The 144,179-nt window shown below is 36.7% G+C and overlaps 1 protein-coding gene across 1 annotated transcript; it reads left to right on the forward strand.

Moving 5' to 3' along the window:
* The first annotated feature begins 2,004 nt into the window (after positions 1-2,004).
* On the forward strand, positions 2,005-110,648 carry LOC127934007 (ephrin type-A receptor 3-like). The gene is made up of 17 exons (XM_052531174.1): positions 2,005-2,228; positions 13,496-13,560; positions 22,494-23,154; positions 53,551-53,706; positions 56,917-57,252; positions 61,308-61,420; positions 64,320-64,482; positions 67,156-67,264; positions 86,581-86,648; positions 86,966-87,091; positions 87,883-88,068; positions 99,971-100,032; positions 102,511-102,720; positions 104,373-104,522; positions 105,233-105,426; positions 107,450-107,587; positions 107,772-110,648. The coding sequence occupies exons 1-17, from the start codon at positions 2,135-2,137 to the stop codon at positions 107,869-107,871; spliced, it is 2,931 nt and encodes a 976-aa protein (XP_052387134.1). The 5' UTR covers positions 2,005-2,134; the 3' UTR covers positions 107,872-110,648.
* Positions 110,649-144,179: the final 33,531 nt, after the last annotated feature.

Here is a 144,179-nt window from a genome sequence, read left to right on the forward strand (position 1 = left end):
CGGATATTCAAATGTCCAACTATTTGTACACACCTCTAATTTGAGTTAATAAACACATTTATGGGGCAGTTAATTATTTTGCTGATTTGAATTTTTTGAATGTTCTTTTTTATTATTTCAAGACACCCCCATTCATTTAGATTGGACATTTGATTGGAAGTCAACAGACTTACCCATGGCTAGAATTGAGGCTGGATGGCATCCACCCTGTGAAAAAAAGCATCCACCCTGTGGAACCACCATCCTCCCAACCATCCCCTTTAGATTAATAATGTTGTGTATTATGTAAAATTTATTTTGCAAATTAAATGTTCAAATTCCCTACGTATGATAATTGACTAACTGAAAAATTGTTATTGAATCAAAACTCAAAACTCAGTACTGTAACAAGCTGCCACAAGCTGAAGCATTTTCAAAGTCGTGGCCTATGGTTAGAGAGTTTGACTCCTAACCCTAAGGTTGTGGGTTTCGAGTCTCGGGCTGACAATACCACGACTAAGGTGTCTTTGAGCAAGGCGTTGAACCCCCAAATGCTCCCTGGGCGCCGCAGCATAAATGGCTGCCCACTGCTCTGGGTGTGTGTGTGTGTGTGTGTGTCTGTGCACTTTGGATGGGTTAAATGCAGAGCATGAATTCTGAGTTTTTATGTTTTTATATACATTGCACAAGCAATGTACTTTTCTGAATATCAGTTTTATTCCTTGAATTAATCTGTTTTTGAATGAATCATGTAAGCCAGTTATTCAATGGTCCATTCACTTGATTCCTTTAATTGAATCATCCATTTTGAACTTATGGTTTGATTTGAATGATTCAATAAATCAGTTTTTAAAACATGGACTTGCTGCCACCTATTGGTAGTTTTATTGCCATCTTTATTTATCCATGACAGTCCTAAACTAGCCAAGGTGCCAGCACAAAAACACATTCAGAAAAATATTGTTTAATTAGCAGTACTCCAGGCCCCAGGAGAAGAAATAATAATAATAATAATAATAATAATAATAGTTAATTAGGCAAGTTTGTCATTAAATAAAAACCTTTTTAGACCAATTTTGTAATCAAAAGCAGATATTGTTCGGATATTGACCACACCATCCCCACTGAAATTGTTTTACAATTCAACCACTGGACTTACCTTGAAAGTGACTTTTGTAGCTAGAAACATTAACATACCTTGCATTGTAGACAGCATGTTTTGTGAACATTAATCCCATTTTTTTTTTTTTTTGTGGACCTAACAGTATGTAAATGAAGAGCAATTTCATGGCTAAAATGAGAATGACACAAATTATTGTAAGTTTGTTTATTTCGTCCTAATTAGAGACATTGTCTTTTTACCGCATAATATAGCTTACTTCAGAAACTTTAACCATCAAGCAAAGTGTCACTATCAGGCCCTGTCTGCATGAACATGGATATTTTCAAAACCACAGCTTTTTCAATGCAGTTTGGCCGTTAGTCCACATGAAAACGCAGCACCAGGTCACTGAAACCGAACATTTTTGAAAACTTCTGCCAGGGTGAAGATTTTCAAAAACTTTGGTTGCAGAGTATCAGACAGCAAAACCAGAGATTTTGGCTTGTGATGTTGGAGCATGCGCAGGTGTCTCCGCCTACTGGAAACTTTTTCAGGCTTCTGATTGGGCAACATGGCTTTATGGTTGAGATTATATCGCCACCTGTTGGCTTGACATGCTCTTGACAGTGCTTCACAACATGGTTTTGCTTTTTCCTGTGGAAAGAGATTTTATTTTTAAACGGAAGAAGGAAAAACTATCTTTATAAAACTACGCGTGTACGTTGGACATGGCCTGAAATTACCTCAGAAAATTATAATCAAGCAGTTTAAATGCAGTCTAAAATAAATTTGCCAACTGTTATCCTCTGCATCCTTTAGTGTCTGTATGACGGTTGAGATGTTTATCGAGCTCGCGCATCGCGCTTTTTAAGGCACCCGCGCGCCTCCAGCCTTCCTCCGTTTCCCTGGCAGCCCGGGATGACTGACACACCAGGCTAGTCCCGGACCCTCCCTCTCCTCTGCTCTCCTATCCTCATTTGAGCTCAGATCGCGAGCCTCAGTAACTTTCTACAGCGAGAGAGAGATGCAGCGCGCGCTCCGCGCAGCCTGAAAATGGCAACCCTTTGGATTTATCCGTCCCTTCTTTTCTTTCTTTTCCCCTCCCTCACACCGAGTCAAGCCTTACGGAATTACCCAGAGAATGAAGGTAAGAGGGTTTTGTCTTTAAAAACTAAAGGATAGGATTAATTAATGGCTGAGGTTTGCGGGAGACAGTTTTCTAAAGTGTGCTCTGGATACCGTGGTTCCTATAAATCATTCATAAGGCGAATGAAGCGAGCAGAGAAAAAATAGCAAGTGCATGTGTTTTAAACTAAGGTTTGATGAAATATTAGGGTACAACATGCTTGTCCTGGAGAACTCAGTGTCCTGCAAAAATAAGTTCACGAAGCTTTTATACTCTATTCGAAAGTCAATATAACACTTAAAGCATTTCCCCCCCCTAAAAGTTAACTGGAAGAAACTTAAGAGTTTGGGTATGTGTTAGAAAGTTATTTAATAATTTATTGTTTAATAATTTATTAAGTGTTAAAGTTATTTGAAAGTACATACATTTGCTAAGGATTACAAATTAATAAAACAAAATTAATAACTTAATGTGAGCAAGTAAAACTATGCCATCAAACTAACATATTTCCAGAAATCATGCATTGTGTTATGCCCTATGGCCAGCTGGAACCAGAGAAAAGGCTCTATAAGTCTGATGATTTATCAGTGAACATAAGGTGATTTGTTAATGGTGACTGCATCTCGTCTATACAGCAGTCTCAATGCAAACTAAAAAAATCTGTTCCACGGTCTGTTAAAAAAAAAAAAAAAAAAAAAAAAAAAAAAACACTGAAATAGTACCCTGCCACAAGGATGAGAACACCTGAAACTGAACAAGTGGTGTATCACTTTATTTGAAAATAAATGAATTTAGAATAGTAATTTATGCCTAAATTAATTAAGGGTTATATTTATCATCTCAAAAGAGCATGATTTTCTGTGTGTGCCAGAGCTGTGTGTTGTCCATGGACAAATATTCCAATATGGTTCGTTTTGAATTGTGAACGTTTTTATTTCATTTTTATGATAAATATAGTCAGACCATATGAATTAGCTTCTTTATCGACACAGCTTAGCTCAAATGTTGGAATTTGAGTTCAGCAAAATCCTAGATAGACAATGCAGATAATGCTTCCATCAAGGAAGATAGCTTTTGCTGTAATTTCCTATCCTGGGCAGAAGACTGAAATAACTTTTTTTCTTGGTCCTTTCAGTGCATTTAGTGAATTTTGAGTCACATAAGCATTTAGATTACACCAATCCATCCTTAAAACCTGAGCAAAATTGATCTTGTTGAATGAAAGAATACATTAGAGTGGATGTTGAAATGGTTTTAACCAGTGGAAATGGGAGACAAATCTTTTTCTGCCAAATAAAAGGAATAAACCATGCTTTTCTGGTTGGTGTCTGGCCATCTGGTTACTAGAAATTGCTTTTGCTCTCGATTTTTTTCCATGTCTTCCCTCCCAGCGGGGCTAGTTCTTCTAGCCTCTTTCTGCTTTATAATGTTTTCTGCTTTCTTCTGAAACTTCTCCTGTTATCAGCCTAATTGGCAGACTTTAGTCAACTGCCCCATGCCTTTTTGTTTTTTTTAGTAGCATTTGCTTTTGTGCCTATAGTATGTAAGCAGAGTGCATGACATCTCATCTAGTGGCTTCCAATGCCAAAGCATGGTCTCTTCAGCTTTGTCTCTGCTATGCTCTGCCGTGCTCTATATGTGACTGTAAATAACGTCTTCTCTGGAGGACGCCCGCTGTGCTTGCTCACCGAGCCGTAAGACTGACCAACGTTTGTTATTTTAAGCCGCAGTGCGAGTTCTGGTGCGTTTTACACTGGAGCAATGCGAACACAATGACACGGGAGTCGCTTGCCACATATGGACCAAAATGTGGAAGTCATCTAAGAAGGACTTTATTCGGAGGTCAGGGGACAGCGCAGTAGCTGATGTGAACAGCAGAGGGCGCATTGTTGCACCATTACTGGTTTGCCAAGGTTTTGGTTTGCCGTGGCCCTCACAGTTTTGTGAATTTAGGATATGAAAAAAAAATTGGGGCATAAACTAAAATATAGGTTTTATTTTGACCAGGGTTGACCACAATTATGCCAAGACATCACAAACATGTTTTTTCAGGCTCTTGCAGTTTCAACAAGCACTCGACTAGACACTGATTCAAAACTAATTTTACAGTGAAATGAAGGAGAGCTCTGTTTAGTCTCTTGCAGTGTAACAGCAGAGGGTTCATACCACCTGCTTGAGAAAAGATTAGATTGAGTCTGATCTGGGTTGGTGAGCTTAATTCAGTTTAATGGTTTAAAAAGAACATTTAATCTTTTTGCTGAACCCCTGGAATAGTCATCTATTTATTTTCTTTTTTCTTCTTCTTCTTTTTGCTGATTAGTATTCTACCTCCACCATGGGCTGTTTTCACTGCTCTGATATTCCTCTCTCTCTTTCTCCGTTCTAGAGAGTTTAGTTGACCTGTCCCTGTTGTATGCTTTCATTTACTGGGCATCAGGATTAGTGGCTCAGCTTCCCCCCAGGGGAAGAGGCGCTGTTTTTGAAGGAGCCTCTGTTCTCTGCCTTTTCTCCAGGTTTAAACAGTCTGGATTAGAGTGCCCTCATGGCCAAATGCCTCAGCTAAAACAAGCAAGAGAGTAGGACACACACACACACACACACACACACACACACCACACACACACACACACACACACACACACACACACACACACACACACACACACACACACACACACACACACACACACACACACACATAATCAAGTATTCATGCTCTTATGATATATTTGATTGCCATGCATCTGTCTGTCTAGGAACCTCTGTAGATGTATATAGATATATAGCTAGATAGACAGATGTTTTTCTTGAAGTTTGCATTAACGTTTAGGAGACATAATAATAAAGTTTTCAATATTTTTTAGGATAAATAATAATAGAAACAAATTAGACATTGTGTGTGGATAGAATACCTTAATTTGGTAAAAAATGTGATGGGTTAATATCCAAATGTTTGACTTTTGGTCATCATGTACTCTTGTGTTGTTCCAAACAGTTTCTGTGGGAAATAAAGTAATAATTATTTTGAATTTTTTTTTTTTTTTTCAAAACTCTTGAGTAGATATTTGAGATTGCTAGTCTTTCTTTTAGGAGAATAACTGTAGATCTATTTATTGATTACACTATCCTAATGAGAACAGGAATCATAATATAATTTTATGATTAATCACATCAGTGTAATTGGATTTCTTTTCTCACCATCATTATTTTGTTCATGACCTTGAGCTGACGTGGACATTGATTGGCTGCCTCACCGCACTGATTCACCTCTGTTACTGTGATTACTGATGGCTTTGTGCTGTGGGTCACACACCAATGTGCAATCATAAAAAAGACCTAAATTTCTCACTGTGCACACCATTATTTTTACTGCAGATGACCAAAGGCTGAGGGCAAATGATTTTCTGGGCACACAATGGCTCAAGCCAGATAATTGATTGCTAATATTATTTGCAATGAAATTAAAACAGGTGAAAGAGGGTAGAGTAGACATACAGCTATTGATTTTAGGACATCATCAGCCCTGAATGGTGAACAATTACCTACAAACAGTGTGAATTAGCACGCTACTGTAGTTTCTTTGTGAAAAAGGATCGTTTTACATGATCGGTTATTTGTTTTGGTTGAGCTCGGGTCATTGTTTGGGCTCTGTCTATTGTTCTTGTAAAGGAATCCTTCCTGTGACATGCTGGGCTGGTGACCTGTGTTCACTGGGATGCCCTCTGTTCTGTGGACCCCAAAGCATCATCCTGTCAGCTACAACTACTTCTTCAACAGATGAGCTGCTCTGTCCTCCCTTTTTAACTCTCACTCTCACTGAATTCTGTTTCTACAAATTAACGCCTCTGACACTCATGTTCGGCTTCTGGTTCTCTCACTGGAAGCTCATTAGCAGGCTAGTCAACACAATGGAGCCTGACTCTAAGCTTCACGCTGTGCGCTCTGTTCTCCCTGCGGTCTTGCTGGGTCCCAGTCTTGATCTTTTATTTGTTTTAATTGAATTCATCTGTCTGCCTCTGGCCTCAGTTTCCCCCTTTTTTGCGTGGTTTGGAGAGGCGATTGTGCTCGGAGTATCACCGCTTTCCTGCAGTGCTAAACAAACAGCAGGGTTTTCAGTTTGCCCGGCTCTGTGTTATTGACCGGGTGAAATCTCTCAGTGCCTTTGTCCCGCATGCTTAGAGTCTCTGTTTTCTGTTTGTTCGGAGCTGATGGTGGGCTGTTTGCTCAGCTCATCTGCGCTGGCGCCTCCTGCGTGGTGGGTCAAACGACGGTTGGATTTACATTTTGATGCAACGCGACCTTTTCACTCGATGATCATCTCTTTTTCACAAGCCAAAACCAACATCCTGCTCCGGATGGCCCGTCTCCTGGGTCACCCTGATATCATATGCTGTCTTTGTGACCTGATCCAGTCTTATGCGGTTCTTGAGATGGCACTTTAGATGGTCAACACACAGGGATAAAAGAGGTGTAATTTAAGTAATGCACCTCTTAACTGGAAAATAATACAGCCATGACATGTTATAAAGATCGGGCAGCATTTTTGGTCGGGAAAATAGTTAAAGTGATACGATAATGCACCACAGAACTATTGGTGGTCACAAGTAAGTGCACTGAAAATGGATGGAATGATGGTGTGTGGAGATGATGATGGTGAAAATTAATTCTTGTTTGTCCAGATTTAGGTTTCTAGTGTCATACAACCTACTTCTACAACCACAATATGACAGAACTTCAGTGACTCTGGTCAACTAAAAATTGTTTTAGTAACGGTATTGTTAACACTTTAGAATAAGGTTCCATTAGTTAATGTTAGTTAATGTATTAATTAACATGAACAAACAATGAATAATACATTTATTACTGTATTTATTAATCTTCGTTAATGTTAGTTAATGAAAATACAGTTATTCATTGTTAGTTCATGATAATTCACAGTGCATTAACTAATGTTAACAAGCACAACTTTTGATTTAAATAATGCATTAGTAAATGTTGAAATTAACATGAACTAAGACTTATAAATGCTGTAGAAGGATTGTTCTTGCTTAGTTCATGTTAACGAAAGTAGTTAACTAACATTAACTAATGGAACCTTATTCTAAAGTGTTACCACGGTATTTTCATTTAATTTTTTTATATTTCAGTCATTTAATTCATTATTTAACTTTATTTTTAAATTAATTATCAATTGAGTTAATTATTATTATTATTATAATTTAACTAGTTAATTCGTTTAAAAAATTGGCTGCATCCGTCATGTTAAATATTTATTTGAAATATTTATGAAATATTTACCTCACATGATTCACAAATCAGAGATACTATTACTCAGGTTTGTGAATAGAAATAAGCCATTTCCATCTAGCAGCCAAATGATTATGTTTTTGTTCGGTCTATGTACAGTAAAGCCTGATGGCCAGTGGGAAATGGAAGAGGAAAATGAGAATGAAAGACATGAAAAGCAGAGGAAAAGAGTAGTCATTGTCTGAGGGCTTCATTCTCCGTGCACTCTCCAGACCGGGCCTGATGTTGGCAGCACAATAGCAGGGCGACCTGGCAGCTGATGGGGGAAAAAAGAAGCAGAATGGAGATGTGTTTGTGGGAAGGATTTGTATGCCAATGAGCTTTAGCCTGGACTGACTGAAAGTCTCTCTCTGTCTCTCCTTTTTCTCTTTCAGTCACTCACACTCTTTTATTTTCCAGCTTTCTCTCATTCTTTCTCTCCTGTGGCCAGTTTGGTGCCGAGGGACTTGAGGATGCTGTCATTCAAATATCTTGTCTTCTAAAGCTTTGTGTTTCCATGACTCCAAGCTTTGTCCTCCTGTGTGATTGTCAGAGTGCATGTGTGTGCGTAAGGGAGTGTATTCAGTTTTCCTTCTCGCCTGTCCTCAGTTTTGTGTGTGTCAGTGCTCTTTTGGCTTTGAGCTGCTTCCATATAAATTCTACAGTACATTCATGGGGCTATCAAACAACAACAGTTTTCTATTTCCTATTTTTCCCTCCGTATTTAACAGAACCAGACTGAGCAGATGCTTTTTAAAATAAGAAAATTCACATTGCAAATATATATCTGACAGAGTTGTCTAAATTGTGCTGTTGCTGGGGGCTATGTTTTCTGAATACAGCTAATATGTAAATATTATATATTTTATATATACACTACATTTCCAAAGTTTATAATCTGTATTTAAAAAAATATTTAAATAAATGAATAGCTTGTTTTCCCCAAGGTTGCATTTCATAAACCAAAAGTGACAGTAAAGGCATTTGTAATGTTACAAAAGATTTCTGTTTCAAATAAATTCAGTTCTGTTGAGCTTTTTTTATCATCAAAACTCCTAAAAACATATCAGGGAGCACAGCTGTTTAATAGAAATGAGCATAGTATTTGATGGCCAGTATCATTTATTTTGATCTTCATACTAAACCAATGATCACACATTTTATATGATATATACAGTAATATCTGAAATCAGGAATCAGAATAATAAGAAGAAACTATGGACACTCATGAAAACTGTCATAGAAAAAAATACAAATATTTAATAAGACAGATGCTGCTTAAAAAAAAAAAAAACACTAATAGTGATGTAGTCACTGAAATATCTGGCATCTATATGTAATATGCTTTTATATACCTCGTTCCAAGCAAGCTGTGAGTTTGGAAGAGGAAACCGTCTCTTCCATATGCTTTTCTGATGACTTTGGCTCGTTATGGATGCAGCACATGATGCTGGTAGCTGCTCGCAGGTACACTGACTCGGCCCTCAGCAGTGATTATGTGCTCACTAATGTGCCATTGGCTGCCGATTGACCCAGTGTGGAGAGGGCTGACTGAACTGCAACGGTTCCAGTGTTTCTTAATTCTTACTGGATCGACATCCACAAATCTTCAGTTTCCCCCTTGCTTTATCCCTGTACCTCCATGTTACCACGACAACTCTCTGGCCCCTGCCACTGAGAGCGTAACAAAAGACCCTAAGCACCATCGATGGCCTTATTCAGGGGGAGAAATGCATCAGAGAGGATGAGAGGTGTGTGTGCATTTGTTTGCTTTACCTATTATAAACTTTATGTTTTTAGACCTAATGTATTCCGTAAGTAGGCTGGTACAATACACCTTTTAATCTTCATTAATGTTTCTGCTTTTCAGTAGGCAGTCTGTATATTCATATGTTTTTTGGCTGCCGCTCTCATTGTGAAGTCATGCGGCTCTACCTAAGGTATGGGGATGGCTGGCAGGGCATTTGATTGCTGGCAGGTAGATTAAAGCAGCTCTTCTGCTGGGAGTAGAGAAAGAAAGGGGATGGAAGTGGAGATCACAGCCAGAGGAACACTGAGATCTCCCCACACCAGGTGTCCATAATCACCCCTGGCCTTAAGCTTTTCAACAGCAGGCGAGAGAGAGAGGGCATCATGGGGGATCTAATAAAAACAGAACAGTTTTGATGTTTGTCTCAATTTCTGGATGTATGTTGTTATGCTAGTGATCGGGTGAATGAAAGTGGTTTTTCAGTGCCTGGTGCCAGAATTATTTTCTTTAGAAAGCATGTAAATTAATTAAGATTTCAAAGATATGTAATTTTTTTTTTTATGTTTAAATTCAAAAATTTTAAAAGAGCTGTTTATCAAGGCTGCATTTAGTTTATCAAGATACAGGAAAAACTGTAATATTATTAATGATTACAATTTAAAATACATTTTTGTCTGTTAATAAACATATTTTATTCCTATGATGGAAAACCTGAATTTTTAGCAGCCATTATTCTAGTTTTTAGAATCACATGATCTGTCGGTTTTCAAGAGACATTTCCTTTATTATAACGTTGAAAAAAGTTGTGCTTCTAAATATTTTTGGGGTAAATATTTTTATTTTCAATTTAAGTGTTTTTACTGTCATTTGATTACTTGAATGTATCCTTGCTGAATAAAATTAATTGCTTAAAATATTTTTTTTTTTTTCAAAGATTTAAATTTCATAAAATTTTAATGTTTTGTGTTCAAATTTTGTATTATACATTGGTGTATATTAATATTACATTTTAATGCGATGAAGTTAAATTCCCACGAAAACATTTATTAGTGATTCCTTAAATGCGTTCTATAATCTATTTAAGTCATTTTAATCACTGTCGGTGTGAACAACCCATTATCGTCCAATGCTGATAATGTTAAACACACCCTGTATTCTTCTAGTTTACAGAACCAAATTTTTCCACCAAGGTTAAGATGGCAGCCTTCACACTTCAATTCAAATAAACCATACTAACTGAGCAATCAAACCAGACTCTGTTTTATTCTAACCAAGCCTGCCCAAATATCAGATGGTTTGTCAGCCTGGCCACTAAAACTCATTTCATATTTCAGACAATAACAAACATTTTCTTCCCCTTATGCTTCCCGTAGAGCTTCGCTAATGCAAGCAACTGAAAGTGCAAAAGATCAATGGATTATGATAAAAGTGTTGTTTTTAATGATTTATCACAATAAAATCCTGGAGTGGACTCTAGCTTGTCTCTGGGGCAGCTTGTTCCAGTAACATGGTCCCATAGTCTCACTACTTTTCTTGCCCATGTAAAATGCTGCCCGCTGGTGATAATCGATAGCATGCCTGTTTGAAACCAAACCCTGTGAAGAGCCCATGCAGTCTGCTCCGGCAGACAACAGAGGCCATCATGAAAATGATTCTCATGTTGTGTTGAGAGAAACATTTATGTCTGCAGCAAATATGAATCCTTTACTTTAAGGACAGTGTAAAAATCCTCATGGCATATTGCCAGATCAGTTTTATGATAGGCAGTGATAACAGGAAGTGTGAGATCAGGCAGTGTTGGATTTGTCGTAAGTGTGAGATAAGGCTAGATATGAATCTCACGGTAAAGTGTTTTGCTTGGTTTGAGCTGGTGTTGGGGGTTTTGTGTCTTGTTTTATTGGAAGATGAATATGAGCACTGTTGGATCACAATTGGAAAAAAAACAGCGAGAGAAGATGAGTAAGAGAACAGAAGAGAGAAAGAGATGAGAAATCCGTCCATCCCTCGTTATTTATATTTCACTTCATGCTAATTCTAATCCTTGCAAGTGGTTTTCACTTAAAGCCTCTTAGGCATGCAGTTATGTTTGTGAACCCTCAGAGTTAAAGTGCGATGTGTGATGTTTAGTTAAAGTCCCTCTTTTGTTTCACCACCACATGCTTTATCAGCAGCAATGTGAGTAATTGATATAACCCTGTGTAATGCACATTATTGCTGGCTTCCTCTTTCCTCTGCCATTTCGGAATTGTTTATCCTGATTTAATGCGTCTAAATGAGTGGTTATCATGTGTTACGGGATTTGTATCTGGTCAGCTTCCACCCTGCATTAGATGGTTTGTTATTAAAGACATCAGTAATCACTAGGTTTAACCAAACAAAGACCACAGAAATGCTCTTTATGTGTTGTGTGCAGTTTTAAAGAGCGACCTTTCATTAGCAAAAAGGCTACCTGTTCACTGAGCAAACGGCCTCAGCAAACACCATGACACACTTTCCCAGCAACTTTATTTATTTACAAATGTCACCCTTACTGGGGCCTAATGTGTTGCATCAGGCGTAGAGCTCTTTGGAAAAGCACTCCTCATCAATCTAGATTTAGATGGGGACAGAAGAGAGGAGGAGGAGGGGAGATTAATCTGGCATCACCAAATCGCTCCATAAAAACACTTTTTGTTTCAGTTTCTCATTTATATACATGTAATATTAGGCTGTATAGACAAATGCATTTTTTATTAAAATACATTTTATTTAAATGGCCTCTTTTATGATTGGCTAACTACTTTCAATATAAAATGAGCAATTGATTTTCATAGCTCTGTGTCACTGTAGTTGTTTGGACATTTTCTGTAGTGCACAGTTCAGCAGATCCCTCTCATCACTTAAGGATTGCAGTCAGTCTGCTGGAAAATATTTATTAAACATGACTCCATTAATCTTACACCAACACTGCACTGTCACTATACATCAAACACACATCCCACTACACTTCATACACAACATACTAAAGATACTGTGGATATACACTCATTCTCTACTTTTTTTTTCTTTTTCCAGTTAAAACATTGACTTCCATGAGGGTGAAAGACAAACAAGGCTATTAAACCACTTAAGATCTGTATGCCAATAACTTGCATTTGTGCCAATATATCAAGCATGCTGTGCTCAGCATTTCTTTATGCAGATATCCTGAGTATTGACTAGAAGAAGTTGTGTTTTTCTGTGCGTAAGTGTATATCAGTTCAGATTTGAGTTCAGTTTTATGGCTGTATTATTTTTTTCTAAAAATAACAATATAGTTATTGATAATTATCTGATAGTTTTATTTGAATTATAATCGAAACTAATAAAATTTTAACAAAACACTATTTAATAACAGCATTGATATGTCATGCATTATTCAAATGTATAATGTATATTGAATTTTAATAAAGAGGTTTTAAATTCTGATTTTGTTCAATTCATTTTTGTAATGTCACTGTGATGGCTGGAAACACCCAAAACAGTACCACCATATTTCTGTGGTAATAAAATACATGTTAATCAGTGTTTTGATAATTATGTTTTTTTATTCTGTTTATGAAATGTAGCATTTAAATGCAGAACATGGTTTGCAACACTTCATCAAACAAGCCGTATGTGTATGTTTTCCTCAATGTGAAAGCGCAACATCAAGGTGATTAAAAATGAATAGCTGTCGATGCCAAGACCTTATTTCCCCTGGAATGTAGATCATAGCAAACAGTTTGCAGCCTTCTATGGGAGGAGGAAGAGAGAGACTATCCTGAGAAATTAAATAGCCTTTTAGACGTTTTTTTTTTTCCCCTTGGAATAAACACACGCATACTCATGCGTACTCCAGAAATGAATATGAAAACCATCAGTACTGCAATCGAGGACAAACTTAGTTTTCCCTGTAATGCCATGAAAGACATGATTTTGTTTTTATTGATATATCAGATTTACAAAACAGCCTTTCTCTCGTACTGGGTTCCCAGTATTTAGTTTTTGTCGCTGGGTGAACGAGGGCATTGTAGGAATGATTTAAACCATGGGGCTAGACTCTCATCTCTTAGGCTACAGACCTGATTCTCTGCAACTTCTCTGTGATTTACTCGCCAAATATGCAATCACATCAAACCAGCTTGTTTTGCTCACAGTATGTCACCAGGTTGAGTAAACTTTAACAAATAATGACTTTTTTTTTCTCTCCCGTGTGCTCTTTCTCTTTCTCTACCCCTGTTCTTCTCTCTAGTTACATTGCTGGACACTATGTCTGCTCTGGGAGACCTTGGCTGGGAGGCCTACCCAGCTGAAGGGGTAAGTAACACAACCGATCAAAATCAAGACACAAACACACAAGCCCCCCCAAACATCTTTAATCAATTCTACTCTTGCTACTTGCCAAAATTATTGTGCATTTTGTCTGCGCCTATTTTAAATATTTCACAATGATTTGAACAGCACAGGGACAAACTTTTTGAACACTTTTGAACCCCTCTAGCAGATTTTTTTTTCTGGCAAACAATCATCTGTAATCATGCCGTCGTGTTTCCAATGTGCTGGAATTGCATATGGTTAGACCTGACCTGCGCATGTATATTCATAAGGGTGGATACAGCATACATCAGGCTCATGGGAAAGGGAGGCTGTAAGCGCTTTCTCAAGTTCTTATAAATAGGAGCCAGTGTTTTTTGCATGTGTAAATTGTAGGATGTGGTGTCAAGGTCATGTGGAGTCTAGTGAGCTTAGACCTGTTTCCAGCCAAGAGGCATTCATGTTCGGCTTAACACCAACTTCCCCGGTCGCTTACTTCCAATTTATCTGAGGAAGATGTCAAGATTAAGAGTCTCTAAAGCTGGAACACAATCCCCTGTGCCAGACGGCAAAAGAAGGAGCCTTTATTTTGAGTACAGAACGCCTGTTCTGTCTTTTTTGAGGCACCCAAAGTGGTCTAAAAATAATTGTATTTGCAAAAACCGTGGTGAGCTTAAAAGAAAATCAATCTTTGGGATTTCACAGCTGCCTTTTAAATGATTCAATAGAGCTGTCAGAAGCTAGATCAGATTGTCTGTGCCCCACATGCGTGTCTATGAGAAGTGTCATGTAGCTGCTAAATCTGGAGACGAGCAGAATTTACAAATGATTTTTTTGCTGAAAATAGTGTGAAACACATGAAGTCTGTACCCCTTCTAAAAATGAGAAAAATGTGACTTGCATAACTGAGTATGGCATTGCATAACAGGCTGATATGTTGTCAATAACCCAAACCCGCTAATTCTCCCGAGGAGAGCGGATGCATGCTCAATGACATTTAAAGGGGTCATACGACGTTGCTAAAAAAGAACAATATTTTGTGTATTTGGTTTAATGAAATGTGTTTATATGGTTCAAGGTAAAAATAAAATATATACATATATATTTTCCACAAACTGTACATTATTGTTTCTCGTCTATGCCCCGCCTTTCTGAAACACATTGATTTTTACAGAGCTAATTTTTCTGAAAAGCAAGGTGTAAAATCCAGTGTGTTCTGATTGGCCGAATATCTCAAGCATGTGATGGAAATGTTAGGCCCCTTACCATACTGTGATGCTGTGTCCCAGTGTGATGAGACAAAACCAATAAAACCCATTACAAATGAGGCATCTGTAGCATCCAGAGGAGACATAATTGATAATAATGACTTTTGCTGTTTTTTTGTACGCTTTGCGTTGCGCATTGCGCCACATAAATATAAAACCATGTCTGCATTTGTGATAGGAGAAACGACAAACAATAGGCTCTGCTCTACACTGCTCAGAACTCGCATTCGTCAGTGGAAAATCCTAATATTAAAACATACTTACAGACTTTGAGTCAGCATTATTTATCAGAATACAGGCATTGTAGGCTATTCTCCCAGGAAACAGTCCTCCATAAAATGCATTGCACAAATCTGAATATTTGGTTTGAACTTTTCTGGAACAGTGTTGTGAATACAATTTAACCACTGATTTCTAGCTGGGTCCTTTTTTGGAAAGCCGAACAAAGTAGTTTCACCTTCACATCTAAAAACACAGCATCGGTGATGGCAGCAACAGCAATAATACTACAGCAAGAATCAAAGTTATGCTTTCTTTCTTTGCATGAACATTTGGGCAGTGTTATGCAAATCTTCCCACATCATGACTTAGACATGTGTGGGCATGTTTAAACGAGGCATTTTGGGGGGCGTCTTTACATTTATAAATAATAACTCTTTGAGCTAGAGACTTTAGTCTTTGCAACTTTAAGGATCTTATCTATTCACAAACAGCTTGTAGCACTCCAAAGAGAAAGAAAAACTTGAAATTGCATCATATGACCCCTTAAAAATTGAAATTGTGGAGATGATACAAAAGCTGTAGAGCAAGACCCTCAAAACGGATACATTCTATAAGCCATACTTATGAGTTATGAGATTTGTCATTTGTTTAAAAGTCAAAGTATTCTTTGCAGGTCTTTTACATTTGTATAGAGAAGATTAGCTTTTGTAAATGGCTTGGTGTGTTTGGATTGCTGTAGTGGGATTGAGCACTGCTGTAGTGTGAGTGAACCCATCACTAGCTCCTCAGCAGATGACTGGAGTGTCTACAGGGGACTGTTTCTCTAAGCCTGCATTCCAATTTGAATACTATCTGTCCTGCATAATACTTAATATCGGAATTTGTGTGTTCTAGGGATGCATTATATCTGGACCATTTAGAATTTTAAAAAGATAATAAAGATGTGATCTCTGACTTTAATCCTTGAAAACTAAAAAAAGTAGTATTTAAAAAGTACTTTCCTGTAATTTTATTTAGCAGTTTCTGTACAAACGCTGATATCAGTTATTGTCCATATATTTGTGTTATATATACATACCAGCCAAACCAGTTCACAAACAGATTAAAGTGTGGCCAGAAGGATCATCAGAGGTTCTTCAAAACTGCTTCAACACAACTGACTTGGACATGTTTAAACAGGCTGCCACATGCAATAACACCACTTACCTCCAGGAGTACTCAGAGACTGTCACTGCCTACATCAACAAGTGTATTGATGATGTAACGGTCACAAAAACCATCACTGTCTGGGCCAACCAGAAACCGTGGATACGGCACGGAACGCTGCCTTCAGAGCTGGAGATGAGGTGGGCCTGAGAACAGCCAGGGCCAACCTGTCCCGCGGCATCAGAGAGGCTAAGAGACAGCACTCCAGGAGGATAGCTCATCAATTCAGCGACAGCAGAGACACTAGGAACCTTTGGCAGGAGATACAGACCATTATGGACTACAAACCCCCACCACGGACCTGTGACAACAACATCTCTCTGCTAAATGGGCTGAACACCTTTCTCCGCCAACAAAACAGCACCACTGCACAGAAGACTCCACCTCCTCCCGGCGACCAGGTGATGATGCTGACCCCAGACAGCGTGAGGAGATCCTTCAGCAGGATCAATGCACACAAAGCTCCGGGCCCTGACAACATCCCTGGGCATGTACTGAGAGACTGTGCAGCAGAACTCACTGATGTCTTCACAGACATTTTCAACATCTCACTGAGTCAGGCTGTTGTTCCCACATGCTTCAAAACTACCACCATCATTCCAGTTCTGAAGAAGCCATCTCCATCCTGCTTTAATGACTACAATCCTGTTGCACTTACTCCCATCCTCATAAAGTGCTTTGAACAGCTAGTCATGCACCACATCAAATCTGCCCTCCCCCCTCCCTGGACCCCTTCCAGTTTTCATATCGGTCCAACCGCTCGACCGATGATGCCATCTCCACTACCCTCCACTCAGCACTCACACATCTGGACAAAAAGGACTCATATGTCAGAATGCTGTTCATTGACTTCAGTCCAGCATTCAACACAATCATCCCTCAACAGCTTATTTACAAACTGATCCAGCTGGGGCTCCACCCGCCTGCAACGCGTCCTGCCGAAAGACTCTGCAACGCATAGTTAGAGCAGCTGAGAAGATCATTGGTGTCTCTCTCCCCTCCCTCCATCACATTTACGGAACACGTCTCACCCGCAAAGCCCTCAGCATCGCAGGTGATCCAACCCAGCTTCATACACCAGGCTGTCAGGAAGCTAAACTCACTCCCGAACTTGCCCCCCCCCTCCCCTCTTCTGTCCCAGGCACCACTGAACTATGGACCCCCCCCCACTAATATACGATGACATGCACCAATCACTTTGTGAAGCATTAGTCTGCTCACTGCCTCATTCTCCATGGAACGGACATAATTCCACTACCTCATCAGTCGGTTAAATAAAATAACTACTCTTTAGCCCTTTGTCACTTTAATCAGACTTAATAAGCTTTTGTTTTTGCACCAAAAAACCTTTTATCTGCACTGTTGTTCACTTCATTGATTTGCACTCTATCTGCCTTTTGCCTTGCGCTGCTTTATTTAACTTTATTTTACATTTTATTATATGTATTTTTTAACATTTAACATTTTTAACATTTTAACAAGAATCCAAACTAAAAGACTTCTGTTACTGGATTGGGTGACTCCCACATACTGTGAGAATCTCTTCCAATTGGCCCGTTTCCACATGACGTCTGTTAAACTCTTCAGAGAACATTCCTCCATGTCCTTGTGCTGTGTTTACCTTAGATTCCGTGATAGTAGGAGTCTCTCTGTTTTGCTGGTATGGCAGTTATTTAATGGGAGTTAAATGTAAGACTAAATTAGATCTCACAGCTGCAGCTTGCATTTCATACTTAAGGATTATGGTGGTGACCCGTGACCCGCTGAACCCACCGATGGTGCTCCGTTATGGAGCGACTCACAAGAAATTCGGCTTGTTCCCAAAGCGACCGCTTCACCTCCGATGGATATTTACCTTACTGACTCAATCGACTGCCACTTGACCTTCACAGGTCAAGACTAATAAAGCTTTCCCTGTCCCATATGTGGAAGGTTTGTTTTGGATCGACTATCAAATGGCCATAGTAATTTAGGGTATGTGTGTGTGTGTCTGTTACTAAAATAGAAGGGAGTAATTCACCTGAAGTGATAGAAAACAGGTAACTCTAATAACATGTCCTCCAAAAGAGGCCTTCTGCTAAAAAAAAAAAAAAAGAAAGAAAGAAAGAAAAAAAAAAACCCCAGACATTCTTTTAGGGATTTAAAGTCAATTGCACTTAAGTATCTTAAACTACCAGATGATTGTGGGCCAGCAATTAAGTTAAGCCAATGAAGGGCTAAGCAGACCCTCTGAATTGACATATTTGCTTGGCTTCAAAGTGGTCAGACCTTGGGAAGGGTGACTGGGGAATGGAGTTAAGGTATTTCAGACGAGACTCTAGGGGAAGAGGCCAGCTGGAGACGCTAATTAGATGCCCACGTCACACTTCTGACTGCTTCATTGATTGATAGTGGCTAAGCTTTACCTCCTGTCCAAATAAGCTGTGTTTTTCACATTTAACAATTGTGGGTGTGTGTTGAACTAGCTTGCACATAGGAGGATTTATGAACGTTTCACTGTGCACTTTTTGCTAGAGGTAAGCTAGATTCGTTCATGAACATATCAACTGCACATGGCCAATTTCCTTTCAGATGGCTGTGCCCTATCATGGCATACTAAATTGTGTAACTAAATTATATTTGCACATCTGGAGATATGGAATGTGTAACACAATCCTTTTAGACTTTTGTGTAACCACCAATCTGTGGTAAAATGCTTCATGAATTCAGACAATGCATTCCCAAAGAAACTTTCCGAAGTGGTTGGGTTCAGACCGACTTTTGAAAATAAATAAACAGAATAGCATAAACCTGCCTTTATCCCTGTATAAATATTCCTTCAAATGTCATAATTATTGCACTCAAAGGGAAAGAACATAACCAAGACATTCAGTAGATGTGTCACTTTGATCTGTAATGTTTGCGCATTCCCACCAGTCAGCATATGGCTCAGTTTAAAGCCGAACTGAAAAAGCAATTGACCCCGTGCCTCGTTCATTTTATAAAACTATAAGCTAATGGCAACATGTCATAAACGCTTTTTGCTGCTATGACATCATAGCTAGAAAGTGATGGGCACTCCAGACTGTGCTGTGCATGGTATAAAATACTTCAAACGCTTGATTGCACTGATGTGGAAAATGGCTCTTTTGGAGACATTCTGATGTACTCTGTCTCCTTGACCATTTGCTTAAATGTCCACCCATATTCAGCTGCCAATCAGTTTAAGGATTGTTAAAGGATTAGTTCACCCAAAAAATGTAAATGCTATCATCATTTACTTACCCTTGTTTCTTTACAAATCCATTTGACTTTCCTTTTTCCTTGGAACACAAAGGGAGATATTTCATCTATTGGTTGCTCTTTGCCATTCAATTATAACTATTAAGCACTGGAGCTTTAAATCTTCATAAAGGAAATGAAAGCACCATATATCACACATGTCTAAATGATTTGCATGCTGTTTTTCAAGTCTCACGATAGTTTTGTATGATGAACAGACTGATAGTTGTTATTTACTCCAGTGATATGTTCACTGTAGTAAGTGGGTCATTTAGTCAGTGGGTTTGATTTATGGACAGATCATTCAGATTAATTGTAAAAAAACCTATTCATTTAAAATATTTTAATGAAAAGAAACATTTATAGATGATTCTAACATTAGCTACTTGCCTTTTTTTAGACAAAGTCATCGTATAACTTCAAAAAAGTAAATAAAAACACTAGTTATTATTGATCACTTTTATGATACTTTTATGGTGTTTTTGCATTCTTTTTCTGCATTCTTTCTGAGGCTTGAAAGCTCGAGTCTATATTTACCTTAATTGGAAATGAATGAAAAAAAAAAGCCATACAAGTCTGGAACAGCATGAGGTTGAGTAGAAAGATGACAGACTTTTTATTTTTGTGTGAACTAGTCCTTCAAAAGAACACAGTGCTCTTTAAAAGAACCAACTATAACTTCCCCTGTCTTCTTGCAGTCACAGTGGATTGCTCACATCATGCACTATTCAAGAAATCTTAAGCGAAAGTGATGAGGAATGTCTTCAAGTGGGAACTGAAGTGGTCAAGCAACGATTTCTGAACTCTTAGTATTTGAAGTCTAGTATTTTACTCACTGATTGATCAGAAGCTCGAATGAATCCCTAAAATCACTTAGAACTGAGCTGGTGGTCCTTCAGCTCATTTCTGCTGCAAATTATACTGAGAAGGAATAGAATTTACTGAAGCAAATCAGAATCTTTTTTGAGAAGCAGCCGTTCAAGAAATTGCCCACCCCTCTAAGACTCCCTGGATGGTTTATTTTCTCTCCCTTTAAGGAGTGAAATGTTACTTATGCATGAAGTGTTCCAAAAGAAGGAACCTTAGACAACTGGAAGCAGATGGCAAGAGATGATGGGAGACGAGTGCCTTTTACTCTTTCTACTCCTGCCTATACTGGAGACATACACACTCACACACATACACGAAAATAGCTGAGGCACACTGTGTTCCATTAATGTACATGTAGTAGAAATAAGATATAACAAATATTTACATATTATGCATGCAATATTTAAGCCTAGAGTTCAGTATTGATGATTTTTTTTTACAAATTTTAGTATTCTTAGTATTCTTAAGGATGAATAGATTCAACCTCAAAAGGTTTAAAACATCCGTCTCTTTTGATCCAGTGTTAATTTTGACACGAAATTTTAATTTAGTTTTAGTCTTAGTCTTTTGACTATAATTCTTTTTAGTTTTAGTCAAGTTTTAGTCATCTGATTTGTTTTAATTTTAGTCTTATTTTAGTCGACTAAAATCGCTTGGTATTTTAGTCGACTAAAATAAGACTAAAATCAATAACAGATTTACTAGACATTTTTTTACAGCTGGTATAGGAAACAAACTTAACCAAAATATATAAAACACAAATTAAACTTTATTTCAACACAACTGTGTCTTTATTTCGATTCAAAAGCTTTTATGCAGCAACAAACACTGTCATGATAATGTAAACAATAACTAGCTGCCAATTGACCATCAATAAAAGAAAAATAAAGTTAGGTCCAGGACCTTAAAGCTTACAGCTGAGCTGAACAATAAGTGCATACATTTAAAGTAAATATTTAATAAGTTGGGTGGATAAAAAAAGTAACAAGATTTTATAAGGTATTCATTTGTTTAGCAATATTGTATGTTTTAAATACTACAATATTGCTAGATTAGTATGTATAATGATAGGATGTGAACATTCACATTTCACATGACTAATATAGAAATGTTTGTGATATTGTCAACAAGTAGAACATTATAAAATATACTAAACATTAGTATTAATCAAATGTATGTATCATAATATTACGTATTAGCATCTAACTTGAAGAAGGGGCTATTTTACAATACTTTTCAGTTCGTAATATTTAATGCTACAACATCTACGCACTGCAGTCTTCCAATTTTGCTTAGCTCAATAAACAAAAGAACATCGTTGTGAAATTACATTTGAGAAAATGTCCGGGTGGCTCGTCTGTAAATGTCTTTTCAAATTGGTTGTGTTCTTGCCACGAATGAGCGCTCCGCGTGCTTTACACTTTGTTTTGTTTTGTTCGTCGTCAAACGTGAAGTGAGCTGTGGGCATTTTGTCGCTCTTTTAGACATCACCTCTTCGAATGCCGACTTCCCGGGAGCTCATTTAAAAACTGAAAACCTTCGCTTCACGTCTCAATAAGTCAGGCTCGGATTGGTTCTCTTCTCTCATGCAGTCTGTTCCGTTTTGCCGGTTCTTTTGCTCATTCCTCGCATCTCTCCCGTCTGCTGATTTGATTTTCGTCACAGTCTATTTTCGTCTCGTCCTTTATTCGTTGACGATAATGTCAGTCAATTTAGTCATAGTTTTAGTCTCCATCGGTGCCTTCTTTTTTAGTTTTAGTTTCGTTTTCGTCCGCAAAAATATATTCGTGACGAAAATAATGACGAAAATATTTAGTCAACGAAATTAACACTGTTTTGATCAGTTTAATGCATCCTTGCTGAAAATGTTTATAAATCTGATAGTAATTATAATAAAAATAACTATGTGTATCTCTCTCTCTCACCTACACACACACACGCGCACACACACACACATACACACACGCACACACACATGCACACTAAACTTTCTAAAATATAAAATATGTTTATACCACAAAACAAACATGAGACAGAAATGTCAGTTCATATTAAAATTGTGAAAAAATGCACATTTTTGCAACCATAACAGTTGTATTTCTGTTGCAGTGGGAGGAAATCAGTGTGATGGATGAGAGGAACACCCCTATGCGCTCCTACCAGGTGTGTAATGTGATGGAGGCTAATCAGAACAACTGGCTACGCACACGCCACATCCCACGAGATGGAGCGCAGCGCGTCTACATCGAGATTAAGTTCACCCTGCGTGACTGCAACAGTCTGCCTGGAGTCCCTGGCACCTGCAAAGAAACTTTCAATATGTACTATTATGAGTCCAACAATCCCAACCTGTGGTTTATTAAGGAGAGCCAGTACATAAAGATCGACACTATTGCGGCCGATGAGAGCTTCACACAGACTGATGTGGGTGATCGCGTAATGAAACTAAACACTGAAGTGAGGGACATCAGTAACTTGAGCAAGAAGGGTTTCTACTTGGCTTTCCAAGATGTTGGAGCCTGCATCGCCTTGGTGTCCCTGAGGGTCTTCTATAAGAAGTGTCCTCTTGCCGTTCTGAACCTGGCCCAGTTTCCAGACACGGTGACAGGAGGAGATTCAGCTTTGGTGGAGGTTAGGGGATCTTGTGTAAATGACTCGGAGGAGTTTGAGACACCGAGGATGTACTGCAGTGGAGATGGGGGGTGGCTGGTGCCCATTGGACGCTGTGTCTGCAAGCCAGGCTTTGAGGAGAACAAGGACTACTGTCAGCGTGAGTTTTCTATGAAGCATGTTTTACTACTGTATTGGAAACTTTTGATATACAGTGGACTTAAAAATTATTTAGACACTTACACTTGAGATGGGATGCACAACATTTTTATTGTCAGATATTATACTTGATATTTTATTTGTCAGTATTGGTATTGGAGAGAATTTTAATATCACTGCATACCTATTAAAAAGTAATTGGATTACATAGAAATATCAATCCGAGTGGCATCTACAAATGAAAACTACCAGAACTAACCTTTCTTTTCTTTTGCAAAATCCTTGCTTGGTTTCAATGTATTTTTTAATTGAAAGTTTGAAGTCATCAATTGTGTGCCATCGTTCCTTGAAATTAATGCTGCTTGGCTTGATGTTTTGTTAAATAATGCAATGACATTCATGTCTTTTAAGTGTGGCAAAGTGTCCAAATGCTTTTTAAAGTCACAATATAATAAAAAACATGTTTTTATGGCTTTATTGGACAATTTATTGATAATATGACACATTCTGTAGTGATGGGAATTTAGAAAATATGCACAATTTTTAGCAGTTGCAGTCCCTTTGTTTGCTTCAGAAGTGAGCCTGTATGCAAGTGTTTGTGAGCGAATGCAAATAAGTTTGCAATGAAAGTAGCTGAGGGCTTCAGTGACTCATTCAGATTCACTCCGTGTCTCGTTTCCCTGAGTTGGGGAAGGTAGTTGTGCTCCAGGATACAAATTATTGAGACATAGCATTCCATAGACTATCTGTTCTGTTTACTTGCTCTGCAAATCCATAGGCCTTCAGCACACTGTCTATCTTTTATTCAAGACTGTGAGCTTACTGGATGAGTTTGTAAAGGTTGTCTACAAAGAAGTCTCAGCCAGCTGCTGAATTAAATTATTTTTAAATCTGTTTGCTTTTTGCTTAATTTAAAGCTAGTGTAATAATACCTCAAACCTCAGATCTTTTTGATTCGCTGGATTAATACTGAAGCAATAAGGTATGAGAGGCCATGCAGCTAAAGGGTGCTGTTTAACACTGTATTTACTACAAAGTTCAAATGAATACATAAAAAAAAAAAAAAAAAAAAAAAAAAAAAAAATATATATATATATATATATATATATATATATATATATATATATATATATATATATATATATATATATATATATATATTTTATTAAGAACTTTCAGTTTAGTCCCTGAGGTAAGCTAATGTTAAAGACATTTATGGCTAGGTGGCATAGATGTTTTGAGTCAAAGCTAAGTTGTATACTGTTTTTTTTTTATGTGTTCTGCTGAGAACGTACTGGCATCAGTTGCTCCTTATTCAAATTGTGTTGTTCTTTTGCTGTTTTACTTTGTGTTTTGTATGCTGCAAACATGTCTGTACATAAAAAAGGAAATATCTAACAACCCACATAAGCTCACAGGCTCAAACCTCTTGTTGATTGAAACTCCTAATTTTTATTTATTTGCATGTTGCATTATTATGAAGTGCACATTTCTTTTATTAACTATGAGATCTCGGAAGACTGTGGAAGGAAGAGTGGAAACGAGGAAAGCATGACAGGGTCCTGTGAGTGTAATCGCAGGGCTGTTGTTCTTTCATTGTGTATTTGTCTGTTTCTCATCTGCTGAGGAGCTAATGACAGCACCTTCATGATGAAGCGTTAGCAGACTCACACCACTTGCAAACATTTCCATTTTTATGTCAACTACATTGATTGCTTTTAGCTCTTTTGCTATGTATTTTTTTTACGTTAGCTTGTGCTAATTGACCATGCTTCCTATTTTTCCCATACATGTCCTGCCTGGGATCTCTCAAATTATTTTGGTTTTGTTTTCTTATTGTTTTCATGCTTTTTGAAGGTGATGACTGAAAAGTAGTTTAACCAATGCAGGCATTGTAATTGACGAGTAGTGGCGTGCAAGAAAATGTGATATACAGAAAACTAGTTTTTCTCATGCAGTAGGTCAAGGAATGGTCACTCTTTGCAAAATAATCTTATCAGAATGTGCCAGTGTAATGAATTGCTCTCAGACGGTCAATTAACCTTATTGAAGACAAAGCTAGCTGTATCTTTTCCGGTCCAATCGCTCAATCAATCATGCGAGAGGTCAGTGGAAAAGAGAAATAAAAACTCACCGAAGGCCTTGCTAACAGAGTGCAAGACTCGATAAATAGCCTAAAGATTGACTGTGTTGAGCTATTTCTCAGTGTGGTGGTCCGAAGGCCAGCATGACAAAATGGCTAATCATGGAGGTCTATTGGCAGCGCAAGGGCAGAGGTCAACTAATATATGGCCTTGTCCTTCATCTCAGGCAGTGAATTATTGCTGTATGTGTGTGGGTATGTGTAAGCGCAGGCGTTTTCTCATTTTCACTATTGCGACTGCATTACACATGAGGCTGGCAGATGGTTTTTCATATTTAGTACATGAGTTATCCCTTTAAGCTCTGATTATATTGCGGATTTGCGAATGATCCTCCATCTGCATTAAGCTGACAGACTCTCTAGAAATGGATTTTGCTGGGAGTACAATAGCTGGCTTGGAGAGCAGCACATGGTTGTTTAATCGACAGGTAGACATCAAGCAGATATCAGAAAGCTTAGTGTGGTATTAGAAATCCTGGATCCATTGCTTTGTGCCGTAGTCCACTTTGGGTTAGCGTTGAGCCATATCATTGTGGTGGGAGATAGAAAAGGATTTCCAGTAATGAAGAAGTAAAGATGCAACAAAAGTAACTGATTGAGTGACTTAAAATAAAATGCACCAATAAATAAATAAAATGAAAATATACTGTTCCGTAGACCAACTCAAACCTGCTCAAAGTCTGGCGCAATATTTTTTCTCTGTTATTTAAAGAGCACGTTAGTAAAATGCGCCTATATGCGTGTGCACAGCGTGCGTACACTTTGCTTATTACACACACAGGGACGAGCAGCAGCACTCAGACATTTTACAAATGAAAAATTACATTCCACAGCAGAGTGGGGAATAAAAACAGTTTGTTGATTGAGAGCCAAGGTGAAATGAGTGTGCACTAAAATAGCAAGCTTTTCAAATGTTTTCGAGGACTTTGAGTGCGGGCTAAATTTGGAAACACTGCTTGACTAATGCCCACATGGGCAGTTCTGTTACCTCTCCAGCACTGTTAATAACTAAAAAAAAAAAAAAAAAAATTAATAAAAAAACTAAATGAATTAAGCACTGAGCTGCTTACATTCTCAATGAGCCAGTGAAGGCAAAAGGTGTTGGTTTCTCACTCTTCCTCCAATGTTTATGCCCAGGAGAGCTGAATCCACGCTCTCCTCGGAGCCGGTGCTCAGCAAACAAAAGGTCAGAGCCCTCGGAAAAGCGCGTCAGCTGTGCTGAATAGCCTCTGTGGTGAAACTGTCAGCAGGCTAATGTATTAAAATGAGGCATTTTTGCTTCTCTTTTTTATGCAAGGTAGGTGCTAATAGACTCATTAGCTGTACCCGCTCTGACTCTGAAATGGCAGCCAGTTCTAATTACTGACATTTTCTATAGTGCTGTTTTTGTAATATTCGTGTTTTTCTTCAGCTGTTCCATGGTTGAGTTTCAGTAATGGTCACCCCTCCTTCCCGACGAGGGCTCTAGCGATGCTCGGAGACCACTCAGGGGATGAGGCTGCTGGTCCCTGTTTAAATATTCATTAGGACTCATGGATACAACCGTCTCTGAGAAACGTGAATAAAAAAGGCTAAGTGCTTTCATTTAAAAAAGGCAACAAATAATGGAAAATTATGACATACAATTAGGCTTGGCTATGTGCTGCCGCCCGTCAACGTTTCTCATTTGGAAGTCAGCAAGGAAGTCTATTTGAATGGCGATCAGCGTATGTTTGTTCGAGACTGCGTTTTTTTGACAGTTGTGCATAAATATATTTGAAAAGGCATGAGCGTGTGCGTTCGCTGGTGTCATGTTGTCCGCTGTACCGGGGGAGTGAGGCAGGGTAGAGCGCTGGTACATTTCCATAGGGACGTAACTCGCTCCCTCTGTAGTTTTCTCAGATGATGCAGACGGTATCGTTCTGATTATAAAATATGAATATCCTTATCTTTTAAAGTTAGTTTTTCATTCACTTTTTGAGTATAACTGCATTTATCAGAAAGTTGGCTTGTCTGTGTATGTGGCGGGTGAGTAGATTGTGATAAACTGTAGTGCACTGTCACACTTTCAAATTAACTATAGAGGACATCAAATTATACAGCCTCTTTTAGTTGACGATTAAATAAAGATATTAATATAATGGTTTATATCACTTAACGTATCTTTTAGTATTTAAATTTCAGTTCATCCCATTTTTAAGCTGGTATATTTAACCTTTTTGTATGACTACCCAGTATGATGCAGTATTCCAAATATTCTGAAGTTATATGGTAGCTTTGAGTGACGAATAGAGCAAACGTAATGCCGTATAAATAAATAATGATCTTCCTCCTCATGTAAGCTTTGACTGGATTTTAAAGTCAGTGAGTTGAACTGAATCAGTTTGATTTGTGAGCAGGTAGTTCAGACTGGTTTTGTGTACTGGATCAGCTGATTCAGTAAAAATACTTGCTTTTTGCTCAATTCGTTTCCAATTCATGATGAGTGAAGTATGAAATAATTTCAGTAATTAATAACTTTGCTCCTTGCCATCATCGGTTCTCATTCACTTTCATTATATTGCGGAATTTTAGCCAGAATGTTGTTCAGAAACTCGCCTTTTTTGTTACACAGAAAAGTGAAAGAATTTTAAAAGGGTCATTTTGTATGACATAAGGTTGGATGAGAATTTAAATGTTTGGATGAGCTATCCCTTTAAATAAGTGTTATGAGAATTCATCAGCAGTTTAACAGCAATGTAACACAGAAGGCTATCATTTACTAAGTTTAGCTTAACACACATCTTGAATGTTGTGTTTTGCTATTATTGATTGCTTAATGTATATTTAATGCTGGATTGGATGTGGAATTTAGTGATTTGAATCGGTCTGAAATATACTAAGATGCACTTAATGAGTTTAAAGTAAATCTATCATCTATCTTACCAGAATGGCCCATCTTCTGAAACCCAGATGAATTCTTGTTAACCTCCATCGATGGTGGTCCTTCCTAAATGGTTATCCCTGCTGTGTCGCTTCTTCTTCTTCTTCTTTTTTTTTTTTTTTAATGCACAGGCTGTCTTCAATCCTAAAGGGAGCTCTCAATAGCATAGTCCTCTTTCAGTGGGCTTTATTCACAGCGTTGGAGGCCTATCTGATAAGAGCCATCTTTTCTCAGGTCAGTTATTGTGTTGCTTCTAGTTTCTCATATCAGCTGGATGAATACGGCTGTTGCTCTCGTGGTTTAGGACGGGTAGATAGGGCTTGTTTCTGTTGAGCTCATATCGCTTGCATGAATAGCAGAGTGCACATTTGCCTTTTCATATCTTGTAGTCTTTTAGAGTAAGCCTTCTGAATACGAACAAAGCCTGGGCATTCTGTCAGTACTAATTAGGTTGATTTTAATGTTTTAAATAATATTTCAAAAATGTTTATTTGTTTCAGTTAATATTGAATAATTAATTGTGCATTCTCGTGCCATCTACATTTTCACATTTAGATTACTTTTGCCATCATCTTAATCTTATTAATTGAATAACCCTGTTAAATATTTTTCAAAATGCAAATTTCAACATGAATATGCATTGTTTACACTGTGCATTATAATGTTTTGGTGCCTAAATAAACTTATAGTACTAGTAACATTCAAAATGACTGATTTGAATTTGTATTGTTTTGTTTTTAAATTATTTGGGCAACATAAAAAAAAAAAAAAAATATATATATATATATATATATATATATATATATATATATATATATATATATATATATATATATATATATGTATATATATATATATGTATATATATATATATATATATATATATATATATATATATATATATATATATATATATATATATATATATATATATATATATATATGTATATATATATATATTTTGGCTTAACAGTAATAGCCAGAATTTTTTGAGATTCAATATTTAATTTAAACATAGAAATATATTTATAACTACTTATAAAACATTTGGATTGAAAATAGTAGTAAAAGAAAGATTATGATGCTAAAATTCTGCACTGATTCTAGATTCTAAATGACCAAAAACGTTAAGAGATTCCATGCAACAATTCCAGTAGAATGTTTTTCAGCTAGACTGTGTCTTTCCACCCAGCTTCCCAGAAATTGCATGAAACCAACAAGTCTGATTAAGGTTTGACATTTTGAAAAACCTCTTGCATCAGATGATTGGTGAAACTAATTTGCAGCGAACCACAATGACATTTTTTTAGGTGAGTAGATATTTATAATGATTTATAGGGCTGTTCCTGTAGAGTTTTTAGATTCTGCCAAATGTTGCTTGTGTTTGTTTCTATTTTGGCATGAGGCTTTGTGTTTATAAGATCCAGTCAGTGTGTTGTATTCAGACTTCCGTGGTACCCAAGGTACTGATGTTGGATAGTATCTGACTGATTAGACAGAATAACTGACTGTACGGGTCCCTGTGAGCTGTGTAGATTTCAGCCATCCTTTCTTTCTCTCTCAGAGTAACCCTACACGTCCATGGCAAAAAATAACCTGATGTGTACTGTCACAGGGATTATATCATTATGAAATTGAGATTTGCTGTCAAAACACACCACTGGATACATATCCTCAGTTGCACTCATTTCACAGTTTTGGTTCTGTCTCTTCCTCTCTTTCCATTTTCTATCACGGCTTTGAGTTGATGGATTTTTTTTTCCTTCGTCTTTCTCTGTCTGACCCCTGGAGGCCTGAAGCAGGCCATTCATGCTGTCTGCGTCTGCCACATCCAATTACAGTTCCAGCAGAGACCATAGCAGCCCAGACACCTGTCATCTTCCACTCCTCTGTCCAGGAACCCAATATACTTTCTCTCTTCACTAACTCACTCTCTCTCCTCTTCTATGATGTTGGCCGATCGCTCCACTTACGTTCTTTAATTCCTTCCCTTCAGTTGGCGTATATCATTTCTCTCTCTTCTAGTCTTATGTCTTTCAGTAAGTCCTGTTGTCTTGCACACTTTTGAACAGTATGTCATGCTGTATTGCTCATGCAGGATTCAGGAAATTGTATAGGATCAGCGCGATGGTTTAAATGGGTGAACAGGTTAGACCGGTGAACAGGTCATTTTGTAAAATCAGAATCAAAATGCAATTTTTGTTTTTGATGTGATGATACAATGGGAATTGTGACAAATAGTGTAATTCTGCCTTCATGTCATGTCAGAATAACCATATTTACAAAATGTTTTATCTGCCAGTTTTGTTACCAAATAAGATGAATACATTTAATGTGTGATTATACAGTTTGACTATGCAATTTAGTTTGTGACCATATTGTGTAGTTTTCGTGGAAAATAAGTACTGTATAAATCTAGTCGTGTAATTGGTTTGCACATCCCATTCACTGCTAATACAGTCTTGTTTGTTTCACTAGTGCTAAAGAGCCTTGTGTTTTTGATGTAAGTGGAAAAATAAAAAATAAAAATTGGAAAATCCCCTGTGCATCCATCCATTTTATTCAGCTCAAAACCACTTGAACATGTGTCACTTCATATTTACAATTTCTGAACTTAACTAGGGAGCATAAACTGTAAAAAATAATAATAATAATAAAAAACTCTGGCTGGGTCCAGCAGCAGACACTGGGTCAGTTTGTTGAAGATGCCCAGAGCTTATTTGGCCATTGCAGTGACAGCAGAAAACAGATTCTGGCCACTGGTGAAAGTGCGTCCTGGCTGATTGCCTGTGGGTCCCTCTTAAAAGCGATTAAGACCAGGCTGATTTGATTCCACGGTAGTGAAAGTGGGTCATGGCTCTCAGCAGTGAAAGAGCTGGTAAAGCTGGTCAACCAGCATCATTTTGTTAACTGAGGAAGTCTTGCTATAGTTTAAAAGTCTGATGAGGAAACCAGCATCCTAAAAGATAAATGCTTGTAATAGTGGTGGATGATAAATTGCATGCAATATTTAATGCGCATCTTGCCAGTAAAGCCGCTTCAGTAATCTGCAGTAAATCTCCATCACGTGCATGCTTTCACATGGAGCTGCATTTACTACACAGAGCCGTTGTTCACTGACAAGCTACGCAAATCATGCGCCCAAAATATGATCATGGTTTTGCATGGTTTTAGTTAATGCAGCTCCATGTGAAAGCATGCACATGATGGAGATTTACCGCTGATTAAAGAACCGTCTTTACTGGCAAGATGCACATTAAATATCGCATGTGATTTATCATCCAGCCCTTTCATGTAACCATCAATGTTGTTTTTTTTTTTTATCAGGGAGGAGAATGATACATTCTTCGGCTTTTCCTCTTTTTTTTTTACAATTATTTATACGGTGACCCCCAAAACTATTTTGGACACTTTATGGTTGTCAGACATTAGTGGAACTGAACATTCACTTAAATATGTAGTTAGTTAACATTAGAAACAGTTATGAGAAATGCTGTAGGCTTAGAATCATTTGTTTGCAGATTGTTATGCTAATTCAATCAATCAATCAATCAATCAGTCAATCAGTCAATTCTGTTTAATTCGGTCCTTACAGACATCTTTTCACAAAAAATAAATAAATGGATGAACATATTTTCAAAAAAAGGTGTAATTCAATGACATTTATACTAATTTATACTTTTTTGTTGTTGTTGTTGTTGTTCATGGCTAAATGTCTAAACTTCTTGTACAGACAGTCCAAAAGTCTTAAACCACATATTGACATTGAATTAATCTTAATCTAATTTAATCAAAGAAAAATTTAATGGAAATTTAATGTTTTAATTATATATATATGAACCAGACTTCATCTTTTAAAGGAGAGCTTTGTGTAATATATGAACTCATAGTGATATTTGATTATGTTAGAAGTTAAAACCGATGTTATGAAAGGTTATTCTTTAGTCTTGCAAAACACATTCATGCTGATCTTTCGGACAGAGTGTCCTGTATATATATCAGAGGAGGTGTGTGTGTGTGTGTGTGTGTGTGTGTGTGTGTGTGTTAAACCTGTATGTGGCAGCTATGTGAAGCAGCAGTCAGTCGAGACCCACCTGATCCCCTGTTAAGTTCATCTGAAACAGCGGAGGATCTTTGAAGGTCAAGTGCTCCCTGAGCAGTTCCATTATTCCTGAGCCTTTTCTCATTCTGTCTTTCTTTCCTGCGGTAGAGGGTCAGTCAGAAGCTGAAGATCTCTCTCTGAAAGAGTGCCCTTGAAGCTCTGTGTGTGTATAGGGGCGATTTTACCTCTTGCCAGATGTTTTGTGAGGGGGACTGATTGGTGATGTGGAACGACTCTTTGAATAACAATCTGGGGGTCGTTTCCAGCCCCCCTTTGCTCACATCCTCACAAAGCTTCAGTGTTACTCACTGCTGGCCTCAAATACACAGCTGCACCTCATTTTCAGACTACATCACCCTCTCTTCCTCCTCCTCCTCCTTCACCTCCTCTCATTCTCTCAGACTCTGAGCAAGTGAAATTAATAGCATTTATTCCCCAGTATTTCAAGTTTAGGGGACAAACCAGGCCAAAGGATGTGTGTAGCAATAAATGAATGTACAGTTGGAAAATCTAAAGTCCAAATAAAGATCTTCCTTTCCCCCATGGGACGATGCTGCAGTAATAGTTGTGCAGAACACTATAGTTATATTCATAGCTCAATATTTATTTATTTTTTCATTTATTTTTTGCTGTTACTGGGGACATCAGAGCTCATCTTTGCTTGGACGGTGTAATATTGCAGATTGTTAGGATCCAGTGTTGTGTACATACACACGCATTCACATGCACATACACCAGCAATAAAAAAGCTGAAGGGTAAAACAGCACTGCAAATGTAAACTGTCATAATGTGATGTATTTTCATATGAAACATGGTCTTCATCAAGAAAAAAATGCAGAATGGGGCTTGATTTTATCCATTGGAAATAAATTGGATTTTGAATGTGGATGTTATTTACTGCTGGAGGAGGTGAAAATTAAGAGGATATCACCTAAAAAGAAAAGTAATTTCAAAGGAGGAGCAAGTACATTTTTACATTACGTTGCATATATATTTTTTTTTTAAGACTTTAAAACTTTTTCTTTTCTTTTTTTAAACCTTGGTATAGTTTGAGAATTAAGGCTGATCCTTTTGCTAATTAGTTCTTAAGAAATATATTAATTTTTAAGGTGGGAAGGTGGTGTAGGACTATAAAATATTCGCCCAATCATATTCCTCGGTCCGAGGGTTACGATAGGCTGATAGGCTGTCCTACCTGCCTGTCAACATATCTATCAGCAAAACTTTGATATTCCATCAGTGAGTTCCATTATTTTATTGCAGACCAAGCAGGAATGGAAGGCTAAGTAGCATTTACTAATGGGATATTATGGTAAGATTTTACCAAAAAGTGGATTTTTAAATTAATCACTTGATTGCACAAGAGAAGAGATAAGAGATAAAAGAGGAACAGAGGTGAAAAAAGGAGGGGAATATAGGAGATCTGGAGTTATATATAAATTGTGTGGCATGTTGGGAGGTTGCTGTCTTATTCCTGGAGGAAGTGGAGAATTGACTCCTCTGATCCGTGGCGATAAATTCCAGATGTGTTTGAATGTTGTCAGACTGACGGCCTTGTCCGCGTTGACCTCTGCGTTGACAACACCAATCACAGCTCTGAGAACTGGCAGCCGCTGTACGAACGAGGCCTGCTGTGTTGCTATGTTATCAATAATGCAAAAGCTCCGGTGCTTTCTCCAGCAGTCCATGTCTCTTATAACCCAATTTGCACCTCAGATCCCTGCTTTGCCTTCCTGCAGGCTGCAGCCTGTAACGTGTGGCTGCTCTCTGTCTGCTCAAACATTGTCACTTTGGCATTTGAATTCAAGGACACGGAGTATCACAAAAGGAAATGCTACTTTAAGCCACACATGCTGAGTCTAATGCCATTTTTGTCTACGTCATCTTTAGACAGTTTTCCAGTGCTTTTGAGCCTCTGGCTGCTGACGTGCATGTAGTTGAACAGACTGTAGGTCTCTTATCAGATCAACATCACATAAATGTAACACACTTGAACATTTTTTTTTGTGTGTGTGTGTTTCCTTAATAAAATGTGGTCAAGGCAGGAACAGTGGGTGTGATATGAGATATGTGCATGTGTGATGTATTGGAGAGTGCAAGCAGGTGATAAGTATCGCTCTGAATTGATTATTCTGTCAGAGGAGGTAAAGATCTGTAGCTGCTTCATCAAACAACACTTCACCCCCACAGATTTATTACAGCCAGCCACCCCCTCTACCCGCCACCACACTGCAGGATCCAGCTCAGCAACCCTGCTGGAAACAACAGCTTACATGACCATTTACTGAATGTGAAGTATATTTCCGTGTATTTTCATGCTGGTCACCTAGTCTAACAGGGCCAGACTTTTGATGACTGGTACAAAGCCACTTTTCAGCTTGTTCTAGGCCAGAAACATCTGGTTTGACACCGTCTCACCAGCATGTATATTGCCATTTCTTTTTTTCTTTCAAAGCTGAATTTTCAGCAGCCAATACTTTAGTGAACAGTGTCACATGGTCCTTCAGAAATTTAAATGTATGCATTTAGCAGACGCTTTTATCCTAAGCGACTTACAGTGCATTCAGGCTATCAATTTTTACATATTGTAGCTCATCTATGACTTTCCAGGCAGACTAGTAGAAACCTGTTCACTCTGATTCTTGGGAGTTGTGTTTTAGGCAATCTCTTTGGAGTTTGCAGTCTTTGCAGCCTTTGTATGCAGTAGGCCTATATACTGTACTAGTATACAATGCTAGTATACAAATGATGAATATGCTAGTCAGTCAGGATGATATGAACTGGCGTAAGCTGTTTGTTTTTCCCCAGCAAGAAAATCATCGCAAACCAATCCCTTCTTGCTAAGTGGAAAATATCACTAAACAGTGTGACATTTGGGTCCTCTGTGATGAAATTGAGCGATTCATGATGGACAAGTTCCAAATTTTGGAGTCCAAGAGATTGTTCTGGATCCCTGTGGGGAGATTCAGTTTTACGCCCCCGAATAAAAAAAACAAACAAAAAAACAAATCAATCTACAAAACCATTGAAATATCACCAAGCCAGCAGTTGTAACCAAGGGGTTTAATGTCCTAAATCTGATGTACCCTTTTAATTCATTAGCCCAAAAATAGCAGTTGTAATATCAAAGGGTGTTTTCTATCAATACTAACTGCTAAGTGATTTGAGATCTCTGTAAACCGACCACCGCGGGGGTTAGTATTAGCAGTTATTAGAGAGTGGCATTTGAGAAGCGGTGAGCTGATCAGTGCTAATCGTAGCGGAGCAGCGTCTGTGTTCGCTGTTGCGATCTGTGGTCATACTGTGAGCGGTGAGTGTTAGCTGTGGTGTTGAACAGCTTCATTACACGAGCTGTGAGCTGGACATCGCTGTAATTATAGAGAGAGCGGTTTTATTCGTCTGGCTTTATCATTTTGTCAGCCGAAGTAGGCTATTACTGTTATTCTGCTGCTCTACACACGGGTTTAGAGTTTCACCTTTTTGCCATTTCTACTGGAAATGATAGGCTGATGTTAAAACAGATGTTACTGCCTTCATGCACAAGTTTCTTAACTTTCTCATGCTCTTAACACTTTCTCTGTGCTAGTCAAATGAATGCAAAGAGTTAAATAGAGGTGAGGTGGGAACATGGCACAGAAAGAGTGAGCACATGTCTAGTTTTCAAACCACCTCCAGCCCCGTTTTATTTTAAGTTCATCTCTCTCAATAATTCATAACCTCTGTCCCAAGAGTGCACAGTAACATGTCTAGAAGTCTCATAGCCCCTTTATCAGCTGCAACACGCTGTTTATTCTAATCACCCTCCGACCTGTTGACCACTATTCATTTATTTAGTTACTAAGCTACAGTGGCCACAGTGGTTGAAACTAGGACTGGGCCTATATATCTTAGCTGTTTTGTTTATGTATTCATTTAATTAATTTTTTTTCATAGTTTTTGATAGTTGATTTATTTTTTCTTTATTTTTTTTGAGGGAATATTTATCAGATTACATTTCTTCACATTATTGTTTATGAGTTTGTCAATAAATGTAGTGTTTTTTTTATTTTTTTAAAAGAGGTTATTATGTTTAAAAAGGCTTTTATTCGATTATGAGAAAATGGTAAAAACAGTAAAATTGTGAAATATTACTACAGTGTCAGAAACCATGTTTTTCAAGAATCCATGATTAATACAAAGTTCAAAAGAACAGTGTTTATTCAAAATAGAAAACTCGTGTAATATATATATATATATATATATATATATATATATATATATATATATATATATATATATATATATATTGATACTCACTTTTACAGTAATTACTTTAATGCATCATTGCTAAATGAAAGTATTGTATTCATTAAAATATCTTTAACTGAACAAATAAAAAAAGGTTAAGAAATAAATTTCACTCAGAAATTGGACTCAGGATCGATTCGCCCATCACTATTGGCCTCTAATACAGTAGAATTGGCTCATTGGATGGGTTTGAAGGTTTTGAACATTTATTATTATTATTATTATTATTATTTAGTAATTTTATGCTATTTTTACTTGCATTTAATGACTTTTTTTTTGGTATTGAATCTCTGAATCATAGCTTTCTGTAACTTACATAAAGGTTTTATAGAAATTCAGCAACATTCAGTTGCTTCATTCACATACTATTAGGTTAATGCACAATGTGATTGCCGTGTATGCGTTTCCTTGAAAACAATTCTAAATTGGTGGCAGCTATTCTTTACTTGACAATATGGATAGAAAGGGCTGCAATTACAGCTCTTCTTATATCAGATACTGCAGAATAGTCAAACTCAGTAACCAGTTTTATTTATGCAATATAGTTACAGGACTCAAACAGGCTAGACATGACAAGCAGAGGTGTCTTTTTTTTTTTCTGGAATCAGTGAAGTGAGCTCATAAAGACCCCGTCTGGAAAGCTTCCTGGAGAGTCCATGACTCAAATCAGTCGAGGACAATAGAAAGCAGCGGGCTGCCACGGAGGGCGAAACCCGGATATTACTGCGCTTATCAACGAGGAAGAGCTCATCAGGGTTCATTTGTACTCTCAAAGAAACGGACACTAAAATCCCTATCAGCCAGACTGAAAGGCGTGAGCTTTTCCTATTAATTCTGACACAGGGAGCATATGCTTCATCTGAATCAGTATGCAGTTTTCAATCTGAAATCCATAACCTCCCATCTGAAGATGAAAGGAACAATGGCCCGAAGACAATCTGCCAGCTTTCTAGCAGGAGTTTGGCGGTGTGTGAATGAGTGAATAGGGATGAGATATTGTATCAGGTCAGCCCTGTTATCAGTGTTTGATGTGTTCTCTCACACAGTGTGTGTGTATGCGTGTGTTTCTATGTTCCTGTCGGTAAGAGGAAGCATCCCTTGGCTTATGGGTCAGGTGAACGGAGCCAGGATGTAATTTGCTAAAACCTAATGCCTGCTAATGACAGGAGGAAAAAAATTATTTTGCTTTGGATCTTGTGATTTCAGTTCTATCGACTTTGATAAAACAATAAAGGAGAAAAGGGAAGGTCTAGTTTCTCTCCCTTATATTTATTTCAGTAAACACCCTAATTCGCAGATGCTTTCCTTTTGGAAATCAATCATCATTAAAAGGTGCAGTTCCACCAAAACCAGAAAAAAAAAAAAATATCGAATTATTATATATATATATATATAAACTGTCATCATTCATTCATTATATCCTAATGTAGTCCATATGGCATATGCTTTAAATAAGAAGACTTCTGATACAACATAATATTGTTTGTGGATCAGAATATATTTATTTATTATTAGAAATTAAGTATTATTGTAATTATTTATTATTGTTGCTATTTTAATTAAATTATTTCCATTATTAAGCATCATTAAAAGTTAATAATTCATCCAAATTTCACCCAATTTTGTCATAATTTTTCATTCTTATGTCGTTCCAGACTCTCTTTCTTAATTCAGTCTGTATGACACATGCTTCATACAACATGTCTTCTGAAGCCACATAACATTGCGTATTTATTTATTAAAAAATATTTATATTACAAATATTATTATGATTGTTTCATTTATTACAACTTTATAATAACTTTTGTTCAGTTTGCATTTCCCCAGACACTTTCTACTCCTCGTTTCTTGAATCTAGATTAATAAAAGTACTACACACTGTTTGAGACACTGAATGATACTTTAAAACACTTGATCAGACCAAATGGATGTGTTTCTCCTGGTTCCCGCTGAGTAGAGAATAAAATTAGTTAAAAAATAGGTTAGTTCTTTAGAGCTGAGAAGCAAAGCTTAGTTTGCGTCTGCTCTCCCAGTGAGAGATGTGAGGTTTGGAGAGCAGGGGGCCGTTTGTATTTCTTCATGTCAGATATTTCACGCACAGAAGAGCTCAGAAGGAGGTTTCGGGGAGGTGTGGTTGCAGAAAGCTGGGCCACAGTTTTATAGACCTTTATTTAACTGGTGCTCAGTTTATCCTGTAAATGGCACAGAGCAGGACGCAGTCTTGGCGTTCCTCCATCTGAGGAAAAGTCAACGGAGAGAGGACTTCTAATGCCTTTAAAAACTAATATGACACTAGGGTTGTGCAAAACTACATACATCTGTCTCTGCGTGTATATGGCTGTAGCGATGTCTTGTTTGCCATGTACCCTGTCTAACGGCTAAAATACAGTTCGCTGTTAGAATTTTAATTTTAAAGCACGGGCATTTGAATAGAAACACCAAAAGAGGACTACATCTGTGTGTGTGTTTTGGATTTTGCGCTAGTTGCCGAAGACTGAGTGTCACTACATATTATGTGCATGTTTAGTTTGATAAGAGAGAATCTGGTGGAGAGAAAGAGAGCGGTCTCCAGACAGCAGGCACAGGGCTGTAGCACCTGGCGCAGCAACGTGAGTCTCAGCCTGCAGCGTTAAATATTTACTGCTCATCCTCACACATGACAACACAGATCACACAGCAAACTCCCAACACTCGCTCCTGAATCAGCCCTATCCTCGCTCTTCTTTTATCACTCCTTTTCTCTAGTAAGCTATTTTCTTGTTTTTCTGTTTCTAATCACTTGTGCTCTTCTATCTAGTGGAAGGTAAACAGCAAACAACAAGACATGATGGTTCTTCTCCAACACTGTTGTTGAATTGCCACTCGTTACTACAAGCCTTTCAACTGAAACAATTCAATGTTTTTTTTTTTTCTTTGCTTCATAGTCAACATAAACTGTGATTGTTGTATATTGCATCAAACTTAAAGACATAAAAATAATTGGAAAATCATTGTTAGATATTATATTTTTTGACTATTAAGATTAATTTGTATTGTGACTTTTTTTTTTTTTTTGTTAAACACATTTTCCTCCTAAATTATCATAACAAATTATTATTTTTTAAATAATCGTATTTTTAATTTTACATTATTTTTTAAATATTTTAATTTATAATAATAATTAAATAACAGCATTTATTATTATTATTATTATTATTATTATTATTATTATTAATTCCAGCAATAAAAAAAAAATACATTAGAGTAGCTTACTGAGATTTTGTGGATTTAATTATTTGTTCATTTATTTATTTTTATTTTTTTGTTCATTTGTTTGTTGAATTGCAGGAAATATATTAAGTTTTGCTTTTGTTCAGGTAGTTCAACTTTTTGTATAGCCTGTGGAAATACTGTAATCACTTGAGATGAAATTTTGGCAGCAATTTTTATTGTCATTGCGCAAAAAATGTGAGCCATTGCTTCTGTTATGCATGCACTTGAAATGCTTCTAGAATGCGTAGGACATTGCATAGCAGAACCAGCACATGCTTCTGTCCAAAACCCACTCTTTATTCCTCGTCCTCTCTCTCATTTATTTAGGCTCCGTTCCTGAACACATGCTGTGTCCAGCTATACTCGCATAAGCAGAAATGCAGCTGGGAGCGATTTAGGTTTTGTTGTGTGTTTGGGTGATTATAGTGTCTGTAGGCATGCATGAAATTAGTGAGTGATTAGTGTGGCTCACTGCTGAGGATCTGGAGCAAAACTTTACTGAGAGAGCGGTAAGGCCGAGATGCCCAGCTGGGATTTACCTCACTCAATTCTTTTTCTGTTTCTCGGGAGATTTTTTTTTCCCCTCATCTTCCATATTTCTCTCTTGCTGTCTTTTGAGTGTTGTCCCATCTCCTTTCAAACAATTGGATGCTCGTTCTCTTTTTCCAGCGCTCTTTGCAGGCAGTGTTCAGTTAAAAAAGGAATGAAATGGCAAGCCTCATGCCAAGCTTTTTTTTTTCTATTTTTCCATATCCATTTAGCATTCACATCAACATTTACGAGTAGTTTTGGGGATGGGAATGCCTTCAAAGATGGTTTGTTTGTGTGTGTGTGTTTGCCTCCTGCTGTGGCTGTCTGTCAGACTCTGACCCTGACCCCTCCAGAGCTCCTGCACTAATATTTATTTAATTTCAACTGGCCAGCACAATGCCAAGAGGTCAGAGAGGAATAACAATCACAAACAAGCAGACGGAGACCAAAGCTTGAGCCCTGACTTCCTGTCTATCTCTCCGTCTACATATCTGAAAGTATCTCTTTTTTATTTATTTATTGCTTATCTGTTTGACTGACTAGAGACTGGGCTGTAGGTCACTTTTTGTATCAGTGAAACTACATATAATAATTCTATAATAAGAAAATAATTCAGCAAATTCAATTAAACTAAACTTAATGATGCCATGATATTAGAATGAAATATCATGTTTGTAAATACACTTGTTCTACAATTTGTACCTTAGTGGAACAAGTCAAAGCAGCAATGCTGCATCCCACACACCGCTGTCCCAGTGATTTATGGGAAATGAAGTTTTGTGGAGGAATGGCTTAAGTCAGCGAGCCAGGAGAAACATGCTGTTCTCCTTCACTGATCTAAATAATTGGAAAGGGTTTACTCGGTTTTTGAATGGTGCTCTGCTAACATGGGGCAATGGGGCTGGCTAGGGCTTTTATTTTTTTATTTTATTTTTATTTTTTTTATGTGTTCCTGTGCATTCAATATCCTTGTGTGCATGTTTGTTTGTTCATGTGTGAGAGTGTTAAGACTTGACCTGGGAAGTCTGGGATATTTCCATTGTCTATGTCTATGCAAAACCTCTATGGAAAATAAATTTTTAGTATGACAACATGTACTATTATATTTGCGTATAATATATAATTATAACATTTTTTTAAGAACGTATAATAATTTATTTAAATAATCTAAAAACAGCTGGCTTGAGGTGTTTTTGAAACCTAGCAAAGTAATTATTTTACTTTAACTACCTACCTAATGTTAGCTAAAATGGGATCAATAACATAAATGACTTTTGTATATGCTGTAAAAGTGGGCGGTCACTTCGCATCTTTGCTACAACTGTTTTAGATCTTCACTTTTCTGCACTTCAAATTGTAGCTGTTATTTGATCCCTTTAAATCTTTCTTTTACCAGCAATCTTTCCATTGACAGACATAATTATTCAGTGACCCGTTTATCTCAGAAAACAGCAGCCGACGAGATAAATGCATTTTGTTGAGGCAACTCCCGGGTGAATAGCTGCCCCATGCATGATTGTAGGCAGGCTGTAGCTATTACAGAGAAAAGCCCTTAGTTCAGCTCATCTGGAGCTCTGCTCAGCCCGGAATAGCGACATGTTGATTTTCTATTGATGCACTGCAGCGCCCAGCCTTAGCATGAAGAGGAGAGAGAAGAGTTTAAAGATAATTTTCAGAGAGTCTGCCCTCTCTTGGATGACACAAAATCAATATCGTAGAGCGGTCCGGCTCGGCCCACTGCCCATAAGGTGAATGAAAATGGTGAGAGAGGGTTTTTGTGAGGTTGTCAGCAGAGTTTTATGTTGAATGATGCATCTCTCCCTTAAAGTATCCTGTTTAGTGTATTTTAGTGCTATTTTACCATCAGCATACCTGACTGTTTTTGTGTGTGTTTATGTGGGGGTGCACAAGGATACAAACACATGCACAATCTGAATGTAGATTCACACAACTTTATTTTACCAAGGCTGAACATATATATAATATACTTAAAATATAATATATTTTAAACGTGTCCCTTATTAAGGATAATGAGAAGACCCTGACACAAAATAATTAATATAAAGCATAATAATAATAATAAAAAAATATATATATTTGTATAACAAATCATACTTGGTAGAATTTTGTTAAATAACTTGTATTAATTATTTTTCATAATGTCTTATACATTTACTCATACTCAGGGGAGTGCGTGTGTCTGTAAAGTGATTTGTTTTTCATTTTTCTTTTTTTTTTCAGGCCTTAAGAATAATTATTTGTTCATTATATTACTTGTATAACATTTTATATGATTCTGATATCATATATTAGTATTTATTTCAAATATTTAAAATAAAAACCTATAGTATTAAAAAATTATAATTGTTTTCATTATTTTAAACATATGAGCAAGTTATATGTGTATCTATTTATTTATTTAAATTAATAATATTATAAACTATTTTTATTAATTTATAATTATTATTTGTAGTAGTATTATCATTGATAATAATACAAATAAAAATAATTTAGAAAATGTATATTTATATTTGTGTGTGTGTTTGTTGACCCCTCATCTGAGGTTAGATGAGTCATGTTGTCTGAGCTGTCCCCTTCACAGCTGATTGGCAGCCTGCTGTCTGTCTCTCTCTCTCTCTCTCTCTTCCTCCGAGAGAAGCTGGAGGACCAAGGAGGAGAGCGAGAGGAGCAGTGCAGGGATTCGGTTTGCTTCAGTGCTTATTAGGATTTAGCCCTGATTGGGGCTCTTTCGGGGAAAGAAGGCACTCAGGTTGCATTTAGCCAAGCTGTGAATGTCTCTATTTGGCCTCCAGAGCTTTAGCTTGCTAACCAGGCAAAACATTTCAGGTCACAGTTTTCTTTTATGTAACCCCTGAGGAGAGCTTATAACCCGGGCGAGGTAACAGCTGTAGACAATATACAGCTCAGAAGTTTCCAGAAGGCACAATAAGAGCTGGTTAGAGCCAGAGTGATTTTAGAAATTAATTGAGAGCGTGACTAGGGATGCATGCTGTTAAATGAAGGAAGAAGAGTTCATACCCAACCGGGAATTCTGAAAAGTAGGGGGGGGGGGGGGGTGCCTACTAAAAGCGTTGAGACTTTATTTTATTTAGTTTTTTTTGTTTTGTTTATTTATTACTTTTTTTTTATTTATTCACAAAGCATCACAATCATAGCCAAATGGAACATATTTGACATTTAAAATATAGCTATTTGGAGCAAGATAGACCCAAGAGATTTCAAAATGGTTAGAGAGAGGTTTTATCATTTTGCTACAGGTTCAGAGATGGGATTCATATATTAGAGCAGATTTATCTATTTCTAGAATTTTCTTGTGATTGGTGAACCTGTTAAACATTATTTAACATGCTGTAAAAAATAGCATAAAAATATATATATTTATACAGTCCATTCTACTGCACTGTAGTATTGCCCATTCTGTTTCAGCATTTTCTCAGTAGCGAACGGCAGTTCAGCAGACGTGTCCAGATCTCGCTGGCCTCCAGGACTTGAGCCCTGAACATTTCATCAACTCATAACTACTTTTTGATATCATGCTCTCAGTCACTGACTCTCACTCTCTTCTTGTATTTTTTTCTCTCTTTCCCTTTGAAGTATGCATTTTACAATGCCTTAAATGATTCAATCAGAATTCAAAAGCCTACCTGTTTGTTTTCTGAATCCCGATTAAAGGGCCAGTTCACCCAAAAATGAAAATTGTCATAATTTACTCTCATTTTGTGCCACACTTGTATGACTCTCTTTTAACTGGCTTTCCTTCTTTGAAATCCGATTACTGTGACATTTTACAAAATGTCTTACTTTGTGTGTACATGATTACATAATTTTGTTTTTTATACCTTATGCTAACTACCTCATCAATGCACAAAGTTACCAAGGTCACTGAGACAGTACCATTTAGGCATTATTATATACAATTTAGGTATGAATATGTAAGATATTTATTTATGTTTATAAAACATATGTGTTTCTGAATACTGATTGGATAAGCAATGCTTGAAGGCTTTAAAAGTGATATATGCACATTAATGTTGGTACATTTACTAAATTGGTTATTTAATTGGTTTGGTTTTTTGGGTGAGCTATCCCTTCAACCCAATATTGATGCTTTCTATTTTTGAGAAATATGTCATCTTTACATGGCCTTACTGTATATGCAGCACCCTAAAAGCAAGGTTTGTGAACTGCAAATTGTGTTTGTTCTAGGTTATTAGGTTCTATGTTGCTGCACAGAAAGTGTAGCTTATTATGTCACTGTTACAGCAGAGTTCCACATGCACAGTATTGTTCTGAAATGTTAACGGCACATCCGTCATAGGCATCAAAATCCGAAAAGAAAACAAAGAGCTTCGGTTTTACATCTCACTCCCCTATGCCACCCTCATTCCTGCAGAGATATCCGTCTGCTCCTTTCTCTGCCAGATACACTCTACTCTCTCATGACAAATGAGGCTTGTCATTGTTTAGAGCCCTTCAGGAAAAGCTCCTTATGTCAGTGTCCAACACTAAGACATTCAGGGAATGGTTTTATGAAATCATAAACAGTAAATGGAGATACAGGTAGAGGCCCTGCAATAAAGGCAACTGCCAGCGAATGACAAAAAGAGTTCCTGTAAATCTAACACTAGGCATTGAAATTGAATCCCTTTATCTTGCCGACGTTTATTAGAGGCAGGAACAATCGTCTGCCATGTTTTTCATATCCTGAGATTTGAATGTGATTTGCGCCGAGCCTGGCTGATACAGTCAGCTGTTTCTTGTTTTAAATAACATTAGCACCTGTGTCGCATTGCCTTGTAAAAGATATCAGTGAATAAGCCATCATTTCATCAGAGCTCTGAGGTTATGTGCTCAAATGCATTTCACTCCCTGATCAGATAGTTGTAATGGCCTGACCCGGGCGTCCTCTGCATATGTTATTGCAAAATGAGGAGGAAGTTGTGAGGAAGTGCTTGTGTTTATGTGCTGGATGTCCTTGACCCCTGTGTTGGCCCCTCAGGATTTAAGACAAGTCAAATCCTATTATCTCCCACCCTGTGTCTATTGATACTTTCCGTATGGAAGTTCAATAGAGAGGCCGTGCCTAATCCCATAAAAAACATTCTGCTTAAGGGAGGGATTATTAAATGAAAGAGTTATCTTAAAATGGCATTGCCCTGACGACCACAGGGTCCAATCACAATCTTTCTTCAGGCTATGGGGAAATTCAGAGTGACATACTAGATTTCGCTTTTTTTTTTTCTTTCATTCTTTTTTTTAATACACTGAACAAAATTATAAATGCAAAACTTTTGTTTTTGTCCCGATTCTTCGTGAGCTGAACTCAAAGATCTAAGACTTTTTCTATGTAAACAAAGGGCCTATTCCTCTCAAATATTGTTCACAAATCTGTCTAAATCTATGTTAGTGAGCACTTCTCCTTTGCTGAAATAATCCATCCACCTCACAGGTGAGGCATATCAAGATGCTGATTAGACAGCATGATTATTGCACAGGTGTGCGTTAGGCTGGCCACAATAAAAGGGCACTCTAAAATGTGCAGTTTTACTCTATTGTTGGGGCCGGGGTGGGGGGGTGTGGTTGTTGTGGTCCAAAAACCAGTCAGTATCTGGTGCCATTAATCATATGTACCTGTGTTCGATGTCCATAACATACGCCTGCCAATACCATAACCCCTCCCCCACCATGGGCCACAACATTGACATCAGCAAACCACTCACCCACACGACGCCATACACGCTGTCTGCCATCTGCCCTGTACAGTGAAAACCTGGATTCATCTGTGAAGAGAACACCTCTCCAAAGTGCCAGACGCCATCGAATGTGAGCATTCGCCCACTCAAGTCGGTTACGATGACAAACTGCAGTCAGGTCGAGAATCAGATGAGAACGACGAGCATGCAGATGAGCTTCCCTGAGACGGTTTCTGACAGTTTGTGCAGAAATTATTTGGTTATGCAAACTGATTGTTGAAGCGGCTGTCTGGGTGGCTGGTCTGAGACGATCTTGGAGGTGAAGATGCTGGATGTGGATGTCCTGGGCTGGTGTGGTTACACGTGGTCTGCGGTTGTGAGGCTGGTTGGATGTACTGCCAGTTCTCTGAAATGCATTTGGAGACGGCTGGTAGAGAAATGAACATTCAATTCAAGGTTCTGGTGGACATTCCTGCAGTCAGCATTTTAATTAACAAAAACTATTTGTAATCATTTTAGCTGGCAATAACACTTATGCTGTTAATATACCTGTTACTCTGCAGACAAGTAAATATAGACGAAATAGTATCAAAGATACCACACCTAAAGAAGATTTCAGATGTGACTTTTCGATTACATTGAATTTGTCATTTTCAGTGTGGATGTATTTAGAAGAAGGCTTATCTTAAGACCCATCTAGAGTGTCTTCTTCCATTTTCTTTCCCTGTGAGTTTGTGGGCAATCAGATGGACCCTCACCCTCCACCATGAGTGTGATGGGCACATCCTGATCGTCCATGTCTTGATATCATATGATGCAGTAACACCAGTTCTTAGAGCTCCATCTGTGAGTCTCCACACAGCCTTATCACACAGAGACCAGGAAGCAACTCACTGCTGGTGATTACCTACCTTCTCTCTCTCTGTGTGTGTGTGTGTGTGTGTGTGTGTGTCAGTATGTGCTCCAGTAATGATGTCATCCTCCAGGATGTAATTCACAGTTATCTAGGAGTGTGTGATTTCTATTTCTCTTCCTGAGCTAGCGAGAGAAACCAAGACTATATTCTCTCGCACAGACACTTGTTTAGCCCGGGGACTAGGTATTACTCTCTCAGGATGTGATTGTATTTCATATGAATTTCACACTTTTTGGGAAAAAGCTGTAGCATATCCTAGACTTTTCTGGAAAGAGTTTGATTGACACATTCATATTCTACACTGGTTTTAGGCCCATTCGCTCAACCAGCCATCGGACTGCTGCAGGTTTCTCCCATGATTACCTTTTAGCAGCAATTCACTTTTTTATCAAAAAAATGTGAATTAGCAGCTATGTCCATTTTTTTTTTATATGAAACAAGGTACATGTCACATATTGTTAATCTCAGGTAAACTCATGAGAGTTTAGCGCTTAATGATTAGCTTTAGCAGAAAAATTTGGGGCCAAAAAAATGGCATTGCCTGCATTTGTTTTCACCATGGAAATATCATTGTCCTTTTTAATGCTGATGCAAGCTAGGTTTTGTGAATGACATTATTGAGGAGGTGTGGGTCGAGCTCTTCACCGGAGAACTGTTTGCTTACTGTCATTCCTTTAAAAGACAAACGCAGACTGATGCATTATGTATGAGCACAACGACGGCTTTGGGGTTGTTAATGTTCTGTCTTGCGAATTTGTTCTCTAGCTGAACAAAGGCCAGTAATTGAAAAATGCACACCTCTGCTTTGACGTCTGATTGGATAAAGAGGGATGTTGTTGAAATCTGTTCTGGTTGTTTACTGCTGAGATAGCCAGTTAGCAGGGGAAAATTTGTTTAGATTGTAATCAGTGATACATCGATGCGATGTGACAGCATTGCAGTCGGCTAACCCAAATAGGTCATACTTCTTCAGTGGCATACGTTGGGTTTTCGGGTCCCATTAGAAATTTTTTCTGTGACCCTGGACCACAAAATCAGTCTTAAGTCACTGGGGTATATTTGTAGCAATAGCCAAAAATACATTGTATCTGTTAAAATTATAGATTTTTCTTTTATGCCAAAAATCTTTAGGCTATTAAATAAAGATCATGTTCCATGAAGATATTTTGTAAATTTCCTACTGTAGATATTTCTAAACTTATTTTTTATCATTAATATGCATTGCTAAGAACTTAATTTAGACAACTTTAAAGGTGATTTTCTCAATATTTCGATTTTTTTTGCACCCTCAGATTCCAGATTTTCAAATAATTGTATCTGGACCAAATATTGTCCTATCCTAACAAACCATACATCAATGGAAAGCTTATTATAGCTGATATATAAATATCAATTTCGAAAAAATTGACCCTTATGTCTGGTTTTGTGGTTCAGGGTAACATGTAAGAGATGGAGGTATGTAGATAAAAATTGAACTCATTCAGTAAATGAAGAATTATTCATACTGTATCTGATTACTCACTTGAATGTTGACTATGGTATCAGTACTGCTGAGATCAGACATTTCATGTGCAATAAATAGATGCATACCCTTAACATAAATCCTGCTTTATTTGTTTTCAAGCTCTTGTATTTTGTGTCTCTTTTTTTTTCTTCTTTTTCCACCAAAGCATTATTAGAGCACGGCACACAATTATTATTGTAACATCATAAAATGCTCTCACCATAAAATATTTGAGCAATGCGGTAATCAAAGATGACCACTACTCTGTAAACAACGTCTCATAAACAACGTTGTCTCACAAGTTGATCGTTTTCATCATCTCTCGCCTCCCTGAAGTGTTGCATTTTCCTTTTTCTTATGTTCAGGATTCATATCTAAAAACTATTGGTTGCCATAAACAAAGAGCTGGAGTCAGATGGGTATGAATTTTTAATGGGGCAAACCTCCTGGAGATATCTGAGATGTAGATTTCTGTAGAGTTCGCTTCCCCTTGTCTTTTGATTTACTATCGGAGTAAGAGCACATGCTGTTGGGAGGAACAAACTGAAGTATTGAAAAAAACCTTCTGTTGTGATGTATAAAGTTTGGGCTGTCTTATACAAGAAGCACAGACATAGATTCGGGGGTCCCAAGTGTATTATCTCCATTCCATGGATGTTTGTAAGGTAGCATCTCAAGTTATGTCTTTTAGTTGTCATTAAAGTTTGCACAAATGTCCAAACTTTAACTTATTGCACTGCAAATAGTGTGAGAAACTTTCATTTATGCCTCATCATTAGTGTGTTTGGCTCCAGTAGGTTCAGGCATTGGTTGTGGTTTCTCGAACCTCCTGCCCACTAGATTCTCTCTCTCTCTCTCTCTCTCTCTCTCTCTCTCTCTCACACACACACACACACACACACACACACACACACACACACATTCTATTTTTTATACTTCCAAAAAGAACACACTGGCACAAAGAAATTCTCTCCAGAAATCTTTCTTTACTGAATTCAAAACATATACAAATTCAGTGTCTTTAATCTAGATTTAAACAGAGAGAGTTGATAAGTATTGCATAACTGCATCCTGACCCCTCACTTTTCCTGACATGAAAATTATGCTGTTGGGAAGAATTTTACTCACATAGTACTTAAGTCTTTAATTCTGTCAAACACTGTTATTCAAATAAACATCAAGCTTCCCTGATCCTAATGACTCCAACAGGAGCAATTTCCAGTGTTTCACTATCACTTGAAATTATTTGCATTGAATATAATTTGGGTTTGGCTAAATTAACAAATTATGGCTATTCAATCTTCGACCCAGCCGTATTATTTTCACTGCTTGTGATCAGCATTCTGCTGAAACGGTTACGGTAAAACTCTTTGAAAGTCATCTATACAGATGCTGGAGGTCATAGACATCTTTTCTCAGAAACACTTTGAAAGACTTTCAAAAATTGTTACGCAGAAGGGAATTTCCTGTGGCTGTAAGGGCCTATGTGTGTTTGCTCCAGATTGTGTGTATGTTTTTGATGTGTATGTGTATGTGTGTGTGTGTGTGTGTGTGTGTGTGTGTGTGTGTGGTCAGGCTGCTTGAGAGTTCTGACATACCGCTGTGGACCAGTGCCATGAAGGAACAGCCAGACAACCCTCATCAGCAGGCCAAAACTCTCCACTACAGGCGGCTCAGTGCCCAGATTTCACCCCAGACGCTCCGCTTCTGATTAGACTTTCTAAAAGCAGAGCCATACTCATCTCTTTTTCTGTCTCTCTCCTACTCTTTCCAACCGTTACAACACAACAAAAGGTCCACCACACTCAAGACTAACACACTCTTGAACCTCATTTGAATTTATTTGTTTACTAATGGATATTTAGGAGGCCATGAAATGTGTCCCAATTGGCTGACTTTTCATTTGATTCAGAACAATAAAATGGGATAGTGTGGTGTCATGGTAAAGGCTCAGTTAATTAGATGGTTGCTGGTTCAATCCCTCTATTCCCATCCAAAAGGTACTGTGTATTTAGTTCAAGTCTAATGAAATTAATAGTTTTTTTTTTTTTTTTAGCTCAGCAGGTAAAGCATTTCTTTGTCAGCGCAATGGTTTGATAGCGCCTTGGTAACAGATGAAGTTTCCCGACCACAACATCATATCAATGAACATGTTCAGTGACAAGTATTGATCCAAGTTACTGAGATCAACGCTCTGGAAGGCATGTCTTTCTCCAGGGAGAATGGAGCTGTTGGAGCCATAACCTAGTTGTTTGCACCAGTGCTGGGGAAAACAATTTTGCTTTTCAAGACTTTTTAATTAATTAATTAATTATTATTTGTTTTTTTTTGTAATTAATTGTCATAAATCAGTCTACCGGTGAAATGACTTATCTCTGGTTACATATGCCGGACATCTCCAGTCGTTTTATTAGCATAAACCCCAACCCCTTTCTTAAAAAGGACTTGCATTTAGAAAATGCATCTCTTAAAAAGCTTGCATTTAGATTTTTTTTTTTTTTTTTTTACCTTTAGACATTCTGCTGCTAACTAAAAGTAACTTTGCAAATACATTTCAAGTACCAGTGAATATAGAATGTTGGTAGACAGCCTGCTCAATGTCTGCTAACAATTTATTTTGATGTTCTGTATAACTAGTTTTATTATTTTGTATTGTGTAGTTAAAGCATGCCACAATAATATTAAAGAAGAAAAATAAACTTGTTTTCTTGGGATGTTCTTCAGTTATTTTTCCTAACCGACAACCGACGCTTGTTAACCGATTATTAACCACTAACCGACAAGATTATTTTAAATTAAAATTATATTAAATTCGAAAGGATTTGTTTTCCGGGGATTCATTTTACATGCACAAAAGGCAGCAAACAGCAGAACATGAGGATTCACGTGGTCTTCATATCACATCACACACCTGCAGCGCTTTTGCGAGTGGATAAAAACATAATAAAGTTAGGCTATATATAGTGAATAAATATGCCTACAGAGAAAAATATTTTTACTTGAAGAATTAATTACGAAAATGAATGAAAAAGTGCAGAGTTTCAGTTATATTTTGTGCTGCATGAAAGGAAACCAGACGGCAGAAAGCGGCATTCAATTTTTCTTTAGGCTTATTTGTTTTTATTGTGAATGTACATGAGTAAAGGCAAACCATTTACAATTCCGATTATCTTTATGACTAAAATGAGTAGTTGCTTCCACTGTTATAAGGAAAAAACTCGATTGCGCTGGCGCTGCATGTGCGCTCACAGTTAAGCTCTGCTACCTTGACAATGCAGCCTTCTCTACCTTCTCTAAAAAAATGATAATAATATTTATACGCGTAGCATTTTTTAACCATGTAGCAAACCTTTTTTTAATATTATAATAAAACATTTAAAATAAATTAATAAATTACTTTTTATTATTGATTGTATTAATCGGTAAAAATATTTACGGTCGGTTAACAGTTAACCGTTTAAAATGAACCAATCGCTATGAATCCCTGTTGTTTTCACTTTGAATGAAGTAATCCATTACACTTAGATATATGTCAGAATACATAAGAAAATATTCTTTAAATGTACTGGAAAACAACACAAATTAGAAAAACAACTGGAAAAACAACACAAACAAGAAATGACTCCCATGATAAATCAAAGAAACACTGGATGTTTTTGATTCATGTTTTTAGAGGAAAAGAAAGACAGCAGCAAATGATATGAAAATGTATAGGAACCTAGGTGGAGATTGGATCTAGACATTGCAGGGTTAGCATGCAGCTCTCTTCTGGGTGTGGATTTATGGACAAGCAGAGGTGCTCAAGGCCTTGATTAAATCCATGACCTTCACCACTCACACTGGCAATCAAGAGGAGGATAAATTCATCATAGCATTGATCCATCAATTGAATTGCGTTTCCGACACTAGCAATGGCTTGACCGTGGCCAGCAGGATTGTCTAATTTGCTCGCAATGCAGATTGCTAACACTCTTGCTTTAACTGCGCTGTGCAATTACGTCTCTACCCCTGAGATGCGCCATCATGAACCTCATACCTCCCACAGACATCCCCTCAACGAGTGCCAAGGAGCAAAGCAATCAAATAAATATGCCCTTTCCAATTCATTAACATTCATACGGCCTCTGAATTTACATACATTAGAATATGCAGAAGCCTTTTTATTGGCGCCTTGAGCTAGAGTGATGCTAAAGCCATACTTGCCACCGTCATCTACTCATCTCTGCACTCCTTCTCTCAGGTCTGTGTTTGTGAAGACACTTCGCATTTGTAAATTGGTAAAAGGCTGAATTCTTCTTCATGTGTATCTTGTGGTTCCTAAGAGGGGCCAAGAAATTGGGTCATCCATTGGGGCTTTGAGGCGAACAAATGAATGTGAGAGGCAGATGTGGAAAAGATGGGAAAGAGAAAGAGAGATGGTTAGAAAAGAGAACGTGAGATAGCGGTTTTCCCTTTCAGAAAATATCCACATTTTGAGAGGAGAGTCAGGTTGCCGGTGTCTGGTTTGTAAACATAATCGTGGTGTACTCTGAGGCAGGGAAATGTTGGAATTTGAATCCAGGTCTTAAGGATGTGTTTTGGTTTTGCAAAGTCCTTTAGGGATGCTCTGCTACAAGAAACTATTTGTAATTCCGGCACTCGGGCTCGTTTTTCTCCACTGGTTATTTAAGTCCGTGTTGACTGACCCATTTTTACAGAACACGGGATGTTGTAACAACTCTGAATGAGGAAAAAGGAATGTTTATTTACAGCTGAAGCGTTTCGTTTCTGTGCCTTAAAAAAAAAAGAAAGAAAATTATAAAATACAATAACAAACGACTGTTTATAAACAGGTTTTAAGCTGTGGTTTATGTATGTGGTTTAATTTAGTTTAGTGTATTTTCCTTCTCATATTGTTTTGCTTTGTTTATTTTCTTCTCGTTTAGTTCGATTTACTTTTGTGTCAGTTTGTTTCTTTTTTTTCTTTGTTTTGTTTTCTCTTTACATTTTTTTTGCTCTGTAAAGTTTATGTCTAACATTTCAGTCTTCATGTTTCTGTTTTGCAGCCTGCAGGCCAGGCACCTACAGGGCCTCTTCCATGGACGCCTACTGCACCAAGTGTCCTCCTCACAGTTTCTCCCATCAGGAGAAAGCCTCTGAATGCTCCTGCGAGAAGGGATTTTACAGAGCTGACATGGACCCACGGTCAATGGCCTGTACCCGTGAGTGATCCAGCACTACACCAATAAATCTGTTAGATAGATTATGCATGAATGTTGATGCGCAGAGAGATCCATGGATGGATGAACTGATGGAAAGATGGATGAATGGATCTTCTGATGAAATTCAGAATGCATAAATGTACAAGATAAGTGTATGGATAAATAGATGGATGAATGGGTGGCTGGATTGGTGGATTGAGTAGATGGATGGATGAACTGATGGAAAGAGGGATAAATAGGTGGATGCATGGATGGATAAAATGATGGAAAGTTAATTGAATGGATAGTTTTAATTATGCATGGATGGACAGACACCCGATGGATGCAGGACTGATTGTTAATAAGAGAAGGCTGGAGGCTGTTTTCTTTATTTATTCTTATAGACTGGGCTCAGTACATTTTCATCTCCATCACTGTCTCATTATCATACATCATGTCAGATTGGACATTTAGCACTGCGTTTACAAGGCTGGTGAGGTCACCTTATATAGATCAGGACAGTGAGTCATTGCCTATATTGTGTGTGTGTGTGTGTGTATGTGTGTGTGTGAAGGGTGTAGTAACGAAAGAAAGAAAGAACTCTAAATGACAGATCCTAATTACAGGACTCATTCATCTGATAAGGCAAATTATGGGTGCAGCTAAACATATGGATGTACTTAATGACCTTCAGTTGTAGTACAACACACACACACATACACACACTCTCTGCTTGCTTAATGTAATGATAAAATAAATTAGGGCAACAGCAGTGAAATGAGACTGTTTATACTGTATATAAAAATCACATGTCAGCTAATAAAAATGATGTGCTAATGTGATTACTTAGAAACCAGCTGTAAATCACACACATGCATGTCAACAACATCACATTTAGTTTAAGTGCATGGCTTAACTTTTACACCTCAAACGAGACTATATATTTTGTATGCCCAATTTGGAAATTATATTTACATCTTAGTGTTTCCATCCAGCATTGTTTATGCATAGTCCCAAAATGTTTGGAAAATCAGTTTGAAAAAAGCCATTTTGCTCTTATGCTCATCAAGGTTGCATTTATTTAAAAAAAAAAAAAAAAAAAAAAAAATATATATATATATATATATATATATATATATATATATATATATATATATATATATATACATATATATATATATATATATATATATATATACATATACATATATATATATATATATATACATATACATATATATATATATATATATATATATACATATATATGTATATATATATACATATATGTATATATATATATATATATATATATATATATATATATATATATATATATATATACAGTAATATTGTTGAATATTATTAAAATTTAAAGTAACAGTTCTCTATTTTAACTGAATTTTTAGAAGCCATTACTCAAGTGTTCACTGTCACGTGAATTTTCAGAAATCCCTTGTTTGACCCTTTAAAGAACACACTCTCGTTTAACTCAGTGGCTGGGATGATCTTTAGGTTGTGCAGCATATACTGTAGACTGCTTCATCCCCAGGTGACGTCAAACACACACCGATCTGTGTCCCAGAGGTACCCTCCCTTTCCAACAGCAGCTAGTAGATCTGGTGAAATGTCATCACAACAGACATTTAAACTCCTCCACCTTGATCCCCGTTTCCTCTGCTTCATTTGCTCTCTCTATCCTGAAGCTCTCTCACAGACTCTTCAAACCCTCTGAGCTGTGAAAGCAACCATCACTCTCTAGGAATAGAGATGAGTGTGTTTGATTACTTTGGGTTTGCAAAACAATTTGTGTCCGTGTGGAATAAGTGCATTGGCGGATCTTCCTATCTTATTCTCTTTCCTTTTGGATGTATTTTCTACTGTTTTCATCCCACACTCATATGGGAACTTATTTCAGTGAGCAGACACCCTGCTGAATGGAGTAGTGTTCAAAAACCTTTACAGTAGTTGTGCATAGTTGCAGGCTTGCAAACTATTAAATAAAGTCCCCATGGCAGCACTATCCAGCACCCGACAACCTGTTCAGACCTCTCATTATCATGCCCTTCTTAGAACGAATGTTTCCCTTAATGCACTGCATCATGGCAATATGGGAAGCATTTAGTGTTAAAGTTCCAGCTAACCAGCACATGAAAACCTCTAGGTTTTTCTTCATATTTATTTGTTCCTCGTTGTCTCAGTTGGTGTGCTTGCTGTAGTGAGTGCTGCACATTATGTGTGTCCTATTTCTGGTTGGCAATAATGAAAAGTGAGTGCATGAGAAGTTGCTCAAGTGTAAGGGTTGTTTTATTAACATTGTTTGCTAGATTTTACATTGACATTAAGATTTGCATTTTACATCACATGGTCACCCAAAGGAACCCCTTTAGGTATTTATTATAATAAATATAATTATTTTTACATAAACATCTTTTTTTGTGTATGTAGATTTAAGTTCATGGGGATTTATACGTGTATTTCTATAGGGAAATTGAATAATGTTTAATGTTAATTTAACAATAATAGTGAATTAAATGTATTCATTACAATAAATAGTTATTTTTGATACATTTAATTAATAATTAAATAATATTAGTAATATTTAATACATATATTCATGCAAATGATTTTTAAAGGTTCTAGTTTTTTTATAGAGAAATTGAGTGATATTAAACTGAATGCTACTAATTATTTTATGTTTAATATTGTTCCTTTTAAGTTATTATTATAACTGTAGAAATCTTTAAATATAAAAATAAATATGCACACAATGTTTAAAATAGTATTGTAAATTGTAATTGTATTATTTTATTTAATTTTGTATAAATTGTATTGGATTTTTACATCTGGATCCCAGCTGTTGTTGCTGCTCTATTAGAAAACTGACTTTATTTTATAAATGCATAAATCAATGTGTAATTATTTGCCAAATATGTGTGTTCAATCAATCTAAGAAATTAAACAAACATTGGACTAAATATTGTAATAGTCTGAGTCATAATTACCAAGTGAATACCCCAAAAAGTTACGGAAGGTGATTTATCCTCCTTTTTTAAAATGTAATGTAATAAACCTATTATTTATTTAAATCTTTATTCAAACATACCTTTTTGGGGTCACAAAGAACCACTTGTGTAGATTCATAAAGCACAAACACATACTGGATTTACAAACAAACAGAATAAATGACAAGCACACTCTTTCTGTATTTTCTCTCTTTTTTGCTCCCAGGACCTCCGTCTGCAGCCGAGAACCCTATCTCCACCCTCAACGACACCTCTGTGACTTTAGAGTGGAGTCCCCCCAGAGACAGCGGCGGCCGAGGGGACGTTACCTACAATGTCCACTGCAGGAAGTGCGCCAGTGACGGCAAAACATGCAACCCCTGCAGCAACAGCGTCCACTTTGTACCTAGACAGTTTGGTCTCTCAATCCCTAAAGTGTTGATCACGGACCTGTTGTCCAATACCAACTACACCTTCAGCATAGAGGCAGTGAACGGAGTGTCCGATCTGAGCCCGACCCCGAAACAACAAGTCACTGTCAACATCACCACCAGTCAGACAGGTACATTGGGTCTGTTCTTCCATGATAATGTTTAAATGTTGCATGGCATTAGGGGTATGCGATGTTGACAAAAAATAATATCTCAATATTTTATGGGATTAGACGATATTTTGATGAATGTGTTATTGTGCTGGTGTCTTAAGGACTGCTGTGGACAGCTGACTCCTAACGTTTTGGATATTCTTCATATTCGGTGTGATAGTCAGTTCACTCTGATAGAAAGAGCCTGTCCTCCAACAAAAAACGACCATATAGGTTGTTTGTGAAAGCACCTTATTACAACCTATATTTATGTTTTAAAGTTAAGCGCCCTCTAGCGGGCGTAAAAATAATGACAGTATTGCGTTGCGTCTGTCGTCATGAAATGACATATAATGTCATTACCAATCAAAACGTACGTTTATTTAAATGCAATGTGCGGGCTTTTTACACCGATCTCACAGTATTTCCTACATATTTTACTAGGTTGCTTATTCGTTCGAATGACCACACCTAACCCCACCCCTAAACCTTACCCTCACAGAAAACATCCTAAATTATGATTTATTGCGCATATACATTTTCATGCACGTCTGTTCCCTGGGATCGAACCCATGATAGCATGATTACATATTAAGGTATAACGCAATAATTTACCAACTGAGCTACACGAAACGCAAACCAGAGTGCAAATAAAAGAGTACAAAACAATAATATAAAAACGACCTTTTGTCGATGGGGTGCAATTGTAGTATACACTCTGATGGGTCGTATTTCAGGGATTTGGACAAACGACCTATACGAGCGTATAGGTTGGGGGACAGGTTGGATAGAAATATATCTTTTCCAATAAGTTTTGATAGATTTTTTCATTTTATGGACCTTTTTTAATTTATAAAGTGTCCATTATATTTTGCACACTGATATTTGAAATTATTTAAATAATGAAAGATCCTCTGAATGTGAAATTAAAACTGCCAGTAGGTGGCAGCAAGTCACTGTTAATAAGTGAGTCATTGCAACTGAACCGAGTCATTTAAATGGTTGATTCATTCAGGAATGAAACATCATCATGTTGCTTAGAGACGCAAAACAGCGCCGCGGTTGTGTTTGGAATTATTTTTGGTTGTCGAAATGGCACAAAAACAGGAAATATGGTGCCTAAAACGTAAATCTCTTAATTAACTTCACATTTGTAATAAAATGGTACTCTTCATGTGAAATTGATTATAATTACTATATAAAGTTGTATAAATACACATTTTCTACCCCCATGTCCTGAATTTTTGATCATTCTAAATGTATTCTAATAAACTGAATCACGCAGTGAAAGAACGCACTCTAAATGTGCACGTGCACTAGTCTAGACTTCATGTAAAGTATGTGTGCGCTCTGTAGGGGTGTTTTGATTGTTTTTTGCAAAATACTCTTGTGATAATGTACAAACTTAATAATCTCGGGAAGAAGGAGGCGGGAACCGGCGGACAATCAAATGAAAACTTTAATGATAAAATAAACACAAAACAGCGCGACAGCCCCTCGCGGACAACTGTCACGCACAAACAAAAACCAAACACAAAATAAAATCCAGGCCTGGTCCTCTCTCGTCCTTAACTGTCATCACTCCTCTTTTGTATCCTTCCGATCTCCTCCAATATTAATGCAGACTATATATATTGCACACCCCTATTTGGTATATATCGTTTTGCCTGCGACAAAATCTTATGGTTAAAACCTAACATCATCTGAATGGATCTGACTGGTTGAAATGTTGTCACTTCATGCAGCATTTTGCTGCATGAAAAGTGTTGCATAGTGTTTGACCTGGTTAGGACACAATGTTACACTTTGAAATGCCAAAGCCAGCACAACGCTACCTGTTGATAAACTGAAAACCAGCATGCCTGAGGTAATTGTTTTTCTGTGAAGAGGTCCTCATTAGTTTTCCATTAACATAACACACTCCAAATGATTTTTGTAATCAATGTTGTGTGTGTCTCTGTTTCAAGAGAGGTAAATAATGCCTCTCTCCTCAGTTTTTCTCCCTTTCTTGTTCAAAATGTTATACATCCCAAACCTTTACTCTGACAGTGAAGGTTATCTTTTTTATTCAATGAGATCTCTCAAAAGCCTTCAGTGTTTATCAGCCCTTGAGTCTGGTGTCTGTTTGCGTTTGTGAGCTGGTCTTTCTGATGCAGTGTATTGTGAATTTTTCCCCGGCGATGTTGCTCTGCTCAAGGTCCCAGGATTCGATATCAGACAAAGTTGAGGTTCGGTACAGCAAGAGGGTTGTTGTTTGACCAGACTGGCATTTGCAGATTCCCGTCTCTCTCTCTCTCTCTCTCTCACACACACACACAACCTCTGTGGAAGTTCATAAGTTCATAGTAATCAAAATGCTCTAAATAATACATGTCATAGAATATGTTATCTAAAGTCAGGACTCATGTGAAAATGTGCTGAAGACACAACTGCCCTCACAGCTTCCTGTCTCACACCTCTGATGGGGTGACAAGGGTCATCAGTGCCGGTGTGTTCTCATTAAATGTGTGTTTGTGAGTGTCTATACGGTGGTTTTGGGCCTTGTGTAAGGCTCCGGTTGAAGTATGAAATATGTATGAAGGTGTTCGGGGCTGTAGAGGGATGCTCTTGAGCAGAACGGGCACATGCTGAGAGAGAAGCGCTTAGTGTCAGAACAGGGTCAAAGATGCCAATGATTTATACATTCAGCCACGTCAAAGCATAAACCAGCACAAATCCAAATATTATATAGTTTAGAGCAATTTAGAAATGAATGCTTCTCATAAAAATTTGGATTTAATGGCACACTCTTCAGAATAAAACTTCCACATTTTTTTCAGCCTTATGCAATGTAGGATGCATTTTAAATTACCACAAGTAAGTTTTATTTATTTATTTTATTTTATTTATTTATTTAATAATTTGTTACTTTCTCATTCTTCAGACAGCAAAGTAGTTTATCTGTACTAGTTTTTTTAAAACAGCAAACAAGAGCAAATCAAGAACCTTTTATAAAAAAATAAAACATAATAAAAATGTAGCTGTAAAGGGGAAAATGTTATTTAATATTTATGTTCTTAATGAATTAATGAAATAATAATAAATTTTTAAGAAGAACAATAAAATCACAAATTCTAAAATCTTATTAAAATCAGATTTTGCATTATCACATTTTAATGTCATTATTAACTATTTTTGTAAGTATAATGAGTGTTTATTGTTTCTATATTATTAAGTATTATTAAGTAAGATATTAAGAAATCAAAAGTAGGTACAGTATTGTTTCAAATTTTGAGTGGAAAATGCAGTAAAAACAGCAATATTGTAAAATATTGTTACAATTTAACAGCTGTTTTAATTTAATGTATTATGAAATGTAATATATGTAATTAATTTATTATAATTTCTTCCCTTCAGTCTCAAGTTACTTTAGATATCATTCTAATATGTTGATTTAGTGCATAAGAAACATTTCTCATTATTATCAATCTAGAAAACATTTGTGCTGCTCAATATTTTTACAGTCTTCAATGAGTATCTATGTGTGTGTGTGTGTGTGTGTGTGTGTGTCTTTGTGTAATTTTGAAAGCTGTTCACAGATCTCAGGACAGAAGAGGTGAAGGACACAAGGTGAATTTACCTCCAGCCATCTGACCAAATATGAGACCTGCTGTCTCTACTGCCATCTCCCTCCCCCCTTCTCGTTCTCTTTCTGTGTCTGTCGTGCTGTAGTGAGAGAGATGAAGGAACAGATGAGAGAGACAGAGAAGGTGTTAGACTGTGCTTCAGGAGTGTAATTACCTGCTGTTGTGTGGCCCTCCTTTGTCTCTCTTTAGACAAAGGTTTCACTTGTGTGTCTGTGTCTAAAGCACTCTCAAGTCTGTAGGGGATTGTGAGCTCTCTGGCTTTATTTTAATAGAGGTGTAACTGGAATAAAACCATATGGGACAAGAAGCTGCGATTAAACTGAGGTGGTCTTGAATACTTATAGATATAATCTTACAATTTTGTATGCATATCATCACATTGTGGCTCTTCTCTCTCTCTGTTTGCAGTGAATGTGATCCTGAAGGAGAGAAAGAGTAAAGACAGTATCACACTGGCCTGGCAGGGACCCGACAGACCAAACGGGGTCATAGTGGAATATGAAGTGGTTTACTATGAGAAGGTACATCTAATCTCACCTCCTCTCCTCTTGTCTTTTTCTCTCCTGTTTTTTTTTTCCATCCGCACTACTCTAACAAGCAGAGTTATCATCCTCACACACAGATTTCAAACATGCTTCTTTGACCTCCATTAAAAGCTGTAACGATTGCAGTTGTCCAGGCAGCCCTGGCATGTGTAATTGAGGGCTGAAGCATCATCGTGCCTTTGGGAATGAAAGCAATCACTAGACCCTGTTCTCCACAGCTGGCTGCTCGCACATATACACATAGCTCTTTAATTATGGGAGAATGGAACCAGGGTTGACGTCACTTATCAAAGAGAATACTTTATTGTAACACACCTGTATGCACAGACTCACACACACATCCAGACTAAAGGAGAACGTGCACACACACAGTTGTTAATAAGTAATGAAATCAAGTCTATATGATTATTTTATTTTATTGAAAATGTTGTGCACATTGAACTGGCTGAACTTGGATATTTCCAATATTTTATTTTATGTGCTTATTTATTTGTTTATTTATTAACATTTCAGATAAGAGAGAATTGTTTTAATTGATGGATGGATGAATTTCGTTTGTTTTATTGAACCTGTTGTACACATTGAACAAGCTACACCTCTTTATATCCAATATTTTATCTTAGTTTATTTTATGTTTTAAAATATTGACATTTCTGGTCAAAAAGAATACCTTCACTGTAATAGATGTACACACACACACACACACACACACACCTCCAGATTGAAAGGGAACATGCTGACACACACTTGTTTATGAGTAATGCAACCAAGGCTACGAGGCATAGAAATATACAGTACATCCAAAATTTACTATTATATTTCATTCAGTACATAATAATAATACATTCATTGCATAACCATCAGTTTAAATTTGACATCTCCTCTAAGATTTATTCTTAACCTTTCAAAAGTCAATCCTGCACAGATGCAATCGTTTGACCGAGTCTAGTCTGGCACACATACTGGTTGCTGTGCGATTATGGGATGTCAGCTCAGACTGAATGCCCAGATGGGTGTCTGGCATTGGAGATCATGTGGTTCATGCTGTGTTTCTGGGAACTGGAAGGATCCTACGCCCTCAGAAACAAACCTGCTCTGGCCTTCTACACTCTGGGTGTGGTGGACAGAGACCAAGTCTTTCCCAGAACCCATTTGGTCATGAGATGCTCTTTAATATTTGGAAGAGATTTATTCATTTTGAAAGGGGTTTTGGCTCCGTCACTGGACTGATTCAGTGACTGTTAGCTAGTGGCTGATTCCTTTTGTACATTTTAGGTTTAAACAATCAGTTTATAAGATCATATTGACTTTTTTAGACTTGTGTACATTGAATGCAAGTCACTTTGTAAAAAAAAAAAAATCAGCAAAATGTGTGAATGTACTGTAAGTGTAATGCATAGCCAGTCTGCTGACTATAAGTCAGTATCAGTCAGACATATCCAAACTAGCGCTTTCAGCCAGCTCTTGCCATTTTTGTGTACAATATGCATCAGAGAATACGTGAATCTGCCATGTTAAGTGTTAGCTGGCAGGCTTGGTAATTACTATAAAATTAATCAACACACAATATTCATAGACTCACATTTACACACCACTGCAGATGTCTGACTCATGTAACAATAATCACACCAATAATCATGTCAAACAGTGTAAATGAAAGCCTTTGCCTGGTCTGTTAGCACTCCAGCATCTGCCTCTGTGAAGTCTACTGGCTACAGTGTTAACGTGCTGAAATTTAGACATTTTGCTGCTCTACATGCTGCACATGCAATGCTGCCACCCTGCCGTTTACTTCAATCAGCTTTAACAAGATTGAATTGTTAACATTGTTTAGCATAGCATTGCTGAAAGACTTAACAGAAGGCTTGTTAACTTTTATAATTTCATACAGAAACAAATCCAGTTTTGGTAAGCATAAGAACATTTTCCTTTAGAAATATTAAATGTTAAACCAACTCCAAACTTTTGAATGGTACACTGTAAAAAATAAGTGTAATTTTAACTGTAAAATTTTGTAAAAACGCTACGGAAAAAAACTTATAATAGGTTAACAGTAAGTTCCCGTACTATATACAGGGAAAAACTGTAAAAGATCTAACAAAGCATTTAATGTAAATTTACAGTAAAATTCTGTTAATTATACAGCTTTTAGAAGTAAAAAAAGAACAAATCAATGTATAATTTACAGTCTAAAACTGTAAACTGATATTCCCAGAATTCCCTGCGTGACACTCCACGTTTGAAAGTATTTTGTTTAAATAATCATGTTTTTAAATAGTTCTTGTTATCAGTTATGTACATTTGAGCTTTATGTTACATCTTCTGTTGCTTAATGAAAGTTTTTTGCATTATTTAAGTATCACGTGTGTTACCATGATGGTGTTTTGTGTTTCCATAAATGTGCACCTTCTATATGTTAATATATACTTCTGCTTGTGGTGAAGCTACTTGTGATGAGCTTTGATACTTCATGTGGCTTTCTCTTATACAGTACCATCTTTATTATTATGGTGGTTGTCAGTATTTTCAAGGTACAAAACAGATTTAATTTTGTGTGTTGTAGAATTTACTGGTTTATATTCACATTTTCTTGTTTGTAAATTACAGCTTTATATTGTAAAATTAACAGTTTTTGACGTAAATGTGTTTACAGTTTTCTGTATTTTTACAAAATTATTCTGGCAACCACAGCTGCCAAAAAGTTTTTGTAAAAACAACAAGAAATTTTTTACAGTGTAGAATAAGTTCAAAATCGCAATAACATCTGAGAGGAATGCTATTCAAGTCATAAAATGTTTCATCATTGTCTGACCTCAATCTCTAAATCGATCTCACTGTGAGTGAAAGTGAATGTTGCTTTGTTTTTCCATTCCAGAACCAAAGAGACCAGAACTACACGGTTCTGAAGACCAAAGCCCACACAATGACAGTGGAAGGACTGAAGCCGGGCACCACCTATGTGTTCAGAGTGAGGGCGCGCACTGATGGAGGCTATGGCAACTACGGTGGAGAGATAGAGCTTGAGACCAGTCATGAGGGTAATGATTTTATACTTTTCTTAGCAGTTTTCTTTTTCTTTTACTTCCTCCCTAAGACTCTTCCTCTTTTTTGTTCCACTTTATTGAGGGTTCATCAGTAGCATACCAAAAATTTTTCATGGGCGCATCACAAACCAGCTCAAATAGAAACATAGAGTGATGTTATTTTGGGCATTTTAACCTCCGTTTCTGTATGTATTCTTTATTACGCCTTTTCTGTTTCCATACAGTAGTTTCAGTTATTTCTAGATTTTTAGACATGAACAATGACAGCATTAAAAAGTTTGTGTACAAATTCTGTTCTACACTACCATTCCAAAGTTTTTTTTTCAAATGTATTTGAAAAAGGCATTTATTTAATTCAATAAATGTATTGATTTGATCAGAGATAAAGTAAGACAATAATATTGTGAAATCGAATTATCATTTAAAACTTTAACTACAACATGTTTTAAAATGTAATTAATTCCTGTGATGGCAAAGCTGAATTTTCAGCAGACATTACTCCATTCTTCAGTGTCACACGACTCTTCAGAAATCATTCTAATATGCTGATTTGGTGACAAAGGAAAATTTTTATCAATGTTGAAAGCATATTTTGTGGATTATGTGATTTTTTTTTTTTTGTCAATTTAATGCATCCTTGATGAATACAATTTTAATTTTGTTAAAAAAAACAAAATATGATAGGTAAAAAGGTATAGCCTGAATGCACTGTACATTGCTTTGGATTAAAGCGTCTGCTAAATGCATACATTTATTTAATTTAATTTATGCTCGTTGTGAGGTGAGCATAGTGTGTGTCGCCATGTCTGGTGAAGACAAACCAGGCTGTGTTGAGTCTGTGTTTCTTGATGGGGATCAAAGAATGGAGGCACATTTTAAAAGGCTTTGGGGCATACAGTAAACACAGAGACCTTGTGGTATATGCACCTAATTTAAAGCATGTCACAGTCCAGCGAGTATCCCTGGAAGCATATCACAGAGCTCAGCTGACCTGATCTGCCAAGCTGAAAGTTATCCAGAGTATAGAGTCCAGTATAGTAATTGGTCTTTTTTTAATTATATGAGAAATGCTTAAGCCTTTGGTTCACGGTGACATTCATAAACGGCTTACACTGTGTGCATTTGTTCATATGATACACATCAAAGCAGAACGGGAAGTACTGTAAATTGCATGTGTTTAGTCTGATAATGTAGAAAAATCTCTTTATGGAACCACTGGCTAGAAGTTAGGTCATTATAATTTTGAATTAAATTTTAATTATTTTTTTTTTTTTACTTATCTTTGTGACTTTCACTCATTGTTAGTTTTAGTTTGAGAGTACTATACTTGCAGTTTATTTATTTATTTATTTATTTATTTATTTATTTATTTATTTATTTATTTATTTATTTATTTTTAGGGCTGCTAAAATTAATCTGCATAATAGTATCCAATGACATTTGCATGTTTAATGCAAGTTGGTTGTAAATGTTTCCATTTTTTATATACCATGAGTCTTGCTTGCCTCTTTTCCCAGTCCTGTTCTTTCTGTTCTCAATGTCTTTCCAGTCATATCTCTCATTGTCCTGTCAAAATAAGTGTCAAAAAAGGGCAAAACAATCTTGGTATGATCATATAGCTTTAATATCTATTTAGCAAATTTCATGCATCTGTACCCGACTCGGAAAGTTGCAGGCTCTTTCTGCATGTGGTGCATAACTGAGATTTTAAATGGAGTTGAATGAAATTCAAAATCAATTCCTGTTGATGGAGATATTCATTTTCCTGTAAGAGGCGGTTACTCATGCATTGCCAGGCTTGATAAATGTTGTATTTGTTTTGAGTAATGAGTTGATTGCGGCAGCATAAAATCCATATACTCGCCATGAAACTTTCAAACCGAGCCTGTTATTCCCTCTGTTAACATATTTATTTGGATGCCATGCGTAAATTAGAAAATTGACTCATGCATTCGTCTACATATTTAGTGGCCATACGCAGCTGGTTCTGGTTTTTCAGAACGAACCAAAGTAAAGTTTGATATTGAAGCTGAGTATTTAACCCTCCTTGTGGTCCAAGATACCACAAACATCTTCAAAGGTTACATACAAGATAACATCTTCAAAGGTTTTCTATGAAATATGTTACATTACTTGTTTGGTATAAACATAAATAGGCTATAGAATGTCACATTACTGCATACAAATATTTAGAAAAATGCAAGTCTACTTAAAACAGAAATATACACGCCTGTTTTAAAACAAAAGGTTAATGTTTCAGTATTGTTTATTTTAGTTTTGTTATTGTTCTTATCACTAAATACTTATTTGTTATTTTACATAACAATAGTATTATTACTATAGTAATATATTTCTTTATTGATTTGTTTAATATTTGCCATTTAAATAATAAAGTAATGCATTTTAATAATAATAATATTATTATTATTATTATTATTATTATTATTATTATTATTATTATTATTATTATTATTATTATTATTATTATTATTATTATTATAGATGGGTGGGATGAATATCTGAATAACTTTCTTGTGGGTTTTGATCAAGTCAGAGGAACTCATTGGGGACTTTGAGGCCAAACAAAAAGAGAGTCAATCTCAAAAACGGAACATGAGGGTTAACACTGATGCAAATGTGTCTCTTTCTCCCTGTCTCCCTCTTCAGATATGCTGGCTATTGGGGACCCTAACCAGTCCACAATCCTTGCGGTGTCCATAGCCGGTGGCATTGTGCTCCTTATCTTCCTGGTGACGTGTTTTGTAGTGAGCGGACGGTAAGAATAGTCCTCCTTTTAAGACCATCTGACCTTTTGCTTCGGTCGCTCTGTACTTCTAAACCATCTTGGAGGAAGGTGTACTGGTCCTGAGGGCTGATATTACGGAGCAAAATAAAACGCTTCTGTATGTTAGACCTGAGAGCTGCTGTCAAATGGCAATTTTAAAGGAAATTGAACCTTGAATTAGAAAATGAAGTGTGGATTCTTCCATGCCGAAGCATTTAAAAGAACTAGAACAGCCCATACAAGCACTCGGTGAGGTGTGTCTTATAGGCTCCTAAAAACCAAGAAAGTGTTTGAAATTGAAGTCTGAGGAGACATTTTGCACAGTATCTTTGCTTTTCAAGTAATAGCTGAAGCAGAAAAGACAGTGCAGTCAGTTGGATGAGATGTACTGAGCCTATAAATACTCATAATAAATATACTCTGACTGAATTAAATAGTGGTTTCTTTCTTGAACAAAGCTCGCCCGAAGTCTCTAAAAACATTAGTATTGATCTGAGGTGATTGCCTATCATGCTGAGTGGCCTATTCAGTATTGACTAGAAAAGACTCATGTTTGCCTGCTGAGAGCATGTAGAAATGCACGTAATGGATTCACGGGCAACAAATAATTAATCTCAAACCACTCAACTATAAACCAAAACAATAAATATGTATGACTGGAATACACAAGACCAGAAAAAGTGGTGTACTAGAGGGATTTTCGGCAGGTTTTACTCACAAGCCAGTGCAGCTTCATGCATTTCCAGTTAGAGCTCTCAGTCTGGAGTGAAAGCTGGAAAAACAGAATATGTTGATCGGTGTGCCTTAAATAACTGTAAAAGAGGAAAACAGAAGTGGTGAAGAACAGAAAAAGAAAAGGATGGGCGATTGGAGAAAATTGCTAGTAGTCTCATGTTTATAGCTCTATTATTTTCATGGCGAGTGTTTGAATTAGAAAAATGAATTTAAATCAGCTAATTTTCAGAGAGGATTTTGACAGTGTGTTGTCTTTACTGTGTTGTTGGACTGTCAGTACATCAGACTCTTTCAGAGGTGATGCATCTCTAAATGCCTCTCCTTTAAGGTGTCTTGACAAATTCAGTGCCTTGAACAATAAATTTATTACTGTCGGATTTCAAATCGCAAATGTTTCTGGCAATGCTCATACGTATGGATTACGTTTTTTGTGCAGACTATGATTTGTTTTGTTCAGTAGTTATGTAGTGTATTTGATAAAAATCTGTCGTCTTGCATTCATTCATTCAGTCTTTGCTATTTTTGTAAATATTGGTCTATACAAATATTAACTTTCAAAAGTTTGGGGTTGGTGTGATTTCATTTATTTATTTTTAAGAAATGAATTATTTCGTTCACCAAGGATCCATTAAATTGATCAAAACTGACTATTTTTTTTTTTTTTTTACTTTCTATTCATCAATGGATCATGAAAAATGTTCAGTTTCCACAACAATATTAAGCAGCACAACTATTATATATATTGATAATAATACAAAATGGTTTTTGAGCACCAAATAACCAGCATTATAATAATTTCTAAAGAATCAGTAGTAATATCTGTTGAATTAAAAAATATATAATAATAATAATAATAATAATAATAATAATAATAATAAAATTGGAAGCAGTTATTTAATTTGTTGAATTACTGAATTAAAACACTGTTTGGTTTCATCTTGTGCTGTTTTTATGAATCTTGTACATTAATTGCATTTATATTGCCATGTTAAGCTAAAATAGTTCAACTTAAATTGCAGACATGACCATAATATGTCTAATTAGGCCAAATTAAATAGGGCTTACATAAGTCATTCAGACGTACTGTATTAATGTGTTAGAAAAGCTATACTGTAGACTCTCTAAAATACTGCACATATACAGTCTTTCCCACAAATTTGAGGCCTTCAAATGTCTTTTTATTATTCCACCATGTGCAAGTTTGCCAGAAGATTATTCCTCAGGCATAAGTCTCCACTGTAACACAGCTGTCTGACATACTATAGAAAGATTATGCAAACTGTAACATTCTTCAAAGAGAAGACAGACCTCAATAACCCCTGCCAGCCAGCTATATGTCTTCAAGCTGAGCCATTGGCTTACTATCAAACATTGAGAATAGTTTCATTTCATGCAGCGCAGGATTTCAGGACGAGAGATCAAAGAACATAATCACCTCACTGCTCCTCATGTCTTGGTCTGCTAAAATCCCACTTGACCTCTTGAGTCCGTTTTGTTTCCTCTTGCCATTAGGTCTTTATAGCTGCCAAGTATATCCATCTTTTTTTATAAGAATCACACAAGGGAGAAAAAAAACGATGAGGAAACAAAAGACAAGTGAACGAGTGAGTGAACAAACAAATGCATAAACAAGCAACTGAATGAAAGAATGAGCGAAATAATAAACATACATTAAAGCAGAGTGGCTGTTTGGCTTGCGGTATTTTTACCACTAGCTTGCAGCTAGTTTTGCTTCATTATTTTCTGTCTCTATTCCCCATACTCCTCTTCTCTCTCTCTGTCTCTTTCTTCCTTTTCTGTCTGTAAGAACATGGCTAGCACTGTTAGCATATTTTTGTACTTCATCTGGCTCACAGAGATTTATTTTGAGATTTTAACATCAGCATTGCCTGTTGCACTGCTATAATACATGTAGCCTACAAGAATTTTGAGGCTGGGATCTATGCTTTAATATAATCGTTTGAAATACAGCTAATTAGCTGCATTCCCCTTGTTGAATGAAAAAAAAATAGGCAAGCATGATTAGCATATCATAAAATTTTATTTTTTTTTTAAACAGTCATACAGTCAAATTCTCAATAAAAAAAACTAAGCGCACTGGTCAATAGAAATAAAGTTTTAGTTTACACAATAATAACTTAATAATTTAGTAAAGTTTTTGCAGCCATTAGCGCACAAGCTATTCCTTTCTCTTCTTTCCATTCGCTGTGATCTCTTTACTTTTTGAATTAATGAAATAGCAGCTGAGATCAAAATAAAGTAAACAAATAAATAAATAATGCTATTTTAATTTGCTTCTTCAGTGCACCAGGGACAAACATTGGCTGACAGAATACAGAATATTTGTGGTCTTGTATATGGACAACAGGAGAAACTGGGATGTGTTACAGCAGTCAGATGGTATTCAGTCATCAAATTTGGACAACTCATTTTTATTTTTTTTTTAAATCAGTTTCCCTAAAAAGCAATTAAGACTTGGCAGGTGGGTACTAACAGCTGGAAAACTCCTGCAAGTTTAGCTCTTCAACTTATCAAACATCAAAGCTGCTCTTATCAATGCCAGACAATTATTTTTGTTTTCAACTTATGAAAAAGTTCGAAAATCTACACTCACCAGCCACTTTATTAGGTAAACCTGTTCAATTGCTTGGTAACACAAATTGCAAATGAGCACATGGCAGCAACTCAATGCATTTAGGCATCTATATGTGGTTCAAGATGATTTGAAGTTCAAACCAAGCATCAAAATGGGGAAGAACGGGGATTTAAGTTACTTTGAACGTGGAATGGTTGTTGGTGCCAGACCGGCTGGTCTGAGGATTTCAAAAACTGCTGATCTCCTGGGATTTTCATGCACATCCATCTCTAGGGTTTACAGAGAATGGTCCGAAAAAGAGACTTAACATATTTAATATATTAATAATATAATAATACTTGATCGTTTGAATATCATACTTTTCTGCCACTTTACTATTGTTAGCATTAGTGTTACAACAGTAAAACTATAGTAAATGTGGGTGATTTGTGGATTGAAACGGCTTTGTAACGATACACATCTCCATATTCATCGGGAAGAAGGAGGCGGGAACCGGCGCACAATCAAAACACATTTTAATAATTCACAAATAAATACAAAACGGCGCACCAGCCCCTCACGGCCGACTGGTGCGCATAAATAAAAAGCACACACATTAAAATAATATCCCAGGCCTGGTCCTCTCTCGTCCTTCACGGTCGTCACTCCAGTTTTATATCCTTCCATCTCCTACGTGGGACTCGATACTAGCGGTGGGGCTCAGGTGTAGCTCATCTCCAATCACTACACCTGGCCTCACTCCTCGTTCCCACGCCTCTCGGCCCCGCCCCACTCGCCACATACCCCCATCGCCCCTCGCAGGCCGGGGGGTACTCCCGAGACTGCGCTCTACTCCCCCACCCCCCCCCCCCCTTCCCTCCGGGGGAGACCGCTCACGGGGACCTGCGGGAACCTGGGGGTAGGACAGACGAGGCGAGAGAAAAGGAGATGGAAGGAGGAGCGACAGGGACGAGAGAGGGGAGAGAGGGAAAAAAAAAATCCGGTTCCCAGACGCACTGCTGCTCGGCCCTCCACCGGCTGGGTGATCTCCTCCGCGGTGCCCGGCGGTGGCACTGGACGGCCCTCGGCGGACGGCACGACACTCCTCCGCCGCCCGGTGGACGGCGACGGCTCCTCCGATTTTGGGCAGCGGCAGGAGTCCCCCGTTCCCTGCCCCTCCGGATTCCGTCACGGAGGCGGCAGGCTCCGGCCCCCTGGCAAACGGCGCCGACTCCTCCGCTCCCTCACGGACGGCAGCCGCCCCTCCTTGTCGTGGGCGGTCGGCAGCGAGCTCGCCCGTCCCCGGCAACTCGCTCCAGCCCACCGCCTCGAGCGTCCATGGCGGCACAAACCTCGCCAGCTCGAGGGCACCGCGGATTCACCACAGCGGCGAGGGATCTTCAGCAGCGCATCCCTCCTTCTCCCGGGCTTCGGCACCACTGTAACGATTAAACAAATCTCCATATTCATCGGGAAGAAGGAGGCGGGAACCGGCGCACAATCAAAACTCATTTTAATATTCAAAAGTAAATACAAAACGGCGCACCAGCCCCTCACGGACGACTGGTGCGCATAAATAAAAAGCAAACATAAAATAATGTCCCAGGCCTGGTCCTCTCTCGTCCTTCACGGTCGTCGCTCCAGTTTTATATCCTTCCATCTCCTACGTGGGACTCGATACTAGCGGTGGGGCTCAGGTGTAGCTCATCTCCAATCACTACACCTGGCCTCACTCCTCGTTCCCACGCCTCTCGGCCCCGCCCCACTCGCCACAGGCTTATAACCGGATCTTTGTTGCACTGTTTCTCCTGTTGATGAGAATAACAGCTATGATTTATTTGGCTTTAAAAAAACTAATTTAATTACTAATTTTAAATTAAAGAGACGTTAATTGTACTAGAGAACTCTGCGTTGAACTTGAGTGCTTTTTACTGGATTTCACAGTGTTGTTTAGTGCGTGATTGCGATTGGTCATTGTAATAAATGCATGCACTCTAAACTCACGCTCAGCTGTTTTCTTTTGAGGTGAGCAAATAAAAGGTCCGTGTGGCATGCAGTTCAAAAGAGTAGCCCTGTTTTGTTCTGCTTTTAACATGTTTGGCGTTTAACGTATCCATCATGTGCAACAGAGTGACAACAACATCAGTTGTGACAACAACAGACATCAGTTAGACAAAATGTATTTTATCCAGGGTGTTAAACCCCACACTGCAAACACCTCTTAAGCACACAGAATAATGCATGTGGGCATTTTTAATTGTTTATCTATTTTTGTAGTACTGGCTTTGAATGATTATGTAATTGTTGCATCGTAATCGCAATTAGAAATTCAATTAATTGTGCAGCCCTAATCTCAGACTGGTTTCTTGAACATGACAATGAGTTCAATTTACTCAAATGGCCTCCAGAGTCACCAGATCTCAATCCAATAGAGCAAATTTGGGATGTGATGGATCATGGATGTGCAGGCGACAAATCTGCAGCAATTCCGTGATGCTATCATTCTCTGAGGAATGTTTACAACACCTTGTTGAATCTATGCCACAGAGAATTAAGATAGTTGTGAAGGCAAAAGGGGGTCCAACCTTGTACTAGCAAGGTGTCCCTAATAAAGTGGCCAGTGAGTGTATTTTATTCCCATGTCTTACTCTCTCTGACCTTTAGGATAATCTCTTTTAACCAGTATCCTCCACTTAATTATTTAGTGTGCATTGTACACATGCCAATATTTGTCTTTTAATACATTTTTTTCATATTTTCTGCTGCATTCAAATGAAGCAAGCACATTATTTTTTAATAATTATCAAACTGTATGATTCATATGCATTGCACTATTATTCATCTCAAAGGTTGACTCATTGATTTTCCATCATTTAAATAATTGAGGATTAGTTTAGGCAATAATAAAAAAAATAGGACCATCCAAGATGTAAAGTTTGTTTCTTCATCTGAACAGATTTGGAGAAATTTAGCACTGTATCACTTGCTCACCAGTAGATCCTCTGCAATGAAAGGGTTCCATCAGAATGAGAGCTCAAACAGCGGACAAAAAAAACATCACAATAATCTACAAGGAATCCATCTTGTGAAGTGAAAATCTGCATTTCTAACAAACAAAACATTAAGGTGTTTAAGTTGTACTTTAAATAAATGTATAAAATTGTATAGTGAATTATTATTAGCCTACATATTTACTATATGGAGTTGGCCTCACGGGAGCCCTATTATTGGACACTTTCGGAATAAATTAATTGAGGAAAATAAAGCATTCCTACAACGGCATAACTGTAACAATTGAAACGTATTACCATGATGATGATGATTTCCCAGGCATGTCTATGCTTGTTTTAGAGAAAACAAATTGTGATTTAAATTTCTAGAGCTATATTGTGCATCATTATTTTCTCATTAGTTTTTTTCCCTCCTTATAGTGTTTTTGGTCCGCCTTTAAGTGTATACCGTGCGATCAAACCACTCTACCTCATTTTTCAGATACAGTCTCTCATGATGGTGGAGATAATTTGAGATTCCATAAGAGATCATTCACTTATCTCCTTGATGATGCTAGTATGGCACAGATGGATTTGTCTCTGTAATGAAAGATGAAGTGCACAGGAAGATTTTCAAGTCGATTTAATCAGAGAGAGGCAGCACCTCTTTGTCTATGAGATGTTCTCTTCGAAGCATCTGCTGCAGGCCTTGGGTTATTCTTAAAACTTGATGACAGGAAAGTGTGCTTCATACACTTACTCTCATGCAAGTAGAACGTTTCTCCCAAGAACCTAAAGCTGAGAGCTCTTCATGCTCTCAAACATGTTTTCGATCATTTTCATCCTCCTATTATCTGTCCAACAGGTTGTCGCGCTGCTATGTTCATAATGGATTTCTGCATGAAATGTTCAGTTTTACCTCAAGTGTGCTTCGGTATGGTAACGTCGCATGACTTTGATTGGCCAAATGGCACCAATTTAACAATTTAACGTTTGGCTTTTAGTTTGTCTGCCCTGGTAAAAATGCATCCGTGCTGCTAGTAGACACAGCAAAGCACCTCTCCGTGCCTGAAATTGTAGCACAACAGACATAATGACGTTTTAGAGCCAAAACAGTTTGGAAGAGCTGTCCCATTATAAAAGCTGGAATGGGGAACACAGAGTTTCATAGGAGCTCGGTGGACCCTTCTCAATGCATTCTCATTTACACACACATGTGCAAACACATGCACACGCATACTTCTCACGTTTATCCAGAGGTATAATGTTTCTACCATCCTCTTAGCGTGATGGACTGGCCTCTCACCGCAATATACTCTCTGTCGGTAAAGGCACTGTTTGGCAGCGGTGCCGCTACTAATAATTGTTTCTATAGAATGGACGGCACTATAGCTCAGTTCATTTTGAGTGGTGTGATTTCAGTAGCGACTGAAATATTGCATAGTCAGCATAAAAGTGAAGTAAACACTGAGATGATGAAAGCAGAGCAAGCTGCTGCCTGTCGAGCACAAGTATACAGGAAGGGAATCTTAAACCTCTTGCTAGGAAAGAGGTGAGAGGCCTGTTTGTGTGTTTCAAGCTTTTTAGTCTTTGGGAAGGGAGTGTAAATATCCTTGTACTGTACTACTTTCCTCAGAAAACTTTGCTGAAACCGACAAAAGAAATTAGGTGTATGTTATGGCATTAAAACTGTGAATGGTTATGATTTGTTTTCAGAGCTTGTGTTAATAATAATAACCATAATCATAATAATAATCATAATTTTATTATTATTATTATTAGTACAGAATAATAATTGTTATATAATATTTTTATTATGATACAAATAGCATTATGATAATATTTTATGATATTATTATTATTATTATTATGTTATTGTTGTTATACAGTGTCGTTGTTAAACGTTGTTAAACGTTGTTAAACGAATTGTGCCTTAGTATTTATTATTTCTAATTAAAATTCAACCAAAATGAACCTGCTATCACATCTAATTTACACTGTCGTTTTGTCACCAAAACAAAGGCATGCACTTTCATTTTCTTTGGGGCGATTAGCAAATGAGAGTTTTATTACATGCGTGGCCCCTGCATAGATTAGGGCGACACTAGTCATCATGTCAGAGGTCAGACTCCTTAATTAATTGGATTCTGACTGCTGTACTGAATCAAACTAATAAAAAAGCAGCTCTCAAAAACAGGATCATTATAACTGCAATTTTCTCTCCTGCATTCTCAATTACAACAATGAATCGTTAACAAATGAGATGTTTCTCCACACCAATCAGAAACACATCCTGGAATTCAGCACATATTTCAATTTAATCTCTTCTTTTCGCTAATAATGACTTAGTAAGGCTGAAGTAAATCTTTTATTATTTATTTTTATTTTTGTATTTTTTTATATAGCAAGCACAGGCCTTGGAGGTCTGCCAGGTCTCCTCTAACAGAGAAAGGAGCCAAGCAAAAGTAGCTAAAAGAAATGAGGGATCCAGAGACGAGGGACAAACATTTTGTTTCACATTCATTCTGGCTATCTCTTATTGCTTGAAAGTGTAATGACCGTGCGGTTCAGCATCGAGGGCTCCGTGAGCTGGAGACGTGGGTGACACTGATTACCATTAATCTGAAGAGCATCTCCGTGTGATGAAAACATTAGGGAGGCATTTCTCTGTCCGTCTCCATCCTATTAGCACTATGGCACACACACCGAATGGATAGAAATCATCTGATCTTTGAAAAAAATCCTGTCATTTATGCTAATCATCCTCGCTGACAGCCAATGCCGGCCAAAACGCTCCCTCACTTAAAGCACTATGGAGAGCCTCTCTGTGAATCTCTCTCGGCTTCTTTTTCAATTTTTTGAGTCTAATCTTGTACAGACACTGTGTTGTTGTGACTTCTCTTTTGTTCTGCATTGTGTGTGGTCTAGATGAGAAACAAATCTGATATTTCTCTCCCTCTCTCTTTCTTGGTGTGGCAGTGAACAAAGGGTTCAGAACAAAGTGCTGTCATTTGTAGAATTTCTTCATTACTGAATGTTGACAAGATCATTTGCGTAATTTTCCTTTTTGTTCATCAGTAATAGAAGCCTCTCAAAAGCATTTACTTAGTTTTTAACTTCAAACACGGACACTGCTGTCTAATCTGAATTATACCGAAAGCGCTTTGCTTCAGATGTTAACAATGTATAAATACTGCTTATTATGCAGCTGTTTTCAAAATTAAAGTTCAGTGGCAGTTAGGTTCAAATCCTCTTGTTATGCATTATTTGACCTTTGAGTTATATGGGCTGGATAGAACTTTAGAGAGTAATTGATGTGAAATGATAGGCTCTTTTGAACAGCATGCAGTATTCACCCAAAACACGACAGTTTGTTATTATGTATTCATGCCATTGCAGACCTGTATGGCTTTCTTTCTTCTGTGCAACACAAAATATAATTGTAATTATTTATTTGATAATTTTTTTTTGGTCTATATACAGTGTAAATTAGTGGGGTTCAGTGTACCTTTGGACCCCAGTGACTTCAACTGTAGGGGCAAACTTTGCTGAAGAAATGAAGTCGTACAGGTTTGGAATGACAATGAAGTAAGTAATTTAAGTAATGGCAAGTGATGTGTAAATAATGACAGGATATTTATTTTGGAGTAAAACACCAAACCCAGAAACTGTCTTAAGAAATCCAGAAACCAGGGGCCGGATTTACAAAAATCTTCTTAAGAAATAAATTAAGATTTTTTTTATAAGATAAATTCCACAAAGTTCGTGAGGGTGTTTTTAAGTGCAATTCTTGAAAAATTCTCAAATATATTCTTAAGAACATTTTTTTTTTTCTTAAGAAGAAAATAACAGCCATTATCTGAATGAATACATAATGCACTGCTAAACTCACACTATTGTCTTTTTTGCGCTTCCTGTAGATTACTCTAATAATCATAATAAGCACGCACAAAATGACTGTATATTTTCATTGCGACTTTGACTGGCGCTTCATGTTTTTAATGTGGCCTGTTTTTGAACAGTTACTTTTAAAAATAGCCTGTCTCAAGCTGCAGCAATATGTTTCATTCATTTTTGTGCCGTGTTTTTGCGCTCTCATCTGTGTGAACGCTTCCATTACGTAGTCTGCACTTCTACAGAAAATTTTGCTTCCTGAGCATTCATATGTGCTAAATACTGCCAAAGATTATGTATTTATAAGCTTTGATTAATGGTGTTCAATTAAAGCTCCCTATCTGACTCGTTTAAGAGTTGCTAATGAGTTTTGATGTCAGCAAAAAGCTGCGTCACACACAGGTGAAACCTGAGCGATCATGTTTACATTAACAGTCATCGCTGTCCCTTCAGAAAACAAAAAGCAAATCCCTAGTCCTCCTGTGTATTATATGTAGCTGTTGTTATAATGCTTAAATATAACAAATCATTTGAAATAACCCAATAAATGCATTATATAATTATTATTTTTTGGGAGTTAGGACAAGTCTGGGGCTGTCCTAAATTTAAGAAGTTATTTACTGTGATTTTTAAGAAGATTCTTTTCAGGAATTTGAATTATTTTTATTTTATTTTTCTTAAAAACAATCTCAAGAAAAAACATAAGAATATTCTTGAGATTAATATTTGGGAATACAAAATATTCTTATTTTTTCTTAAGTTAGAAAATAAGAAGAAATTGGCAGTTAAAAAGAATTTTATTCTTAAGAATGTTTCGTGAATCCGGCCCCAGATTTTTAAATCTCTAAATATCTAAAAACAGTAGCTATAACTCAATACAATGGCAAGCTATTGTTTATAAGAAGGGTTAAACCTAAGATGCTGCAAAGAACCATTGAAGAACCTTTATTTTGAACCTTGTTCATATCTGAAACACTATCTTTAAGAAATCATGACAATATTATAAATATTGTCTGTAAAATCTAGGTGGGTGAACTAACAATGTTAAGCATCAGAACTTCATTATTTCTAAATGCTTTTAAAATAGGTTCTGTATTGGTATCTGTGGTTCATGAAGAACCTTTAATGACCATGGAAGCTTTCCATTCCAATTTTTTTTTTTTTTTTTTTGTGGAAAAGTTAGTGGAAAATGGTTCTTCTGTGCCAATCATGCAATAACTCCCTTTTGGATCTTTTAAGATAATAATTTTAAAAGTTATTCTACAGGATCAGGCTGTGGACATTGTAGTTCAGATTAATACATTGTATACAAGTGTTTATTAAGTATTTTTAAATAGAATAATTAACCAGAATTGCTAAAACCTTTTTAGAATTCCAGCATAAGCTGCAAGAATTGGCTATAAATATATTGCAGACCTGAGAAGGTCACTCTGTCTAATACGCATCCTTAGTTCTCCCATTAATAAAAAGTGTAATCCACATAACAGCTTGACCGTGGCTGTTTTGTGGCGTAAGCATGGGTGGTTATATCAAGGTCACATGCTTATTGTCAAATGAAAGGCTAAGGTTGGTCGCCTCCTGTTTTAATGTTGTAAAAAAAAAAACACAAGGTAATCAAACAAGCAATTAAGCATTACGGGAGGAAATAACTTCATGCTGTGCCCTTTGCAGGCTTTTTTCAGGTTTTACAGCTCTTCCTCAGCCCAGACGCATGCCAAACAGGAAGTCAACATTTAAGACCACCTGCCATTCATCATTCTGAGATGAGAAGAAGGTTTTAAAGGTGGAACGGTGCAGTACAGAAAGTCAGCCTGGAGGTCAGATGTGTGTATTTTGCAGAAGCCTACGACAAACATCCATGTTCGTTTGAATAAAAATCAAGGTTAAAAAGGATTTTTAATTTCAAGTTCATAATACACAGACTGATATTTCAATGGGTCATTACTTTAACCAGAAAGTCACTGATTACTCTTTGGCGAATGGCTCACTTGAAGCTGACTCTCTTGGTCCCGTTTTTAAGGTGGTCCACTTTGTGTTAGTAAAATAAGATGCCGGGATCGTAATTCAACACACTGCTGGAGCGCAAGGGTAAGGGCAGTGGCAGTCATGGGAATATCTGAACCATTTTTTCCACCTAATTGCAAGTCAGTTAGAAACAGTTGGCAAGGACATGTGGCTTGGGAGGCTTTAATGGAGATGAATGGAATGCTAGGAGGATAGAGGAGAACCCTGACCCATCCTCTTATTAATGTAGTCCGTTTACACCAAAACATCTAGATCAACTCTTGTGAATATCAAGAAAGCCTGCTTGTCATATGAAATATTTCTCATTATACAGCTTGTTTGTCATCATTTATCTAAAGTTAGAATTTCGGGAAGGTTTATTCAAGGTTGAGAAGTTCCTTTTTGTCTTTCCGGCCTTTGAACTTCTGTTAGATTCACATTTAAGTTTGAGACTGGTTTGAATGCCTTCCTTGTACATCCATATTTACTAAAGGTATCAGACTCTCTTCCAAAGGCATCCATCCATCTGAGCTCACGCAGAGGAGAAAGTTCCCTTCCGTTTGATCACAACGATGTCTTTGTCTGAACAGTGTTCTTGATCCTAAAGAAATTCTGTTTTGGGGAGAGCCGTTTTCACACCAGACACCTCGCAGAGATGGGGAAATAAAAAAAACGCCTTAGTCAGCTCAGCTCTCAGGGCAGAGGCCGATGGGAATGGGCTCTACAGCTCTAGGGTTCCTGTTACAGTGGGTCACTTTCTCCCCAAGTCTCATTTCAATAGCGTTAGTTTGCTGCAGCCCAATTGAGCGCTCCGAGCAGAAAGCACACTGTCAGCACTATCATCAGCCCTGCTCCAACTCACACCCACAAAGAGTGTCAAGATGAAGATGTGAAAATATAGCAAGAGAGATGAAGGGAGGGGAGAAACGATGGAGGTGGATGTTCCAAAAAGCAAAAAGGTCAAATAAGAGAGAAGGAAAGAATAAAAATAACTCAAACATTGTTTAATATATACATAAAATGGCATAACAAGCTGTTGTATTCCTACTTGCATTTTTTTTTTTTTTTGCAAGAAGTCGCTTATGTTACCTAAGCTGCATTTATTTGATGAAAAATGCAGTAATATTGTTAAATATTATTACAATTTAAAATTATGTTTCCTGTTTCCATATTGTATATCAAATTCCTGACATTCTTTTGATGACAAAGTCGAATGTTGTTTCATGATCCTTAAGAAATCATTCTAATATGCAATATTTTTCTTATTATTATCAATATTAAAAACAGTCATGCTGCTTATTATTCTAAATAAAAGTTATAAAATATAAAGAATAGTGATAGTTGAAAAATGTTTGTCATTATTTAGTAATTTGTTGCAAATTCTTAGGATTCTTCTTATAAAGGTACATTTTATAAAATGTTTTCTGTATAGTCAAAATGATTAAAAGTCGGGTGCAGTGAAGCTTCAAAATGACCAAAAAAATTTAAATAAAAAACTGGTCCATATGATCCATGCATGCATTACATTCCAGGTTTTCTGAAGCAATGGAATAGCTTTTTGTAATAAGAATTAAAAGAAAAAAGTGAACAAATCATTCAGACGGTTCTGTGAACAATCATTTCATTGGAAATATTAGACTATTAGAATTATTAGTTGATGAATCAGATATCCCTACTACTAATATGAAATCTTATGAACATGTCAACAAGAGCTATGTTGGTTGTTAAGATTTTTTAAGACTTAAATTTCTTAAAAAGGTATTGAATGGCTTCAGATGACTGATTTGAATGGACTTCTTTTTTTATACTTTTATGATGCATTTTGGCAATAGAGTGCCCAGGAGGATATGTTTAAAAATTTAAATCATGGAAGAAAGTAAGTCATATAGAATGACATGAAGGTGTATAAATGATGATAGAATTAGCATTTTTAGGTGAACTATTCTTTATAGAAGCAATGCTTTATAGTCTGCAGGACAGAAAGCTGGAAGCCGTCATGAAGAACGGCTCTCATGTGACAGCATATTAGAACGGGAAGGTAAATTGATATGTAAATTGAGTGTGCAACTTAGAGAATGAGGAAATATGAACCTGAATGTGCGAGACCTTCACATAGAGCGGGAACATCTTTTTTCTCCCGTCAGCAAAGTACAAAACCAGACTGTGGTTTAGCGAACATCTCGTGTCTGTCTCCTGGGTGGCAGAATGTTCCGGAGAAAGAGTGCAAGAGTGCATTAGGTAGCACAAAGTGATTTGTCCTCATGGTATCCAGGTTGTACTGTAAGAGCAGAGCCATTGCTGAACAAAAGCAAGCAGTGTTCACTCATTTATTGGAGGAACACTGTAAGATTAGAGTCGTTCATCAGGATGATGTTCTTCAAGGAGAGACACTTTGTCAATATAAAATGCTCATTTTCTCATTAGTTTTCTGAGAGGACCGTCAGCCATACAGACATACATTGAGAACAGCTTCATAAGATTTGTGATCCTCAATATCCGCATACACACTCTATGTAATGGAAATGTATGATAGCTGTTGACATATGCACCATAGAATGCTCACGTTTTCATTTCAAAGCAGAAAATGATTGTAGAAACAGTTGGATTGTGAAAAAAAGGGAAAAATACTACTATTTTAACATGACTCTGACTTTATTGGATTTCTAACAACAAATAGAGTTATATTGTGGGTCATACAATAGGATGCCTGTACAACTAGTTGCTAAAAACTAACTAACTAATCTCGGTTTCAGTTCATGAGATTGTATTGAGTTTGTAAATTGAACACGTCTGTCTTTCTATCTATTTGATCCTTCTTTCATTCATTCTATTTATTGAGCTATCATTCTATTGGTTGTTCTGTCTATTGAGCTGATTTCCTGTCATAATATAGTTATGTCATTATATTTATCAGTTGGGTATATCTATCTATCGTTCTGTCTATTTATCTAGTTGTAATGCTTGAAACTTTTTTTTCCAAACACAAGACTCAAACATGACTAACAATGCCATCTGACACACTAACAGTGATGTTAGAGTGCTGCAAATGTAATTGTTGTGCTTTTAAGCATATCTATAAAAGGATGATGGTATTGGATTCAGCCCTTGCAAAACATTCAATTCAATTCAAGTTTATCTGTATAGTGCTTTTTAGGATACAAATCATTGCAAAGCAACTTTACAGAAAATTAAGTTTCTACAATATTTAGTAGTAGCTTATCAGTGGTCACTGTCAGTTTATGTGCATATCAATTAAATCAATTAAAGACATAGTCAAACAGAAGATTAACAATATTAACAGCAATTATTATATGATACAATCACACTTACAACAAAATTTGGTAGTTCTGTATGTTGTTTCAGGGTCCAGACTGGAGCTTGTGTAAATCATAGGTAATTTCACAAACCTTGCAAACTTGTGAGATCTTGTGAAGTGTGTATCCTGCATGATCGCATGTTCTGTGTGTGACAGTCGGTCCGTGGGAATCGAATGCTTTAAACTTTAAACTCATGATTTCAAATTATGCTGCGCTTTATGCATTTGCCCATGATGGTCATATTCATGTCATTTTTGACTGCGCTGTATGTAAAATTTGTGTTACCCTACCTTTATTTGAAAAATATTATTCCCAGTGCACACAATCTTCCCAGAATACTGAGTGCCCCATTGATTACAGTGTTTACTTCCTTTTTTATATTTTTATTAAAGATGTATTAATTTGTGAAAAATACCTGGTCATCTAAAGTATATGCATGTTTATTTTACACATTAATTTTTTAATCCATTGTCAAATCATTTCAAATTTCTTAAAATTTAAGAATAATAATTTTTACAAAATCATATCGGCTTTATATCAGCTATCAGCCCCCCTGCTGTCCAAGATATCGGCATCGGCTATTAAAAAACACATATCGGTCAACCACTACCAAGGGGCAACATATATATATATTGAAAATAGCAGAGGACCTAGGACAGATCCTTGTGGCACTTCATATTTTACTGGTGATTAATGAGATGACTCTCATTTAAATAAACAAAGTTGTAGCGATCTGACAGGTAGGATCTAAACTATCTTTAAGCCTGCCCTTGAATACCTTTATAGTTTTGAAATCGATCTATGAGTATGTCATGATCTATGGTGTGGAACGCAGCACTAAGATCAAGGAAAACTAGCAATGAGATGCAGCCTTGATGTGACACAAAAAGCAAGTCATTTGTAATTTTAACAAGTGCAGTTTCTGTGCTACGGTGAGGCCTGAAACCTGACTGTAATTCTTCATACAGATAATTTTTTGCAGGAAGGCCCACAATTGAGCAGACATGACTTTTTCAAAAAGTTTAGAATTAAATGCAAGATTTGAATTGCCAGGTCACTAGGATCTAGTTGTGGTTTCTTAATAAGAGGCTTAATAACCACCAGCTTAAATGGTTTTGGGACATGACCTAAAGATAATGACGAGTTAATAATATTGAGAAGCGGTTCTTTGACTAAAGGTAACAACTCTTTCAGTAATTTAGTGGGTACAGGATCTATTAATCATGTTGTTAGTTTAGATGCAGTGATAAGTTTATTTAGCTCTTCCTGTCCTATAGTTGTAAAGCACTGCAGTTTATCTTTGGGTGCCATGGATGAAACTGAAATATTAGATGCTGTAGAATCTGCATTTTTTATTGTATTACTGATATTATCTATTTTATCAGTGAATAAATTCATACAGTCATTACTATTAAACATTGAGGGAATATTTAAATTTGAGTGGTGTCTGGATATTTTCGACTATTTAATGTGTATTTATGGGTACGGGTAGGCAGGTTATTTGCAAATTTGTCTTTGGTAGTTGGTTCAATAATTCTGCCCAGACAGTAACGCTGAGCCATATAGTAAATATAGTTAATAAAGAGATACGCAGCATGCACGATACAAAGAAATTAGAACATTAGTAGAACAAATGCTAAATTTTTGTCACAATATGCACACACATAGTATTTCGGTATGCTCTTGTGTAATTTTCCTGACAGCATAGCTGAGTGCTTTCATAATAAACAGCTGTTATATTTGCATATATTTTCCCATTTGTCAGATTGCATTCAAAAAAGATCATGAGGTTAAGATTTTAACGAATGGCTTGTTTTCTAGTTTTGAAGACCTTTAGCCATTCATCTTGTAATATGCCACATTTTCTTCATTCTCCTTGACATAAATGACAAGATTAGTCAAGGTTTCCACAGTCACACACACACACACTTAGGGTATCCATCCGTCCAGCCAATTAGTGGCGTTTACATGATTACAAGCTTATGTTTGATTCAGCCAAATAAAATCAGCATCAAACTGAAGACATGGAGCATGATGAACACTGGCAATCAGTTCCACTATGTGGTGTACACACACATGTGTGAGTGAGGTACGCTTGCCAAAGACAGAATCATTATCACTCTTCTCTACCACGCAATCACAACTCCAGTCTGCCAACTCACCATGGCTGGGCTCCTGTGACCCTGGCATGGGCGGCCCTCTCCTCATCATTACTGCCAAATTAAAAGCCAGAAGCCTCCAGCTCATCTGTCTCCCTGCTGCCGACTCTTATCACAAGCTCAGCCGCTCCCTCGCCATGCCGAATGGAGAGCAGGCTTATTACAGACACCTTGGAACTCACCCCAAACCAATTATAATCAAAAGATGATTTTAAAATGTACTAGTCCTTGATTGTAATGAGAGAGTTCTACATTTTCTTCTCGGATTAGCTGTCATGAGCGATTCTTACTTTGAGACAAATTACCAAAGGGAGTTTCGGAACAGGAACAGGGGAGAGAAGAACCTGAATAAAGGAAATGTAATTCTCTCATTAAAGCGTAATGCTGTTTGCAAGGGAGCATGAAAGATCAGGCAGTTACATGTGGGAAGCTGCAGAGGCTGATTCAGTTCAGTCAAGATTCTGATCTTCAGTCAAGCATCCTCATGACCTGCTCTAAGGTGCGAAGGTAAAGATATGGGTTTCTAGGCACACTCAAAGGCAGTCACAGTTTTTCCAGTCATGCTAGTATTGTTCCTATCTAATTTAATAGAGAAAGATTTTATATTGTCTCTGGCACCAGGGCTGAATGTTTACAAATAATGCTATTTTGAATGGTGTTTGTTTATTCAAGTAAATTCTGAATGTTTATTTAATGTTATTATTTTAATTACTGGCACTTTTATTTATTTATTATTTAATTATTTATTTGCATTAATTTGTTTATTTTAATGGCACTATTTATCTATTAATTTGTTTGTTCAACTGTTTGATTTATCCAAATTTTCAACTGTTTATTTTATTACTTTAATTACCGACACCTTGTTTAATTAATTAATTAATTTATTTATTTATTTATTTGTTTGTCTGTTCAACTTTTTGAATGTTTTTCTATTATTTTGATTTTTGGCACCTTTATTTGTTTATTGACTTACTACATCAGTACTGTAACAACTCAAAGGTGAACTTGTTCAATTGAAATGTGAAACAGCTATTATTTAATTTCATTAAATGAAATGCCTTTAGGAGATTCACTTCAGGGTTTTTTATGCATAAACTGCTGCTGCATTTAGTTGACAAATGACTGTGAGGGGGGCTGTTGTTTTGCAGGGATGTTTAAAATGTTGCTAAGCCTATAAGAGCTTTTATACTGGGTGTGTTGCACTATACTGCTGCAGGCGAAGGCAGACGGTTTCAGAATCGTACCCATGGAGACCCAGAGCACCAATGGGTATTTTATTTTTAGACATTCCAATGTGCCCTTGGAGACTAGCAGATGTGCTAGTGTGCTCAACTCACACACATACACATGCAAAGACAAACTTTTATCAGGGCATACACTTACTCAAACTCTCATTTGAACACTTTTTTAGATGGCATACTCATTCAGACGTGTTCAGACTCAATTAAGGCTTTATATATGGACTGAAAAACAGTGATTGAGTCTAAAATGTGAAGGAAATTTAATCTCTTCAGCAGCATTGAGATGATCTTTTGCTTACTCTCATACAGACCCGAATGGCAATTTTATGAATGGTTTATAAAAATCTAAATTTTTATAGGTGATGTTTTTATTTTTGTTTTATGTGTTGCAGACATTGTGGATACATTAAAGCGAAGCAAGAACCAGATGAAGAAAAAATGCAGTTTCAGAACGGGAGAGGTACAGTGGCCAAAATAGCACACACAAACACATTAAACCCTTATACATAATGGATTGTCAAAACAAACAGTTTTTTTTAGAGGTAACATAAATGTAAAAGGTCTCTCTTCCAGTCTCAGCTGTGAGAATGTAATATAAATCAAAAACCCTCTTACTCAACCTCACCATAGAGTTGATCTTTTTCAACTATTTTAGGAGGTTGTTTGGTTTTATGATGCAGTCGTGTCTTGGCAATTCATTTGGACTCAAAATCCCAGTGTGAAAATCCTATGTGGTCTTTTTTATTTATTTGTTTATTTATTTATTTTTTACTGCAGTGAAATTGCCAGGAAGCAGAACATACATTCACCCCCACACCTACGAGGACCCAAATCAAGCCGTCCGAGAGTTTGCCAAGGAAATCGATGCCTCCACTATACATATAGAGAGAGTGATAGGTGCAGGTGAGAGACTTATTGTTCTATAGATCAAATTGTGGAAAGGAAATGATAATAAAACAGTATTGAATCACAAATATACATTATGCAATCATGTCTCCTTAAATATTGAGGTTTGTTCACTTCATGAAATGTTTATCAGTGTTTTCAGTGTGTAAGCGCAGTTGTGTGCCAATGTACATCAAAAAACAGTGGTTTTTATTTGAAAGAAAATCATAGAACGTCTGCCCATTGTAAGCCGCACACACAAAGCTATTGTTTGAAATACTGAGCTGTTAATATCGCATATCTCTGCATTGTCTTGTTTCACAGAAACAAATATATCTAAATATCTAAACATCTTAACTAAAATAAAGAAATATTCCATTATAATCTTTAATGTCTTAATATGTCTTGATAAGTTGTAATATCATATGCAGAAAAGATATCTAGTTTTATGGATGTTTATATATTTTCACTAGAAATCAAGACTGATTTGATTGTCTGATTGATTGATTTTATGCAATATAAGCTGGATAATGTATCTGGACATTATCGGAAAATTAACCCCTTTAGGGTGATAACACATTTACGGTTTCAACAAAAGAAAGTCAGCCCAGTATTTTATCCTTATACACCTCAATATCAGCAGTTTTTTACCTCAGAAGCCATTTTCCTAAAGAAATCTTAAACTTATACACTAAAATGAGTGCAGTCACAGTGCTGTCCTGTCAAGAGGATTTTGTTCATGCATATTTTCCTTCATAAATCTGCTCTGATGCCGGTGTGCTGATGATGGCTGTGTGTCGCTTTGCCAGGGGAGTTTGGTGAGGTATGCAGTGGCCGTCTGAAGCTTCCCAGCAAGAGAGAAATCTACGTGGCCATCAAAAGTCTAAAGGCAGGATACTCAGAGAAGCAGAGGCGGGACTTCCTGAGCGAGGCCAGCATCATGGGCCAATTCGACCACCCCAACATCATCAGACTGGAGGGAGTCGTTACCAGATGTAAGTGACTAACATGTACTCTTGTCTTAACCTAATGGCTTTTAAATTACGGATTGAAATGTAAAAGTAAACATACACTGCATTGTAAGCACTGAAGGGAAAATAAGCTGTTCTCGAAAGTGCTTTCAGGAATCATTTTGCTGAGTTCTTGGCCCTGTACAATTTTTATACAGCATGGCTTAATAGCACAAGTGTAACAATGTATGATTATTGTGACTACACCAACAACCCTTTTCCGCCACAGCGGTTACAAAGTGTTTTTTATTGGCGTTGTGATTAAGAGCCATATGGAGGTGTGCTGTACTCGCTGACATGCTCAAATTTGGAGAGGACAGAAACAGAGCTCGACTGTTCCACCTGAATGGCTTTGTTGAGTTGGATCCAACCACACAAGGGGATTGGAAGACAAAGACTAGCTATAGCAGATGTATTAAAGAGCAACCCGCTTTAAACATGACTAAACAAATTATTGAATTAACTTTTAATTTGGAACTGTTTGGCTACTTGGGAACTTTTCATTAGGGAATGTTATGCAAAAGTAGGGTGAAGTACAGACTAATAAAACTGTACTTAACTTGTTCCCCACTGTTTGTGCTACAGAAAGTTAAAATGACTAGTTGGAGAGAGGTCTTCTATTGCTTTTCTAAACTGGAATTATGATTTTCACCTGGTAGATGAGTATTATGTAATTTTTAAAATCAATGTAACGCCTAAAAACCAACCAAAAACTCTAGCAAACATACAAACTTGCTAGAGATTACATTGAACACCCACAGATTTTACGCAGCACGTTAACGCCGATAACGGCCCACCACTATTTTTTTATAAATTCAGCAATATGAAGAACATTACAGGTCAGTTTCTTAGAAAAGTGCAAATGTTATGCTAACCTTTAAATAATGTTCTGTCCAGATTAAAGGGGGGGTGAAATGCTCATTTTCACTCAATATCCTGTTAATCTTGAGTACCTATAGAGTAGTACTGCATCCTTCATAACTCCAAAAAGTCTTTAGTTTCATTATATTCATAAGAGAAAGATAGTCTGTACCGATTTTTCCCGGAAAAACAAGACTGGCTGGAGGCGTGACGTGTGGGCGGAGCTAAAGAATCACGAATGCGAGTAAGCTTTTGCGTTGAGAGCGTTTGGAAGCTGTGACATAACCGTGAGGAAAAAAACATCCAAAACAAACCATGGCTAACAGTCAGCAGCATCAGCAACGACATCTCTATGTGGTATGTACTGAAACTGTATATATTTGCTTAGCGGGTTTGGAAAATGACTAAGTTCCACTTTATGTCGTCTTTTTTTTTTTTTTTTTTTAAGCTGTAACGTATCATGTGGAAAGTGCAGTTTGATGACAACATCGCATGTTGTTTACTTGATGTGCTTACGCGCCGATAGTTAAGTTAACAACACAGAGATATTTGAAGCAGTTTTACTCACCGCATGCGGTTCCAACACACGATTGTGACACTTTTTCATTGGGACTGCATTATCCTTAAGAAATAAACGATGTGCAAATCCAGCGTCAAACTGGGCCTTGTTTGTAAAACAAGCATCTTCGAAATGCAGGGAACAAACAAAAACACTTGCACAACTCCGTTGATGCTCTGTAAAAATAAACTCCATCCACTGGTCCCTTAATGCTGTTTTTTTTTTAAACACACTTTTTTTGTGACATTTCGGGACGCTCTCGCTCTGATCAGTGAATGTCTGTTGTGCTCTCAGTGCTCTGCTATACGGGAGCGTGCGCTCTTCCGGCAGAAGTGCCCTTAGAACCCATATAAGGAAATTCCGCTCCATCTAACGTCACACAGAGCCATACTCGAAAAAAACTTTCCGAAACTTGTTTTGAAACTTTGTCCATGTTTAGCATGGGAATCCAACTCTTTAACAGTGTAAAAAACTCTGTTTGCATGAAATAGCATTTCACCCCCCCCCCCCCCCCCCTTTAAGTAAACTAGACCATTTTAGCATTCTTACAAGCAAAATAAATTTGTAAAAACTTGAAGGACATATATTTGTTTGTGTAGGTTTTCCTGCTGTTTTCCACTAATATGTGGGTGGGCTTGATGGCGTTGTCTAAATTGGATCTTAATCGCATACACAGAAAGACTTAAACTGTGTTATGTGTGTAAAAAATCTTTCAGATTCTCATTATCTCATCGGTAATGGGGAGAGCTTATTGGAGAACTTTAGCTTCACCAGATGCCAAACAATAACCCTTTCTTTTGAGCGTCATTATGACTGAACAAACGTCTGCGGCTTCGCACTACCTATAGAGCACAACAATATAAGTATGCATATTTATGACTGCATGAATATTAATAATTTAAATAGTTAATTGGATGTGTTTTAAGTGTCATAAATATTCAGCAGCGCACATATGAACAGCGACGTCTCGACATTTCTCGCTCTGTTCTCTCTAATGTGGAATGCTAATTTTGACCTTTTGTTCGCATTGGTTTGTGTAGTTTACAGAACTATTTTCTCCGTAAATCAGGTTTGCTTTTCATTTTGAAAAGGCAAACACTGCCTAATTGCCTGTCCTTCAGTTATAAGCGGTGTATTTATGTTCTGAGCAAATATCAGGGGCTCAGGGTTAAAGCTCAGTACAGTATCTCTTAAAGAATGCAAATTCTTTGGAAGAACACAGTAGCAGTTTAAGTGAGAGTGATACATTCAACATTGGGCTGCACTCTGACCAGACCAGTCCTCTGTTGCAATCTAAAATAAGCCCACTTTTGACGTGGTGAAAGAGAGTTTAGGGGAAGAGAGGACATATCTGACATTGGTCGAAAAAATAAAATAAAAACATGAGGGGTTATAAATGTACAATTTTGCTCCAGTGTAATTATAGTTACTAAAATTAAAACTAAAACCATTTGTTTAATGACAATCATCTTGCAGATTCTAAAATTAGTAAACATCTGAGCAGAATAGTGTTATTTTAACTTTGAAAAACATTGAGATTATTAATATTTTTTTACCTATTTTTTTTCATTCTCTTTTTAATGTAAATTAATTTTTGTCATTTTTAGCAGTTTAGTATATATATATATTAGATTTCATTTCTCTCATGCACTAAGCACCTTACAGATTCTGAAAGGGTAAAGTGATAGTCATGTCACTATCCATATGGTTGCATGTATTCTAGCCTTGGGGGTTGTGAATAGTCACACGTAGGACAGCAGAGAGGCAATTTCACAGATCACTGCTCAGCAGGTCAGTGGCTGAGGAGAGGGCAAGGTAACATCAGGGACAGCTCTCTAACCTTTCACTCCAAACTGTTATTCAGAACATCCATTTCTAACAGCTCCCAGCATTAAAATTTAGACCTTTGTGATTGAAAAAAAAACATCCTTTGGGATACTTAAAATCCTAAATATGACGGGTGGTGTGTCGCTGTCTATTATTGTACGTTTGATAAGCTGTATAATTCATAAACGGTCATTCTTTTGAACAGATTCTTTTATATTTTTTAGACAAACTGATTTGCAAAGTGCTGGTAATCTAGTCTGTATTTAACACAGCTGCATTCCAAAAGTTATGAAAAATGTGCAAATATCAGTGAATGTTAAAAACTGGTAATATCAGTGAATTTGCAGGGATGAATGGACTTATATATTTTATTGGTGTTCATTGCTTTTTGTGTTTGCAGTCTTTATAAACTCATTTTTATTAAAATATCCAGTAATCCTGAACAACTGCAAAATTAATGGAATAAGTCATAGAAATCCATTTGTAAACACTGGCACAGTTCTTAGTGATGAACACCAAGTGGTTAACTGGTTCTTTGAATAAATCGAATTCCCAATGCTATCCTTCAGGGCGTTTTTAAAATAATGTACACTTTTCAAAATGTTGTTTTTATAGTATTTTTGCTTGTGGTCTCAGTGATCAACAAATCCAGAACAGAGCTCCAATCAACAGTGCTTTATCAGAATAATGTTCCAAACTCTCCCTCTCACTTTGATTGCTTCCATTGTTATGTAGATAGTAGGTCTGGTGTGACAAAAAAAATGCTTTGGAAATAGCCCTTTTAATTGCTATCTCTTCATTTGTGAGAAAAGTTCACATCTCTCCATATCTCTCGTTTCCTCCTTTATGTGCCAACAATCGCCTAATCTGGAAGCATTCAATTTGGAGGAGGCTATCATCTCCTCTCATCGCGCCCTTACCACCGCAAAGGTTTTTCCTCTTTAACGAAGTGGTTGCTATTTCGAGAAAGCATTCATTAAAACCAACGCTCCTTTGTTAAGGGAACAATGAAAGTTTAAAGTATTACGGAAACTCTTGTGGGTAGATTAAGGGTTGCGACACTGGGTCTCTGTGTGATTCTTGCCAAAAGCGATGACTTGGAAATCAACTCATGTTTCATTTAGTTAAAACACCATTTGGAAAATCAATAAGACTGTAAAGTTGAAGTACAGCTCCTTTTGTTCATAATCGTAGCAAAGTGGACCATCAGGTCATCAACCTGACCAATATCTATTTAATGCTATTAGTTAGTTTATTGGATATCAAAGCTGAATATATGGACATATGAGTTCTGCTTTTACCGTGATAACTGCTGCTGAAATAAACTGCTTTAATGTGGGGGGTAAAATCAATACTCTATTTGCAATAGGGGTTCTCACTCTATGGATGAGCCAGAATTGAGAATGGGCCAATCTGCTTGCCTGATTTGAGCTTGTTAAGGGCAGTCACGTCCAGGGTCCTGATAGGACGAATACAGGCCAAATGTACAGGCTCTGGTGATGTCACAAAGCATTTTTATAATGTAAATGCACTCTAAATGTCAAATTGCCTGTATCAAAGCTCTGTTTCCTTTAATGATTACTCTACAATACCAGTTAGAACTAAATTGCATGGGTGTTGCTTTACACAGATGAGGTGTTATGTGATATTGATTACTTGAGTTTGTTTCAGGTATTCCTTTTTTCGAACGTGCTATACAAACATGTAGGTCAGAGGGACTCCTCTGGGGAATAGATTTATCCAGCGATTTTCCACGGAAAGTGCGTATAGGGTTCAAGAGATTCTGTGCAAAATGCCTTTGACAGCAGCATGCTGTGACAGCTTTATTTAAGTGGATATGGTTTTTAAGTCTCTGTCCTAGATATTATAACACAAGCAGACCTGGATCCATGCTGTTATTTTCACCAGAGACAATGACAGCTTAATCTTTATTTCTGTACTTTTATAGTCGCGGTTGCATTACATTACATGTATGCATTTATCAGACACTTTCATCCAAAGCAAACACAATACAACATCATAAATGATTCATAATTTTTGGCAACAAAGGCAGCAAAGGATCAGAGTTGGCAAAATAATTCTGCCAATGTATGGATAAATAATTGGGCAAGATTTTTTAGTGTTTCGAATAAAGTCTCTCATGCTTACCAAGGCTGCATTTATTTGATAAAAATAGATTAAAAACAATAAAATTATAAGAAATTGTTACAATTTTAAATAATCTTTTTTTTCTAAAAATGTCATTTATTATTTTTTTTTGGGGTCACATTCTTCAAAAATCATCCTAATATGTTGATTTGGTGCTCAAGAAACATTTCTTATTATTATTAGGGCCGGGACTCGATAAAAAAAATTAATCTAATTAATCAAAGGCTTTGTAATTAATTAATCGAAATTAATCGCATTTTAATCGCATATAAATATTTGACCTGAGAACAGTGAGAAGTAATTTTTTTTCACATGGATTTATAGTATACAATTGAATAATGACTGAATACATAAGCTTAAGTAACAAAATATTGTTTGTTTTTGTTCAACCAAGTCTAGCAGACCAGTGCAATTTTTGCCATTAACTGTAGCAATAGCATATTTAGAAACAATTTAGAAATAGTATATTTCAGAAATTCAGGTAGCTTATAGGTGCTGGAACCTTCTGTAAACTGTTTTTTTTTAAGAAAAACACAATACTGTCAAGTACATTCAGAACATTGAAAACCTCTCTCTGTTGCTTCAGAGGTCCAACACTTTTTGACCTTGGCCAAAACAATAAAGAGTTCAATATCAAGTGCCAGTTGCACCAACAAAATAATACATAGTTCAACATAAAGTGTAAAGTCCACGCTAGCTGCTAGCTGTTTTGCGTTGAGGTGATACTTGAGGCTCGATGTGCTGCCGAAACTCATCCAGTGAGAAACGTTCCGCGGTGCAAAAATAAGTTATTAAAGATGCGGGAAATTTTTTTTCTGTAATTAATTAATCATAATTAACGCGTTAAAGTCCCGGCCCTAATTATTATCAATGTTGAAATATTATCATTTTTATAGTTTTAAAGTATGTAATAATAATAATAATAATAATAATAAAAACATTTTATAAGTTCTGTTATTTCTCACTGTTATTTCTCAGAGTTTCTTTTTAACGCATAACAGCATCATATATCTGATCTCATTTTTTCTTATCACTGTAAGAAAAAAATCTGTAATGTTTATGGACATTTCTTTTAATGCATAATTCAAAATAAAAGGAAAACACTTGTAAAATATCAATAAGGACAGTTCCTTCATATTGTGCCAGAGAATTGCATTGTCTTCTGAAGAATGATTTGTAAACCTGCCTGTCTGAACCATATTTAGTGTTACCCTTATGTTTTTTTATTTTCTTTTTATCTTTTCAGTATGTAAATCTACAGCATAACCTATCCCTCTGTTGAAGCTCTGTACCTGAGGCCACACTTAGTAAGCCACCAGTGACATTAACTGTTAATTTACTCCCACATGCAGAGCTCATAGTAGACCACTGTTACTCCAGCCACGCAGAGTTCACGAAGGGTTAAGCATATTTGTCTCCTTGTAAAAACAAAGCAAAAAGTGGTACCAGGTTTTGAGGGTGAAATCACAGAGATATGCCTACCCTCTGTTCACAAGACACACGATGCTAATGCAGGAAGCCCTCAATGAGCTTCATTGTGTGCTTTTGATATAGGGAACACACAGTCTGCACCGGATGGAGCTGCTTGTGTGGGCTGTAACTTCTTTGGTATATCAGCAGGAAAAATTGCTACAGCAGATGTCCAGATGATCACTTTATAATTCTTGAATTAGACTGGATATTTAAAAAAAAAACATTTTGAAGTTGCCAGCAGTGTTAATTTTGACACGAAATTTTAATTTAGTTTTAGTCTTAGTCTTTTGACTATAATTCTTTTTAGTTTTAGTCAAGTTTTAGTCATCTGATTTGTTTTAATTTTAGTCTTATTTTAGTCGACTAAAATTGCTTGGTATTTTAGTCAACTAAAATAAGACTAAAATCAATAACAGATTTACTAGACAATTTTTACAGCTTGTAGAGGAAACAAACTTAACTAAAATATATAAAACACAAATTCAACTTTATTTCAACACAACTGTGTCTTTATTTCGATTAAAAAGCTTTTATGCAGCAACAAACACTTTCATGATAATGTAAACAATAACTAGCTGCCAATTGACCATCAATAAAAGAAAAATAAAGTTAGGTCCAGGACCTTAAAGCTTACAGCTGAGCTGAACAATAAGTGCATACATTTAAAGTAAATATTTAATAAGTTGGATGGATAAAAAAAGTAACAAGATTTTATAAGGTATTCATTTGTCTAGCAATATTGTATGTTTTAAATACTAAAATATTGCTAGATTAGTATGTATAATGATAGGATGTGAACATTCACGTTTCACATGACTAATATAGAAATATTTGTGATATTGTCAACAAGTGGAACATTATAAAATATACTAAACATTAGTATTAATCAAATGTATGTATCATAATATTACGTATTAGTATTGTGCGCTCATCTAACTTGAAGAAGGGGCTATTTTACAGTACTTTTCAGTTCGTAATATTTAATGCTACAACATCTACGCACTGCAGTCTTCCAATTTTGGTTAGCTCAATAAACAAAAGAACATCATTGTGAAATTACATTTGAGAAAATTTCCAGGTGGCTCGTCTGTAAATGTCTTTTCAAATTGGTTGTGTTCCCACGAATGAGCGCTCCGCGTGCTTTACACTTTGTTTTGTTTTGTTCGTCGTCAAACGTGAAGTGAGCTGTGGACATTTTGTCGCTCTTTTAGACATCACCTCTTCGAATGCCGACTTCCCGGGAGCTCATTTAAAAACTGAAAACCTTTGCTTCACGTCTCAATAAGTCAGGCTCGGATTGGTTCTCTTCTCTCATGCAGTCTCGCCTGTTCCGTTTTGCCGGTTCTTTTGTTCATTCCTCGCATCTCTCCCGTCTGCTGATTTGATTTTCGTCACAGTCTATTTTCGTCTCGTCCTTTATTCGTTGACGATAATGTCAATCAATTTAGTCATAGTTTTAGTCTCCATCAGTGCCTTCTTTTTTAGTGTTCGTTTCGTTTTCGTCCACGAAAATATATTCGTGACGAAAATAATGCCGAAAATATTTAGTCAACGAAATTAACACTGGTTGCCAGAGTATAATAATAGCTCATGATAAGGAGTGTTTTATTACTTAAACGTAATCCTGCTGTAATCATGGCTGACGTTTTTTTAACACTTGAACCCACATATAAAATCAACACTAGATGACCTTTCAAAAATGTTTACCAGATCTGTTTTGTTATGAGTTTGAAGACAACATTCAGTCAAGTGTTCAGCATGAAATTATTTTCCTTTGTCAATTCCAGCTTTTGAAACCAATTCCGTTCTGGAGGACACCCACATGAGAGTTGATTTGATATAGGCATGTACGTGATCCTGTTTAATCCTCACGTCTGCCCTCACAGTGTTTTCAGCTCATGTTTTCTCTCACTGGGCTTAGCCATAGGGTGTTTCTCTTAGGTCAGGGCCCCGGGAGGCTGCCGTAAGCTTCGCTGATCGGCTCCACTGCCTTGACCACCCGCTCTTTCAGGATCAATGCCAGTCGCCGTTTCAACTCACTTTCTGATAAAGCAGTCACACAAACACACACACACATAGTGACATCAGATAGCCATCCATAGCTGTTTCATTCCCAGATCACAGTGCACCGCTGTACATTCCCCCTCTTTCTCTTTCAGTATCTGACAGCTACATTAGTCTGCCTCCAAAAAAATAAAAGGAATTGCATTTTTTTCCTCTCTTTTTTTCAGATTAGACATTGGGATTGGGTTTGGGGGTGTCATGGAAGGCCTTTGACTTGGTGAGATAGTGATTTAATTTTAGGTGATGTATAACCAGACTATTGCCGTGGTGATGCTCCAAGGGGGGTGGTCAAACCTGGTTTTCACAAACTCATAGATACATATATACATTTATATACACACATTGACCTCACGTCCCATAACTCGAGCACATATCTCTGTATTCCAGAGTGGAAATGTCCGGAATGCAAGTCATTTATCATCACTGACATGGCTGGTGTTTACATGTCCCTGAGAGAAAGAGCCCACAACTGAGCATTAATAAACACTGATACACTGACACACATTATGAGTGCTCATATTTTTGGGAGAAGGAACCAATGCCTTTTTTTTTTTAGTTATTTAAATATTTATTTAAAATAAAAATGAAAATCTAAAAAAGTAATTATGAATAATTAATATGTGTACTGTATAAATAGCACAAAATAAAAATGTTTTGCATGTCATAAAATAGCTGAGTTTATTGCCCTTTGCTAAGCTCCACCTCCTTTGGTTACTGTTGCTATAAAAGAAACCGGAAATGTACTGATTATTTATTTATTTATTGGAACATAATTTCTAAAAATACAATTTGTATTGCTTCTTTGAACATTGTTATGCATTTCAACATGCACACATATATGTATATGAAATCTTAAAATTGTGTGCAGAACCAGAAAAAAATATAGGTCCTTCATATACTTACATTTGAATGAGATTTTGAAAATTGCAGACAGCATAAATGATGTTGTGCAATTCTAACATTTGTTTTGCAGGTGTACAATTATCAAGAAAGAAGATCATTTAGACCCTTTTATGAAATTGACTATTTTCAATAGTGTTTATTTGCATTTAATTTGCTTAAAGGTGAATGTTTATCATGAACACTACATCTCTCTGGTTGTTAACATGATGGGCTGTTTCCTGTTATCTGAGGCACTGGAAGCCCGCTTAGCATTCAATGTCTGTACATGAACCTATAAGCCTCCGCTCTGGAGACCTACTTATGTTTGGCGTAGGATCATACACACACTGATATGCCCCTTTAACAAGGGCAAACATGGTGTACACCACCAGAATCATATGCTCCGACTAATCAACTGGCACATTTGACATGGAAATCTTACCCCAGTGGTCACATTTGGATTTGTTCCGTCAAATCAATCTGTCAAATGAAGCAAGGGTTGCTAAATTGTTAAACTCTCGGTGACCTGCGAGTGATGTATTTAGGTCAGAGGATTGAGCGGGATATGACAGAGCTTGTCAACCGAGACTCAACAAAGCACTGGAACATTTTTCTGTTTATTTCACTCCGTCACTATATTTCAGATATCGGTTTGCATATGATGTCCTGCGGTAGATTGGTGGCAGCAGTAGTAAAGTATAACATATGGCTATAGTGTGTTTGTAAGACTAAAATTATCTTTCAAAACCCAGTTTCTGCATTGTTGCCAATTATCTACATTAGGAGCAAAGGTACGGTGTAGGAAAAGATCTACAATCACTTAAAAAAGTCTTATTCAAATGAAAAATTATACATAAATACAAAATTGTTGATTTAAAGATGTTAATTGCACATATAGAAACAAAAAATGTACATGTAGTTTGAAAGTGTGGGGGAATCATGCAGAATCATGGGTAATGTAGTTTTTCACCAGGAAATTTGTTTTTGAACACAGTTATTTAAAAAAAATAAAAAAAAAAAGAAAGAAAGAAAGTTGAAATAATGTGGACTAGAAGCTTCATCAAAAGCAATCAATTAATAACCTTGTTGCTCAGTTTCATGGGATATTGCTAAAAATCTATTCGCCAATTGAGAAAATGAATGAGATTTTTACTTCCAGAACCCGCCTGTTGTGCTCTATACAGTTTGGCATTAGCAAACTGCTAAGCTAGCATGATTATCTAACCAAAATACAAATCACCAACAACAAATATTGAGTGCAAAAAAAACAAAAAAACAAAAAAACTAATGAAATGTATGTCAACTTTTTTTGCAAAGGATATGGACTATGCTATATTAGCATTTGGCTAAAATGAGACTGCTAAGTTTTTGGCCCTTCTGTCAGAAATGTACTTCTAATGCTTTAAGTTTTGTAATTGTTGAAAGATAATGACCTTACATGTGAAGAAAACTAATGTTTACATGTGTGAGTTTCTTAGATTAATCAGTAGATTAATACTTATCTGACTTGATCATGGTTGTAGTGAGAGGGCAGATGTGGTGTGCTCAAGCGACTAATACTTTGTTTTCTCAGTTTGGGTTCTAGAGTCATTTGTAAGGCAAACTAAGTGCACTTTTAGACATTACATTTTAAATCTTCCTCTCGCTACCTGCCACCCATCACATCGGGTGCTGTGCCCTCCCATTGGTTCCACAGACTGTCCTGCCCGCCCATCATGGCAACAAAGCTCTCTAATTGGTTCTCAGTGGATTGGCCAGGGTTAATTAACTGCTGTCTTTGATGGTGGAAGGATCTGATGAAGGTCTGTCATGTTGAATAATGGGGCTGCCCGGGATAGTGGCTGGGAGTGTGGCCGGGGTTTAGCCTCTTCTTTTTGTTCCTCCATTCCTGTGTTTCAGCATCTTAGCTATAAAGGATTAATGACACCATTACCATGATTTATCTCTTTGTGGATTTGTGTAGAATCATCAATCTGTTAGGACATTTTTATGTTTTTTTTTTTTTCCCCTTCCATCTAGGCTGATGGTAAATCTTGTGTTTTTGTCTCCTTTTTTTTTTCTTTATATCTACAGGCAAGCCCGTGATGATTATAACAGAGTACATGGAGAATGGATCGTTGGATACTTTCCTGAAGGTGAGGAAGGCAAAACGCCTGTGGCACAAGTCCACACTGATGTTCGCATGCCATTTAAGATGCTGCCTTACATTTAATTACCTACAGCCAATAAACGAGCATCGCTCAAGGGTATAAGCCACGGATACCTCCCTGAAAGTCTATTACTGCAGGGAAATTAAGCATGGAATGGATGCCTGGTGCAGAAAGTGCGATTCAGCTGCTCACTGTCCTCACATCCTGTCTGTTGTACAGCAACCGTGCCAAGGTTATAATTTACAACTGTCCTTTGCGAATTTGCAATACTTTCCTGAAAATTCTGTATTTTTTAGTTGGTTTCAAAACAGTTTTTTTATATACTTATTTTTAGTTAAATATTTTCTCTAGGTCAACAGAATATTTCCAAAAATATGTTTGTGGTGTTATGTTTGTTTTAGCATTGAATAATTTAACTGGAGAGTGTGTTCAAGGGAACGTGTTGCAAATGTGTCTTGTATAGAGACAAGAAGGGAATAAATGAACTTGATTTATTAGATTTAGAAGATTTATAATAAAGTTGCTCTCTCTCCGCCAAGCTGCTATAATGTCGCAATCCTCACTAATTTATTGTCGCCTTTGTCGCCCAGCGGATCAGGCCACAAAGTTTTATTACACGCAGCACAGATACATTTTCCTTTAAGTCGGGACTCTTTTTAATTGCCTACACTTTAAGAAAATGTAAATTAAATCTAACACCCCCACCCCTAAAAAAGGGCCTGTCTGAGACGTTCGATCATTCTGCAGGGTACATAATGAATCCAATAAATACCCCCTTAGCCCACATAAAAAACTAATATAATTATGGGGTCAGTTTTATGGCTAATAGCTCATAGGTCGGCCACCCAGCTACATGTTTTTAATTAAAGGACAGATCAGTTAAGCGTCACTTACTAGTACAAAAACAAATGATTTTTCTCTGTCTCTATTTCTGTCTCGCTCTGCTCTTCCTGTAAGTAGTGTGGCTTCTGATACTTGATTGATAACAACCAGTTAATCCAGCCAGACGATAAATCAGCAGCCACATTTCACAAAACACAACATAATTAACTTACCCACATTATGATGCATGAAATACTACACGAGCACATGTTTCAGATTGATATTGCTCAGAGGGGCAAAAGTGGGGGTTTTAACAAGATTAGTGTACTGCCCAGATATGGAGATTAAGACACTGGGCTAATTGCTCATTGCAAATGGATGTCCGGGCTCTTTTGTTTATCTAACAGAAGTACCAAATACAGACGATTTTACATTAAATCATAAGGCCTGTAAACATTTGAGCAAACATGGAGAGAGCTGTAAAACCAGAGATCAGAGTCTTTTACATAATGAATCAGAACTCAGGGCAGAACCATTGAAACTGTGAAAATGGAGTGTTTGAAAAATGCATGAATGCTGAATAATGTATTATAAAAATCTGAACACAAAAAAAATCTTAAAATATTACATAGCAAATTTACATACCAACTACAATATATATATAATACTAAAGATATATACATATAATAATTTAATTTGAACTATTTTCTAATTAATGTAAATTTTTAACAGAAAATATTCAGATTTAGCTAATGTAATTTATTAAAACATAATTGAAACGCAGCCAAAATAAAATTTGTGGGTGAAATAACCTTTTAATATCAGATATTATGAACTAAAAATATAGAACATTTTTGTATATATATATATATATATATATATATATATATATATATATATATATATATATATATATATATATATATATATAATAGTGCTGTAAAAAAATATTAATTGCATTCAAAATAAAAGTTTTTGTTTACAGAACATACTGTGTGCATACTGTGTATATTTATTATGTATAAATACATATGCAAGTATATATTTAGGAAAAATATGTTATGTTTATATATTAAATATATTTATGAATAATAGGAATTATATGAATATACATATATGCATGTAAATACATGTAAATATTTTTTTTAATATATTCATGCATGTGTGTGTATTTATATATACATAGTTAAGTACGCACAAATATATTATGCAAACAAAAAACTTTTATTTTGGATATGATTAATAATTTTTTAATGAAACTGCTTCAGTTTTACAACAGTGAGCACAAGCTAGATTAAAGTGATTATTACATTTAAGGAATGCAATACCCATTGAGTGCCATGAAACTGCTTGAAAGATCAAAGACAATTTTTAAAATAACTCTTGACTGAGATTGTCTGAAAGAAGATAGTCTAGGATGCCTCGGGGGTGAGAAAAACACAGCCTAATTTTCATTTTTGGGTGAACTTACCCTTTAACAAATTGAACCTTTTTGTAAATTGTTATCAGCCTACATAAGTTTGCCTCTGTACTGTATATCAAACTGGCAGAAAAAAAAAGTTTTTTCATCTTTTATTTTTTAGTTGAACACCACCTGTGCAATCTATTGAAAATAACAGATGCCTTTTCTTTCTCTTACAGAAACATGATGGGCAGTTCACGGTCATTCAGCTGGTGGGGATGATGCGTGGAATCGCTTCAGGAATGAAGTATCTGTCTGACATGAGCTACGTCCACCGTGACCTGGCGGCACGCAACATCCTGGTGAACAGCAACCTGGTGTGCAAAGTGTCTGATTTCGGCCTTTCCAGAGTGCTAGAGGATGACCCTGAAGCTGCGTACACCACACGGGTAAAGAACCTTTCCCCCATCAAGGTTTTAAGCAATCCTAGAGTGAGTCGTCATCAATTTGACAGAAACAGGGAATGAAGGAAGCTAATACTTTTGCTAATACAGTAAATCTGACTCATTCCATATGAACTCAGATTGAAATGTCTCTGATCTCCTCGAAAATGTCTCTCATGTCTTTTAAAGTGTTTGACTGTGGGAAGAGGCACAGAGAGAAAGAGACATGAGGGATGTTTGAGAAGCGAGTTGGCTTTCTCAGGGGTCAGTTTCTCTGTGAAGCCAGCATGTATTAATTACATCCGTTTCTGACAGGACAGCCGCCTCCAAACCCCCTACACTCGTTCCTCTCTCTCCTTCTCAGCTCAGTAATTGGTGAGCACCCTGTGGATGCGTATGAAGGCCAAGGGCAAGAAAGGGGCATATGTGTGTGTGTAGCTGTCGGTGTCCACTCGGGTGGACAAAGCATGGACTCAGCAGGCGAATCTGTTGTCACATGCAAACAGGGGAGAAAAGTACTAGTACAACCCTGAACAGACCCCTGCAGATTGCCTTTTGACGTCCGGGTGTGCATATCTAAGGCAAAATGTGTGTTTCTCACAGGGAGGAACTCTTAAAATATAAGTGGCTCTGACATTCAGTGCCCTTTGCCCCGTTGCTTTAAGTGCTGAAATCATGAAGAGACAGAAACCTCCCAGCCACGCGAAGCAGCCGTTTATGTGCCATGACTTTATATAATAAAAAAAAATAATTGTTAAGATCGCTTTTTGAAATTCTCTTTATATGATTTTACCCCATGGGCCCCGCTGCCGTTGTTTTGCATTCTCGTCACGTATGTCTATACAGAGTACAGCCAGTTTGTCTTCTGTTTGACTTTGACTGTAGAGATTAACTACAAACCACTGCAGCTATTTAAAAGACATTTAGGAAAATACAGACCCTGCCATAGTGCTGGAATAGGAAAAGACAAATATTGTCTCTATTCTTGCTGTTTGTTTATGGGTGTTTGTTTCACTTTGAGAAAATAAACTCTATTGAAACACACTTTCTCTAATTAATTCCATCAGTCTACTAACAATGTCCCACAGTGGAGAGGTTTTTTTTTTTTTTTTTTTTTTTTTTTCAACAAAGAACAAATATTGATCAATTAAATGTATCCTTGCTTAATAAAAATATAAATGTCTTCCAAAAGAAATTAATCTTACTGACCCCAAACTTTTAAACAATGTGTATGTGTATTTTCACACTTAGTTACAGCTTAAATAGATATGATGCACAATAAAGATGTTTTCTGTGTTTTCTTTATATCATGTGTTTCAAATACACACATTTTTAATAACTTGTGAATGATAGCACAAACATGTGGGATGACTGTATTGTTTTAAAAGTATTGAAAATGCTAGATTTATTTATTTTTTCCACAAAATAAATATTAGAATAGTTTCACTCTTTGTTTAGATGATCATAGTTTTAACTGGTTATAATTCATAGATTGAAAATCTGGGTATGGGGTAGAACAATACAATCTACAAAGGGTTTTTAGCGACCTGCATATACTTTAACAAAAAGAAAAAGCAATTAAATCAGTTTAAAAATAAAATAAAAATCCATCGGACACAAAATTGCCTGGAGTAAAAAAAAATATTATTTTATTTTAGGGTGGAAAAATTCCCATTCGATGGACGGCCCCTGAGGCTATAGCGTACAGGAAGTTCACCTCAGCAAGTGACATTTGGAGTTACGGCATCGTGATGTGGGAGGTGATCTCATACGGAGAGCGGCCTTATTGGGAGATGTCTAATCAAGACGTAAGTGTCCTTGAGAAACTGGAAACACACGTGATCTCATGCGTATTGTTTAAATTGAAATCTGCTCCACTAATATCTAATATCTTCACTTATATAATTTCTGCTGAAATCTCCGGGGGGGAGAATCTCCGAGCAGTGTCCTTGCAAACTTTCAGAGAGTAACATCTTCCTGCTCTGTTGTCTCTATAGAAACAGTGCTTTTTAGGAGCCTCATAAACGAGAGCTGTCCAGCAGCTCCTGTCTTTAATACAAGCCAGTTAAACACACTTCATCCCTCGCTGCTGTATTATTCTAACGCTGTCTGACTTCTCCTTTATTACCATCAGAGGAAATGTCAAAGAAATCTTGAAGACCTTCAGGGCACCGCAGATAATGATTTAGATCTAGGCTCCCTCTACAACTAAGAAATGAATGTAAGAATGTTTCCTGTCTAAAAGGAAACAGCTCCTTTGATTTAAGAACAGGAAGTGGCAGAGAACATGAGCAATGAATTATAGTCATATAGGAGATGTTTCGAACCATTGAGTTATAGTCTGGTATATTCATGTAAAATGTATGTTACTTGTATGAATATACCATTAAAAGTACTATAATAACATACCAGGAGCTTGATATTAGACCATTAACATTGTGTTCAAGTGATAAAAAAGGGACTTTTTTTTTTACTTTGTACATTGTCCATTATTTTGATGCATGTGTATGTCTTGCAGGTGATTAAAGCTATAGATGAGGGTTACAGGCTGCCTGCTCCGATGGACTGTCCCGTAGTCCTCCACCAGCTGATGTTGGACTGCTGGGAGAAGAGCAGAAGCGAACGGCCCAAATTCGGCCAGATCGTCAACACCCTTGACAAACTGATCCGCAACCCCAACAGTCTGAAAGAGCTCGTCAACAGCTCAGTCTGGTGAGAACCTCATATGAACCCTCACTTCATTCAAATTCAGCTGATATCTGTGGATACATAAGCTTTCTACACTGTTTTTAACCCTGCATTAAGGCCAGGTTTAGGTAATGCTCACACTGCAATGAATAATGTGAAGTCCTGCTTTCCTGGACAAATATCTGAACATCCTTGATACGGGATAAATTAAAGAGAAGTTAATATATACTAGTATTCAAACGTTTGTGGTAAGCACAATTTTAATTTATTTATTTGAATAACTTTTTATTAAATAAATTACTTAAAACACTTCTGTTCAGCAAGGATGCATTAAATTTGACATTTGGAATGTTGCAAAAGATTTCTGTTTGAGACGAATTAGGTTCTTTTGAACTTTCTATTGTGGAAAAATAAGGTATTGTGTTTCAACAAAAAAATACTAAGCAGTACTTTTTTTTAACACTGAATTTCTTGAGCAGCAAATCAGCATATTAGAATGATTTCTGAAGGATCATGTGACTCTGAAAACTGGAGTAATGATGCTAGAAATTCAGCTTTGCCATCATAGGAATAAATAATATATTAAAATGGAAAAGTTATTTTTAATTGTGTTAATATTTCACAATATTACATTTGTTGCTGTATTTTTGAGCAAATAAACATAGCCTTGGTGAGCAAATTTTTTTTTTATAATAAAATAAAATCTGGTAGTGTATGTAAACATCCTTAAAACAAGATAAATTAAAGGCAAGTTAATTTAGGGAAGAAGACAATTACATGAAATATTAATGCTCATTTTCAGGGAATGTCTCAAATTATTTATTTTTCTTACCCCATTGGCAGTTTATTACTTAAAACCTACACTTAAACTATACGTTGTTAGATGTATTCAGAAAAGTACTAATGGGATAAAAACACATTATTATTTAAATTAATTTGAGTGTCTGAGAGAGGTTATGTTAAATAGTGATGGCAAACATGTTGAATTGTTGAAAAGACACTCAAACAGGTCACACGCTCTTTGCTAAATATGTAAAGCTGAAAACTACCCCAAGGGTTTCCTCATGTACAGTGTGTACAAATAGTATTATTAGTGTAAAACAAGAATCAAGATAACCTAAGATTGTTAATTTAGGATTAACAATTTCAAGTGTGAAATGCTAAATGATAAAGTGACAGAAACATAAAGGATAACACCACTTTAAACCAATTGTCTCTTTTAAAAAGATGGACAGAATTTAAAAGCCACAAAAACAAATCCCTAACAGCTCAAATCCAAGCTTTTCTTGTGTCTGCTCATGAACTCTAAAATCTTTATTTTTATATCAAACAACAAGCAGATGAACTCCATATTGTCTACTATAAGCAAAGATAGTGTCACCGATCCTTTTCTAGCAGACATCCATCTGGCAGCTTTGTAAAAAGACAGTTGTATACTGTAGATAGTCTGAACCTCCATTGTAAAACCTGACATGAGACGGGGCACAGACTGTCCCTCCACCTGCGGTTTATCAGGAGCGCTGGAGACGGAGAGGCAGAGTTCACATTACAGCTGTAAAGCCAGTGACTCAGAGCCCTTCATGAGATATCCACTTCCTCAAGCCCATCACAGTCTCTCTGATTACAGCCCAACCTGCCAGTCATTCATCCCTCTGTGTCCAAAGAGGACAGAAGAACGAGGGTGCTAAATACATCCCAGGTCTGAGATTGAATTGACCCCTGGTTTTCACTCAAACGCTGCTGTCACTCAGCAGTCTGAACCTAACCAGTCCGTGATGAAGAACAGAAAGGCATCACAATAGGTTTTAACCTCAACTGCAACTTTTTAACTTTTATCCTCTCCTCGTGAAATTGCTTAAGCTATCTGCTCTCAGAAGAAACTGCTATCATTAAACTTATCATAAATTGAGAAACAAGTGACAGTTTGATTAGATATTTATTAACTGTAGGCCCGAAGCCAAAGCCTTAACTCTAAAGGCAATTTATAATGCAAGACCAGGTTTCCACCTCTGTTCTCAATGTTTTAGCAATTAAATTTTCTTTCCAGGGAAGACCCCACGACCCCTGAGTTCAGTGTGAGTACGGTGGATGAATGGCTGGACGCCATCAATATGGGTCAGTATAAAGACAACTTCGCCAGCGTGGGCTACGTTTCTCTAGATTCCATACTGTACATCAGCTTGTGGTAAGTTTGTTTACCTATATAAATACAATTACTGTATACCACCCTAGTGTATGTGCAGTGTAATTTTATGCAAACACTGCACTCACATTTTGGCTAGTAGACTATTTAATCTATAACCAAAAATGAAAAAACGGAATCTAATATTAAATTATTTCCTGAACCTGTTTTTTTTTCTCTTCCTCAGTGAGTTAAGCAAGATGGGTGTGACTCTGGCTGGGCACCAAAAGAAGATTCTCTCGGCCGTCCAGAGTTTGCACGCACAGGGTACTCATGTGCAAGTATAACAAGCTTTCTCCACCGCCTGAGAGCGTACAGACTGAGAGAGTTACTACTACCACAGTCCATATCAGCAGCTTCACCGTACAGTTTCCACATTCAACCCTTTTGTCAGCGCTCTGGCTTCCGTCCATGCACGTCCGAGCTTCCTACAGGCCGAGAGAAACACAGAGACTGATCTACAACCGCTTGACAAGGCCACGGCAAATCAGATATGAAGTATGGTTATTAAACACGACAGAGAAACAAAAATGAGACAATAATACATTAGGGAGAATGTGTTTACAGTTTCAACATTTGTGTCATACTTGGCGTTTTACATATCAGAGGTCAGACTGTTGTTTTTAAAAGGAGGGTTGTTGTTTCTTTTTCTCATACCAATGTTTGGGATATCAGTATGTCCTCTTACATCAATTATAAGCCACATCAGATGATGTTTAGATTATATTTATTTTGTCATAATTGAGGCAGCATTTGAGCACAGATGGATTCAGGTCGCAGCATCCAGTATTCAGACGGAAAGGCAACAGAGGTTTGCGTTCCACCTGCAAAGATGGCTGGAAACATCTGCAACGACAAAAGAGACGTCTAAGGCCATGCCGTGCACGGGACAACAAGATAAGCTGAGGAATAATAGCGCTCCACTCGTCGCCGTGTCGCTTATGCAAACAGTGCAAGCATTCGAATAAGAAACCGTCTGACTTCTCAAACACACTTCCGGATGTCTTAAATAAATTAGAAATGTCATTTATGTCCATTCGCCACACAGATATGCCAACGTGTTGTACCACTGCAAAGTTTGTGCACATCAGATCAAGCAAAGACAACTTCAAAATGTCATTATGTCGTGCACCACGTTTGCATCGTTTTTACGTTTACACTCGTTGTGCGTGACGACTTTTGTACTATAGTGTATAAAATGTACAGTGTTGATTTTAAAAAAAGAAAAGGAAGAAAAACACAAAAAACTAAAATGTTTGTAATGATGTACTTTTATTTAGTATGAAGAGGAGGAAGTGGCTGTGTGGTGGCGTTATCACCGTCGTTTGCCGATGTGCGATAATAACTCATCTCTGGAATGTAGCATGGATCCTAAGCTTCATCTTTGATTGACAGGTGACAGTGACTGACGTTTTTCACTCGTTTTTCAAGTGGTGCCCCTAGCTGCTTGACTTTAGATGCCTTATTAACTGTGCAGTTCTCTCTCTTTTTCTCATCCTCCCCTTAGAAAGGATATCATGAAGTATAATGTATATAGTATTTATCATTGCATCACTGAGAAGCTGGACCTTGATGTTAAAGCCAGGCTCGACGCGTTTACCACTGTTTTAGTCTGCTGTTTGTGGAAACGTGTTCGATCTGCACAGGTGCATGTGGTATAGGGAAGGAGAGGTTTTCATGACTCTATGGGGCCGAACTAAATTTCTCATGCTAACCTTAATGAGACTGATTTGCTGCACTGTATATTTTTGTAATGGTAAGGTTGTTCTGTAAAGTAGAAGTCTACCTGTTTTATTTAAATATATATGAGACATAATTACAGGAACAGATGGAAATGAGAGATAATCATACTTCAAATCACGATTCCCTGACGTCATTTCATATTTTGATTCCTTTTATTTCATTGATTGTTTCAATGCTTCAGCACAACACTGTAACTAATCACAAGACTTGCTTGGAATCTCGGGGTTTTCCTTCCACATTTCCTGCACTGCTTTTGTGGGCAAATCTGTGGAATCTTGCTGAAAGGATTTGAATGTGCTAAAATATCTTTAATCAGAATGGAATCATAATCGAATTTAATATCATAGATTCTGTGTGGGTTTACCTAAGCACACATAACCACAGTTCCTTTCGTCAATTTTTAAGGAAAATCCATCGTCATCTGTTATTAGAATATGTTTAACTGGATACTTTTCATAAAAGGTGAAAATTACATCTCAAGCCATGTTTAAAATGGTGACGTATTTAGTTCCCCTAATTAAAACGGCATAGACAACAATACAAATCATCAATCAAAAATATAAATCATACTGAAAAATGCAAGGACCTCTACTATTGCACTTTTCTTTAATTTTTCCCCATGCATATTTTAATGAGAAAGAGAAAAAAAGGTCTTTCTTAAACAAGTGATTATGCATTTAGATTAATTGATTTTTTTTAATGTATAGGTTAATGAACCTTATACACTAAATCTGAGATTTCAGTATGTAAAATAATTGCAGAAGGCCAGAAACTCATCCATTTTTATGCTCATTTTTCAATCCAAAATGAAATCCATTCAACTCTGTCTTGGGAGGCAATATGCTGATGTTGCGAAATTGGCTGCAGAAAATTGCATTGAAATAATAAAAACATGATAACGATGATAGTGATGGTGACGATAATAGCGAAATGAATGACCATTAATAAAACATAAGCTCCACTTTTTACTACTGCAACATAAACTTTCCAGTTTTGCAAATACAGCTATGTAAAGAATTTTATATATCTGCTCACCAAATGAATCAAAACAGGTGATTTTGTGACTGAACAGTGTTAGTGCCAGGATGTGGAATGTTGTTAATATAATAGAAGATGATAGATGAATCTTGCTTATAAATTGTCTATCGAGTTGTTGTCTTTTGTTCTGCCCCGGCTCTGTACATGTGTTTGAGCTGATCCTTTTTTGTAAGCTATGTGCCCATCTCTCCACACACTGCAGGTTTCTATGAGCTCGCAAAAAAAGGGTGTACGCATTGAGATTCTTCATGTCGCTGTAATAAATGCTAATATTTTTAATTTCTCACTGGAAGCTTTGGCATCTCTTTTCCTTCTTTGAATTGCACTTATGGTTCTTTATCATACACACAGAAAAATGGTGTTGAAACAATTTTTACTAGGAATTTGCTTGTAAATTTCACAATTGCAAAGAAATGGCAAGAAACACATTGAATTTAACATATTTTGAAGCAGAAAAACTAAAATAATGTTTATTTGTTGTTTTCTTGAAACCAAATAGATATAAATTAAATATATACACATTTATGTCAATAAAAAGATATATATATATATATATATATATATATATATATATATATATATATATATATATATATATATATATATATATATACTATAATACTTTGAAAAAACTACACTTTAAACTTTTAGTTTTTATTTTTCAATTCAAATTTATTCAAATTTGTATTTATGATTTTTGTTAAGGAAAACAGGGCATTTTTGACCTGTGCGCTGTGCCAGAGATGGATGTCATATTCTCCGAAGAGAGAAACTGGGTCAGAGGAGGTCAGCTTTTAAAAAGACTCCTGCCTCTCTTCTCACTCTATGTTATGGCCATTACAACCAATCCCCACTCTCTCTTTCTCTCCTTTGTCTCGCTGTGCATTATACAGCACACACACACACATCATGGAGCACACAGTCATTTTTCAGCCATCATTAGAATGGCAGTCGGACAGATTTCTGGGCAGCCTGTTGGGCCACAATAATACAATCAGCAGATGAACCTTGCGGACAGTTTTTCAAACAAATCATATTGCGTTACAGATGTTCAAACAGTACACAAATCATATATAACAGTTTTCATTTGCCAACAGAAAAAATTAAAGTAGCTTCTCCATTTAATGAGTATTACATGGTCTTTTGTGTTCCCATTACACAATAATAAAACATGGAGTGTTTATAGAGTAGACAAATCACAAAGGTGGGAAGTCTTGTTAAGCAAAAAAAAAAAAAAAAAGTATTGTCAATGTTTATTTTGCATGTGATTGTGAGCTTGTTAAGTGTGTGTGGGGCGATCATTCAGGTCCATTTTTACAAGGGGCAGGGTTTTCAAACACTGCTGTCCAAAGCCTCCGGAGATCTGAGTGGATCTATATCGCACCATCCAGGCTCAGGCTCCTGTGTTCTTTTAATGCCTTCTACACTCACATTAAGAGACACCTAAGCCCCTGTCTGACAGCATGACTGAGCGGGGTAATTAGACTAAACACTCACGGGACTCGCTACCGTGTGTGCGTGTGTTACACAGAGAGCGAGTAAAAGTGAATTTGTTCGCTTTGTTTGTTTCTGCATTTGTTCAGAGCTCAGAATCTCTGTGCAGTACGAGTTTGTGCACATGCCCGACAACCCCATCCATCATGTTTTGGCCTTTCGAGGCTTCTTCGCCTCACCATATAACCTTTTCAAATGATGTCAATATGTATTTTAAAATGAATCAATAAGTCCTACGGTGGTGGATTGTTCGCATCTGCTAATATATGGACTTGGGGCTAATTTGTGGTTTTGTAAAATGACACATTATCACGGGGTGATCCATCAAGCCATCTTAAATGACAGCCGGTCATCCTTTCTGCCCTGCTTACTAATGTCAAATGATTGCTTAATATGGTGAACATGACAAAGAGAGATTGAAGAGGATTCAATCTGGGTCACGTGACTGGATGGCGCGGCTGTCCGGGAACCCATCCGTTCCTACTGCGCTCTCTCTTGGATTTGTTTAACTGGGAAGCACTTCATACATTAAGCTTGGGCACATATTTCATATTCAAAGCCACTCCAATCCAACCTGAAAATGAAATACAGTTAGATAAATGCGCAAATATATCGAATTACTTATGTCTCATAGGTGTGCCTCATGTAATCCTGATTGATTAGCGGTGACATTAAGCATTAGCTCCCAACGCGTCCGGCCTATACTTTTATTAAGACAAAAACAAAATGTTCAGAGTACAAGAAGTGCCATCCTCACATGACAATGAATAGCAAGAGGTCGCACACCATCATCCGTACTAAATCCTAAAGGAAATCTAGTATGCTAGTTCTCTTGTCTTGTTAGCTCATGTCTTAGCTGACAGCGTTTTACATGTTGAACCTAGACAGCTAATGCTGTCTGAACAGATGTTGTTTTTCATAAAAATAATAATTGTATCCGTTTATTTTTTATTTCACTTCCTCTGTAGACCAAATCATATTTGTTGCTCAGTGAGAAAAAAAACTGCTGGTTTGACTCACTTATTGAAATACTGGGGGAACATGTGATTGCGCGCAGTCCTCTGTGTTTAATATGATCTGGCTCCTCACTGAGCTATTGTTTGACTGTGGTAGAAGATGAGCCACAGGAAGTGTGTGAGAACTTCGTTTAACTAGATTAGTCCGGCCGTCATCCTAATCCACTTCAGCAAAACACATCTATAGGAACGGCTTACTTGCAAACAACAATGTCATGGCTGTTGTAGACAAGTTCAGAGATGCCTTTGTGAATGGTGTTTTTGAAGATTTGTACAGTAAGACCCTTGTAAGCTGCTTTATTAAAATTGACAATCCTCAATAGGACACGATGAACAATTTGCATTATCAACAGAGGCTTTCCTGTAGCTCCTGAACTTTTTTTTTAGTTTTCATATTATGGCCCCAAAGTAAAATCTTAGTGCTTGAATGGTGGTGTTGTCTTGTGGTTAAATCAGTGATACGGTGAACAAAGTTGTTACTACATACAGTAGTAGGAATATGACAGGGCTGTAACTGACCATTCAACCTCCAGAACTTGGAACTATATATTTTTTATAATGTCTAATATTGGTATCATTACATTTACATGTACTGTATGCATTTAGTAGACCTTTTTATTCAAAGCAGTTTAAAAAAAGGAGCAAAAAAGAACATTTTATGGAATACAAATATCGGGACTCCACACATCCATCAGAATTTTCACGCACGATCAGCTGTAGCATTTGACGGAAGAGATTTAACTTCACAGACGGCAGATATTAATTGGAGCCTGTAGGAACAGATGCCCGTCTATCAGCCTGCTAGAAAACCGTCCTACCAGCATAACTCACAAAAAAGTCTAACTGCTCCTCTGATTGTGTACTGATGAATCTGCAGCTCTCAATCTACAACCACACTTATTTCAATCAGGAAGTCTTTAAAGCATTTGACCTTGGCTCGTACACTAAAAGCAGTTTTTGAGATACCATGGTTGACGCTCTTGCTGCCTCTTCCTGTGCTTGTTTTCATTCCAAGTCATTCGTTTTTTCATGGAATTTTAATTCATAAAAGCACTTCCGGTCTCAAATTTTAATTAGCTATCAAAGTTCCTAATTTAAAAAGTGAAAATTGTATTATATGCATGGGCCGTATCACGTCTGCTTTGATCAGCGCACCAGAGTGAGCTCAATACTATTGACCCATGTAGGAAAGAATGCGCCCGTTGCATTCTGCCATGCCAGAGAAAGAAAAAGAGAAGAAAGGGGAGAGCTGTCACCATCTACCCTACATGTTTTGATGGCTGTCCTTGCTTTCCACCAGCATCAGGCAGGTCGCCAGTGTTCACATTGTGAGTGTTATATTGAACCGCTCAATAACATTTGGTTGACTTTCCTCTTCCAAAAAGAGCATTATTTTCGGCTTTTGTGGGGAGTTGGTGGATCGTACAAGATATTTCTCAGTGGAGGTCTGGATTTTCTCTAACCCTCTGCAGATGTGCTGCTTTTTGGTGTGCAGTTTCTGCTGGTTGCAGTTGATTGTGGGGTGAAAAATGAGCGTTGGTTTTGTCTTTTTCGTGGTGTGTTCCAGAAACATTGTGCCACATCTTGCACACGTTAGATCGCAGAATGCCCTTTCTGAGCACTGGAAGAGAGATATTAAGGAAAAGATTATGGTGAATGATGCTATTGTGTGAGCTCAGGGAAATCTAGATTTACTTGCTGATGGGCTTTTTTGCCAATGATGAACTACCACACACAGACACCGCTCTGATCCACTTATATTGCAGTCTCAAAGTCTGGTACTCATTTCAACTTATTCTGGCTAAGAGCCGCTTAGAAAGAGGCTATCTGAGTAACTTAAAGTATATCAACATGTAAAGTATAGTATTTTATAATAGACATTTAGGGACATGAAAATCCGACACTGAATACAACCCCAAGAGGTAAGCTGAGTTTATGTGGAAGCTAACTGGGATATAGAGAGGTCTGTAGCCATTTACATTTTAATGAGGAAAAACTGTGAAAATGCTACAGTAAAAACTTGCTAATTGGTTAATGGTAATTTCTCTTACTACAGTGCAATGAAAAACTGTAATAGTTGCGACAATTTTTGTAATTTTACAGTAAAACACTGTTAAATGTATAGCATTTGGAAGTAAAAATGTAACAGTCATCTTAATAAATAAAAATTACATTCCCAAAATTCCCTGTGTGACACTTTATATTTTAATGTTAATTTAAGTTTTTAATCTAATCCTACCCCATACCTAACCTTGAGATGAGATGAGTACACAACACATGTATGAAGAATTCCCTTTATCATTTGTTTGCATTAATGTTGCATTAAACTAATGTATTTGGCATATGCCCTTTGATAAAAATGCATTTTTAAGGTATAAATGTTTTCAGTACCATGACATACCGTAGGTGTTGCTGATGCTCTGTCATCTTAGCTACAGCTACAGAGTTTGTCACAAAAATAGTTTATTTCCAAAATAAAATTCCTCAAACTAGCTTTGTGAATATTTTTAGCAGGGCAAAAAGCCCAACTGCAATTAAAGGATTTAGCTCAGTGGAGAACAAGCCAGAGAGGGAATGCATGAGTCCCACGCTTCTAGAAGTCTAGTACTGTAATGATGAGTGATTGGAGGAAAAGATGATCTGGTATGTTGGAAGAGCAGAAGTGCAGAGATGAGTATACTCATGGATGGAGATGAAAGATGATGACGGAGGGCTGTCTCAAACACCTCACAGCAAAGAAAATAACTGCACCGCTACATTAACTTCAATTCAGCACTGAGGATTTGATCTGATACATTATAGAACATACAGCATACATTCTGGTTTCCTTTCTGATAGTACATGAAGCTAGAGCTGAAGTGGAAAAATGCATCTCAGCATGTGAAAAATGTCTGAAAGATTATATATCCCTAAATTACCAGTCCACTGAACAAAGAATGATCAAAAAGTTTGTGTACATATGTATTCTCTGCATGGACCCATATAGCAAGCAGTTTCGGCCCAGATCTGTCCCACATTTGGCCCACATTGATTTCACGTGGGCTAGATGTGGGCCAGTTCTGGGCCGAAACTGCATATTTTTAGCAATAGAAAAACATTGTATGGGTCAAAATTTTTGATTTTTGATTTATGCCAAAAATCATTAGGATATTAAGTAAAGATGAAGATATTTTGTAAATGTCCTATTATAAATATATCAAAACTTTTTAGATTTTTTTTTTTTTTTGAAAAAAAAAATTGATTAGTTATATGCATTGCTAAGAACTTTTCTCAATATTTGTATATTTTTGCACCCCCAGATTTTCAAATATTTGTATTTCGGACAAATATTGTCAGATCCTAATAAACCATGCATCAATTGAAAGATTATATATTAAGCTTTCATGTGAATTATAAATCTAAAGTTCTAAACATCAATTAAAATCAAAATCAAAATTAGATCAATTAACCTCAAAGCTCTTTTGACTTACTAAATCATATACATTTTAAGGTTCAAATTAAAAGAAGATATAAAAAATAGTGCAAATATTGATCGAGAGAAGAACTGAAGGTCGAGGGGTCATATTTCACCCATCTTATCATATTATATATCTTGGAAAACAGTTCCAAGTTCCAACTGCTTGTCTAATGAAAATAAAGGACATGAGCAAAATGTTAAGGTAAAAAAAATAATAAAAAAAATCAATGATAATGATGAAAAAGTTTTAGATATGGGTAAGTAATGAAAGAGCTAATTTCCAGGTGAGCTATTGTTGTAACCTCATTTCAAATAAAAATTGACTTCAAAATATATTTTTCTCCCAATCAACCGCAAATCCAGAGCATTTTAGATCAATGAGGTCAATTCCAGTTTGAAAAGTGGGGATGAGTGCATTGCCAGTGAAATGCGAATTTCCAAACCTCCGTTCACTCCCAATCCAATCCTATTTCCAGAAGTCTGCATTCCATCCAAAGCCCATTTCCACCTGCCATGAGGCAGAATACAGGAACAGGCACTGGGGGCTTGATCAATTTCCCTCAGCCACACCCACTGTGGAATGGAGTAATCTCTGGCCAACTGTGCAATCGAACAGCACTGTCAGTCAAACCAGCCTCTGACACTTACAAATAGTTCAGTTAATAAAAAATCCTCCCCCCACAAACTGAAATAGTCCCAAACACAGACAACAGCGTGTGAAAACAGCAGCAAAGCGGGAAAATATCTTGAATAATGCAATTATTGGAACAAAACAAAACAATTTTTTTTTACTCAACGTGCTTCAGTTTTCAGAGGCATCCAGTCGCAAAGGAGAATAAAACACTTCAGAAGGCTTCAGGGCTAAGAGTTGAAAGACTGTAGATACTTGGGAGAGATCAGACTAGAAGACGGCAAAATGTTCTGGATTTCCATTCACTGCCCGTAATTACACAATTTATGATTCTCCAGAGGACCTCAAGGGCTCCTAAATAAAAGAAGCAATTACAAACATGCAAACAGAAAAGACATAATTGCGGCTGTGGCTGTGCCATGCTGCCTGGAGACGTTTCGTTTGACTGAACTCTGTTCTCAAGTGACTGGTTCTAAAGTGACCGCTTTAGATGAATTTTCTGAAGTACTGTTTGCTGAAATAACACCAGTTTAGACTGCTTGAAAAGAACCAATCGAGAAAAATCTGTGCTCGATTCATTGAGATACTTTTATAGTTTTCATTAATATTTTTGAATTAGTTTTTGTATTTTCTGTTTTCATTTTAATTTATGTTAACATTTTTTGTATTTTTTGTATATATATATATATATATATTTTATTATTATTATTATTATTATTGTTATTTTTTTATTTATATTAACTGGGAGAAGAATAGAGCAAACTTTATAGTTACCTAACGTTACACTGTGTATCTTGAATAAAATATGTCGGCAAATTATATTTGAATGGATTGTTATTGCAGCTTCCATAGACATTTATGTGTATTTTCCAAATATAATGTTATGAATCCTAAAATAAACCTGATTTTGTCAACACACTGCAATTATATGACAAGTGCAGAGCATGTCTCAGTGCAAGCTAAAGCGTGGAAACCATTTGAATTTGGCAGTTATGTGATGTCACCGAACGTTTAAAGCTCAAATGTAAGACCGTACTCGCAGGGACACAGAAATAAAAATCTCACATGTGGGACCATCCCGCTCAAAGGGTTAAGAGTGAATCAGCTCAGATTCTGTTTCAGAACAGCTAGTTTAACATTCAAACAGACATAACTACCCAGCCGGCACATGACCAACCTTCAACACTGAAATATGGTTGAAATAAGGTCAGTTGTTGTTTCAATGTTGAAACAACGTTGACAAATGTTTAGTGCTAAATGGTTGAAAAAGGTTAACAAAAACACTTGTAAATCAACATATATATGTTTAACATAAAATATATATGTTGAATCAAGTTTATGTCTTCAACAGCATACAAAATAAATGTCTGCCTTTTACATGATTAATATTAAATTATTTAAGATTATTATTTTAATAGAATTGTACAATATTTTAATAATGATGCCTATTCTAAAATTTAAAGTTATATGTTAAATATTATCGTCATTAACAACAATCTACATGTCGCTGCATCACACTGAAACAACAATTCCTATTGGTTGTTTTTCTTTATTGCTGTGAACATGAGGGCTGTCATCCAGGAAACTGGACTATGAAAGTGTTCGCGCCTTTCTCAATTTGAAAATATGACTGTTATTATCGTCTTTCTGCGAGTGAGGCGACTGAAAAAAAAAAGACGCAGTCTGGGGTGGGGGGGTTCGCCTTGTTAGAATTCACCCTGGGGCCTTGGAATTGTCCTAACCTTCCCTCCCCTTACAATACATTTTCACTGCACAAATGTACACAACTCTTGTAATGAGACACATTAGAAAAACATGTTTTTTACAGAAACTGAAGTTTCATCTGTTTTATACAGTATGTTTCCAAAATAAAACTGCCGTTTTACAATTTTGAGCATGTGGTGGCTCAGTGAAGTTGATTGTAAAGCCATTGCTGGAATTAGATTTTTAACCTTTGTAATGTACAGTGTTGATCTAAATGCAAACTAGGCTCTAATTGAATGTACAGTTGTGTATTTACCCATGTTGAAATGTATGACAGTGAAACGACATTGCGTTATCAACATTGATTAACTTGTCAAAATCAACACCTAATTCAACATTCATCCAACGTCTACCGAACGGCGATGATTTACTAAAAGTACTTAAGCATCTTTGTTTTCCCAGCACTGCTGTTTCATTTTATTTACTCTCCCTCCAAATTAAGGGTTCTGAGAATAGACAAGCGCACCAGCTAAGAGGAACGCAGCGCACAAGAGTACATCTTTATTTTGTGCGCTCATTTGAGTGTGTAAGTTTGCTGTCTGGGTTTTGGAACCAGGTGGTTTCTCTGATTTCACTTGTTGTCTGAATGAGAAATGTTTATGTGTATTGCTGAAATTAACAGCCCTCTGGCCTTTGTCAAGGTGAACAGGAAAATCAGGTGTGTTTTAGGAAACATGAGAGAGGAAGTGGTTGTGGTAGTATGATAACATCAGCTTCACAACTGTAACAAAGTGAAGCCATACTGTACAAACGGTATATTCTGTGGCCCTACACCAACCCTACACCTAACCCTAACCCTCACAGGAAACTTTGTGCATTTTTACTTTCTCAAAAAAACTCATTTTGTATGGTTTCTAAGCATTTTGAAAAATGGGGTCATGGGTTATGTCCTCATAAGTCACCCTCTCCTTGTAATACCTGTGTCATACCCATGTCATTATAAAGAGTTGTGTCCTGATATGTCACAAAAACAACAGCACGCACACACACACACACACACACACACACACTCACACACACACGCACACGCACACACACATACACACACACACACACAACTAAAATTTGGTTTCAACATTGTTGGTTTGAAATATCAGCAACTCATATAATTCCCCTTAGGGCCACTATTAACTTATTAACTGACTAACTACATTTCAAACATAAAAACAAATAAAAATTAAACAAATAAAAATCCCCCATGTACCACACAAAAAAAAAAAAAATTAAAAATTAAAAAACATACATACACAATTGTATGTGCGTGGTTTGGTCATTCTTGGTTTAAATATCTGCTTATCAAAACTCTCCTAGTCCACTAATAACTAAGCAAGCAAATAAATAACTATGTTTGATCAATATTGATTTAAATATCAGCATCTCAAAAACCACCACAAAATGTATATGAATAAATTACTTATAAATGATTTGATTAATATTGGTTGAAATACCGGTCACCGCTGGTGCGCATTAGTTATAATTCACCTTAAATCAAAATACAGTTATCATTTACTCATCTTTATGTCATTTCAAACATTTCATACTGGTTACAAGATGAATGATTGCCAAAAGAAAAGGTGGTTTGAAACATTATGATTGTGAATAAAAGATGGACAATCTTTCAGCTGAACTATCCTTGTAAATCTAGTTATGATCACATATTAAAAAAAGATTTCATCTTTGCTTTAGGACGACATAGAGAATGTTTTCAAGATATGTAGGTCACTGAGACAGGCACACAAACATAAATATGCCCCCCTTACTCTCTCTGTTATTATACACTCTGCATCTTATCCTGAGTCAGCTCGCTCTTCTTTTTTCCATGATATTCTCCACTGAGTCCTGTACTGCCTGGAGCCAGAGGGCCTTCCCAGGAAGATTTTCAACTCTACAGCCTCCCCCCAAAAAACCTCCTCTTAAGGTCCAGAGGTCTCCAGCAGCCCTGAGCATGCACAACGAGGTCACTGTGTGCCCATTGGATTTCCAAAAAAAATCATACCTTAAAACCTGCTCATTGTGATGAAAGACAGTGAACACATTTAAAAGTCAACGACTCATGGTCATAATGTACAATATGTTTTAAAGATTTAATCCTCTCCAGTTACCAACAGAATATTTATTGTCTGCAAATCAATACGGAAAATATTTCACAGTTTATGAGAATACAGTATGGACGGCTCACATCTTCCAAATACTTTAATAGTTTTGGATCGAGCACAACACACATTAGCCTCACAGATGGACATCTACCTTTTACAAAGGGAATACAGTAATGTGCATTTCAGTGTTGAAACTGGAGAAGGATTTTTTTTTTTTTTTTTTTATGATACATCCACGTGTCAGGCCCAGAGATCACAGTGCTGTTAAATTACAGCAAATGCTGAGCAAAAACACAGAGGAAATGAATTGAGCGTGCTGCGCTGCTGTAAACTCACATGTGTTTGCCATTATTGAAGGCTGTGATTGTATCAGATCCGAACAAGCTCTCAGATTGACTATTTCCTGCTTATTTTAAAGTGTATGGTCGTCATTATCTTTTTTTTTTTTTGGTCACGTTTTTGGCTGTTTTATTTTTTTTATGTTTTCACTTACTGCTTTTGTGAACACAAATGTCACAAGACGTTGTCAAAAGCTGATGCACTGTTGCTTTTTGAAAAATCTAAATCAATAACTAATTTAAGGCAGTTTGGGAGCGCAGCATGCAACTGACTCACAGTATGTTTTTGTGAGTTAAGAAGGAATAAAGATCAGTCGCAGGTTTGTGGACAGTTCTCGCTGCCCTCATATCACGTAGCTTTGAATTTCATTACTTTTCACACTGCAACTGACAAAAAATATAGCTCTCTTGCTTTAGGTGTGTTTACAAGTTTGCATGAATAGCATTAATATGGGTATTTATAAAGCCAAAAAGAAATAAAATATTTTCAACCCAATAAATACGAAGAGTTAAGTTTTATTGTTGCCTTTTCATAAGTAATTTGGTGGTCTGTGATAAGGCAGAGCTTGTTCACTGATTAAACATTTTGAATGAAATTACTGATGAAGAAAATTCTACATATTTATTGAAATAAGTTAAATGGATGGTAATTAAAACTATCATTATTTAAACATTTTGCATTTAAGTACAATATTTAGCTAAAAGGTCATTCTGAAAGAAGAGTTAACCAAATAAATGAATGAATCATCTTATTATTCAAATGAGTCATCAAGGTCAGTAACACAAGACATTTTTACACCATACAGTACATCCTATTAAAAATGGAGGTCTGAAAAAGAGCATATTCATCAATGACTGTAGAAATAAAAACAAATCAATGCTTTTTTCTGATGCATGGAATATTTTTTGTTCATTTCAGGTAGAAAAACCTTACAATTTGTAGGACGTGTAGGACACACAGAATTTTCTTTTCAGACACTCCAACGTATAACACCTAGTTTAAAAATCTGCTGAAAAGTGTTTTGTGACTTGCAACATCCATTTGATGAAACTTCAAGGACCACGGGGCTCGAGTAGCAGTGTTTGACAAATTCTATCTGACTCAGGAAATTAAATGAACCCTTAATTAATGCCTCTCTGCGCTAAAGGCAAACTAACAGAGCAGTAAAAGGTCCAGGCCCAAGGACAGTCTGAATTCCCACATGCCACATGCCACAATTCACACATTCCTTCCCTGTTCATTTTTTGCCAGCCCCATCTTAAGAGACACAAACTGCTTTGATTATTTCTGATAATGCAATCAAGGCATGAAGCTGAGTGCTTAAGGCTGATTTGTATTCTGCATCGAACCTACGCTGTAGCCTACACAAAGAAGCTCATCCTAAACTGTAGTCTATGCCGTAGCCTGACGTGCACCTCTCCAAAAATCTAACAGCGCGTCAACTCTACTTGGACTGCAAACACCTTCTTATATAAAATAAAACAAAGCAAAGAACAAGTGTCTTATCATTTATGAAACTAGATAGCATTGTACAACAGTACCGTATTTTTCAGACTATAAATCACACCTGAGTATAAGTCGCATCAGTCCAAAAATACGTCATGAGGAAAAAAACATATATAAGTCGCACTGGACTATAAGTCGCATTCATTTAGAAGCAAGAACCAGTAGAAAACATTACCGTCTACAGCCGCGAGAGGGCGCTCTATGCTGCTCAGTGATAGACTACAGGAGAACTGAGCAGCATAGAGCGCCCTCTTGTGGCTGGAGAAGGTAATGTTTTCTCTTGGTTCATTTCTCTCCGTTCATGTCAAATTAATTTTGATAAATAAGTCGCACCTGACTATAAGTCGCACGACCAGCCAAACTATGAAAAAAGTGCGACTTATAGTCCGGAAAACACGGTAGTTGTCCGTGACAAACACTGTTGATTCCTGTGGAGATGGAAAGAATTCTCCTTTTGTAGTTTTAAATAATTATTGAATTATTTGATATTTATTTGAAGCTGTCACGGCTATAATGCTTCTCCGACGAGTTTTGACTTTTGTCATGGTAATGCGGGTTACACCAGCATCATGCCCATGGACATTGCAGACTAGCGTTTTGCATGTGTGCTGCACGTTGATGTGGACAACAACGCAGAAGTTTAAATGAAAACTGACGCATAGCCTACAATGTATGTCCCACTGTGTATGTCTGATGCAGAAGTATAAATCAGTCTTTTAGTCTAGGGACAGCATAGCCTCAGACATCGCGCCCAAAGACCATTGGCTAAACGTCTGATGCATATGGGACACAAAAGCAAGTGTAGTAGTGTTCCTGTAGCTCAACTGGTAGAGCATTGCGTTATCAAGCGCAAAGTTGGGGGTTTGATTCCCCGGGAACACATGATAGGTTAAAATTGATAGCCTGAATGCACTGTAAGTCACTTTGGATAAAAGTGTCTGCTAAATGCATCAATTTAATTGTAATTTGTAATTACATTTCCACGCTACGAAACGTGCCACTGAAGTGAAACGAACTGTGATTGGTTGTTTGACATGTCGGTCAAATGGCCTCATAGGTGAGCCTTGGCCAATGAAAGCTACCGTGGATTCCGGACCTCCAGCCGTCAGTCTGAAGGTCTGGCTAAACTGTTCATGGTTTGACTTTCATTTCAAGGGCAAATTTTGCATTCTTGCACTTCTGAGGCTAAACATCAGCTTATGCTAGAGTTTTATATCTGGCTTTTTCTAAACAAAGCCTGTCTAGGTACAGTGAGTCAGTCTAGACAGCAGACGTCTCCTCCTCTGCCACCAATATGTCAACAGTATGTACCCTGTCATATATGCTGAGTTAGTACGGACTAACACATCTGTCACTTCAAACATATCTTGATATTCTGGCATCTCTGAGGGTTGAATGCTTGATTTAGCAAATATTTGCATGGTTTTGGAAGCTGAAACATAGGAAAGATACATTACACTATGAAGATGAACACATTATGATATACAGACTCACACTTACATTTTTGTGAAAACACATTATGTAACTTTGCACTTATAATATCACTTAATTAAAACCCTCTTGCAATTTTAAAGAGAGATCCAGAGTATTGGTCAGAGTGACAATGGTTTTCACCAATCTTTAAACTCAGTTAACCTTTGACATTTTACCAGTTATGTGATTATCATAATCAATCCTATTGATCTATGACTAAAGGGTCCAACTAGTTTTAAACATCTATGGATCACAGTTAGTGACATATCTATATCTGATGTGCTTGGTCTTACTGTGGGCTGAACCAAACCTTTAACCTTCATTTGGTTTATGACAATCAGTAGCTTTATTTAAAGCAGGCTGACTAACAAATCATTAACCCTTTAAAGTCTGACATATGAAACAATAGTCACAAAAATAACATTTATATTGATTCAGTTAATTGAACAGTGTATCTATTAAATAATTTACAAAGATAGATTTGCAAAAGTTTTTTTTTTTTTTTTTTTTATCATATATGATAAATCAGGCTTATATGGCTCATACATTATAGGAGAATACGGAGCACAGGAGGAGAAAAACAAATACCTTACATTTTCTTTCAGAGGTGCATAAGCAAAAAATAAAATGGTTCAGTTTGGTGCATCTGCAGATATTTATATGACCAAAAACGTAAACCTAAATTGAGCTTTTTCTAAAAATTATGGTAATTAGCTTCAGTCCATTAAGTGTTCATCTTAAAATATAACCAACGATATACTAGTTATTCTTATGTTAATTTTACAAAAATCAGTAAAGATTTCACAGCAAAAAGATGTGTTCCAAATTTTCTTATTAGACAGACAAACAGATAAATACATACATATATATGAATGTATGGATGAATGTGAAAATGATCGTAGTGTCATTTTCATTAGATGCGTTTTTGATTAAGAGCAGCGAGATGTTTGCTCTGCTGAGTTGCTGTGTGTTTGGAGCTCCACGTCAAAGTCAATTAAATAAGAGGACACCTCACAGCTGTGATGCAGATGGGTAGCCAGATTCACACGTCTGCCGAAATATGGCAAGAACAGCAGAGAGTAACGCTGTGAAAGGAATGAGTGCTTATACAGCAAGGCGTTTTTATACAAACAAAGACACTGTCATGCACTTGCTTTTATATGAGATCATAACAATTCATCAGGACAAACAAACTCATCAAATAATGCAGTCCAAGCTTGAATACATAATAACATCGGCTTCAGTACAAGAAGACCTGGGGCTTATAGATCCAACCTTACATTGTTTACATTAAAATACTATTAAACAAAGAAAGCAAAACTAAATAAATAATAATAATAAGGTCATCTTTGTAAACTAACATTCCCAGAATTCCCTAGGTGACACTGGGACTATATTCTATATTTTTATAGAATAATTCTGGCAACCACAGCTGCATTTTTACTGTAAAAACAACTGGATTTTGCTACAGTATACAAATGCATTACTAAAATATGAATTACAATTTAAACAATGATAAAATGTGATAAGTGTGAAATAAACAAAATATATTGATATTATCTAAATTATCAGTTTTTATGCAAAATTAAAACTTATTGACAAATTATTATATAATTGGGTGCATTTAGAATACATAAAATATAATGAAATTAGGCCTAAGTAAGACAGCAAGTCAACTACTTTATTTAAAAATGTTAATAATATAATTACCACAAGAAAATGATGATAATAAAACATTTGAGAAGAGGTGGAAATATTCATGACCTTCAGAAAACAAAAATGACAGAACAGTGTAAGTGGAAAAATAAAGCTAAAGTAGTGAGAGTGTAAAACATTTCCATTGCTTAAGAAACACAAATGTAGGTCCACTAAACAGGTGTGTAATCACATGATCTCAACTACACAGGAGAATGATTTCCTGATTTTTACATTTGCAGTCCCACGTGGCTATCCTACACTGCCCTAAAAGGAAATATTTAAATGCTGAGTCTATTTTTATTCAGTTATTTGTTCACAGGTCCATTTCCATGGCTAAGCTTTAAGGATGGAAATCAATAATGATATCCAAGGGATTCCACAGAAAAGAGGGCTGAAATTCGATCAGGTATCCTCAAAAGTGTGCTTCTGCCGCGAAGCCTTGAAATCTGCTTCAGCCATCCATCATGCTTTGCGCTACATGAGACATTACAGCGTGACTAAAAGAGAAAGACAAAGATAAAAGGAGGGGGAAAAGTAAAAAGAAAACCCAGCAGCCTTTTATAATCAATATCCATTTCCAACAGCTGTCACCTTGTTCTTTCGAGCAACTCTCCAAAGTTGTGCATTAGCAAATTGATAGGCTAATACCAAATAAAATATCACCTTGAACCCAAATGCCTGCATTAATCTTCATTTAGAAAGCTGCGCTCAGAACAGACTATTTCTCCACATTCACTCCAAGATAAAAGTGTCGTAGACTTTAAGCTCAGCAGAGCCAGTGACATGCATCTCGGTATAAAAGTGAAAAAAAACAAGTGTCCTAAAATTTAGATTTGAATTTACATTATAAAATTTATTTTTCAGTGCTTTAATTTATTGATGATGACAAGACATTGGTGAAATTAAAGTCAACACAGATTTTACCCATTTTACTTACTATACTGTGATTTATTTCTGGAATAAATAAATAAAGAATTAATAAATAAGTATTGTTTTAAACAATAATTTTCAGGAGAAACTGAATGCATCATGCAAAATTGAAGATTACGTTCCACAACAAAGCCAGACTGAATGCATTACTTGATCGCCAACATCGACTTAATTAAGTCAATGTTGTTTCAGAGGAATACTGTAGGTATTGCATTTAAATGAAAGATTACGAAGTCAAACCATGTTTTTTCTTTGGAATAATATGCATTGATGAGTCATTCACAATAAGACCAGGAAATAGCATTAAGAAAGCTCTGATTTCAGGTCGAAATCAAAAACTAAAAGTGTGACTAAGATTGTGCATGCCACAGTGTCAAGAAAAAATGTAGATGTTCACTGGCCTTATAAACATTGCAAAATACTTAAACAGAGGCTTGTATGATTCTAATCATTGAAACACATCTTGTCCAGGTATGAGGTCATAAAGCACTATGCTGAATGCCCACACACTCCAATACACTCGGCCATTAGCAAGTGCCTTCCTACTCTCACAAAACAAATTATTTTTCCATCTACGACTGAGAGCTAACAGGGGAATAAACACATCAATAGATGGTGGAGCTGTCTTTCAGTCGGCCCCTAAAGCTTGACAGAGTGGAGTCAGGGTACAGAGGCAATAATGGCATCTTAATGAAATACATGACAGGCCAGACCACAAAGGAATTATGCTTAAATTTCAGAATACTTATTACAATCAGGTTCTAATAATGGTCTCGAGTTTCATATTATCTAACAGATGTCATGTCATCGCAAAAAATATGAACTTGAGCATTCTTAAAGGAACAGAAACATAAAAAGAAATGTATAATATTAATAATAATAAAAATACAGGGAGTGTTTAAAAGAAAATTAGTGTTTGGTCATTTCTGATTTAAATATGAAAATAGAACTGTGAATAAGTACACTATGATTCAAATTATTATTATTTTCTTAGTTTTTTTTTTTTAGTTTTAGAAAGAAGTCTCTTATAAAAAACACACACACACACACATATATATATATATATATATATATATATATATATATATATTGAAATATTACTACAATTTAACCTGTTATTATCAGTTAATATATTTTAAAATGTAATTTCTTTAATCTTTAATCTTTGCGGAATAAATGTATTAATTTATTTCATAAAAGAAAATGAAAAAAAAGAAAAAAATCGTAATGATTCTTCAATTAGCATAATTATCTATTATTGAGATTATTTTAATTTAAAAAAAAGTAAAAAAAAAAAAAAAAAAAAATGATCCTTTTTGTTTATGATGTTTATGAAAAATATTTGTCCTGAAGTAAAATCATGCTGTTATTCTATGTCTTTATACACACGTTTTCGAAACCAACAATCTGGCTACAAGAGAAAACCTTATAGTTATGGCCTTTCTAGCAACCCCATATGATTACCTATACACCCTCGGAAGAAAATGTACAAAAGCTGTCACTGGCGAGGTACCTTTTAACACTGTAGAAAATGATTGTGTTTTTAACAGTAAAATATTGTAAAAATGCTACAGTAAAAAAAAAATTGTTATATAAATAAATATGTAATTTAAGGTAAAATACTGTTAAAATTAGTTGTTTTTGGATTTGGAAGCTAATAAGACATTATATAATTATATATATATAATTTACAGTGAAAAATCTTCCAGAATGACACTGACATGACAATGACATGACACTTTTTTTTTTTTTTTTTTACATAACTGCTTCTTGTTAGTTTTTTTTCTTATCAGTTGTGGACATTAGGGTTTTATCTTACATCTAATGTTGTTAAATAATGTGTATTGCGTTATTTCGATATTAATGCTTCAGTATGTTGATTTATTAACATGAAATCGGTTAATGAAATACATTTTTTATTGTGAATTTAAGTCTGTAAAAACTAAAATGTTCACCATATTTTTTATGGTGAAGTTCTGGCAACCACAGCTGCCGGTATTTTACTGTAAATGTCAAAGGTTGATTTTTTTTTTTTTTTTTTTTTTTTACAGTGTACTAATATGTGCATTTAAAGGTACCAATATAAAGACCCTGCAGTTAAAAGTAGTCTCCACTATAACACAAACTAACAAAATCCATTAGACATATATCATTTGGAGTATGTCATCTAGAAAAAGAAAAGACTCAAAACATAAAAACCGCAAATCTAAAAACAGCAAGGTATTGGTGGTCTTGGCTGGCAGCTCTCCTGGTGTTTCTAGGCAGGGCTGGAAAGAGGTTTGGACTCCTCTGCATGTGAGCTTCCATGACAGATTCTCAAATGAGAGCCAAACACATTTATCAATGGTTCATTTGACACTGATTACTCTCCGAGGGCTGTCCACTACACTTGCTACACAAAAAGTGAGCAGGGTCCTGGAGGTCAAAAGCAGTCTCTTATTGCCAGCCCACATAATCAAATCTGACAGAACATTTCCCGGTAGACAGCGAGGGGACCAGTTCATCATAAGGGGGTGAACAGAGGTATGGTGTGGATAACCACTGCAACAGATGAGTGTTCACACTCCAAATAACTTCCCTCTGTCAGCCGCACCTGAAATGGGGATTGATTGTTCTCGGAAAGACATGGGATTATATTAGGAATGTACTGTAGAAGTAAAATGAATTTGTACTATCTGTTCTATAACTGGGATGATTAGGATAGGAAAACACAGATTTCCAGTTCCAGCTCTTAGAAAAGCATATGAAATACAGTACATCACAGTCATAAATCATACATAAAATCATCTAAATAAATCGGGCACATATGGGCCATTGAATATACCATACTTGATCAATCTTAAGCTGAATATCCTGCCAAATAAAATGTTCTATTTACTTTAACCATGATTAAGCAGTTAGTAACCAATGTTAAATAATCGTTCTTGACCTCAAATCAAACACCATCAATCTTGAGATATTACAGTCTGGAGGATCTCTGCACTACAAACCCCGTTTTAGACCATTGAGCAAAACCCAACCCAACCCAACATTTGCGGAATAGGTATTTGGCCTGTGACCCGCTGCCAAAAAATGTCCTCCGTGGTTAAAACACATCATACACACCATTAGTTTCCATCATAGATAGTTTGCATAAAAAACACCCTCAGTAAATCACCTTCAGTTTAGTCAGTTAATAGTCTCAGACACTTCAGCAAGGGTTCAGCGGTAAGGATTTTTTCATACTGTATTTTGTGTTTGTTTAGATTTTTACTTGTCCGGTCGATATTGTAATTGGTTCTGCATAAACAACAACTCTAGTATACAATAGTAAAAGATTTATTTTGTCATATATATATACTGTATATAGGAATAATCAAAAAAATGTGGATCCATTTCACCATATAGTGACAAAACAGATTGACGGGAATATCAATCAAAACAAATGTCATATCTGTCCAGCTCAGCTGAGCTGAAAGATGAGGCTAAGATACCGTGAGGGTCAAAATGGCAATATTTGTGAAATGTAAGAACACCCAAAGGCATTCTTTCTCTCTTTTCCTCCCATCATCCTCTATCACTCTTTCTCTCCCCTTACCTCTCATTAGGTCACCAGAGACCTTGCATCTTTGAAATGTTAGCGTCTGTCTCCAATCTGCCATTACCAGAGTACAGACACCTCTGCTGTCACTGCAGAGACTCATGGGACATTTACGGGCTTTCACCCACAAGGCCACAATCAATTACACAGCTGACAAAGGACAAAGACTGTTTAAACTCTTAGATAGCGCATGATCTCCAGCATGTAGTGGGCGAGAGATACACATCTAAATACTTAAGAAAAAAGGTACAGGAAATTACTTCTGAAGAGCAATCTGTTGTGTTGAGCATGAGAACACAGGAGCATCAATATGGGGCCCTGCTGTGGAGTGAGCCAGGATGGCTGTATGGATCTGTTATTGAAATCTGGCCAAGCTGTCAATGCGCTAGCTAAAGCAGGTGCCTGGTGCACTTCACAGATGCTGTGCTCTACAAATTAGCATCTCTTTGTTGGTGGAACAGCATCACAATAGGCTGGAGGGAGGTCAGGTGAAGATCAAGTATTGAGCCGTTAAAGTTGAGCTTGTCTGCTCATTAGGCCAAATAAAGAGGGAAGGCGAAGTAAACATATTTATAGGATGCACTGCAGGACAACCAGCACCCAACGGAGGAAGAGCAGAGGCATCAACAGAAAGAAGCAGAGCCTTCGATATTGATTTCAACCTGCAAAGTTTCTTTATGAAAGAGGATCTGCGTCCGAGTAAGACCGTTTTAACTGTCTCGAAAGTCCGATCAATTTCGATTGAATCCTCCCCTATCAGCTTACGGTCTTGGATGTGATTTCGAAAAGACAGGGACAAAGACAAGTGTTTGGCAAGTGCATTAGCCGCCAGCGTCGTTTACTTGAGAATGAGCCTTAATCGAACACACCAAGCTTACAAATTTTGGACATACTGGATTTTATAGGGTGTCAGGTTCTGATACGATGTTGAAAAGCTTACTCTAAGACATTCTGCAATTTTGTTTTATTGCATTTGAGGCATGAGGACACGTGACAAATACAATTGGAAACCGCATGTTTTCATCTTTCAAGTTCCACAAAATACATTTATTCTATAGCTTGTGAGAACAGTGGTGCTGCACTTGTTTCACTTGAAGACCCAGATTATACCATACACAATGTCAACTCCATGGTAGAAAAGTGATCATAATGGCCTAAAATCTAACTCTGAAATGTATTAAATGGATAGCCCACCCCAAAATAAAAATGTGGTAATTATTTACATGTTGCATGTCATTCCAAACATGTTGCAGTTATCCTTTCCCATTGACTTCTATATGCTCAGAAAAATTCAATGGAAGTCGTCAATGTTTGGTTATCAATATCTTTTTTTTTTTGTTCTGCTGAAGAAAGAAATTTAATGAGATTTAAAATTATGTGATTAAAGAGTAAAAATCACTTTAATATTAACAATAACTACATAGGCACAAAAACTTTCTTAATTTTGTAAATGCAAAAACAGCAGCATGATTTACTTGTCTAACATGTGAAATAAACACTGGGGCAAATATTGCGTTTTACCAAATGATAAGTGAATTTCACCCTCTGTAACCTTCAAAAGTGTGCAAGCTGCCTCTAAAAACTTTCCAAAACTCCTTTCTAAAGAGATTCGCTGCATTGGAAAGTGAGCTCAACCTTGTGAACAGCAATGATAAGGTTTCATAAGTGAGCAGCATTCAACAATAATTGGTTTCAAGATTATGCTTTTAGAAAATAAGCACACTGAGATTTATTTGAATTAATTAATAATAATAATAATTATTATTATTTATTTTTATTTACAAAAATGTTTTAGTTTCTATAATAATATTTTATAAATTATAAAATATAATGAGGAAGTATGAGCCAAACAATTATGTAATTAACTCTAAAAAAACATATTTTGATAGACACATCATATTATAAATTAATTATTATATATATAATTCAATTTAAATGTATAGTTAATCAAACTAAATTACAATAAAATAGTATCCATATATGTACTAAACTATAAAAACCATTAAAACAATGCCACATGCTTTGAAAGTCATTATTCACAGATCTGTGCAAAAAAATGATGAAGTATGGTTTACAACAAAACAAATATTATTTACTTTTATTACTTTGAATTACCAATGCTGTTGTCTGACTTTCATTTGGGTGGTCTAAACAAAATCCCCATCTCTCGGCAGCAAATCTCCTGTGCCTCAGATTCTTATCAGACCTAGAATGTTCCACACAGGATGATTGACAGCAGAGTAAATAAAGTGTGGCGCAGATCAGCACCATGCAGAATCAGTTTCAAACTGATTTGAATTCATTGGGTCTATCCGTCAGAACAGCTGCAGTCACATGTGGCAAAAACAACATGAAACTCAACATATGCCTCTCTAGAAAATCACTCACACAATCACTTTAATATCTTTTTATTAATTTTTTTTAATTTTGATCTTATTTCTCCACTTTTCAAATTACTACTGGTCTCTATATTTTCTTTTCTTGTCCTCTCTAAGGTTAACATATTAATAAATTACTGTGCTACTTAATGTATTAAAAAGTCTTAACATACATCAGTCTATAATTCATTCCTCCAGTATATTCTAGAGCTGATGACATTGCTATAGTAACAAATAGAGCTTAAGATCTTTGCCCGAACCCAACGGGACCCGATAGGATAAATCGGGTCCCGTCGGGTCCTGGGCTTAATTTATTTCATTGTACGTGGGCTCAGGTCGGGCTCTGCTTGTGCTCCGGTAATGTGATGTGTTTCGGTTAGCGCGAGAAAGATGCGAAAATGGAGAAAGATGCGAAAATGGATGCTGAATAGGTGTAACTGGCGATTACGCTTTGTTTGCACCAGAGCATATATGCTAATGTTGGCATTATTCTTTTATTAAATGTCTGCCGTTAGTGGCGAAGCAAATCCGGCGGAGCCTTTATCTTAATTATTGCCAAATACCCATCTTAATTAAAATGTATCTTAATTTAATTTGTTAAAAAAGACTCGTTTTTATTGGTGCGTTGGTCTATTCAAAGGCTTAATGAGCCTATGTCTATTTAGAGTGCTGAGATGTTAAGATGTCACAGAGGTCTTATTTTATTTCTTTATTCCAACTTCCAAGTGGTGTAGTCTACATTAGTTATGAATAAATTATGTTAAAACGTATAAATGACTCATTCTTGACAAAAGAAATGTGTGTGTGCGCACATTTGAATAATGACGGGCTGTAAACGGGTTCGGCCTTTTTAAAAGCTGTCAATCGAAGTGTACTTGTCGGGCTCGGGCCGAAACCTGTTGGGCTCGGGTCCTGTCGGGCCTAACTTTTAATGCCCGATTACAGCTCTAATAATAACAATCAATGTCATTATCTCTGGATTTAACTGTGATCCATCCATATCCAATTCATAATTTACATTGATGCCGACATAAAAGTTCAATCTTATCTTACTCCATTCATTACTGTAGACACCTTTTTAAACTGAGTTTTTGGAACTGGAGGATATTGAACATTGTTTGACTACTCAGAGCCCATACTGTGAGCTCTGGAGGTTTGGATTTCAACATCAATTAGAGGCTTAGTCAACAGATGAGGCCTTTTATTTCCACAAATGTCAGCTATTTTCTCATGGGGTCCTTACATAAGGATGAAATGCTGGCGCCAATTATGGTAAATAGATAAGAAATTCTTGCTCACAAACCCCTTATGTAGGTTTGCATTGATGTTACATATACAAGGATAAAGGTAATCACAGTGAATATACTGCAGAGATTAATGCTAAAACAACTGAAATCTCCTTTTTCATAAACCAATTTAAAGGTGCACTAAGTAATTTTATGTATGATAAATTGACCCTATCATAATATCATAATAATACCTGAAGGAAGATGCAAGTCTGAAGACATTTGATTTTTGAACTCCATCTTTCTTTAATCAGTCTCCATAACCTAACATAGATGCTGCACTGTGGACAAGATTGCTTCTGGTCATAGCTGCAGCCAAGCATCTTTAGCCTCATGTTCGAATGGAGACATGTTTATAAAGGTCGTATTGCACATACTTGATTGCAAAGCAAAGATAGCCATCAGTAAAAGACACCTAGACAGCTCACAAAGAGGTACTTAGACGCAGATCAGATGGCTTTAACAGGGAAAGTGGGCTCCAGTGACCACCCAGACCACCCAAACTGGCCACACAAGTGCTGTGACTGCCAATGGAAAAGTGATATTCTACCCATATCCAATGAATGTTCGCTGCTGACTGGACACTTTGAGCTCTCCATGTCTCCTGGATCCCTTCTCTGTCTCAAAGGCTGACAATCAATATAATGTACAATGACATTCAAAGAGACGTTTCTGACTTCACCATAGTTTAGTGGAAAAACCAGATGTAGAATGCATAGACTGAAGTATGTCTAGAAATACACAAAAGAAAGAAAAAAAGACCAGAAAAGTCTGGATTTACAAAGTATATAAATAAAATAAAAAGCATGATGTCACAGATCCCTAAAAGAAGGTAGAAGAGCTCAACAATACATAGTAAAGGTTAAATTGACCTGTTTTTTTGCCTGATAAATGGCAGAAAATTACAGCTCATATACTTCTCAGAATCCCAACGTAGAGAGCTTTTATCCAGTAATGAGAAAAAATTAGACTTCGCATGTGGCATATTTTCCAATATGCATTTGCCACGGCCATTACTCACACGAACATCAAGACAAATAAAACAATTACCCATCTGTAATTAGTTTTCACAGCACAACTCAAGTTGCCATCATTTTAAACACTAATAGTGTCACCACCGTGCATGACTGAGGTTCAGGCTAACCATTTATTATGGAAGGTCATCATTTTAAAATCTCGTTAGCTGTACCTGTGGGCCTGAAGGTCAGGATCTACTCAAAGTTGTGTTATGTATGACAGCAGAGTCAGCCAACATCCCCCTTCCTGTTTTCTGCCACACTTTAAGATGTCATAATTTTGAATTAGGCTGAGACGTATCATCATCCTGTTAATATTTCATATGTGGCATCGCACACAGCCAAGAGGCAATAAACAAAGCAATTACAAAGGCCTGCTCCTGCAAAACAAACCTGCTCCCCATTCTTGCTGGCCTTGATTCCTCTGTTTGTTAATTCACACGAATATTTTAGAAATGTCATCAACCTGTGTCACATATTTATAGACAGCGTAGATGGATACAAGTGTACAGACACCTTTGGTTTTCAGTAACAGCTGACTTTCCATTTACTTTAATTGCTTTAATGCTAAACTAATTATATTTTCTACTCATAAAATTAATCAATTAATCACACAAACCTTTTTGCAAGATAATATGTATTAGGCTATTTTAAATAAATAGCTAACCCACAATTTGATTAAAAAATATATATATATGATCACCCTCAGTTCACTCAGGATGTGGAGTTTGTTTTAGTTCGAACAGATTTGGAGAAATGTAGCATTACTTCACTTGCTCAGCAATGGATCTTCCTTCAGGGAACGGGTGCCATTAGAGTACAAACAGCTAAAAAAAAAAAAAAATTCAGTCAATGGATAAATGTCTGGTGAAGCAAAAATGTTCATGTTTGTAATAAGCAAATTCATCACCAAAGCTTTTTAACTTTAAGCCATCACTTCTGGGCAAATTACCAGTCCACTGTCCACTCTTCCTCCAGAGAAAATGTCCATTCCCTGTCATCCTCTCACAATACAATCCAGCAACACTGCTTGTATTTTGTTTGATTTCGCTTGTAAACTGTGTTTGATCTGTGCATATTTCTCTCCTGATTCAGACAAGACTGCTTTCTCACTGGAAAAAGCAATATAATGACCAGATGACTTGTATTTTATGTTGAAGCAATGGTTTAAAGTATATATATACATATATATATATATATATATATATATATATATATATATATATATATATATATATATATATATATATATATATAAACATATAAGTGATGGTTTTATTTATTACAAACACAGCTTTTCACTTCACAAGACATTAATTGTTGGACTGAAGTCTTGTCAGTTACTTGCTGTGACGAGTGGGGTGGGGCCGAGAGACGTGGGAACAAGGAGTGAGGCCAGGTGTAGTGATTGGAGATGAGCTACACCTGCGACCCACCACCTGTCTCGAGTCCCAGATGGAAAGATATAAAACTGGAGCGACGACCGTGAAGGACGAGAGAGGACCAGGCCTGGGTCTTATTTTATGTTTTGGTTTTTATTTGTGCGCACCAGTCGTCCGTGAGGGTTGTGTTTATTTTTGAATTATTAAAATGTTGTTGATTGTCCGCCGGTTCCCGCCTCCTTCTTCCGGATGAATATGAAGGTTTTATCATTACCCTTGCGGATCATTCTGATGTTTTTATTAGCAGTTTGGACTACTGTTTTTGACATCTTAAATGGCCCGGGGGTGATTTTTAACAATGAAAATTTCAATGAAGTGTAAAATATTTTTTTTTGTAAACTATTCCTTTAAGCCATTTCCCTCATAGTTGGCTTCTACCTAAAATAGGCTAAATCTGACCCACACACACGGCACGTGCAGACACCAATAACAAAAGACAAATTGTTACTGAAGGCTTCAATAATGCATATAAATGTGAGTGAGGGAAGTTTGAATTTGGCTTAAAATAGTTTCTGAAACATTCTTCTCTCTTCCCCTTATCCTAGCATCAGCATTAGACGCCAGGCCCCCGGACTGTTGGCTGAATGTCTGATGTGTACGGCACACAAAATTGGTTTCGAAGTCATCATGACTGGTTGAATTATAGGATTTTTGGGAGACATGCATTTCACGTTCTGTTTCGCCTGGAAACCAAGATGTTGTGACGCAAAACCCCCTCATGTTAGAAAAAAGCCATCGTGTTTACAACTGTGATAATGAGCGCTTATCAGGATCAACAGGATTTTTAAAAGTATGTGAAATATTTAAAGTTTGCGCCATAGAATCTTTAAAATACGTCCAAGAGATTTGCACATGGTCTGTTACTGTGGGAACATTTCCACATCACTAAACATGGCGCGGTACACACCGAAACATATGATCTCTTATGCGGACCTTTCCATTCAAAGCGGCCAATGATTCCAGACCTTCTGCCATCAGTCTGATGGTCTGGCTATGTGAGACTACCCATATCCAAACGCTGTCCTACCCTCTCAGAAAGAAAAGGTACAAAACTGTCACTGGGGCAGCACACTTAAAAAGTAAGTATCTTTTAGCTTTTGCATCTTAAGGTCCCACCCGAGTCCCAGCTTTGTAACTTCTTTTTTAAAAGTAAATCTTGTGTTCCCCTGCACGCAAGTTACAAAAAGTAAAAACTCTACTTCAACCAAAGTATCAACACACATTTTACTTTTTACACTGAAGAGCTCTTTGTATAACCCTCTCATCTGTTTTTGTCTCCTCATTCATTCAGGAGGTGAAGTCTCGGCTCTGTGTACACCCATCAGCTCCTGCAGGATCTCACCATCTGTTCTGCTGTTGACTCAGTCTTCAGCTGAGGTATGGCCATGTTTACTGAGCAGACAGCCAGACCTACACACAAAAGAAATCTTTCTCCCTTCTCTTTTTTCCCTTTATTCTAGTTTGTTTAAAAAATGTCATGAAAAAGTGAAAACAAATTTATATTCAAACATGAATACATACAAAACTATATGAATTCGAATGTATGATGTATGCATTTTAAGTAATGGTTTGGATATACTGTAGTGATATTATTTCAAAATCCAAATGAACCCTATTGAGGACGCAGGTGATGTAATTTTGGGACAGCTGATTCCGCAATCAATGCTTACTGGTTATTGCACCAGTCTGGTTCACGTGTGCTGAGGGGCCTGTCTGATTCTGACTGGGGGCCAGGGCTTAACGGCCACACTAGCCCAGCCCAGCGTAGGGAGGGCGTCTTGTTCCATGTTCAGATATCGATTCAGCATTCAGGCCATGTTCAGATCTATCTGGTCTTTCTGATGGGCATTAGATAATCAGACACATTTAGAGAACAAAACAAACCAGAGGAGAGGGTTTTTTTGGCCATCCTTATGAAATTATTATTATTATTATTATTATTTGCATAATTTGCATAACTTAATGTTATTTTTGACAAGCAGGAATTCAAGAGTATTGTTCAGGTTCATACAGGTATGTTTAAAAAAGCTTTTTTAGACACAAAATAAATAAATAAAATTAAGAACAGTCATTAGAAATTCAGTTTGAAGAACATCATTAACCATTGTCAGTGTGCATGACAAAGTATGCCCTTTATTATTTGAAAGTGCTGACTACTGATATATACTATATATATGCTGATGCAAAGAAATGACAATAAACTAGTGATAAATGCAGGAGTGAAGCAATCAGGATGCTAGAATGCAAAGGTCTGTCACTTTGAATAAGCAGCCAAATTACAAACACTCCATCTTCATAATCCATCATCCTTACCATGTCAGAGGCCATTGTGAGTGAGGCTATGGTTTATAGAGTGTGCATACTAAATATAAGCCCTCGACTCAATGAGAGTGTTAGTGGCTTCGTCCACCACATACCTGTTATAGCTAATAACAGGTGAGAACTGAGAACCTGCATCCAATCAAAGGCCTATCATCCACTGATTGGACCCCCATGTCCCGCAGGGCCAGCCACAAGATAATCACGGCCCTGGGAGGAAGAGGTTTGGGTCAGTTTAGGGGAAAAACAAAAAGGAAATCAAAGTTGGCCTCCTATCCCTGTCAATTTCATTTTAATTTTCATCTACAAACAAGTCCTCCTTTACAGCAACGGGTAAGACAGTATTGCGTGTTCTGTGTATTTCTGCCGCAAGATTTCCTGTTCTCTCTGCGCCCTTGACCTCGGGAAAGCTGGTGTCTTGAATTGTAGGGATCACAGACTTGTCAAGTCATTGTCCTCTGATCAGAGGCGGTCTAAGAGGGGCTGTGGACACAGTTGTGCTGTGAGTTGTGTGATTAACACCAGCTCATCTCAAAGCTCAAAGGACTTATCAAACAAATTAGCATGAAGGCAAGATTGTCTGCAACCATAAATAAGCAGGCCCACACAGAGAGGACATCCCAGCAGACCGTGGTCAATAAGAGGTAAAAACACCTACAAGTAGCCCCCCCCCCCCACCCCAAAAAAACAATAACCCTACATAATAATACAAAGAAGAAAAAAAAATGATATAATGACCCAGATATTCATTTAAAATAAAGAATTAACTTACTGTACAATGCACTACTTCTGATAGTCTGGTATATCCCTTTTAGGTTAATCTTTTTTTAAAATACAACAGAAAAATTCATTTGTTAGGTTCTGCAAAACAGGATTTACTCTTATCAGACATGCAATTTTGAAATGGGTCAAAACGGCTCTTGAACAAATGTTCCTCTATACTTTCCTCTTGATAGCAAGACCGGCATAAAAGGTTGTATTTTTATACGAGGAAAAGACTGTTTTAATAATCCATTACTAGTGATGTTTTGTTTGATAGATCACAGCAGCTTCACATCCAGTGAATGCAGGTGTGTGTGTACAGACAAGAGGACCTACACATTCACCCAGCATCCTTCAGGACTCAGAAGTTCCCCACTAAATATAGAACATCTCCCAGATCACTGCTGCCCTTGAGGACTCAGACAAGTAGGCCAGGAGGAGAAAAATGGGGCAGCCTTGTGGTTGGATATGCAGCAAATTCAGAGTATCAATAATAGATGCCACAGTATCTAAAAATAATATTTCACCTACAATAACAGTATAGGAATAAATCAAAGAAAATAAAAAATGTTCAGGTGAAGACAAATTCAAAGTTTTTGGCAACATCCCAAACTTTCTTTTCCAAAGACATTCCTTATAGTTTTAAATAAATGAATGATAGAAGAACAAATATCCTAAACCTTATTTTTTTGCCAGAGAGGATAAAATATTTAGTTTGAGATTAATAAAACTGAGGCTCTAATATATATATATATATATATATTAGTACAGGTGCATTCCTACTGTATAAGCTGTGAGCTGAGAGCTCAGTTACACTATGTTGCCTAAAAAAATTTTAAGGCATAATTGCGTAATTCATGAAGAAGGCAATTCCATAAAACATGAACACCATAATGTGTTTGAACTCATATTAGCATGCCATTCTCTTTGAAACATGCAAAAACTATCAAAGCATGTAAAAACTGGCTATTAATAAGATTCTATCACTGCTATGATGCTGCCTATGTAGGCAGGTGAGGCAGTTCATAGGTTTTGAAGAAAGCAAAGATCCTGAACATGTATAGCGCTTAAAAATGAGTAGGCCATGTAATTTATAATCGTGAGAGATTTGGGTGGCTCTTTTTCCTCACTCTCGCCTTGATCCCATCAGCTATTTCATAGAACAATCTGGCCTCACCTGGAAGTGATGTAGCATCTGTGATTGGTTGATGCAATTCCACCAACAGCTCGCTCTCATAGCCTGAAGAGAGTTTGATGCCTGTTGTTGAGGATGATGTGCTTTAGCTCATGGATGTACAGCTGCGTCTGTCTCGTTTGCCCTCCATCAAACTCAAGTGGCTCTTGATTCTTTTAACATCCTTTGGCTCTGGATTCAATAAGCGGTTCAGTTACCTCCAGTCCTCCTTGAAGAGCTTAGTTCTTAATGTTGTTTGTCTTAAATCATCCTAATTCATTGCTGAAAAATAAAAAGACAGGTCACCTTGACAGTTTGTTGTAGCACAGGGTATTTTTCATGATATTCTGTCTAATATCTGTCTTGCCTGAGATAATTAGCCCATTAACGTTAATTAATCCATGTAGTGATGAGAACACGGGCACACCTCATCTCCCGTGGATCATTGGTAAGTTAATCAACCGCTGATTTTTCAAGCCTGTGTAAATATCACACAGAACAGCAGCTTCATCCACAATATGAGCTAATGCACTCCTTCTGTCTTTTTAATTGACAAACAAACGCAAATATCCTCAGCCCTAGATGGGGCATCTGTATTTGGGGAGGTGCAAAACATTAATAAACGCTTCTCTCGAATTTTGCCCCAAAGGATCCACATGAACTTCAGATCAAATGGAGATTTTCATTGCAAACAGAGTGAGGGAAATGCTTTACGCCTGTTGTGTCATTGTTTATTTTCTTTAATCCCTGGCATAGAGACTAATTAAACTTCAGTTATTGAATGAACAGCATCCAATAAAGCGAAAACTCTGCTCAGCAAGAGAGCAATTATATCGCTAACCATACAGGATTGCTCACTCCTGTCCGTGACACACCAGCTGGATCTGTTACCAAAGAAAAACGTTCTGCTTACGATGAAAATAAATGCCTGACATTTTTACTTGGAATGCTGGGTGTAGCATTCATTGTAAAGAATAGTGAGTTGAGATTGCGAGGACAAATATAATATATGAGGATATGTGAATCTCTGACATTAAAGGGTCCTTCAGCAGATTGTGGGCTGAGGGTCGGGATAATAATTGGATAGAGACACACAGGGGTAAAATATAACAGATGTATGATCACGTCTTTAACCATGATGATAATAATCGTGGAGCCCATCTGTTTGATAAGGTACCTGAGGAAGATTACAGGGAGCAGAACTGAGAAAAATATAGTTATTAAACACTGAAGAGACACGGTAGGAGAGAACATGAGATATTATAAGGCCAGAAAACACCTACTCAGAGTCCTTTGGACCACATGCTAATTATCTCACATTAGGCCAACAGTACAGAATAATTTAATACTTTCAAGTCAAAATATGCTCAGGCTGATTCTTTTAATCCCTCTATCCATCTCTGTCTAGTTATCTATCCACTGATAAATCAATTAGGTAATCATTCCCTTGATCCTTATGTTAATATGCCTCATAAGTATGGCTTTAAAATCACTCTCCCATCACACAAATACTTATGGATAGTTCATCCTTCACCATTTACTCATCCTCATGTCATTTCAATCCTGTATTACTTTCTTTGTTCTATGAGAATCTCTCAGATTTGTGTCCATACAAATACAGAGAGAGAGGGAGAGATCAATGGTTACCAAAAACTTTCTGGTTACCAACGTTTTAAATACAAAGAACAAATAAATTGTGTTCTGCAGAATAAAGGCAGTCATACAGGTTTGGAATGATTTGAGGGTGAGTAAATGATGACAGAATTGTCATATTTGAAAGAAATGTCCCTTTTAAGATGTAAAAACAAAGGGTCAGGGCTTGGCTAGTTAGCATTACTCAGTTAGCCCCTACTGGCACATAGTAAGGTCAGAATAGGTGCTAATAAAGGTTTTGCATCTGTTAAAACCCATGTGGTGCTATAAGCCAATATGCACTGTCATGATGTTATTAATAACATAGCATTTATTCAAGAACTGACAGCCTTTGAGCATAGATAACAGATTTCAAATCACATTCTTCCGGTGCCTACAACAGCCGCACAAAAGCTTTTAAGTTAAACAGAAAAGCTAACTTTTAGTGTGCTCCGGGCTTCAAAGATCTGTTGTTAAACATCCACTTGAGTCTTGTAGTTGTCATCATGACCAACCCATAGCTGTGTTAAGCTTAATCTATTTTTACTCCATTGATTGCTTTTTATCTGGGCAAGATTTGTCTCAGATAGTCAGGAAATCATCAACAAATTGGGCTGGGATTACAAAATCAGAGATTAAATTTGACAGACAGAAAAAAAGAGAGTTGCAGGAAATCTTAAAGGCATTTGGGTTGCTTATGGTTAATTGTAATCATCTGTCACTAAATTTAATGAAACTGATGATCAAGATTTATGAAGCAGAGGCAGCTGAAAACACTCTGTTGCAGATGTGTGATATTATAGCAATTGTGAGATAAAATTTACGATGAAACATTCCCAAGAGCAAGACCACCTCCCGTGATCAACATTTCATTTAATTCATTACAAGACTGCAGGCAAACATATCACCATGGTTATTGTGACACATTTAGACTCCGCTATTATTAAGCATTAATTGCGTGGTAACGTCGTGTCATAATGAACAGTGTGTGTTGTCTTCCTCACTCAGATGGCAGGGAAAAGAACAGGGTGACAGTATGCAAAGCTCACTTAACAGTCGGCGACCCACTCAACATTTTTATTTGCAGACCCATCCATCAAGTGGATGAATAATTCATACCTGCAGTCCTTTTACTGCCCGTTGAAGAAAGATTGCTTCCATTTTTATTTCTTTCTTTTCTCCTTTTCTTGCTCACACCGTTCTGTGCTTTCCAATTAAATTAAGGGCAGTGCTGCACTAAATCTAGTGTGCCGGAGTGTGTACATGACAATTAGAGACTCTGAGTCAGGCCACTGGTGGGGCAAAGAGAGAATGACACCAGAGGGAATTCAGAACAATTAGCCAGACGCCCAGCGCAAAAGATACATTTGTAATTAAAGCTCCTTTGCCTGTCTGAGGCCAGTAACTAGGATAGGTAGGTGTAAATTTAGAGAGACACAGAGCCGTGGGGCTATAATACTATATGCAAACATTACACAATCGAGAGGGAGATAAGCACTATTTAATATTTCTCAGTTTGTGAAACAGTTTCGACAGCGAAGGCTTTGCTTTAGGCGGTGTAAGACACACTTTTAGATGCCATGACCTGTAAACTCATACTAAAATGTCTGTAAAATCCGGACCAGACCAATTCTATGCGTATTTGTCCAAATGTACTGCCTTTGATAATTACACAAAAACATAAATTCAGTTCTCTCTGTTTGTTTGCTTGTTATTAATCTGTTTCAAAGGCACAGTTGACTAGTATAGCTACTATTGGGGGTGATGTGGCACAGTGGTTAACTATTTATGGTGGTAATCGAAAGGTTAGGTCAACCAGAC

The sequence above is a fragment of the Carassius gibelio genome, chromosome A2, assembly GCF_023724105.1.
Source record: "Carassius gibelio isolate Cgi1373 ecotype wild population from Czech Republic chromosome A2, carGib1.2-hapl.c, whole genome shotgun sequence".
NCBI lineage: Eukaryota > Metazoa > Chordata > Actinopteri > Cypriniformes > Cyprinidae > Carassius > Carassius gibelio.

What these genes read in the sequence shown, in the direction of transcription:
- LOC127934007 (XM_052531174.1), top strand. Translation starts at nt 2,135, where the DNA reads ATGGCAACCCTTTGGATTTATCCGTCCCTTCTTTTCTTTCTTTTCCCC. An exon ending in TGTTTTGTAGTGAGCGGACG is followed by an intron (nt 67,265 to 86,580) that starts GTAAGAATAGTC and finishes TATGTGTTGCAG; the next exon opens with ACATTGTGGATACATTAAAG. An exon ending in CGTTGGATACTTTCCTGAAG is followed by an intron (nt 100,033 to 102,510) that starts GTGAGGAAGGCA and finishes TTTCTCTTACAG; the next exon opens with AAACATGATGGGCAGTTCAC.